The following is a 142,264-nucleotide window of genomic DNA, read 5'->3' as shown; positions in this document are numbered from 1 at the left end:
GTCCTTAAGAAGATGAGCTGATGCAATGAGGTGATGCAACGAGCTGACAAATGAGCAGACACAAGTAGGGAGTAGATGTGGCTCAAGTGGTTGGACACCTGCCTCCCACATGGGAGGTCCCAGGTTTGGTCCTGAATGCCTCCTAAAGAAGATGAGCAGATGATGAGCAGACACAACGAACAGACATAACAAGGGAGCATCTGTGGGGAGGGGGAAAGGCCGTGAATTCTTTGTAGCTTCTCCCATCCTGAAGGGACGCCTAATTTTCCACCCTGAAGTCCACGCTTGACAACATGATTTACGTTGGCCACTGGGACATGAGAGAAGAGGGCACACCAGAGACGTGATGCATGCTTGGGTGCTGGGGCTTGTGCTCCCTTGTGGCTGGGAACATTTGGCCTCCAGGCGAGTGAGCCGTGCTAGCCTGTCTCACGGCGGGAGATGTGTGCCTGGCACAAGCTCCGCTGATATCACCCAACTGATGGACATGTGAGTGAGGCCACCTTACACCCACCAACTCTGACTGAGCTGACCCCGACACCCACAAAACTGTTAGAAATAATGAACATGGTTGTTTCAAGCCACTAAGTTTTGGGATATTTTGTTACACAGCAAAAGCTAACTGATGCACTCTCTATTCATACCCAGGTAGTTGAAGGCAAAATTTCAGGTTTTAGTCCCACCAAGAGAAAACCTCCCCAAATCACAGGGCACACCCCTCCCCAGGGCAGGAGATGCGTGCCGGTGGTGGCCCCCTGTAAAGACACTCTTAGCTCCCAGGAGAGATGCCCAGGGGTGTGGAAGGCCCCCTGAGGGGTACCTGGCACTGTGCAAAGCACTTGACAGATATTTTGTAATTTAATCTTCACGACAACCTGTGGAGGTAGGAATTGGCGGATGAGAGCGCTGGATGGTGAGGATCCACACTCCACACAGTCCACCGGTAGAGGAACGCAGGACTGAAGCCCAGTTCTGCCCACCTGTTTGCAGAATGGACCCGTGGGTGGCCGTCCATCCTGAACGCGGAGCTGCCCCGGACGAGGCAGGCGTGGGTGCGGGGGCCTCGCAGCCTTCCCCGCCAGGGTGGACGAGGCCTGTCCGAGGACGGCGCACCTTCTACGCACAGGGGACGCGGCTTCCTCCCACCTGGGGAGCCGGGTCTGCCAGTCAACCACCTCCTCCTGCAGAGCGGAAGCTCCTGCCCTCAGCAGACTGCTCGTCTAGCGGCGGGGGCTGCGCGAGCCTGACTGATACCACGTCCTGCCGGCTTGCGCGGCCCTGGCTCTACTTCACCCGGTTAACAGGTACCCCTGGGCACCGAGCAGCAGCAGCTTGACGACAGCAACCTGGTCTGCCCTCCAAGGTCGCTAAACAGTGCCTTCTGTTCCGTTCTAATTGGCACAACGAGTGCACTTTGGATTTTTATTTTGGTAAAATGACTTTTTAGGGAAACGACTGAAAGTTCGCCCCAAGTTCCCGTTGCCAGGAGCAATGGGGGTGTCGCCCGAGGCCGGGCTGCTCCGTGCAGGGACCGGCTGCTCTCTGCTGGCGGCGGCCGCGGCCTCCGCACCTGTTCTCTGGCCCTTTCACGAAACCCACGTGGTCCAGCCTCCACGCCGCTCGCTGCCAGGCCTGGAGAAGAGTGCAAGGACGGGTGCCTGCGGGCTTTCCATCTTTTTACTTTCCTTTGTCTCAGCTGGGAGGGGGATAGGTGAGCGATAAGTGCAGATGCACAGATATTTGTGCCTGTGCTCACACACACACACGTATGAACACACACAAACTCACCTCCCTATAAAGCTATCCCTTTCCCCTGACAACTGCCCTGCCCCCAAATTCTGCAGTATGTTTTTCCTCTTATATGACTCTTTAGGTTAGAGATCTGAACATTAACCAGTTCATTTGGGCACACGTGCCTGAGCTCCTTACGTGCGGCAGGCGCCAGGGCTGCCCCTGGGGTATGCAGCGGCGCACACTTTCTGCAGCCCCCTGTCTCCTAAACGATTGGGGCCACCCCAAGTCAGCACGGCGGCTCCATTCTGGTGCTCCACTGCCCTGGGGTTCCACGAAAGGAAAGCTGGCTGACCCCGTAAGTGTGGAGGGTTGGGGGCGTCTCAAAAGGGGAAAACAGGGCTGGGGCCCGGACCTGTCCATTGGAGCAGGACTTAGAGATTTCAGGGAGGCACCCCAAAGTGCAGGCCCCCCGAGGCGCCAGACCTAGGTAAGGAGGGTCCTCCCACTGCTTCCCCCACCGTTCTAGGGGCTGGATGAAGAGTGAACAAACCAGGAGCGGGGCAGGCGGGTAGCGGGCAAAGGAAATCAGCCAGCGCTGCGGAAGGAGAGCTGCGGATGGGGGACCGGCTGGAAATTGCCTGGACTTTTCTGATTTCAGCACAAAACGTTCCTGTCCAGGGAGCCCCTCAGTTCCTGGCAAAGGGGACAGTTGGTCCCCCCAGGGTGCAAGAAAAAATAAACCACGGAGGCTGAGAGGCTCGGGCGGCCGTGTGTGGAGCAGGGCGCCCAGCAAGGCCCCGCTGTGACGCCGCGCAGGGGGAGACCGGGCGCGGCCTGATCCCAGGAGCCTCCCACGTGGGCCCCCGGGCCAAGGGGGCTCTGTGCGTTAAGTCGAGGCCCCCGGGTGTGGAAGAGGCTCCCGGGCTGTGCCGCGAGCCCAAGGTCACCTCAAGGTCCTTGTGGGAGGGAAGCTGAGGTGGGAGCAGGGGCTGCGAGGGGCCCCGGGGCGGGGGGCCGGGAGGAAGGGTGGCCCTGCCCACACCCCGGCTGCAGCCCCACGAGGCCCATTTGGGCTTCCGGCCCCAGAACCCTGAGAGGACGCTTGTGTCGTCGTGAGCCCTCGGGTTGTGGCCCCTTTGTGGCAGCAGGAAACGAGGACAAGCGGAGACCCGCGGGGGCGACGGCGTGGCGGAGGGCTTGGCAGGCCCCGCCTGGTGGGGAGGTTTGCAAAATGCAGGGGGCGCGAGCGGCCAGGGCTGGGCCTGCAGAGGCCACCCCAACGGGGACAGGACGGCTGCCCAGGAGGAACGTGCGCGGGGGGCCTGGCGCCACGGAGGGGCCCCGCATGGCAGGAGGCTGGCGCTTGGCCTGAGGCTGCAGCGACCCGCCAGGCGCCCCCGCCCTCGCCAGCTGGACAGGCCTGCGGGGTTGGCGGGGGGCGGCGGGGGAGCGGGGGCCACTCCCAGACGCCGAGACGCCGAGAGCAGGGCCGGCGGGTGCGGGTGGCCAGGGGTTACCGCGTGTGCCCCCGGGGACCTCTGAGGACGCCCGGACCAGACGTGGAGCTGCCCGAGTCCTCTCTGGGCACCGGAATGGACACGGCTGGCCCGACGTCCTTCTCGGTGTCATTTCTCTGGAGTGCGGGGCCCTTCCAAGCTGTTCTGCCCTCAGGAGGGTGGGTGGAGGGGGCAGCTGGCGCTCGCGCCCTGGGCCACGTGTCCTGTGGGCGCTCTGCTGCTGTCACGCTCTCCCCTGAGAAAACGGGCGTCCAGGCCTGGGGACGTCCCAGAGCACGTAGCCCCCTGCCCCTCCTTTCCCCTTCCTCCCTCTCTCTGTTCTTCTCTCCCTCTCCCTCCCCTCTCTCCCTTACTCTCTCCATCTCTCCCTCTCTCCCTCCCCCTCCTTTTTACTTCCTTTCATTTTATTGTAGAGGCATCAGGGGAAATGAAAGCTGAGCGGAAATGGGTGCACCCTGGCGCCCTCCTAGCCCAGCAGTCCCACCCCAGGCCTTTCACCAGAAGCATCCTCTGAAACGGGCTGCAGCCCTCGTGAGGTCGGTGGGCTCAGGACCCCGGCGAGTGTGTCCCTCAGCCTCTAGAAGTGTTCCAGAGGATCGGCCGGGGTGGAAGCCACGGGCCCCGCGCAGTGCTCAGGGGTGGAAGAGGCACTGGGGTGGGCAGGCTGATGAGTGCAGGCCTCAGAGACAGGAGGAGGCAGGTGAGGTAGGTAGAGGCAGTGGGGACAGGTGGAAGCAGGTAGGGACAGGTAGAGGCAGGTAGAGGCAGTGGAAGCAGGTGGAGGCAGGTGGAGGCAGGTGGAGGAAGGTGGGGACAGGTAGAGGCAGGTGGGGACAGGTGGAGGCAGTGGGGACAGGTGGAGGCAGTGGGGACAGGTGGAGGCAGGGGGGACGGGGGAGGTGGTGGGGACAGGTAGAGACAGTGGGGACAGGTAGAGGCAGGTGAGGACAGGTGGGGACAGGTGCGGACAGGTGGAGGCAGTGGGGACAGGTAGAAATAGATGGAGTGAGTGGAGGCAGGTGGGGACAGGTGGAGGTGATAGGGACAGGGGGAGGTGGTGGGGACAGGTAGAGGCAGTGGGGGCAGGGCCAGAGCTGAGCCGAGAGGCCTCCTCCTTGCCCGGCACTCCTGCTGCCCACCTGCTATGGGCACAGGGGCTCTGCCAACCTCATGTGGCTTCCTGGACCCTCGGAGACTTTCCCACCTGTCTCCCGTGCAGCAGGGCACGGCCGTTGGATCATCTGGGTAGAATCTGGCTGCCTTGGGCTCGGTCAGGGCCCTCCTGCCGGGAAGAACCATCTCCGTCCCAGATGCGGTTTGCTGACGCGCGCCGTTACACCGACAGCGATGTTTTCATGGTTTTCTTGAGAAGAGGAAAGAGCTTAGTGGTGGTCGTCTCAGCACTTCCCGGGATCTCCCTGGCAGGTGAGTCGAATGGCACTAACTAGCTAGAGAGCACCTGTTTGAGAGGAAGATAAAGTCTTGTGCTAAATTTCATTCCAAAGCCATTACATTGATCTTGTCCACAGCAGAGGATAGCTGCTACCTACAAAGACACCTTAGAAGTAGCCAGCAGAGAAATAGAACCATTTACAGCCATCGTATATGTAAGTCCAGAGTCAGGCTTTCAAGGCATTGCACAGGATGTAAACCTGGCTCATTGTGAACTTGCTGAGGTAACATTTAAGAATTTGCCGTCATACCATGTCTGAGAATGCATTCTCATTGTAATGGGCCCTGCAAAATGATTGTCCTCATGTAGCATAAGCATGCACTGAAAAGAAAGAATTATTTTCCCTCTTTGTGGGATATAAAAGGTGGCAGTTTGTCTCATTTTTTAATTTCTCAGAAACCCTGAGAAACAAGTAGCATCTTTTTATAGCTTTTGGAAAATTTTCTAGTCTTGCAGTCCCAAATTTTCTTTTAGCTGAACAACCAGATTTTAAATATCTGCTAGGAAAATGCATTAGAAAAGGTGAGGATTGATCAGAGGGGAAAAGTTACAGTGTATATTTCTACTTTCCATTTTCTTTTTCAAGTCCTAATCTTAGAGGTTTGATTTCTCCTTAAAAACTCAAAAAAAAAAAAAAAATTATATCTATTACAAGGTAATTGAAAATCTGGTGTGGATTTGAAGTAAATTCTAAAATAGTAGGAGACCTTTTGCATTAATATAAAAATATGTGAAGGAAGCATCCTGGTAGGCATGTAAAAATGCATTTTTTTCTTTGCAAAATATATTTTAAAAATTTGGGATGCAATATTCGATTTGACTATGAATAGCAATGGCTAACTTGGGTCTCATTTGGAAGTCTGGAGGGAGGCAGTCTAAGGAATATCTGGGGTGCTCCTCAGAGCCTCGGGGGTCCCAACCCCTTCCACCATTCTGTATGGTCCCTGCATGGCCTCCATTCTTAAGGTCACTTCATGGTCCAATATGGCTACTTTGGCTCCAGCCATCTCATACACATTCCAGCCATTAGGAACGAGGAAGGGGCAAAGAAGAAAGGGAGCAGAAAACAGCACCCTGCTATCTCTTAAGGAGGGTTCCTGGATACAACCACGCGACACTTCCAATATTTGCCCCCTGCCTGGACAGATGTGGGGACAGCCCTGATTTGGGGCCCTGTGTACCTAAGCTGTTACTGCTAAACAAGGGGGAACAGCTCCTGAGGCACGACCCAGAAGGCTCTGCCACAGAGCCGACGTCACCAGTCAGCACCCAGTCCCTGGGCTTAGCGAGGGGTCACAGGGCCACAGTTGCTAAGAGTAACTAACGGAAGGTTTGGGCCAGCGAGGAGGGGCAGGGCTGGGAGGCCAGGCGTAGCCGGCGTGGGCTTCGCATGTGCTTTAAAGGCTAAAGGGTGTTGGGTGGGTGGTGGGGGGGCGTCCCTGGGCTTCTGATGGCCCGAGAGCAGGATCCCAGCAGGCACGCGCCAGGCAGCGGGAGGGCAGGGTCCCAGCGGCCCCGGCGTCCACGTGCTCAAGCACTGGCCTGCTTGCTCCAGGAGGGGGCTTCGTAGGTGGATTTGCATCTACAGCCAGCAGATTGCCTCCACGGCTGGCCGCGTCTACAGTCCACACCGAGATGGCCCTCGTCCCATCAGTTGGAGGTCTTAAAAGCTAGGGCGGAGGATTTCAGCAGTCAGGAAGAGGGCTTGCTCGCTCACTTCCCCAGCTCCCCTGGGGGTTCACCTCCCCTTCATCTGAGGTTCCAGCTGTGGCTGCCCCAGGGAGCACAGACTCGCCAAGCCCCAGGGAGTGGGAGCCCATTCCTGTGATAGAAGCCCCTCTGTCTCGTCTCCCTGTCTCTGTCTCCCTGTCTTTCTCTCTGTCTCGGTTTCTCTCGGTTTCTTTCTCTCTGTCTCTCAGTCTCCTTCTGTCTCTCTGTCTCATCTCCCTGTCTCTCTGTGTCTCCGTCTCTCACTGTCTCTGTCTCTCTGTCTTTCTCTGTCTCTCAGTCTCTGTCTCCCTGTCTCTCTCTGTCTCTCACTGTCTCTGTCTCTCTGTCTTGCTCTGTGTGTCTCTCTGTCACCCTGTCTCTCTCTCTCTCTCTCTTTCTCTTGGTTTCTTTCCCTCTGTCTCTCTCAGTCTCTGTCTCTCTGTCTCTCTCTGTCTCTCTCTCTCGACGCCCCTGACTAACGCTGGCCAATGGCAGCAGGTGACTTTTCTGGAAATGTGAACAAGCAGGTCCTGATGTGCTCGTCGGGGGTAGGTGGACTGTGGTGTGGGCTGGGGGTCACCGGGCAGCCGGGGGCTCCAGGCTGGGGGCAGTGAGGGGGGCCACCAGCATACGAGGGCAAAGGAAAGAGAAGGGGCAGATGCAGGTGGGGGGGGCGGCGGTAAACCTTGGAAGTTTCCAGTTCTTGGAAAACAGCCAAAGAGGGTGCCTTGATGAGAGCTCTGGAGCCAGAAACTAGAAAAAACCCCTCTGGCTAGAGACCCCCCTCTCTTGAAAGTACAGAAGAATTCATTTCACTCAGAAAGAAGCAAGAGAAAGGATCACGGTCAAATCTCCTACAGGGTTAGTCTAAGGAACGAGAAAAGAACAGAGAAGCAAACCTACAGACGAGAGCGCAAGCCAAAAGAGGAAATTGTAAACTATTTCAAAAGGAGCTAAAGAAATGAGGAAATGAGAGAAGCCATGAATAATAATAGAAAATGTCATGAGAAAAACTCAGAAGTGACGTGATCTGAGAAAAAGAAAAATTGCGAAGAAAGATACTAGGGCTCAGGAAAGAATTAGACCTTTGAGAACATCATTCCAGAAATAAATACCAGGCTAGAAGCAACACAGGATGATGACTCCATCTGACGGAGGCTGCCTCAAGGGGAAAAAGTCATTTGGGCACCCCAAGGCAAAAGAGATCAAATCACTTAGAAGAGAAGAAAATCAGATTTTCAATTTCCATGCTGTCAGAAGACAGTGGGGGTAACATTTGAGATACTCACTGAAAGAATAAATGAGCCACAGCCTTGATATCTAGCCAAAATGATCTCCAAGTACAAAGGCAGGGTGAGGTTAATTGGCCATGGAGAGAACTTGGGAGAAATCGTTCCCAGGGAGCCCTCCCTGACGAAACCACGAGAACAAGCAACAGAAACAAAAAACAGACACCATGTAAAAATGGACGATGCCAATTAAACAGAGTGCGTTCATTTCCCCTTGCTGCTGTATCAAATTCCCACGCACGTGGTGGCTTCGACAGCTGCCATTTATTATGTCCTGGTTTTCATAGTCGCAAGTCCAGGCAGACGTGGCTCAGCTGGGTCGCCTCTTAGGGGTCACAGACAAACCCAGGAGCCAGGACTTTGGCCCTTCTCCCGCTTTCCACCTGGCTGCCGCTAGCGTGGGCCAGTCCTGCTCCTGTTTCAAGTCTTTCTGCTCCTAAGGGCACCTGCGATTCCACGGGGCTCGCCTGGATCATTCAGGTGCTCTCCCTAACGAACGTCATGGGATTTGTAGCCTTAATTTCCACCAGCAAAGTCCCCTTTGTCATGTAAAGTAGAGATCACAGGTGGGGCGAAAATTCTGACTATGACCTCGATGTCCCCAAACTGAAGCACTGGAGAAGGTGGGACGGCCGGAAGGGGCGGTATCAGGCTGCGCAGAGGCGCTGCAGCCTCCGCGCCGGTGGCTTTCAGCACAGACAAAGCTTCCTCCTGCCTGGTAGGTGGAAAGGGCGGTAACAGGCTATTGTTTCAAATCAGAGGCTGGGGAAGGGGCTGCGAGCCCCCTGGAGCACGTTCTGTGCGTCAAGCAGAAACAAACCCACCCAGGTTTAAGGAGAGGGGCCGTTGACCTCCGCCTCTCGGTGGGAGGAGTGTAGAGTTTGTGGCTGTGTTTTGTTTATGTCAAAGACAAATCGGAGTTGAGTTTGCAGACTATGGCATTTTATTTGGGACACCAAAGTTCTGCTGCAGCCAAGGAAGCCAGAGCGGAAGTAGCTTTGGGTTCCTAGGGATGGCAAAGGATTGTTATGGACATGGAAAGGAAACTAGCTCGACTCCCATTGATGGGACGGGGTTTGTCCATCTTATTGGGGTGGGTTCAGGACAGGCGGGCTTTATTTTGTATTGGGTCAAAGGTCATGAACGAGGGACTTGATGGGCTCTGTGGGTCAGCTGCCTCGGTGGGGATTTCAATTCCAAAAGGTGAAGAGAAAACTACAGAGGGCATGGGGTTTTATTGTCTCTGAGGGAGCCCTGGGTTTTCTCTACACAAACTAACCAGGTATTAGCCAGTTTCTCAAAGTGAGGCTCTGTGACTCTCGAGACTGGGTTCTGAGTGGCCCTGAAGCTCTTGCTGTCTGCTGCAACACCTGCTCTGGGAGCCCCAAGCTGCCGTGGAAGATGCCGGATGAGCCTGAGGCTGCCATCCCGGGGAGGCCCCTGTGGGCCCTCCTCCCCTTAGTCAGAAGACCCCAGACCATCAGCCATCCCACCAAAGTGAACCCACCTTGGACCTTACCCATCCCACCCACGGAATCACAGCAGTGCCTCAGTAGACACCGTGTGGGTGCCTGTGTGATGCGCCATGCTGACCTGGGTGAGAAAAACTAAGGGGGATCCCTAGGGGATGAATCCTGGACTCACCTTTGACAAGCTCCTCTCATAGAAAGATACGCGGAAAGGCCAACAGGCAGCACAAGGTGAGCTCCAGGGAAGAACTGCCATGCTGAGAGCCCCGATTGAATTTCTGGCTGTTGGATTGAGCCACAGAGTTTGGGGTAGTTTGTTACTCAGCAATTACTAACTGGTACACTCATCCGTAAGGTAGTCTTGCAAAAGAAAAATGCATGGATATCTGATCAAACCTCTAGAACTAATTATGAATTTACAAAATATAAAAGGATAGAGGAACTTGTTGAATGACAAGATGGGGATGCATTCAGCAAGATCCAGACTGTGGGAAATCTACAGGACAAATGAGCTAGTATTTTAACAAAATACTTGCAAGAAAAAAGAGAGACTTCAATACATATCAACCAATTGCAACAATTGTCATGTGTGGGCTTTATTTGGACTGTGATTCAAAAAAAACCTCAAGAAACAGTAGGGGGAAATATGAACATGGGCTGGATATTTGATCATTTGAGAGAATTGTTAGCTTTTAGGTGTGATAATGGTATTATGCTATGTTAAGAAAATTCCTGATTCCCCACCCCCCCTGTGGCTTTTTGCTTGCTGTCTGCTCTCTGTGTCCATTTGCTGTGCGTTCTTCTGTGTCTGTATTTATTATTTATTCCCACCTTCCCCCATGGCTTGCTTGTTGTCTGCTCTCTGTCCATTTGCTGTGTGCTCGTCTGTGTTTTTTTTGCTTGTCTCCCTTTTTCGTTGCATCACCTTGCTGAGTCGGCTCTCTGCGGTGCTTGTGGACCAGCACCACTCCACAGAAGAGCCCTTATTTTTTAAAGATACATGATGAAATAGCTACAGTTGAAGGTTTTGCTCCTCAGTCACTGGGGGAGTGGAGGGCCAAGGAAACGAGTGTCACGAGCTGATGGTGGCTGAAGCTGGCAGTGGGTGCCTGGGTGCATATACTCTTTCCTCTACCCTGGGTGTGGCCTGAGCATGTCTGCCCAAGGCCACTCCCCAGACCCCACCTCAAGCCACCTGCTGGCCTTTCCCGTGCACCTTTCTGAGCCCACGATTCATCCCCTCGTTTTCCCCTTGGATTTGCTCACGCAGGTCAGCACGGGCCGCCCCATGCTTGTGGGTAACCTCTGCCTCCCTTCCCCTGGGAGAAGGCTGAAGGGCTGTGTGGTGACGTATCCTCAAGGCCGCCTGGACACACAGCTCAGCAGCTCCGTCCCCTGGCCTCAGTGCTCCTCCAGCAGGCCGCCTGACCGGGACCCTCCACTTTGTCAGCAGGGGTGGGGGACCCGGGAAAACTTTCCTGAGCCTAGGGAGCCACAGAAGCTCTTTTCTTATCCCCGGGCTGCGCGTCACTGGCCTGGGGTGGGGTTGGCGCCACCCTAGATGGTTCCTGCGAGAGCTAAAAGAGCTGAGGTGTGTTGCAGCTTTCCTGGTGTCTGGCACTAGTCATGCGTGAGCTCTCAGTAGACTTTGAGGTAGGTGCTATTATTATCTCCAAATGGCAGATGAGTAAGTGGTTGCAAGGAGGGCTAAAAATAAAACCAGCTGAGGTCACAGAGCTGGCAGCGGCGGGCCCTGGATGGCATCACAGGTTGGCTGGTCCATGGCCGGTGTTCCCGAGGGCCACCTCCGTGGCTGGTGGTCTTGCCCTGCCCCCAGGCTGTTTGCCTGGTCCCTGTGATGGTCCCCGCCCCCAGAGCCCTCCCTTCAGGGAAGGCCTCACTTCAGCCACCTGAGCGCTTGGGTGGTTGGGGCAGGCTGCACCTCCCACCCAGGACAGCCTCCAGCCTAGTCCCAGCAAACCCCTGCATCATCCCCCAGACACAAATCCAGCTCCCAGAGTCAGCAAAAATGCATGTTACACCAGCAGTTTCAAGGCGTGCAGAGAGAGAAGGTGCCACGGAGCCTCACCTAGCCAGGCGGGTGGACTGTTCCCCCAAGGCAGCCTCTTTCACCAGCTCCGGCTCCTCCTTCCAATCTTACCATCTCCTTGGCCCTGCAAAAAGTCCAGTCAACTTGCAGAGTCCACTCAGCTGAGCATTGACTAAAGCTGCATGCCCTGGAGCAGAGTGGAAGGAATTGCCCAGACCTGAATGCACAGCAGATAAATAGGAGGCCTTCTGTGGTTGGTCAGCATTAATCTATGTCCTTCTGTGTCGGGGCAGTGAGCCCCACAAGGACATGGGCCTGGAATATATCAGGGCAGTTCATCTACCACCCCACCCATCCACCCATCCACCCATCCACCCATCCACCCATCCACCCATCCACCCATCCATCCATTCAGCCAGCCAAGCCAGCCAGCCACCCACTCACCCATTCCTCTACCCATCAACCCATCCACCCACTCATCCATCCATCCATCCACCTACCCATCCACCCAGCCACCCATTGACTCATCCATCCACCCATCCATTCACCCATTCACACCCACCTATCTGCTCATCCATCTACCCATCCACCCACCTACCCACTGGCCCCATCCATCCACCCATCCATCTATCCACCCATCCACTCACCATCCCTTCACCCATTCAATCGCCTGTCTGCTTATCTATCTACCCTTCTACCCACCCACGCATTCACCCTATCCATTCACCCACCATCCAATTACCCATCTACCCACCCATCCCTTCACCTATTTACCCACCTGTCCTCTCATCCATCTACCCATCCACCCACTCATTCCCTCACCAATTCGCCCACCCTCCCCACCCACCCATCCTTCCATTCAGCCACCTATCGTTTCATCCACCTCGCTACTTGCCTACGCACTCATCCATTCATCTGTCATCCATTTTACCCACCCATCCAAGAAGAAGTTGAGTGTCTACCACATGCCAAGCTCTGACATAATAAAACAGAGAAAAATCTCTGCCCTGTGGAGCAGAAAATAGCAAACTTCTCATACAATAAATAAGAACTTGTAGAGTATGTCAGCTGCGGCAAGTGCTGTGACGACAAATGGCAAAATGGGGGGAAGAACACAGGGATGGGCTGCGCTGTGGTCAGTCGGTTAGGGTGGGCCTTCCTGGGAAGGTCAGTTGTGGTGAGTGCTTAGCAGGGCCACATTATGACTTAGATGGGCTTTTTCTGTTTTGGAGGTACTGGGGATTGAACCCAGGACCTCATACAGGGGAGGCAGGTGCTCAACCACTGAGCTTTATCTGTTCCCCAAAAAGAGTTGGTTTTTACGTTTGTGTTTGTTTCGAAGAGGTACCAGGGGTTGAATGCAGGACCTCGTGCATGGGAAGCAGGCCGTCAACAACTTGAGCTGCATCCACTCCTCTAGACGGACTTTACGAGTTATTTAAATTATTCTGAACATAATTTCAAAGGACCCAGTGTTTTCTGACTTGAAATAATTGACTCACGTGTGGAGCTTTAGAATTTGGCCATTTCAGGAAAGGAGCTGGATTTGAACGTAAGGAGAGGGAAGGGCTGCTAGGGCATTGGCCCCAGGGTCTGGGCCTCTGGGCCAAGGGCACAGCTGGGCTGGCACAGGAGGACTCACCGGGGAAGTGCCTGCCCTTTGAAGGTACACTCTGTGCCAGAGGTAGGAATGAAGCCAGAACCAAACAGAACAGGGAGCCAGGGGCTTCCGAAGTGCCTGTTTGTCATTTCTGCTTAGATTTTAAAACCACATGGTCACTCATAAAATGACATGCAAAATTACACTCTTTTCAAATTCTGTGCTAGGGAAAAGTTTTTGCCTCCTGAACAACTGGTTTGCTTTTTTGCATCAGAAATTTAGAACTGGGTAATTCTTCTGGTTTCTTTTTTGCCTTGGCTGCCAGGATACTCAGAGCCAAGTTTTGCTCTTGGCAGTCATTTTCCCTTACACCCATTTTCTGTTATAATTCTCTCTCTCCCTCCTCTTCACACCCACTGCATTAGCCAGCCTGCTTTTTTCCAATTCAGAGTCAGCTCCCAGTCTGCTCCTCATGAGCTGTGTAAGCTCGGGCAGTTTGTGCCTCAGTTTTCTCCCCTGTGAAATGGAGACAGAGTATCTGGGGAGTGGATGTGGCTCAAGCAGTTGAGTGCCTGTTTCCCATGGGAGGTCCGGGGTTGAGTTTCATTGTGCCTAATAAAAACAAACAGAAAACAAACAACGGGCAAACAAATGAAAAAAACCAACCCCGGGGAGCAGCTGTAGCTCAGCGGTTGAGCCCCGCCTTCCCGCATATGAGGTCCTGTTTAATCCCCAGTCCCAGCACCTCAAAAAAACAAAAAAACAAAAAAAGAGTGTCTGCCTCGTGGGTGGGCTCCACGGATGGCATGGTTAACAAGGAACTCCAGCAGCTGGCACACAGCAGGGGACCTCGTGAGCTGTCTTTACCTGCTACATCTGTTTCAAAGATTGCTTTGTATCTTTCTTGCTTTGAAAACTGCCTCAAATCCTTTCGGGGAAATAGGTGAGCATAAATAAGGCATTGCGGAAAAAAAAGAGAAGAAAAGAAAAGAGAGAGAATGACATTTCTGATTTTGCAGGTCCAATTTTCTAAAGAAGCAAAGAGCTCTGAAATGGTTTTTCGGGCTGTTTTTCCACAGCAATAAAGGACTCCAGGGCCCCCCAGGCTGTGACCCTATGACATCCTCCCGGAGCCATCGGGCAAGCAGAAAGCACTTTGTTGGAGCGTGCTGTCGTTCTGCGTTCAGGAAATGCTGCCTGAGCCCCTAGAGGTGCAGGCGTTTTGCTAGTTTAGGCAACTGGCCTCCCGATTATTATGGGGGTTTGGGGCAGCTTCCTGGAGGAAGGGGCTGTGGTGAGCCCTGTAAGGCAAGTGGGTGGGCTTGAGAACACAGTGGGTGCAGGGAGAGGGGCTGCACGGGGCAGGTGAGGCAGGGGCTGGGGTCCTGGGCAGGTCTGGGCCGGATGAGTCTGGAGCTGCGCCTTGAACGCCGCCGGGCTCTGCCCAGCATGGGGGGGCCAAGGGAGATGAGCTGTGGCCATGGGTGGGGCATGGGTGGGGCCCAGGGAGGGGTCAATTAAGTTGGACTCGGGGATGGGCTGTGAATGCCAAGGTGGGAGAGGTCTCTGCCGGGCCCCCCACCGTTTCCCGTGCTGGCCCTGGCTCCTGCATCCCGGGGCAGCCCCTCTGCTGGGCCGCGGCGTCCTCGTCCTACCCTCCATGTGGCTATCCCGCTCAGTCTCATGTCCCCCCTCCAGGGAGCCAGAGAGGCCCGTGGATGTGCCGACTGACCCGTCCTGCTGTGGCTGAAGCCCCCGCCCCCCGCCTGCCCGCAGGAGGAAGCCCACGCTTTGTGGCCCCGACTCGCCTCCCCAGGGGCCAACAGTGCAGGTTCTGGGGGCGTCCGAGCCCTCCCTCCCTGCTGTCCTGCGCCCCCCGGCCCTCTGCCTGGAGAGCTTGACTTCCCATCTTCTCCCTTTAGGAAGCCCTCCCGCCTCCTCCCGCCCCCTTCTCCTGCCCCACAGCACCCTGTGCTGACCACAGTCAAGGTATGGGGCTTGTCCCACAGCAATGACGGCTCTGCTGGGTCCCCTGCCAGGGAGCGCGAGGGGCGGGCTGTGAACGTGTTTGCGCTCCTGCTCCGGGCCCACCTTGGCCCTGGCATCCGAAGGCATCAGAACCCAAGGACGGAGGGAGAGGAGAGCGGACCGAAGGGCAGGGGGCAGGCGGGTGCCACGGCAGGAGCCTGCCCTGTCTGTGCTGTAGCGGCTCCAGGCTGGTTCCCAGTCCGGGGTGGCTCATGCATGAGCCTGAGGTCAGGTTGGGAGGGGACAGCATGTTGTTCAGAAGAAAAGGCAGGACACAAAGTCTAGGAAAGTATTTTTTTCTTTTCTGCTAAGAATGTGAAAGGTAAGGGAATGCAGCTCAGGTCCCCATGCCTTGGCCACTCTGTGATGAACAAAGCGGAGCCAGAGTCTGTCAGGTATTTAGAACCAGAGTCATGGCAAATAGTGGGCACAGGAGACCCCATGCTGGTGATTTCCAGATGCAGGAAAAGAGCTTCTGCCTCAAATAGCTCCCACGTGGGGTCACCAAAATATCCCCCAGTGAGAGACATCCCTTTGGGCTTAACACTGCCATTTCTAGACCTTGTCCTTAAAATAAAATAACCTTATGTACAAAAGTAAAGCTGGTCATTGAACAAAATTTGAAAATATAGAAAAACAAGAAGAAAATAGAAATCACCTAGCAGCTGAATCCTAATTCAGCCCTGGAAGTGAGGAATTGAGGTCAGATGGTTTGGCTGTTTGCTGTGACGACCCAGCCTCAGCTCACCTTGGCTGCGGTTGAACCAACCTTGCCCTTGGGTGGGAAGGGCTGCAGAAAGTGGACTTGACTTCCAGACGTCTCTGCAGGGAGGAGCCTCTTGCATGGAGGTCCTTCTTTCTCTTCCCTCACAGTGTCCACTAATTTCCAAGCTGTCCATCAGGGACAAGGGCCAGCTGGCCTGGCCTCACCCGAGGAGAGACGCAGGCTCTGGGCATTTCCTCAGGGCCCTGGCTCTCAGGGTCACTCGTGAGTGGACAGAGCCTGGTGGCTGTTCCCCAACAGCACTGGGATGGGAGTGAAGGAAGCCCTTTAAGGCAGCGCCAGAGGGTTGGAAGGGCCCAGCTCCCTGGAGCCAGCAGGTCCTCGAGAGAGGAGAGGTGGCATCTGGGGCCACAGGCTGTCCCTGTGCTGCCAGATGGGCCTGAGTTCTCCCTGGGGCTGGGTGCCCGTTGGCCGAGGATGACCCCTGCTGGACCTGGCTCCTCGCTGGGGCACTCTGCCTGCGTTCAAGGCCAGACCTTCTGCCCAGGCAAGGAGGCCCCCTTCCTCAGCCCCGCTTTGGATCAGTGGGACCCACCCCCCTCCTCTGTGCTCACTCCTCACGGCAGGGGTGCAGTCTGCTGGGGGAAGCTGGGAGGGCTTGCCTGAAGGCACGGGAAGACTCTGGCCTCACCTGTGCCCTCGCCCAGCCCCCTTGGCTGGCCCTTCAGAGGCTCAGTAGGGAATTGCTCCCCTCCGAAACCCCGAGCGCTGATTTCAGCTCCCTCTTCAGTCGATTACAGTTAAAATCTGGGGATTTGGATTTTAAGACTCCAACACTGGGGAAACAGTGCCTTCTTGTCCAGCCCGACTGCCCACTCGCCTCCCCCACAGCTGCCCCTGGGGGGGGAGTCCAGCCGCAGGTGCTGCCTTTGGAGAGGGTGGAATACAGAGCTTTGTGGCCATGGGCCAGAGGTGGCACCCAGTGTTAGGAAGCAAATGCTATTATTATTATTATTTTTTACTTTGTAGTTTAAATTTTTCTTCTTCTTTTTAAATAGAATTATTTACAAGAATGTTTTCAAGATTTCAGGTGGATTGTTTTTTCAAAATTAAAATTTTAATTTTGAGAGAATTATAAATTCACATGAAGTTGTAAGAAATAATTCAGAAGGAAACAGATTTGGCTCAACTGATAGAGCATCCACCTACCATATAGGAGGTCCAGGGTTCAAACCCCAGGCCTCCTGACCCATGTGGTGAGCTGGTCCACACGCAGTGCTGATGCGCACAAAGAGAGCCACCCCATGCGAAAAAAGCACAGCCTGCCCAGGAGTGGCACTGCGCACATGGAGAGCAGACGCAGCAAGATGATGCAACAAAAAGAGACAGATTCCCGGTGACAAGAATACAAGTGGACACAGAAGCGCATACAGCGAATGGACACAGAGAGCAGATAATGGTGGGAGGGGGACAGAGAAATAAATAAAAAATAAATCTTTAAAAAAAAATGAAAGAATTCAGAGAGATCCCATGTTCCCTTTACTGAGTTTTCCCCAGGGGTAACGTATTGTAAAATTAGAATCGAAAACCACTGCCAGGGTACGACATGTTTCTCTTGAGACACAGAGCATCCTATCACCCAAGGATCCCCCATGTTGCCCTTCTATGGCCACACACATTTCCTCCCACTCCCTCCTTAACTCCTGGCAATCACTACTCTGATCTTCATTTCTATGATTTTTTTCACTTCAAGAATATAAATTCAGTGGCGGACTTGGCCCAGTGGTTAGGGCGTCCGTCTACTACATGGGAGGTCCGCGGTTCAAACCCCGGGCTTCCTTGACCCATGTGGAGCTGGCCCACATGCAGTGCTGATGCGCACAAGGAGTGCCCTGCCACACAGGGGTGTCCCCCCGTAGGGGAGCCCCACGCGCAAGGAGTGCGCCCCGTAAGGAGAGCCGCCCAGCGCCAAAGAAAAAGAAACACAGATTCCCATGCCGCTGACAACAACAGAAGCAGACAAAGAAGATGCAGCAAATAGACACAGAGAACAGACAATGGGGTGGGGGAGGGGGGGAAGGGGGGATAAATAAATAAATAAATAAATCTTTAAAAAAAAAAGAATATAAATTCAATATGAATTGAATCTTAAAGAATAACATTTTGGAATTGGCCTTTTCCACTCAGCATAATTCTCTGTAGATTCATGCAGTTTGCGTTTATCAATAGTTCATTCCTTTTTATTGCTGAGTAGTATTCCATTGTATGGATGGATCAGGTTCATTTAACCATTCATCAGTTGAAAGGCATCTAAGCTGATTTCAGTTTTTGCCTGTTACAAATAAAGCTCCTCTAACATTTGTGTACAGGATTTTCGTGTGACCCTAATTATTCATTTCTTTGGCATGTATTTCCAGAAGTGCATTTTCTGGGTCATATGGTACTTAAATGTTTACTTTTTAAAAAAGAAATGGATAAACAGTTCTCCAGAGTAGGTGTACCATTTTACCTTACATCAGCAATATATGAGATATGTAGTTTATTTTTGTGAGCGTTTGGTATGGAATATATATATTACAATCAATGATATTTGGTATAATCACATAGTTGTACATTCATCAATTCAATCATTATAAGAGCACATTCATTATTTGATTAATAATAATAAAACAAAGTCTCATCACCTCTCAATGTGTTTCCTGCCATACTTAGCTGCTATTCTGTTTTTGTCTCTCTGGTTTATTTGTATTTGTATTTTGTACAGATGGAGTCAAGCAATATGTAGTACATTGTGTCTAATTTCTTTCCCTTAGTATATTTCTTCTTTTCTTTTTATCCTTAATGGAAGATTAGTAATATATTACTATTACTACTGTCCATATTTTGCTTTGGTTGTATTTTTGCCTGATAGAAACATCTTGTAACATGAATGTGCTTTCCCACATTGCTCCTCTTTTTCAGGATGATGGTTTTGATTATTCGGGTGCACTTTTCCATCCAAATAAATTTGGTGAGTGTCTTTTCTATTTCTGTCAAGTAGGCTGCTGAAATTATGATAGGTATTGCCCTCAATCTATAGATCAGTTTGGGTAGGATTGACATCTTCATGATACCTAGTCTTCCAATCCATGAACACAGAATGGCTTTCCATTTGCTTAGGGCTGCTTTGATTTCTTTTAGCATTGTTTTGTAGTTTTCTGAATATAGATCCTGTACATCTTTGGTTAAGTTGATTCCTAGTTATTTGAGTCTTTTCATTGCTATTGTAAATGGATTTTTCCCCCCTAATTTCCTCCTCAGATTATTCAATACTGTGTATAGAAGCATAACTGATTTTTGCATGTTGATCTTGTATCCTGCCACTTTACTGAACATGTTTATTCACTCAAGTAGCTTTGTCATAGACATTTCTGAATATTCTAAATATAGGATCATGTCATCTGTGAACAGTGAGAGTTTTATTTCCTCTTTTCTATTTAGATGCCTTTCAATTTTTCTTGTCTAATTGCTCTAGCTAGAACTTCTAGTGCAATGTTGAATAACAGTGGAGACTGTGGGCATCCTTGGCTCCTGATCTTGGAGGGAACATTTTCAAATTCTCCCCATTGAGTATGAGGTTGGGTGTAGGTTTTTCATATATGTCCCTTTTTCATACTGAGGAATTTTCCTTTCTTCCCTATCTTTCCAAGAGTTTTTGTCAAGAAAGGATGCTGGATTTTGTTGATTGCCTTTACTGCATCTATTGACAAGATCATGCATTTTTTTTTCCTTCAAGTTTTTAATGTGGTGTAGCACATTAATTTATTTTCTTATTGTATTAGTCAGCCAAAGGGTGCTGATGCAAGGTACCAGGAATCTGTTGGCCTTTATAAAGGGTATTTATTTTGGTAGAAGCTTGTAGTCACAAAGTCCTGAGGAGTCCAGCTCAAGGTACCATAAGAGGTACTTTCTCACCCAAAGTCATTCACCACGTGTTGAGGCAAGGTGGTGATGTCTGTGAAGGTTCAGCCTTCCCTCTTCCTCTTAAGGTTCTGTGGTCCCAGCTTCTTCCCATCTCAGCTGTAGGCTGGGATAAGGCTTATCTCTCTCCCCTGGGGCTCACTTCTTTCTGGGCTCAGCTGCTCTGTTCTCTTCACAAAGTCAGCTGTAGACTATCATCTCTCCTCCCTGAGCCTCTGCTGTGTCTAATGGAGCCATCTCTATTCCTCTGTGTACTCCTGTGTGCCTACTTCCATGTGAGGGTCTGTTTTATCAGCCCAAGGAGGCTGGGACTCAACACTGAGCTGCACTCTAATGACGTGGTTGAATCAAAGCCCTAATCTTACAATTTTATCGAACATCACAGCTGAGTCTAATACAATCAAAGGGTATCATGCCCAGAGAAACAGACCAGTTTACAAGCATAATCAATATTTCATTTTTGGAATTCATAAATAAGATCAAACTGCCACAACCTACATTTTGCATACCAGGAATAAATCTCACTTGGTCATGGTGTATAATTTTTAAGATGCTGTTGGATTCTATTTGCAAGCATTTTGTTGAGAATTTTTACATCTATGTTCATTAGAATGGTCTGCAATGTTATTTTCTTGTATTATCTTTATCTGGCTTTGGTATTTGGGTGAAGTTGGCTTCATAGAAAGTGTTGGGTAATTTCCCCCCCTTTTCAATTTTTTGGAAGAGTTTAAACAGGACTGATATTAATTCTTCTCAAAATGCTTGGTAGAACTCATCTGTGAAGCCATCTGGTCCTGGACTTTTCTTTGTTGGGAGATTTTTGATTACTCATTCAATATCTTGAAATGTGATTGTTGAGTTTTTGTATTTCTTATAGAGTCAATGTAGGTTGTTTGTGCATTTCTAGGAATTTGTCCATTTCATCTAAGTCATCTAGTTTATGGGCATACCGTTTTCTCGTAATATCCTCTTATGATGCTTTTTATTTCTGTGGGGTCAGTCATAACTTTCCCCCTTTCATTTCTGATTGTATTTATTTGCATCTTCTCTCTTTTTTCTTTGTTAGTCTAGTGAGGGGTTTGTCAATTTTATTGATTTTCTCAAAGAACCAACTGTTGGTATTGCTGATTTTCCCCATTTTTTTTTGTTCTCAATTTCATTTATTTCAGCTCTAATCTTTATTATTTCTTTCATTCTCCTTGTTTTGTGATTGATATATTGTTCTTTTTCTAGGTCTTTGGTTTTAGCTCTTTCTTCTTTTTTAATATAGGCATTTAGGGCTATAAACATCCCTCGCAACATTGCCTTCATTGTATTCCATAAGTTTTGATAAGTTGTGTTCTTTTTTTTTAAGATTTATTTTAAATTTATTTATCTTCCCTTCCCCTACCCAGTTGTCTGCTCTGTGTGTCCACTCACTGTGTGTTCTTCTGTGTCTGCTTGCATTCTTGTCAGCGGCACTGGGAATCTATGTCTCTTTTTGTTGTGTCATCTTGCTTTGTCAGCTCTCAGTGTGTGTGGTGCCACTTCTGGGTGGGCTGAGCCTTTTTCACATGGGACAGCTCTCCTTGCAGGGCGCACTCCTTGTGTGTGGGGCTCCCTTACATGGGGGACACCCCTGCATGGCATGGCACTCCTTGCGCACATCAGCATTGTGCATGGGCCAGCTCACCACATGGGTCAGGATGCCCTGGGTTTGAACCCTGGACCTCTCATATGGTAGACAGACGCTCTATCAGTTGAGCCAAATCTGCCTCCCCAGTTGTGTTCTTGTTTTCATTTGCCTCAATGTATTTGCTAATTTCTCTTAAAATTTCTTTTTAGACCCACTGTTGTTTAGGAGTGTCATTGTTTACTCTCCATGCCTTTGCAAATTTCCCCCTTTCCTATGTTGTATTGATTTCCGGTTTTATTCTGTTTGGTCTGAGAAGGTGATCTGCATAATTTCAAGCATTTTATATTTATTGAGACCTGTTTTGTGACCCAACATGTGATCGATCCTGGAGAAAGATCCACAAGCCCTTGAGAGGACTGTGTCACCTGCTGATCTGGGATGCAATGTTCTATATGAGTCTGTCAGGTCTAGCTTATTTATCATATTGTTCAAGTTCTCTGTTTCCTTGTTGATCTTCTGTCTAGTTGTTCTGTTTAATGATGTCAGTGGTGTGTTGAAGTCTCCAACTATTATTTCAGAAATGTCTATTTCTCCCTTCAATTTTGCCATAGTTTGCCTCATGTATTTGGGTACACTCTTTAGGATGCATAGATATTTATTATTTCTTCCTGGTGGATTGTTCTGTTTATTAATATATAATGGCCTGTATCATTTATAACATTTTTGCATTTAAATTATGTTCTGCTTAATATTAGTAAAGCTACCTCTGCTCTTTTATGGCTACTGTTTATATGGAGTCTCTTTTTCCAACCTTTTACGTTCAGGTGATTTTTATCTCTTGTAGGCAGCATATGCTTTGCTCATGTTATTATTATTATATTTTAAAATATGTATTTATTCCCCCCCCCCCCACCTTGTGGCTTGCTCCTTTTCTTTTGCTGTCTATTCTCTGTGTCCATTTGCTGCGTGTTTTTTCTGTATCTGCTTGTTTCCCTGTTGTTGGGTCATCTTGCTGTGCAAACTGTCCATGGTGCACAGGCCGTCAGCTCTCCATGGCACTTGGGCCAGCTTTGCCTTCACAAGGAGGCCCTGGGATGTGAACCCAGAACCTCCCATATGGTAGACGGGAGCCCAACTGATTGAGCCACAGCCGCTTCCCTGCTCATGTTATCTTTTATTCATTCTGTCAGGCTAAAGCTTTTGATTGGGGTGTTTAATTCATTCACATTCAATGATATTGCTGTAAAGGTATTATTTACTTCCACCATTTTATTCCTTGCTTTTCGTATGTCATATCTTATTTTTGTCTGTCTTTTGACTCTTTCAGTTATCCTTTCTGCTAGTCTTGCCTTCTACACTCTCCTCCAAGACTCTGTCTCCTGTCTTTTTTTTCTTTCAGGCCGTAAGTCTCCTTTAATGCTTCCTGTAAAGGCAGATTATTTTTTATTAACTCTTTTAGTTTATTTGTGTATATTTTAAACTCACCTTCATATCTGAAGGAAATTTTTTTTTTTTTTAAGATTTATTTATTTATTTAACCTCCCCCCCCCCGGTTGTCTGTTCTCTGTGTCTATATGCTGCGTCTTGTTTCTTTGTCCGCTTCTGTCGTCGTCAGTGGCACGGGAAGTGTGGGCGGCGCCATTCCTGGGCAGGCTGCACTTTCTTTCGTGCTGGGCAGCTCTCCTTACAGGGCGCACTCCTTGCACGTGGGGCTCCCCTACGCGGGGAACACCCCTGTGTGGCAGGGCACTTCTTGCGCACATCAGCACCGTGCATGGGCCAGCTCCACACAGGTCAAGGAGGCCCAGGGTTTGAACCGTGGACCTCCCATGTGGTAGACGGACGCCCTAACCACTGGGCCAAGTCCGTTTTCCCTCTGAAGGAAAATTTTGCCAGATAAAGAATTCTTGGCTGACAATTTTTCTCTGTCAATATCCTAATTGCATCATACCACTGTCTTCTTGTCTGCATTGTTTCTGATGAGAAACCCACACTAGTCTTACTGGGCATCCCTTGGATGTGATGGTTTGCTTTTCCCTTTCTGCTTTTAGAATTTTCTCTTTATCTTTGATGTTTGACATTCTGAGTAGTATGTGTCAGTGTGGGTCTATTTGGATTTATTCTGATTGGGGTATACTGTGCTTCTTGGACATGTAAATTCATTTCTTTTTTGAGAGTTGGGACATTTTTGGCCATTATTTCCTCAAATACTCTTTCTTCTCCTTTACCCTTCTCTTCTCCTTCTGGAGCTCCCATGATGTGTATGTTGCTGCGCTTCATGTTGTCATTCAACTCCCTGAGACCCCGCTCAGTTTTTCCCGTTCTTTTCTCTCTCTTCAGTTTCAGCTATTCTGTCTTCTGCATCACTCATTCTTTCTCCTATTGTTTCAAGTCTGCTTTTATATGCCTGTAATGGGTTTTTGATCTCACCTGCTGTGTCTTTCATTCCCATAAGTTCTATTATTTTTCTATTCAAGTTTTCAAATTCTTTGTGCTCATCCGGTGTCTTCTTGATGTCCTTTATCTTTCAGCCATATTGTCTTTCAACTCATTGATTTGATTTAGGAGATTTGTATGAAACACATTGATTTTTTTTTTTTAAAGATTTATTTATTTATTTAATTTCCCCCCCCTCCCCTGGTTGTCTGTTCTTAGTGTCTGTTTGCTGCGTCTTGTTTCTTTGTCTGCTTCTGTTGTCGTCAGCGGCACGGGAAGTGTGTGCGGCGCCATTCCTGGGCAGGCTGCTCTTTCTTTTCACGCTGGGCAGCTTTCCTCACGGGCACACTCCTTGCGCGTGGGGCTCCCCCACGCGGGGAACACCCTTGCGTGGCACGGCACTCCTTGCGCGCATCAGCGCTGCGCATGGCCAGCTCCACACAAGTCAAGGAGGCCCGGGGTTTGAACCGCGGACCTCCCATATGGTAGACGGACGCCCTAACCACTGGGCCAAAGTCCGTTTCCCTGAAACACATTGATTGTTGTCTAAAATCCTGTATCCCATCTGGGGCTTGGATCTATTTCTTTGCTTGGGCCATTTCTTTCATTTTCTTCATATGACTTGTAATTTTTTTTGCTGATATCTAGGCATCTGATTATGTTGGTGGGTTTACTCTGATATTCAATCTCTCTGTCTCTTGCCAACGGATTAGCAGTGTAAGGCTGTATGTTACTGCTATTCTTTGATTCTTGGTTCAACCTGTTCTAGGTCTTTGGAATTGTCCCTGGTAGTTCTTCACCAGGCCGTGGGCCCAGTAATGGCTTGCAGACCTGCTTCCAAGGGCCTCAGGGATGGAGACTGGAAAGGCCAGAAAAAGCCTCTCTTAACTTATTTATTTTTCCTCACATGTACTTCCTTGGTCCACCAGCAGATGGTGCTCTTTAACAGCCCTCTCAGTCAAACCCTGGTCAGAATGTTTTTGCTACAACACTGACCACAAAAATATCCAGAGGATCCTGCCTCAAGGCTATTGAGAGCCTCACAATTCAGACCTTGTCAGAGGCCGTTCTCCAGCCTTTGCCATCAGCTCCCTCCCTTTTCCCAGGTAGGAAATAATTCCACTTCCCTCTACGTGGGTGATTGAGAGGGTTGGAGTTCTTTTGTCCCCTGCCAGCTTCCAGGGCCGACAGTGGTGGCCCCACCTGGCCGGGAAGGGCTCGTGGGACACAGTGGACCAAATTTGTTGGCCAAACTTGAATCAGCCTTAGGCTGCATCCCTCTTTCTCCTGTTTCCTGGGGAAGTGGATCCCTGTGAGCTCCTCCGTCTGTAGTCACTGGCCACAGGCCAGCGAATTCAAAGACGTCTGCTCCAGGAGTGGGTGGCAGGGCACCAGCAGCTGTAGCTTTTACTCACGGTTCTCCCATCGAGATTCTTTTCCTTTGTCCCTTTCTCTTCTGGGTGGTGTCCAGCCTTCCCCTGGTGTCTTAAACCCAAGAACATTTTTCTCTAGGCCTTTTCTGACTGTTCTCTAGGAGAGAAGTTCTCTGGGAGAGAAGTGAGTTCTGTGTCTCTCTATTCTGCCATCTTCTGCAAAGGCTATTTTTATACCAGAGGTGATTGGAAAACGAACAGTTTCCACTGACAGGTATTTATGTGAGATTATTTTGTGAGTTTAGTATTTTCCCAATCTTTATATTGAATTGATTGCTTAGAACTTTAACATTCTTTTCTTCGCAAGCACAAATTTCTGATGCAGCTCGATTGACAATGCTAGCAGGCATTCCTAGCCTGCCACGTTGGCTTCAGATGTTACAAATAAAGGAAGATGTGGAAGGAACTTGTGGCCTGAGACATGATAGATAATAAGAAACAGGGCAGGATGGGGGTCATTTGGTCAAGGGGACACAACCAGGGTGTAGGCGACAGACATTTTTACTTACTTCTGTGAGATACAAACCACATCAAAACTGAAATCACAAGAGACCACACTGCCTTCTTGTTAGGCAGAGGGAGAACTTGGAGAGCAGAAGCCATATTCCTAAGGGCAGCACAATAACAGTGCTGAACTCTGTGGAGCACATTTGGGAGGGAGATTTCTCAGGGTTTATGAGATCTAGCCTTTGATGTATGCCGGGTATTAGCAGGAAGAATTATTGGGGGAAGAAAAACCATTGAAAACAGCATTTTAATGTTTCCTTGTATAAACAAGGTGATGAAGCTATAATCTTGAATACCAACTCTCGCTGGCTTGCAGGATGGTGCTAAGTTGAGCAGAGGCCAGCGCTATCTTTTGCAGACATTGTGTCCCTTTTGGTGGGAGGTGTCTTGATACAACGTGATTCATGCTGGACATCAGCACCCAGTAGCAGCAGGGTCTCCAGTCTCATTTTGGAAGCAACAGAGCATTGCTGTGTGTGTCTCCCAGCACATGGCTCGACTCTAAACTTTTTATCCTTTATGTTGTCTTAATGCTTATTGTCAGAAGGCTCACTTGGACATGCCGCAGCTGGGAGGTGGTGGCACTAGCCCACTCCAGAAGGGTTTCTGGTTCAGTGAGTTGTGCTGAGTAGGTGATGGTGCCTCTCCCGGTTGCCTTGAAGACCAGGAGATCTGTCTTCTTAGAGTTCCACCCCATTCTGCAAACTAGCTCTTCCTGCTGGATTTGTCCCCCATGGCTGGGAGGCTGCGTTACATGTCTGCCTCCCCTGCTGTAGCAAGAGCTCCTTTGGGGCAGCAACTGCATCTGACTCATCCCTATTCCTCCATTGCCTAGTATAGTCAATAGTTCAGCCAACAATTGTGGGGTGTTTCCTGGGGACTAGAGATTCCAGATACTGGGGGTGCAGGGAGACCAGGTCTCTGTCCTTGGAGTTTTGGTGCTGGCCTGTGAATAGAAGTGCTGGTGGGTGGGCTTCTGTGCAGCCTTAAAGGGAGGGGATGTGCCCCACGTGAGAGTGGATTCAGGGCGGAGCCTCCTTCTGCCTGCGCCCTGGGCTAGTGGGGTAAGAAATGAACTGCCACACAGCAGCACTTTGCGGGGAAACTGATGCTTCTGTCCCTGTTTATAAAAGAGACTGTTAGGAAACCAAGCCGGTGACACAGGCCACCGCGGGGACCGGGGCCATCCCAGAGGCTGCCAAGATGTTCTCTCCTTAGCAGCTTCTGTGCTTCGTGAGTTGTGGTTCCTGGGCTTGGAATCACCTAAACCTGTAGTGCGAGGAAATGTGTCGAAGTGCCTTAGTGTGTTTATGTATGTCATTATGTCTGAATGCGTGTGTGTAAGTGTGTGTGTGTGCACGTGTGAAATTCAATTAGGCAAGCATGGAGTTTGAAAAGGGTGTCGTCCAAAGTAATTTAGCAGATAGAAGGGGGTATGCTGTATGGTATGAAGAAGACTTTTGCCAATGGAGAAGATAAAACTTTTATATAGGATGACATGAAGGCTGAATTTTGGTTGTATTTTAGTCCCAATTGCCATATATACTGGTTTTGGGAGAATTAAAAAGAGAATAAAAAGAAAAAAATGAGAGAGGTAGAATTCAAGGTCCTTATTCACGTTGAGCTGGATTCAAGAAGAGACAGGAAATTTCACAAATTGGAAATTAACTATTCAAAGATGGGAAATAATATTCTGATATTCACCGGGAAGGAATAAATTCTCAGAGCAAATGAAGTGTTCACCAATGAGTTTTAAAGGTCAGTTCTTGAAACCTCTTCTTCCAGGATAGTTTGTCCCTAATAAGAAGGACATTTAGCGGTCATTGTCTTCTTCTTCTTAAAATATTTTTGCTTTTTATAAAGCAAGGATCTAGGAGACTAAAACATGCTAGTGGAGTCTGGGCGAGAGCTCAAGTGTGTGTGACACGAACAGGCAGGAACCGGAGCTCAACAGTGAACAGCCCAGAAGCTGTGCCTCGCTCTCTGCGTGCAGAGCCACCTGGAGCGTCCCCAATGCATGTGGACAATAAACCCCCTACAAAGGCAGGAGAAAAAGGGCATCTCTCCTCCTGGAGACAGAGATCCACAGACACGCTGAGCACACGTGTCTCCTCTCCTTATCTGATGGTTTATATGTGAGATCACCCGCTCCCTCTAAGTGAGCATCCGAGCTGCTGCTTGCACTTTCCTGCAGTCAAGCGCTGTTTGCATCCTGCATGAACCCCTTCTACACCCGCTGCGTACACAGTCCTACCAAATCGCCTCAACTCCTGCGTCTCCCTGCCCACACACGCCAAGGTCTCACGCGCTGCTCACAAACACAGGACACCTGGGGCCTGAGCTGTGCACGGGGCACCGTTCTGACATTTAATGCTGAATTTACATGGGCTGAAAGCATCAGATCACACAGTCAGTTTTTCTAAGATACATCTGCGAAAGAAGAACAGGGCCCTTTGTCTCCAGGTGAGAACGGGGAGAGTATTTCTGTGGATTACCAGAAGCAGCCCCAGGACACACAGCTCTACCAAAGAAAAAGTACAGTACCCGTTTCTGTATAAGAATATATTATTTAAAAGACAGTTTAAAAATAAAAATTCTGTACATCATTAAGAATCCCTTTTTTTCTGGTTTCAGTGAATAAAACAGTTCTTAGAAAACATGGTCTCGTGGTTCCAGGTACTCGGAGTGAACTTTTCTCTGCCTGGAGAACTCCCAGGAAGCTTTGCCCACCCGGTGCATAATCCCAGCCGGCAACTCGGCAGCTTTCTTCAGGTGCAGGCTGCTGGGAAAAAGAAAAGAGTTCCAGGTTTGGCTTTGCTGGAATGCAAAAGGTGGAGGCAACATCACAAAGGCCCCAGGATTACACGCAGTTTCAAGCAATGAGGTCACTGGCTATAGTGCTGAACACATGTAGGGAAAACAAAACAATTTGGTCCTTTCTTGTCATCATCGAAAAATATGCACTTAAATATTAAAAGCCAACCTTTACTGAGCACATCCTATGTACCAGACACCATGCTCATCTCATGGCTAAAACAACTATTAATCAGGATATTATAATCACTAGTTGAGATTCAGAGAGGTTGAGACACTTGTGCCTGCCACGCAGCTTAGGGTTAGCAAAACTCGGATTCAAAACAAGGTCTGTGGACTGTTGAGGTCTGTGAGGGCCTCCCTTTCAGGGCTAAAGCCCAGTTTCTCAGCCCTTTGTCTTGAATGCTTGGAGAGGTGCTCAAATTATCCTTTAGACATGTGTACGGTGGACCTTGTGGCGCAGAGGCTGAGCTGGCGGCTCTTGCGTTGTGAACTGGAGACTAAGCGCCAGCACGTGCTGAGCAAGGACGCCGACGCTGGAGAGGCACAGACCTCGCTTCTGAAGCCTGCGAGGGCTTCCACTATGCTCAAGAAGGGGAGGACATTCTCTTAGAGGGAATGCTCGTGCTAGCTCTGAGCCTTTCCTACGAACTACAGCACTTCTCCAAGGGATCTTTCAGAACCTAATTCCAATTATGATATACAACGGATGAAGTTTCACTTGAAAACATTCAGTAATTCAGCCTGTCACCCTCCCTTCCCTCTCCCTCCGTCCCTAGTACAGATTTTGTGTGTTCTCTACATTTTAGTCTAAACGACTATATGTATTGAGAAATGGTCAGAAACAGAATTACCTTCAGTTTTTTTCATGTCTTTTCTTTTTTCTCTTGATTTCTCAGTGTTCCCAGATGTCAGACTCTCAGTCTTTTTCTGTAACTAGACCAAGTGAACAGAAGGCAAACATCAGGTTCCAGGGAGTTGGCACATGAGTGTTCGCTTGTCTCTTTAAGAAGTTTCTGCCAACTGAAGATGCTAAAACGTGAAGTCCAGATGAGCACCCGAAACACACAAACTGTGAGCATTTCCGAGAAGGAGGTGTGTCCGAGTGCCCTGTCCTGTTACCTGAGGACCACCTGTGCATGCGTGGTCCAGTGGTCACCTGTACTCACGCTCAGTGCTCCTGGCCACCTTATAGCGCCCGGCAGGGGGTGGGGGGTGTCCACGGCTCGGACTGGGGCATGTCCACCTTCCTTTGGTGTCTGTCCTTCGAGGACAGGACAGCCCTTGGAGGTCCTAATGCTCCCACTGGCCAGCAGGGCTCAGCAGACCCCCAGGCTGGCACAGAAGGGAGCCAGAAGCTGCGCTCGCCCCCGTCGGGGAGCCTGGGCGATGGGCGCCCTCTGACTTATGTCTGTTGTCTGCGTAATTTGGTTTTTGGCTTCAGATGAAGCCCTTTCTATGACCTTCCGGTAGAAGAATCCAACTAGAGCGATCGGTGTTGCTGGCCCGGAGTGGCCGTCAGCTCGTGAGCATTTCCTGAGCACCTGCGGGGTGGCCAGCACCGGACAGGGAGAGGTGTGTGGACAGCGTGCACAGGGGTGAGGGAGACAGGGGCAGCAAAGGAAACAGCTGGAAAACAGCTCTGTGCTCCTGGAGTGTGGGGTGATAAGGGCTTGAGGAGCCCCAGGAGGGAAGACGGGGGCATGGGGCCCAAGTGCCTGGGGGAGACCTGCCTTGGCAAGTGGTGGAGAGTGGGTGGCCGCTGCAGAGAGGCGGGGTGTGTGCGTGCATGTGTGCATGTATATGTGCGTGCATGTGCATATGCATGTATGTGTGAGCATGCACGCACGCATGTGTGCATGTGGGAGCACACGTGCATGCGTGCATGTGTGTGTGTATGAGTGAGCTGCCGGCCACAGCCAGAATGGGGAGGAGTGAGCCAGCAGGGGGCTGTCCTAGCTGCCCCGGGGCCTCTGGAGAGGGGGTGCTGAGGGCGGCCGGGTCGCGGGGCTCGCGTGGTGCGCTCAGGGGGAGGGGCCTGTAACGCCAGTTTGTGTGCTTTGGGGTCCTGAATGCACCCAAAAGGCTCGTGGGGCTTCGTGGTCCAAGTCCTCCTCCTCCCTGAGCCGGCGACCTTGACCCTCTCTGGAAAACGACCTCAGTCCCCGCGGCCACCTAAAGCCAGGCCTGGCCTCCCTGACTGTGGCGAGGTGCCCAGGCGCCCGGTGGGCCGGCGGTCCACGCTCGGTCCCCGGGCTGCGGGGCGCCCCTTCCAGCACCCCCTCTCCACTGAAGGCGGCCAGCCTGGGGCGGGGAGGAGACGCAGGACTCAGGGCGGCCCTGAACTGCGCGGCCCCCGCCCCTGCGTCCCCTGTGCCCGCCGCGGACGCGGAGCCCTCAGGTGGGGGGACACAGCCGGGAGGCGCGATCGTTGAAGCCAGTTAGAGCCCTCGAGGGGCCTGGGTCTCTGGCCCGGCCACTGAGCATGGGGGGGGGCCGTCGGCTCTCCCCCGCCCTGCCCGCGTTCCCCAAATCCCCGCGGCAGGCAGGTGGAAGGGGGCGCGCCAGTTCACCTGCGCCCCAGGGGGAAGCCCACCTTACCTCCTTCGTGGCGTCGTCCACTTGCTTTAACTCCTCGTAACGGTCTCTGGATTCCCACAGAGGCTGCAGCATGAGCTCCTCGACCGCGGGGAAGAGCTAGGAGAGGCCAACGATTTCTTTAACATTCCATCATCCTTCCGGGGGGCGTCTCTTCCGACCTCAGGGGTCTGGGGGTCAACAGGAGAGCCTCCTCTGCTCAGGCCACACTTGCGGTGCCCCCGTTGGGGTGGCAGCAGCCTCCGGGGGACTGAGGCTCTGAAGCCAGTTCCCGGCCGCCCGTGGCCTTGGCGCCCGCTTCTGGCCGCCTGGTGGCCACTTCTCCCACAGATCTGGCCCCAACCCCCCTTACCCACCCCCTGCCTCCCTGTCGCTTTCGGTTCCGCTTGCTGACACCCCCGTGGCAGTGAGGCCATCCCCCGCGTGGCCCCCAGCCCCCCACAGTCCCCGCACTCCAGCCTTGGGGTCCTCGTCACCCCGGCTCGGTGGTTCTGTGCAGGACACTCCCTCTGTCCACCCTGCCGCCCAGCGGACGTTCGCTTGTCTCAGGGGCTGCCGCCCCCCCCCCCCACGGAGCCTCCCCTGCCCCCTCCCACCCCTGCCCCCTCCCACCCCTGCCCCTCTCAACCCAGCTCACCCCGCTCTGTCTGCCCCAAATGCTTTGTGCGCTTTCGAGTCACATCTCTGCCTCCCGCCGGGGGTGCTGAGGCTGGGGGCCCCCGCGTGGCATCGCTGCCCACAGGTGTGTGAGGGCACCTGCGCGCATGCGTGTGCGTACATGTTGCATGCATATATGTACAACACACACAGGCACCCATGTTCCTGCGCGTATGCACGCATGTGTGCAGCTGCCTGCTTGTGTGTGTGCATGTGCAGGTGACTGCACGCGTGTGCTCGTGTCTTCGGATGTGTGCATCTATTTCTCACGTCACGTGCTCTGGTGCCTGGTGACAGGGGCTCACCTTCGTCACCGTTTCGAACATCGGGATCAGGACGAAGTTGATGAAGCCGATCTGGGCGGTGGCCTTGGTCACTTTGTCTCGGTCCATGAAGGGGGCCACAGGAAGGCCCTCCGACTTCTCGCGGTCGCTCTGCGGGGGATGCAGCCGGCAGCGCGATTAAAAATAGAAGTGTCCCCGGAGACCCCGACGACCACTGTGCACGGAGGAAGGAGAGCCCGGGCGGACGAGCCTACGGGCAGCCAAACCAGCTCTAGGGAGCGCCGCAAGAGCAAGGAGAGGGTGACGCGGCAGCGCTGAGCCGGCGCCAAGGGGCGCACCCGGCTGGCGCGGTCAGCACGGGGCTGGGGGAGGCGGGGGACCCCTGAAGGCGCCAGGGCCGCCCGGCGGCAGAGGCGGCCTGCGGAGCTCTCCTGGCTTCTCTCGGGCTGACCGGCTCTTCTACTTAGCGGCTTCTGTGCTTTCCAATACTTTCCGTTTCAGGCCGACTGGGTCTTGTGTGTCTCATCTTCCCGCGGCTGCACTCCCAGCCTGACCTACACGGTCCCACCCAACCCGAGGCCCTCCTGCCGCCACGGTTCTCGCTTCTTGACTTTTAGGCAGCGGGTCTGGCAAGCCCACCCCCAACAGCGGCCTGATTAGTCATCCCAGGTGGCAGTTCCACTACACCCACTTTTCATCTTTTTTTTTTTTTATGAGTTCCTGAAAAGGTCTTTTTTTTTTTTTTTTTAAGATACATAGATCACAAAAAAAGTGACATTAAAAAATATAAGAGGGGAAGCGGACTTGGCCCAGTGGTTAGGGCGTCCACCTACCACATGGGAGGTCCACGGTTCAAACCCTGGGCCTCCTTGACTCGTGTGCAGCTGGCCCACACACAAGGAGTGCCGTGCCACGCAGGGGTGTCCCCTGCGTAGGGGAGCCCCACGCGCAAGGAGGGCGCCCCCTAAGGAGAGCCGCCCAGCGCGAAAGAAAGTGCAGCCTGCCCAGGAATGGTGCCACATACACAGAGCTGACACAGCAAGATGACGCAACAAAAAGAGACACAGATTCCCAGTGCTGCTGCTAAGAATAGAAGCAGTTACAGAAGAACACACAGTGAATGGACACAGAGAGCAGACAACTGGGGGGAAGGGGAGAGAAATAAATAAAAATAAAAAATAAACCTTAAAAAAAAATATATATATATATATATATAAGAGGTTCCCAAAAATTCCACCCCCCCCACTCCTCCCATTTCAACAACCTCTTTCATCAGCGTGGCCCATTCATTGCATTTGGTGAATACATCTTGGAGCACTGCTGCACTGCATGGGTAATAGTTTACATTGTAGTTTACACTCTCCCCAGTCCATTCAGTGGGTTATGGCAGGCTATATAATGGCCAGCATCTGTCCCTGCAGTATCATGTAGGACAACTCCAAGTCCAGAAAATGCCCCCACATCACACCTCTTCTTCCCTGTCCCCGCCCTCAGCCACTTACAACTACTTCATGTCTGATATCACCTGGAGCGAAGGCTTTTGTGCACACTGGTGAATTGTTTGCCGCTGGCACACTAGTTCATCCTGACACACCCTTTCAAACGTGAACCCCTGTGCAATGGGGCTAACGAGTGATGTGAGTTTTGATACCTTTGCAGTGCTCTTACCTGCATGAAGTACTCTTCTAATAAACAGTCCACCCAAGGCTCGGCCACTTCCATGGGGCGGACCTCATTAGAGATATCACAGCATTTTATCAAAATCATCTTCAGCTGAAAGAAGAGGTTTTAGAATTAGGCAAGGTTGTTTTTGTCTGGAAACCAGTGTAAGATGAATAGCTCTTGCCTGTTCTCTCCATCGAATAAATGAGATGGAGAAATGGGACATTGCCACCCGAAGGGCAGCTTTGTCTGGAGATGGGGCCCCACGTGGGGGAAGGACTGGGACCTGGTAAACCAGCTTTGTTGACACCGCAGTCCAAGGCAAGGGGAAAAAGTTTGGTTTCTTGGTTTCTGACCTGGATGGTATGACTCATTCGAGCGATGCCCCCCAAAATACGAAACAAACCTACTTACAAGGGTCATGTGCTCCTCATTGCTGTAGTCAAAATTCTCCATTTTTTCTTTGAAAGCATCCATAATTTCTGCATGCCTTGCCATGTCAGTGGCCAAGATTAATGTAATTATCCCCTAGAAAATGAAAGAAGAAAGCATTACTGGTGGCATAATCCCAGAAAGCATTTCAAAAATGCCCGCTGTGTCCAGAGCCCCTGGCATACATTGTTTCAGTTTGCCCTCACGCCAATTCTGTGCAGAAGGATCGTGGTCCTAACTTTAATAGATAAAGATGCTGAGACTTGAGGAGGTGCAGGACCTTGCAGAGGCTGAGGGTGCACGGCAGCAGGTGTGGCGCTGCTGACCTCAGGTGTGTGCTCGTGACCCAGCTTTGCGGTAGCCTCAGGGAAGGAGGCAGCACAGCTGCGGGCCGGCAGGGACCACGAACCTGTAGTTCATCAGCCTTGCGCTGTCCTCACTTGTGTGAAATCTAGCAGAGTTTTGCTAAAGACAGAGTTTCCCCTAGATTTAGTTCCTTCCAGGTCTTTTGGAGGTTTGTGACTCATTTTTTAAGAGTATTTTTTCTACTATCTAACTGGAATGTGATTATATTGTACATATGGCTTGAGAATGATCAAAATCAGGTCTTTTGGAGGTCTGACTCATTTTCTAAGACTTTTTAAAATTATATAACTGGTAGGTGATTATATGTATACATGTGGCTTGAAAATGATCAAAATCAATAGAGAATAGCATTCTGTTAGTTAATGTAAATGAGAATGCAATGAGTTTTTAAAATGTACATATTTCATTATCTTGTAACTAAATATATTGATTTAGGACAAGTAATAATTCAAACCCAAACCTGTCCATCCATCCATCCATCCATCATCCACCCATCCACGCATCCATAACCCATCATTCATCCAACATCCATCATCCATTATCCATACATCCATCATCCATCATCCATCATCCATACATCCATCATCCATACATCCATACAGCCATCATCCATCATCCATACATCCATCACCTATCATCCATCATCCATACATCCATCATCCATCATCCATACATCCATCTTCCATCATCCATACATCCATCATCCATCATCCACAATCCATACATCCATCATCCTTGCTGTCATCATCCATCATCCATGTATTCATGCATTTATCATCTGTTCATCCATCCATCCATCATCCATCTATATATCAATGCATCCAACATCTATTGATCTATTGATAGAGCCATCTATCATCCATCCATCATCTAACCATCATCCAGTCATCCATCTATCCATCTATTTATTCCACCAACAATTACAGAACACGTTTGTGCCAGGTACAGTGTTCTACTTTCCCAGGAAAATAGAACCATAAGCACCAAGTACAAAACCCAAATCAGTCAATATAGGTAACCTCATAATCTCAAAAGTCTTGGGGGTTTGGAGCCATATACCCCAGAAAAAACATGTTCTTAAACTTTATCCATTCTTGTGGGTGTGAACTCATGTAAGCAGGTCCTTGGATGAGGTCATTTCAGTCAAGGTATGGACCAGCCCAATCGGTATGGGTCTTATTTCTATTACTGGAGTCCTTTGTTAGCAGATGAAATTCAGACAAGAGAGAGAGAAAACCACAGGGAGTAGACAGAAGCTGAAAATCAACGTAACCTGGAAAAGAAGGAAGAGGTCAGGACAGGCCACCATGTGCACTGCCATGTGGCAAAGGAGTCCAGGATTGCGCACAGCCAGCCCCAGAATCCAGTCTTCAGGAAGAAAGCATTACACTGAAAAGGTCTTGATTTTGAATTTTTCCTAGTCTCAAAATCATGGGCTAATAAATTCTTATTGTTTAAGCTAACCTATTGCATGGTATTTGCTTTAGCAACAAGGAAACTAAAACAGGTGGCATCACTGGCATTTTGAATTATGCAAGTAAAATTTTTTTTTATTAGAGAAGTTGTGGATTTACAGAAAAATTGTGCCTAAAATATAGACTTCCCATATACCACCCTATTATTAGCATCTTGCATTAGTGTGGTACATTTGTTACAACTGATTGATAGCACATTTTTATAATTGTACTATTAATTCTAGTTCATAGCTTATCTTAGGTTCATTGTTTGTGTTAAAAGTTTTTTAATCTAGTAACACAAAAACAACCTAAAATTTCCCCTTTTAACCCACTCAAATGCATAACTCAGTGCTATTATGTTCACACTGTTGTGCTACCATTACCATCATCCATCACCAAAACTTCTCCACCATCCCAAATAGAAATAGTGCAATTTAAGCGTTAACTCCCTATTCCCTATCCTCATCCTGTCCTGTGGTAGCCTATGTTCTATTTCCTGACTCTATGATTTTGTTTATTCTAATTATTTCATATTGATGAGGTCATCGAATATTCATCCTTTTGTGACTGGGTTATTTCGCTGAACATGATGTCTTCAACATTCATCCTTATTGTCACATGCATCAGAACTTCATTCCTTTATTTGGCTGAATAAATCCCACTGTGTTAGATAGACAAAATGTGGATAGAGCACATTTTGTCTACCCATTCATCAGTTGATGGGAGCTTGGGTTCTTTCCATCTTTGCCAATTGTGAATACTGCCACTATGAACATTGGTGTGCAAATAGCAGTTTGAATCCCTTCTTTCAATTTTTTTGGGTATCTTGTCAGATCATAAGGTAATTCTATACTTAATTTTCTGAAGAACTGCCAACTATCTTTCACAGTGGCTGCACCATTTTACGTTCTCACCAACAATGAATGAGGATTCCTATTTTTCCACATCATCTCCAACACTTATAATTCTGTTTTTTTTTTTTCCATAGTGGCCATTCTAGTGGGTGTGAAATGGTCATTCATTTTGGTTTTGATTTACATTTTCTAAATGGCTAGTGATTTTGAGTGTCTTTTCATGTGCCTTTTGGCCATTTGTGTATTTTGTGTGCAGAAATGTCTATTTGAGTCTTTTGCCCATTTTTCAATTGGATTGTTGATCTTTTGGTTGTTGAGTTGTATGACTTCTTTATATATTCTGGACATTAAACCCTTATTGGCTAGGTGGTTTCCAAATATTTTCTCTCACTGTGTAGGTTGTTTCCTTTCATGACAAAATCCTTTGATGCACAAAAGTTTTTAATTTTTATGTGGTCCCATTTACCTATCTTTTTCTTTTTGTGCTTGGGTATAAAGTCTAAGAAACCATTGTCTAACGCAAGAGCTTGAAGACTCTTCCCTATAGTTTCTTCTAGATGTTTTATAGTTCTGACTCTTATATTTAGGTTTTGATCCATTTTGTGTTTATATATGTATATACTAGGGGGAGAAATCCACTTTCATTCTTGTGCATATGGAGATCCAGTTTCCCCAGCATCAAAATTGTTGGAAGAGACTATTCTTCCCAATTGAGTGCTCTTCACCTCCTTGTAAAAAATCAATTGACCATAAATAAGAGGCTTGATTTCAGAACTCTCAGTTCCATTGCATTGTTCTGTATGGCTGTCCTTGTGCTACTTCCATGCAATTTTGTTCACTGTGGCTTTGTGATAAATATTATGACTGGGAAGTGTGAGTCTTCCAACTTTATTCTTCTATTTCAAGATGGCTTTGACTATTCAGGGCCTCTTACTCTTCCATATAAATTTGATTGTTGCCTTTTCCATTTCCATAAAGAAAGTTGTTGGAATTTTGATTGGAATTGCATTGAATCTGTAAATCACTTTGGGTAGAATTGAGATCTTAACAATATTTGGTCTTCCAGTCCCTGAACATGGAGCGTCCTGCCATTTATTTAGGTCTTCTTTGATTTCTTTTAGTAATGTTTTGTAGTTTTCTGCGTACAAGTCCTTTACATCCTTGGTTAAATTTATTACTAGATAATTGATTCTTTTAATTACTATTGTAAACGAAGTTTATTCTTGATTTCTTTTTCTGATTGTTCATTACTAATGTATAGAAACACTACTGATTTTTGGATGTTGATCTTGTACCCCATCACTTTGCTGAATTCATATATTAGCTCTAGGAGCTTTGTTTTGGATTTTTCAGGATTTTCTGGATATAGGATCCTGCATATAGTGAAAGTTTAAATTTTTCCTTTCCAATTTGGATGACTTTTATTTCTTTTTCTTGCTTAATTGCTCTGGCAAGAGTTTCCAGTACAATGTCAAATAAAATGGTGACAGTGGGCATCCTTGTCTTGCTCCTGATCTTAGAGGGCGATTTTTCATCATTCCCCATTGAGTATGATGTTAGCTGAGGGTTTTCATATATGCCCTTTATCGTGTTGAGAAAATTTACTTCTATTCTTATTTTTCTAAGTGTTCTTATCAAGAAAAGGTGCTGCATTTTGTCAAACGCCTTTTTCTTTGCATCAGTTGAGATGACCATGTGATTTATAGTCTTTATTCTGTTAATGGGGTATATTACATTAATTGCATTTCTTATTTTTAACCAGTCTTGCAAACTTGGTATAAATTCCACTTGATCATGGTATATAATTCTTTTAATGTGCTGTTGGAAGCAGTTTGCAAGTATTTTGTTGAGGTATTGGTCTATAATTTTCTTTTCTTGTCGTATTTTATCTGGCTTTGGTATGAGGGTTATGTTGGTCTTGTAGAATGAATTAGGGAGTATTCCCTCCTTTTGAATTTTTTGGAAGAGTCTGAGCAGGATTGGTGTTAATTTATCTTGGAAGGTTTGGGAAAATTTCCCAGTGAAGTCATCTGTCCTGGGCTTTTATTTTTGGGAGGTTTTTGATTACTGATTTAATCTCTTTACTAGTAATTGGTGTGTTGAGATCTATTTCTTTGTGATTCAGTGTAGGCAGTTTGTATGTTTCTATGCATTTGTCCATTTCATTTCATCCACATTGTATAATTTGTTGGCTTACAGTTCTTCATAGTATCCTCTTTTAGTCCTTTTTATATCTATGGGGTCAATAGTAATGTCCCCTCATTCACTTCTGATTTTAGTTACTGTGTGCTCTTTTTTTTTCTTCATCAGTCTAGTTAGAGGTTTGTGAATTTTATTGCTCTTTCCCAAGAATCAACTTTTGGTTTTGTTGATTCTCTCTATTGTTTTTTTTTCATCTTCTATTTCATTTATCTCTGTTCTAATCTTTGTTATTTCCTTCTTTCTGCTTCCTTTGAGTTTAGTTTGTTCTTCTTATAGTGCTGCCAGTTTTGAGGTTAGGTTTCTGATTTGAAATATTTCTTCTTTTTTAATGTAAGCATTTAGACTAAAAATTTCCCTCTCAGCACTTTCTTTGCTGCATCCCCTAAGTTTTGATATGCTGTGTTTTCATTTTCATTTACCGCACGATGTTTCCTAATTTCCCTTGTGATTTCCTCTTTATCCAATTGGTTGTTTAAGAGTACATTTTTAAAATTTCCACATTTTTGGGAAATTTCCATTTCTTCCTCTGTTGCTGATTTCAAGCTTCATTCCACTGTGGTCACAAACGAAATTTTTGAATTTGCTGAGACATGTTTTGTGACATGTAAGACATGATGTATCCTGGAGAATGATCCATGTGTACTCAAGAACATGCATTCTATCATTGTTGGGTGAAGTGTTCTATATATGTCTGTTAGGTCAAGGTGGTTTAGAGTATCTATCACTCAAGTCTTGTATTTCCTTATTGATCTTCTGTCTAAATATCCTATCCATTACTAAAAGTGGTGTATTGAAATCTATCAACGTAGAACCATCTATTTCTCCCTTCAAATCTGTCAATATTTCCTTCATGTATTTTGGGGCTTTTCTATTAGGTGCATATATATTTATAACTGTTGATTTCTTGTTGAATTTACCCTTTTACTGGTATATAATGATCTTCTTTGTTCCCCATAACAGTTTTTGACTTAAAGTCAATTCTATCTGACATTTGTATAGCTATCCCAGCTACTTTTTGTTTGCTACTTGCATCCTTTCATTTTCAGTCTACTTATGTCTTGGAATTTAAGATGAGTAGCCTGCTAACAGCATAGGTGTCTTTTGACTCTAGAGTTTATCCATTTGCATTTAAAATAAGTACTGATAACGCAGGATTTTCTTCTGCCAGTTTGCTTTTTAGTCTTTGTATATTTTGTTCTGCAATTCTTCTGTTATTGACTACATTCATATTTATTTTTGTATTTCCTTCTGAACATATTTTTTCATGATTTTCTTTGTGGTTAAAATTTAACATCCTAAATATATAACAATTATATTTGATTAGATATCAACTTGTCTTCAATAAAATACACGTACATTGTTCCTATACCCTTTCCCCCCTTTTTAAACTTGTAACAAATGATATCTTTGTACATTGTATGTCTACAACCATAGATTTTTAATTACTATTTATGAATTTGCATTTTAGCAATCATAAGAAGTGAAGTTACATACCAAAAGTTACAATACAATAGTACTGGACTTGATAATTACACATAAGGTTACCTTTACTACAGTTCTCTATTTCTGCATGCTGCTTTGACCCACTGTCTAGGTCCTTACCTTTCATTCTGAAGAACTCCCTTTAGGACTGCTTGTAGGGCAGGTCTAGTGGTGATGTATTCCCTCTGCTTTTATTTATCTGGGAATGTCTTAATCTCTCCTTCATTTTTAAAAAGGAAGTCTCACTGGATATAAAATTCTTGGGTGACAATTGTTTTTTCTCAGTATTTAAAGTATTTTGACGCACTTCCTTCTTGCCCCCATTGTTTCTGATGAGAAATTAGCATTTAATCTAACTGGGACTCCCTTATATATAACACACTGCTTTTCTCTCAGCTTTCAGAATTCTCTCCTTGTCCTTTGCATTCAACAGTTTGATCAGAGTGTGGAGGGCTGTAGCAGTTTGATATAATTGATGGATTCCAAAAAGAAATACTGGATTATGCTTGTAATCTGATCTGTCCCTGGGCATGACTGAGTTATGATTAGGGAGTTGCATCCCCACCCCTTGGTGGGTGGGGACTCACAGATAAAGGCATGGTGAAGAACAGAGTTGGGGATTTCTGATCTTAGAGTTTGATGCTGAAGACCTGGGAAGTCAGCACCCAGAGGAAAGAGAAGCCAGCACCAGGAACCCAGAGAAAAGCAAGCCCCAGGAACGCAGGAACTCAGGAAACCTGAACCCTTGCTGATGTCAGCGGCCATCTTGCTTCAAATAGACTGTGGTGTGGGAAGTAACTTATGCTTTATCACCTGGTCTCTGCAAGCTCCTACCCCAAATAAAAACCCTTTATGAAAACCAACCAGTTTCTGGTATTTTGCATCAGCACCCCTTGGGCTGACTAATACAAGGGGCATGTTTCTTTTCAAACATATTATGTTTTGCATTCTCTGAGCTTCTTGGATGTGGATATTCATATCTTTTTCTAGGTTTGAGAAGTTCTCACTCATTATTTCTTTGACTATTCCTCCTGCCCTTTCTCTCTTCTTTTACTGTGACCCTCATAATGCATATATTGAAATGCTTGATGGTGTTCCTGAGGTCTCTTAGGCTATTTTTGCTTTTTATAATTCTTTTTTCTTTCTGTTCCTCAGCCTGTCTCATTTCAATTGTCTTGTCTTTGAGTTCACTGATTCTCTCTTCTAACATCTCCAATCTGCTGTTGAAACCCTCCTGAGAGTTTTTCATTTCTGTTACCGTGGTCTTCAATGCCAGTAGTTCTGTTTGGCTTCCTTAAAAATTTCTGTCTCTTTATTGAGATTCTCATATTTTTCATTCATTGTTTTCCTGATATCCTTTAGTTCTTTCTCTGTGCTTTCCTTCAACTTCTTGAGCATATTGAGGATCATTTTTTAAAAAAGTCTTTGTCCAGTATGTCTACAATCTGGTCTTTTTCACTGATGTTTTCAGGACTTTTGTTCTCTTCCTTTGGATGGGTCACTTCCTATTTCTTTGTTGTCTTGAAATCTTGTTGCACATTTTATAATATTTTAATACATTAACTCTGTGATTTATTCCCTGACATGTTTCTTTCTTAAAAATGTAACCACCTGGTGATAAGATAAGTTTTCTTGAGTCTCAGGAACTAACAAAATCAAGCCAAACTAAGCAAAAAACACTTTTCACAGTCTTTGCAGGTTGGCTTTGTGTTGGCTGGTGCTCTTTTTCAGAGTTCATCTCTCTGGTTTGGAAGGTCAGCCCAAGGTGACTGCAAAGTGCAGGGTCCTCCCTGTCTTTCCTGGGCCTGCCTCTTGTCTTGGGCTTGTGCTGCTAGTGGCCCAGGAGTTCCCTTATGCCCATGAGTTTGAATGCCTCCTCTACTCCCCAGGAAACAGAGCTTCTTCCTCTCCGGGGTGTTCTGCTGCAGGATTTAGGGCAGGTAAGCCTTAGCCCCAAGCTGCTGAATCAATTCTGTCTTATACTCCTTTTACTGTCTTAAGCTGGTTTTGTCTGGAGGGCAAATTTTGGGAGGGGGGCACACCAGAAAGGAGTTCTCAAGCCAGTATTTCCCAGCCAGGACAAGAACAGAGATCCACCAAAGGACAACTGCTTGGCTCCAAACTTCCAAGGAGAAGGGCGAGGAAGGGCCAGGACAGGTGCCAGGAGCTTCTTCCATGGTTCCCCAAAGCAGTGCTCTCTTGACTTGGCACCTGCCTAGTAAACGCAGCCCTTCAGCTGTCCTCTGAGCTCTGGGGAAGTGTAGTCTCTACATCTCCTCCACTGCCTCTGTCCAGGGTGGGTTGGAACAATGGTTGCCCTCTGAGCTGGGCTCCCAGCAATCTGAAGTAGTGATCAGAGATCCTACCGTACTCCCTCATATCTTGGGAAACTGGATTTTCATGTCCACTCTGGCACCAGCAAGCTGTGCCAGTATCTTACTGCTGTCTGCCGCGAGGCTGGGGATTGGCCGTGGCTGCCGATGAGTGGAGAGTGCAAGTCAGGCATATTTACCACCAGCCTCTCTCTCCTGTTCTTCCCTGAATGCTGCAGCGTGTTCTACTGGACTCCAGAGTTTTGAAATAATTGATTCAAGATAGTTCTTGCCTATTAGTGATTCTGCTGGAGGTGATTCCTAGAGCTCCCTATTCTGCCATCTTCCCACAATCCTTCCCTTGAATTATGCAATTTCTGGGTAATGATTCCATGTTGTTCTGGTAAAGCATTTATTGTTATCCCTTACTATAGCAGTTTGATATTATTGATGAATTCCAAAAAGAAATATTGGATTACGTTTGTAAACTGGTCTTTTCCTCTGGGTGTATTAGAGTGTATTCAATTCAGAGGTTTTACTTTTACTTGATTAAATAATGATAAAGGAGTCGATTGGGCCATATCAGTAGGACATTGAGTCCTGTCACTTGGTGGGCGGGAACTCACAGAGAAACTGCACCACAGAGAAGGGAGGCTGGAGTCTTGAGCTGGAGCCCCAGGAAGGAAGCACACTGAGGAGCTTGGTTATGAGGAAAGAGAGAAGGCCCAGGAAGAGAGGAACCCTGAGCCCGGAGAGAAACGAGCCCTGGGAAGAGAGGAACCCTGAGCCCGGAGAGAAACGAGCCCTGGGAAGAGAGGAACCCAGAAAGCCTAAACCCTGGCAGATGTCAGCAGCCATCTTGCTCCAACATGTGGCAACAGACTTTGGTGAGGGAAGTAACCTATGCTTTATGGCCTGGTAACTGTAAGCTTCTACCCCAAATAAATACCCTTTATAAACACCAACCAATTTCTGGTATTTTGCAGTAGCACCCTTTTGGCTGAATAAGGCACTCACAAACTTCAATGACAAAATATTTTTAAAAATTGGGAAAACTAATCTTACCCCTAGAAGAAAGTTTTATTTTTAAGACTAAAATGTTTGAAGCAGGGGCAATGTTCCCCTGACCCCATGGCAGGTGGTACTAGGAGGACCCCATTTGTCGGGGGCTGTTCCTTCAACCTGTGCCCTCCTCTTTCAGGATGTGGCTCTGATACCCCCTAGGGGCAAGTCACACACAAAGGGGGTGCGGAGCTTGCTCTGCTTTGATACTTGGGCCCCCTTCCTGAGACACTCAGCGGGCTGCTACCAGGGGTGGCAGGGGCAAATGCTGTGTTTCCTCGCTATGGTTTGCTCCTTTACCTGTGTCAGAGAAAGATTCGCTGTAGCTTTTCATAACCACCCACGTCTCATACTTGCCCAGTGGTTCCATAAACGTGGAAATGATGCCAGAAAGCCTCTAGATAAAGGAAGATCATTGTAATGGGAACTGGGGATTCAATAACGACTCAACTGAGCGGTGCATTTGGCTCTGGACTTTCTGCAAATATGGAAGACCTGGAAAACCGGTTTACGAGGCTGTCGCTCTCAGATAAGGGGAAGCTTATCAGTTCTCTGGGAGAGAGGCACATGTTTCTTTGGCACAGGATTCTAGAGACTTAATCGAGAGTGTCTTGAGGGGAGACCACCGAGACACAACGGATGAGGCTTTCAGCCCTGGAGTGGCAGAAGGTGGCTGTCCAAGGAGTTTGCACTGGAATCCTCCCTCCCCTGAAAATGTCGAAGGGTGGAGCTCGCAGTGATGGCTTAGCAGGGGACCCTGAAGAGAATGGGCAGCCAGCTTTGGTGAGTTGGAACTCTTTGTTTCAGGAGAGGCGGCTGCTATGCAGGTTGGTTTTCCTCTTTCCCAATGGCCCTGAGCAGAGGGAAGGCTGGCCGGGCCACAGCAGGTCAGGAGCCAGCAGTGGGGGCTTCAGCACAGATCAGGGCCCTGTTAGGTTGGATGCAGCAGACTATCTGTCTACAGCTTGCCATGTGTTCTCTGCACTCCCTGGGGTGTGTTATTAACCCTGCAAGCCTGTTTCCTTGGCTACAACATAGAGCCTAGACTGCTGTCAATGGGTAGTTTCAGGGTTAAATTAAGCAGTGGATGTGGGATGTATACCAAAAGAATACCATGTATGCACTCAAGGGTGCATCCCTTCTTGGGTTCTGCTCTGCGCCCAGGAGGAGGCAGGGAAGGAAGATGGGTTCTGCAGGCTCCCTGCTGGGCCTCCAGCACCGAGAAGTGGGCTCTGCCCCGTGGTCCTGCCCAGTGCCCCCCGCCTCCCCTGCAGTCAGAGGGCCCTTGCCCCACAGACCTGTCTGATCTGCTTGAACCCCTCTGGCTGTACATTGGCAAAGATGTTGCACTCGGGCTGGGCGAGGATCTGGAAGGCCACGGCGCAGTGGTGGTTCTCCAGGGGTGAGATGTCGTTGTAGCGGACGGCCAGCTCTGTGCGGGCGTTGATCTGGTACCTGGAGAGGCCAGGGAGAGCTGTGGAGCTCAGGCACCCTGCACTCGGGTGCACCGGGTGTTGGGACAACAAAGCCGAGGCGTATAAGTGGCTCCCACAGAGGCTAGAAGACGAGCGCAGCGGGGCTGGGGAAGTAAATGGCACTCTGCATGCCAAGAATTCACTGCACATGCCCCCTGACCCTCTGCTGTCCTGCTAACTAAAACCCCAGGTCCTACATCCTATCCAGAGTTAACCCCAATACCCCCCAACTTCTCCCTGTTGCTGGGCCCTGAGACACTCGCATCTTCCATTATGGCCTCTTGTAAGAAGTATGCAAAGTTTCAAAAGGTGCAAAAAGCAGCCATTTTGGAAGGGAATCGGGTTTCCACACCCCATGCCGTGGGTTCAAGTCTCCGTGCCGGCCTGTGTCATGCCAGCATGAGTGTGAGAAGTGCAGAGAGGGTGCAGTGCACGGGGCAACGGCCCCCTTTGAGGGGCACCGACTTCCACACAGAGCCCCCATCTTGAGAAGGTTTGCTGTTGTGGCCCTGACACAGGCACGAGGGAGCTGGAACGTCAGCGTGAACGCGGAGGGGCATCAGGGGCCAGGGCTCGTCGGCTCGGTGGGCTGCGCTCGGTGCCTTCGCCCCTCCCTAGTCTTCGTGGCGCCTCCTCTCACTGGGGTCTAGCGCTTGCCCTCAGCCCCTTCCTGTTGGAGGAGCAACCCCACGGGGGGCTGCGGGCACCCCTGTCCACGGAGACACGGCCTCCTGCTCCAGGGTTTGGGATTGCCAGGGCTCGGTGGGCCCAGACTGCGAGCTGGGTTGGGGCGGCGTGGGAACTTTGGAGAACCGGCCCCTGGGAGGCCCACGGCCCTGGACCGAGCCCAGGGGCTGGAAGCCACGTCCTGTGCAAGCCTAGCGGGGGACTGGGGGTGCTTGGTCGAGAAGCCCTCCCCCTCCCCCATAGCCAGAGCGCCCTTTTAAGAGCACGCAGGAAAAGCAGAGCGAGAGAAGTGCCCACGCACGTGTTGTTGTATCCCGGGTGGTCCAGGTCGTGGCAGATGGCTGCCGTCAGGAGCACCAGGATATCCATCTGCGAGAACTTCTCCTGGGTGGGAAAACGCACTGGGGTTGGCTGTCGCCTTCCCTGAGGGTGGGGCGGGGCCCGGGGGTGGTGGGGGACTCTATTGGCCTCGAGGGGCGTAAGTGCCGTGGGCAGGGAAGTCACCCTCTCTGGGCCCGGTGGGGAGGGGGTGGGCTGGGGAGGCGTGACCTCGCCATTAGGAGAGCTGACAGCAGTGGGGTGGGGACCCCGGGGGGCTGGAGGGGAGCCCAGGCCTGCCGCCCTCCCTCTGGGGAGCGTGTCTGCCAGCGGAGGCGAGCGGGGGACCCTTGAGACGCGAGCTCCGGGCGGTGGGCGGGGTGGGGGTAGGGGGAGAGGGGCTCCCGGGACCCACCTGGAGGCCGCAGAGCCAGACCATGCTGTACATCATCTGCGCCACGCAGAAGCAGTGCCGGAAGTTGTGGAAAGGGTTGTTCCTGTAGTTGTCGTGCACGCAGAGCTGCGGGAGTGTCGGGGAGTCCCATGGGCCCCCCGCCTGGCGCACCTGGCCCAGCGCGGCGGGGCGGGAGGGAGGGGGGGGGTTACCTCTCTAAGCGATTTTTAGTATTCAGTGCCGAGCAATGATTCATTTTAAAAAGGGATCTGTCGCCGCGCACGCGCGCACACGCAGACACGCGTGCGCACGGCTGCTGGAGCGCATCCCGCTTCCCCTGCCCCTCCCTGGGTTCTATTTTAACTTGCTCGTCAGAGCAGGAGCCTGGGGGGGGGTAAAGACTGTTTTGGTGGAAGGACAAACGGGGATCGGGGATCGGCCGCTCCCTGGGCACAGCCTCTCCACGTGCAGGGAGCTCAGCCCCGGGGAGGTGCCAGGCGCTCAGGGAAGCTGCGCCCAAGGACTCACCAGCCACCGCTTCAGGGTGATGGGGTTGATGCTGAAGTCTCGCACCAGCCCCAGGTCGTGGTACATGTGCTCCAAGCAGCTCAGCATCTGGGCGTGCGGGACAAAAGGGGGGTCAACAAGGGCTGGGGGCCCCGGCTCGCCCCTGAAGGTCTCGCTTCTCTCTGCTGTGTTAGGCTTCTCCCAGGTCTGTCCTCTCGGGGAGGTGCAACCCCCCATTAGGGGTTCAACTGTGTCCCCCCAAGAGATATGTTCAAGTCCTCTCCCCCACCCCTGCTACCCGTGCAGGGGCCCTTATTTGGAATCAGGGTCTTTGCAGACGGACTCAAGTTAAGGTGAGGGCGTACTGGATTGGGAGAGCTGAATCTGGTGTCCGGCGCCTTACCAGGGGAAGAGGAGAAGACCGTGCGGGGATGGAGACCTCGGGGAAGGTGGCGTGTGAAGACAGAGGTGGGGGAGGCATGCAGCCACGAGCCCGGGGACGCCTGAGCCCCAGCAGCTGGGAAAGGAGGCCCCTCCCTGCTCTCTAGCCCCACGGGCCCCTTGAGTTTGCGTGTCCCCCTTGCGCAGGGGCCATGCTAATCTTCTCTGTATCATTCCAGTTTTAGTATATGTGCTGCCAAGCGAGCACACCAACCCTTGATTTTGAGCCTCTGTCCTCCAGGACTGGGAGGCGGTCCATTTCCATGGCTTGAAGCCCCTCGTCTGTGTTAATTTGTTCGGCAGCCCTGGCCAATCGGATGCTTCCCCTTCCCCGAGGGGCCTCTGGAAAGCAAAGCCCAGACAGTGAATGTGGGTGCAGAGGTCTGTCTACGGGGGGATTGAGAGGGATGCGGGGCTCTTAACGGGCAGTCGGGGCTTCTGGTTCAGAATCTTAGGCGCACAGTGGAAGCGACCGGGCTGGAGGTGCCCCCAGCCCAGATGACCACGCAAGCACGATGCTACCCAGTTCCACCAAGGAAAACTCACTCCCTGCGGAGATGACGCTCAAGGTCTAGGACAAAAGCCCCATTGCACAGCAACCTAAGCGCGACCGTGCCTGCGGAGAAGGCCCCACGCTTGCCTGAGATGGGGCCAAGCGAGCTCCTACGGTTTACCTCCCAAGAATGCTCCTGCAGCTTCCATGCGGGGCCATGTCGGCACCTGAGACACCTTCTCGTGTCTAATTAGCGTGTCCCCAAGGTGGCTTTCCCTCCGGGTGAGCCTCTCCTTCCAGCCTTCATTCATTGAACTCTGTTTTCTATAGAAATCTTGGCTGAATTTTTTTTTTTAAATTTCTCTCCCCTCCCCCCGCCCCCCAGTTGTCTGTTTTCTGTGTCCATTTGCTGCATCTTCTTTGTCCGCTTCTGTTGTCAGCGGCACGGGAATCTGTGTTTCTTTTTGTTGCGTCATCTTGCTGTGTCAGCTCTCCGTGTGTGCAGCACCATTCCTGGGCAGGCTGCACTTTCTTTCGCGCTGGGCGGCTCTCCTTACGGGGTGCACTCCTTGCGCGTGGGGCTCTCCTATGCGGGGGACACCCCTGTGTGGCAGGGCACTCCTTGCGCGCATCAGCACTGGGCATGGGCCAGCTCCACACGGGTCAAGGAGGCCTGGGGTTTGAACCGCGGACCTCCCATGTGGAAGACGGACGCCCTAACCACTGGGCCAAATTTGCTTCCCTTAACTGAATTTGACATAGCTTTTGTTTTTAGTTCCAAAGAAGATTTATTGTCATTGTGGAGGTTTATTTTAAATATAGCTCAGAGCTTTGGAGCCAATTAAGCAAGGGAGGAAAAGATTAAATGATTAAAAAAAACAAAACAAAAATGAGAGCTTGACAAGAGCGGGCTTTGCTTTCGGGAAAAGCGGGGCTTAAACAGAGCACCCAGGGACTGGAGAGATCTGCCCAGCGGGGGACAACTTGGGGGCCCCCAGGGAGCCTGTGGCGTGGCATCCGCGCTTCTGCCTCTGCCCGCTGCCCCGTGTCTGCTCGGGCTGTGGGCTTCCATGCAGGGGGGGTAGGAGTGGGGGTGTCGCTCCTTTCCCAGAAGGCCGTGCTGCCAGGAATCCACTCTTACTTCTTGTGCAATATACTAGGCCTGGGAAGCTTGCGAGTAAGTGGAAATTTTGTAAATCCGATCCTATAATCAAAGCGCCTTGGAACGACGGCGACAGGATTAGTTTAGGGAGCATGGCATCCTTTGGTCTTGCGCCGAATGCCTCTGAGACATTACATGCCAACCGCCCCAGGTTCCTGGGTACTGTGCTAAGTTCCACAACCTGGGGGCCTTGAAACAACAGGAACTTAAAAACGTATCCTTTCACAGCTCTGGAGGCCGCGAGGGGAGGCAGGGCCGCGCCTCCCCGGAACCCCTCGGCAGGCCCCTTCGGGAGCCTGCCCATCCCAGGTGGCAGCGGTCCCCCCGCGCTGCTTGGCCGGCGGTGGCACGGCACCCTCTTCACTCCGCCGTGTGGCCTTCTCCCCGGGTCTGTCTCGGTGCCCGAATCTCCCTCTCCTTCTGAGGACACCATCCTGTTGGGTCTAGGGCTCCCCCCACTCCAGTGGGACCTCATGTTCAAAGACCCTCTTTCCAAATGAGGCCACAGTTATGGGGAGGGGGTGAGGACTTGGACACGGCTCTCCAAGGGACATGGTTCAACTCAAAATGCCACCCCCAAACACTGGCCACATTTGGGCGTTCGCAGTTTCGCATGGGAAACTTCCCTAAAGCGTGCTCTCGCCCCACTCCTGTCCCTACAGGGTGGCAGGAGCCACAGCCCCAGTGTGAGGCCAGGAGGGCTGGCTCCCGGGGTGGGCACCCTAGGCTGCTGGCTGGCAGCTGCCCAGGCCACCCAACTTTGCCAGGTCCACCCACTGGCCTGGGTGCTGGGTCCCGGAACCAGGAGAGGGGGCTGCAGCTGCGAGCCCCCAGCCCCTCTGCCATTCAGGGCGGTCCTGACCGGCTGAAACGTGTGCCCTAAAATTGGAACCAGGAGGTGAACAGATGCGGCAGCCAGAGCCATCTGGTGTCACGCGGGCAGCTGAGGCACCTGCTCCTGCGTTCGCAGCCCCAGCGGGGGACGCCGGCAGCTCGGGGACGCCGCGCCGGCCCTGGGCTCGGAGGGCTGGGTGCTCCTGAGCACCGAGGGGCCTCAGGAGAAGGGGCGGCCCCCAGCCTTCCGGCGCGGTGCTTGGCGGCAGCTGAGGGTGCTTCCTGCAGCCCGGGAGGGGCCCGAGTGGCCAGCCTGGGGGAGCGGACAGCAGCGTGGCGGTCATCTCGGTCTGTGTCGAGTCCGGGGCGACGGGGCCCGGCCCGCAGGTGACAGCGGCCTCTCGTCAGTGCGGAGCGGGGTGCCGCCCCTCCTGGCGGTGCTTGAGGTGCTCTGGGCGTGAGGTGCACCACGGGCGTCCACGTGCAGGCTTCTTCATGGGGAAGGGGCTGCTGAAGTTTGCAGGTGGGCGCCTTCAGTTGCGCATCTCCGTGCGGTCCCCAGTTCACGGCATCCCCAGCTTTGCCCGAGGCCGGAGCTCCTGCTCCGGGCTCGCCGGCTTATCACCAGCAGGCACCTGGGGGACCCTCCCCGTTCTTGTCCAAGGTCTGGGCAGATGACCACGTGGAGGCCGGTCACATACGGGGCCGGCTGCCATGCCCGTATTCTCACTGTGCGCGTGCTCAGCACTCTGAAGGTGGGGGGCCAAGAAGAGGGACCCTTCTCGAGGGACACGTCACTCCTTCGGGCCCGTGGCGCGGCGCTCCCTCTGGCGCCGGTGGCGCTGTGCTCAGAAGGACTCCACCAGGAAGGAGAAGGACACGAGGCCGAGTGCCCACTCCCACCTACACCTCGTGCCCCCAGCCGCCGGGCTCCTCCTCCAGCTGCCCAGGCCAAATGGCCTTGGGGAGCGAGCCTTGGCGGGCAGACAAGCCCACCTGCTGGAACCTGCGTGCACAAGGCCGCCCCGCTTCGTGCCAGGCTGCCCCTGCCCTGCCCAGCCCCGTCCCCTGTCCCCTCGAAGACACGCACTTCTAATCCTCTTCCGGGAAAGTCGCCCCCCGTTCCTCCTGCCCCACTGGGGCATCGGTCTCGCCGGTGTCGGCCGCACATTTAAAACGCCTCCTTCCCCGCCCGTGTCCATGCCCCAGGCCTGCTGGGAAAGGAAACCTCCTGCTTGTGGTTGGCTACTTTGAAGCAAGTGCGTCATCCGCTCCCATTTTCGCTCCAGCCCCGCTCGCTGGTCGGACGCAGGCCGGCGAGCTGCCGTGCCCAGGACGGGCCGAGCCCGGGTCAGGGCTTCTCTGGCCAGGACGGCTCCGGCTTTGCTACGTGCCCCGGCCGCAAAAGCAGTTTGTTAAGAAGCTCCTGCCCTGTGTGCGTGGGCAGAGAATTCCAGAAAGAGGATGCGTGCCAAGGCACAAAAGCCTCTTTGCTGGATTTGCAGAGCCCTCGCTGCTGGGGAGATTGCAGAGTGGGCCACCCCAGGTGCTTGCTCAGGGGCAGACCTTCCGTGCTGCTGTGCGACGGGGGAGCTGGAGGGAGGCCTCGGGTTGGCAACAGCTAGGCATTTTGTTTCCCTGGGGTTCAGATAGAAAGGGGCAACACTGATATCCCTGGAGGACTCAACCAACAAGATCTCCATTTTTTATGCTTGCTCAGTGGAAGGGAAATTTTAAAATCTTGCTGCAAAAAGCGACTCGGTTTCACAGACTCCCACACACGCTTCCTCCTGCAATCCCGCCCGTCTGGGTGTGACACAGCTGCCTCTGGCCTGCTACTGCTGACACCCTTCTCCTGGCGGAACATTCCGATTTAAGCCCCTGCCTCGAGGAAATGCTTGCTCCAGAGCCTGTGCACGCCCCCGGGCTGGCCCTGCAGAACCGCGTGAGCCTATCGACAGGTGACCCCGGAGGGCTCCGAGCACGTTCTTTCAGGACCCCCGCCCCGTAGGCTCCTCCTTTGTCCCCCCAAGTCCCCCTTCCTGAGTTCTGCCTCCCCCAAGCCCTCTAAGTCCGACCCAGAAGCTGGGCAATCAAGTTATTTCTAGAAAAGGACAGAGAGGAGAAAGCACAGAGGAGGAGGGACAAGGGGGCGCCCGGGCCAAGGCGAGCTGCCGCTCCCCACCGGGCTCCCGGCGGCCCCGGGGGCCTGGGCGCCGTCCGTCAGCTGGAGCCGGGTGCTGGAGCCGGGCCTGCGCTTACCTCGTTGGGCTCCCAGAGCCAGACGTCGAAGGTGGGCTTCCGGAGGGCGTCGATGGTCTCCGGGGACAGCAGGTACTGCGAGGGACAAGAGCGTGGGGTCACCGGCCCGGGCCTCGTGCAGGGGCCGTCTGCGACGACGGCTGCGACCACGGTCGGATTCTATTTCCCTCCCAAAACCACGTGCGGGTGCCCTCCAGGTTGTCGTTCTATGGGAGCTGGGGAAAGGCAAGGCGCTGGGGCAGGAATCCCATCGTGGACGGGTTGGGAGGAAGAAGAGAAGGGACGACAAGGGGTGCGAGGGAGCTTGTGGGCGATGGAAATGTCCCTCTCCTGACTGAGGCGGAGGTTTCGTGGCACGTGAGGGGGCCACGGCTCACAGAGCTTTGCACCTCAAGGGCACGGCTCACACCGCGTTGAATTAGATCTCAGTCAACCTGACTTTGACAGCCACGATCCAGTGAATTCAAGGGGGAAAATCCACTTGGAATAAATTCAAATACAGGCTCCCGAGCTCCTTTGCGTTCTGTTGGGGAGCCGGCCCTGGCTTTAGCGGGGAGCGGAAGCAGCGCAGCTTCCTCACGGGGCCTGGCGCTGACATAAAAGACGGGGGGCTGCGGCTTTAGATGGAGATAATCCTAAAAGGCGGAGGCGCGACCTTCGACCTGAGACAGGGACAGTGCTGGGGCATGTTGGGGACTGAATCACGCCCCCCCTCAAAGGCATGTTCAGGTCCCAGCCCCCGGCCCCTGGGTGGGAGCCCGTTTGTAAATAGTCACCAAGGCCGACGTCCTTACAGGCGGGGGAGAGGCAGAGAGGACGCCTCCGCCAGCAGCCCGCAGCCAGAAGCCAATGGGAAGAAGACGCGGCTGCCATGGGCGTTGCCAGGTGATGGAAAAGTCCAGGCCACCCACAGAGGGCGGGAGAGCTGGATGACGCGGCCCCGGCGGGAAGCCCGACGCCCAGTCTCTGAAATCACGGCCAGTACGGCCCCCTTGCCAAGCCCTGGCCCCCTTGCTAAGCCCACGCTTCTGTGGCTGGGAAACCGAGGCAGGGTTCAGCCTTCTCCTGGGTCTTTTTGCTTATTCATTTGTTAAAACAGAGTTGATCTGGAGGACTGACGCCTCTGACCTTGGAAGCAGGCTGCCCTCAAGACTCCCTGGGGAGGTAATGAGAGATTTGGGCTGGATTTTCCTATGGAAAAGGCCCTCGTCTCTTTCTGAAAACTACAGCCAACATGACACACGCTGTCCAGAAGCCCGTGGGGGAAAATCACGACCAGATACTGGGGCCGGTGGGGGGCCCGGGAGGCTCTGCCCCACTGAGACCGCGGGCACAGAGAGGACCTCCTTTCCCCAGCCATGCTTTCTGTGCCTGTCGGCCTGGAACCTGCGCGGGGCACCAGCAAGGGTCACTCCAGGGTCCACCGGACGCCGGCGTGGCCAGGGTCATGCTTGCGCGCCAGCCTCGGGCCTCGTGGAGACGGCTGGGAGAAGTCATGAGGCTGCTCTTTTTCAGTTTGAAAAAAAAATCCCCCCTCGATTCCCAGGGCACTGCTGCTTTCAAAACCCCAGGCTCTCTTGGCGCTGAGACGTCTTTTATAGCAAATAGCAACGTTTTTTGTAATAATGATGTACACTGCAGGGAGACGGGCACAAACGAAGTGGATTTTTAAAAGCACAGCGGTGGGGCCTGGGGCGGAGAGCAGTGAGGACCTAGTGCCTCCAAACAAATGCCAGAGAAAAAATACTCAGAGAAAAAAATAGCAAGAGGTGAGGGATGGGGTGGGGGTGGGGGGCCTACCAGGGGGCTGGTGGGCGCGGGGTGGGGGCTGCTCCAGGCTGGGGGCACACGCTTTGTTTCTTCGGTCTTACCTTGGGATAGGCTGGGACATCACGTCCGGGCGTCAGCTTCTTCTTGTTCTCCAGAAAACTATACTTACAGGGGCAGTTGGTCCTAAAGAGAAACAGGAAAGATGCGTTCTGGCACTGCTGCTGGTATCTTGAAAGTCACCCCTCACTTGGGAAATGGTGGGAAAATTATTCAAGCAGAAACAAACGAGAACCAAACACCAAATCAAACAAAAACCCAAATCAAAACAAAACCCAGTAAAAAACCCACACACCACCTTTGACCCTTTTTGATGAAGAGTAATTTACAAAGTGCTTCAAGCTTAACCCCTGTGGGCCCTGCCCTGGAAACAGCCTGCCAGAAGCTTTTAGATAAGCTTCTACAGATCTTGTTTTTAATGACACAAGTAAAACAGCCTTGTTCTAAAAAATTCAAATAACACCAAAGTAGATAAAGGGAAAACAAAACATAACTCCCGGCTTGCTTCACCACTTCTTTCCCCTAAGTCCCACAGGGTAGAAGTAATAACTTCTACTCACAGATTGGTGTGTCCTTCCAGAATGTTCCTAGGCATTCAGAAACACACATGGACAACCCTTTAGTCTTTGAGCAGAGATGGAATCGTGCCACATTTACTCCGTGACAACTTGCTCTTTTCATTGAACATATCATAACCTCATTCAGGGTTGCTTCTAAGAGCTTGACCGTCACTAAAAAAAGCAAGTGCCTGTGCAGTGGTCCACACGTGGCTGTGTGGTGTCCATGCAGGTGGCTGTGTGGTGGTCCACGCGTGCCTGTGCAGTGGTCTATGTGGCTATGCAGTGGTCCATGTGGCTGTGCAGCAGTCCACGTGCCTGTGTGGTGGTCCAAGCGTGACTGTGCAGTGGTCCGTGGTCCGTGTGGCTGCGTGGTGGTCCATGTGGCTGTGTGGTGGTCCACGTGTGCCTGTGCAGTGGTCCAGGTGACTGCGTGGTGGTCCACGTGGCTGTGTGGTTGTCCATGTGCCTGTATGGTGGTCCACGTGGCTGTGCTGTATGGTGGTCCACATGGCAGTGTGGTGGTCCACGTGGCTGCGTGGTGGTCCATGTGGCTGTGTGGTGGTCCACGTGTGCCTGTGCAGTGGTCCACGTGGCTGTGTGGTGGTCCATGTGCCTGTGCAGTGGTCCATGTGGCTGTGTGGTTGTTCATGTGTCTGTATGGTGGTCCACGTGGCTGTGTGGTGGTCCACATGCCTCTATGGTGGTCCACATGGCTGTGCGATGGTCCACGTGCCTGTATGGTGGTCCATGTGGCTATGCGGTGGTCCATGTGGCTGTGTGGTGGTCCACGTGCCTGTGTGTGGTCCACATGTGGCTGTGTGGTGCCCACACGTGGCTGCATGGGCATTACCATCCTCCTTGATGGGCTGTCAGGTGACTCCTGTCTTCCCACGGCACAATGCTGACAGGCTCCCTCTCCGTCCCTGCTCTTCTCCATTACTTATTTCAAGCTACCCCACACAGGGACAGAACAAAACAGACCCGTGTGCCTTGAGGCCACGTCCTCTCTCAGGTGAGGGGAGCCTGGACTCGGAGGAGCTCCTTCTTAGCCCTGTGCACGAGTCCGGAAGGAGGCAGATCTGGGAGCCACTGCGGACCTGCGCTTGCTCAGAACTGGACATGCTCTGATGGCAGGCGTGTCGATACCTGGCTGTCAGGGGGCCGCCGTGGTGGGCAGGGACATGGGGCATGTCAAATGCAGCAGATCAGCCATTTGCAAACAAGGCATCATCTTTTGGGGGAGCCATTAACACCTAGAGCAAGAGCCACACATTGATTCCTGTCCTTTAAGCTGCAGGTCCACTCTGGGGAATTAAATACAGGGAAACGGGATGTGGCTGAGCCAACTGGGCTCCCGTCTACCATATGGGATGTCCAGGGTTCGATGCCCAGGGCCTCCTGGTGAGGGCAAGCTGGCCCACGTGGAGAGTTGGGCCACGCGGAGTGCCGGCCCACGTGGGAATGCAGCCCCGTGCAGGAGAGCTGCCCTGCGTGGGAATGCAGCCCAGTGTGGGAAAGCTGCCCCACACAGGAGTGCTGGCCATCGCAGAGAGCTGGCACAGCAAGAGACACAGAGGAGAGATAATGAGAAGATGTAGCAGAACGGGGAGCTGAGGTGGTACAAGAGAGTGATCACCTCTCTTCCACTCCAGGGGGTCCCAGGGTCAGTTCCTGGAGCCACCTAATGAGAATACAAGCAGACTCAGAAGAACACACAGCGAATGGACACAGAGGGCAGACAGTGGGGGCAGGGAGATATAAAATAAATCTTGAAAAAAAGAATTAAATACAAGCAAAAAGCTCTGTGCATGGAGATGCCTGTTGCAGCATTATTTGTTGTTACAAAAACACAAGACCAAACTAGAAGCCACCCGAATGCCCCTAAATAGGGAACGGTTTAAACCATTATGGACCATGAGCGATCAAGATAATTATAACTGTTATGTGAAAAGAGGGGACTTTAGGCAAAAAAAGAACATAAAAGTGGTACATACAGTATGTTCACAAAGCACTAGAACTGCAAGAGAATGAAAAAAAAACTACCAAGCTATGAGGAAAAAAAAACAAGCCATTTGGTGGGTTAAAAATAAGTATTAGATTGTGGCCTTCTGAAAAATCTATGAGTTGTCTATTGCTTAAAATTTAATGCACTTATTTTTCTCAATGTAGTAAGTGAAAAAAGATGACAAAGCAGTACTTTCTTTCTCCCCCATTCAAAATAGGCATCTATGCATAGAGAAGCACCTGGCAGGCTTTGTCCCAGGTTTAAACTGGGGACCTCCCTGACGGCTATGAGCTTTGGCAGCCCCTCTCCCCTCCCCCACCTAACCGGTATATTCTGGAAGCTTTACAAAGAGCCTACACTACTTTCAAGCTCAGAAGAACCAATCTATTTCCTTTTTGAAAACAGAACTTCCAGTATTATTTTCCTGGCATGCTACTCTTCTTTCCCCAGCTCCAGGCTGGCAGAAAAATCACCCTGGAGAGGGGGATTTTAACACAGACTTAGCGAGAGCATCACAAAACGACCCGTTGTCACCCCTGTAAACATTTCACACATTTCTGGCCAGCTGTGGATCGGTCTGGGCAGGTAAGGAAGCATCCAGGGGTTTCTTTCTTTTCTGCCGTTGGCCTCTTTTCTAGAAACATTCACCCTCCTTGCCCGTGAGTCTCCCACACTTCCCAGGAGGGCGGCGGAGCTTCCCCGGAGCAAGGTGCCTTCACCGCGGGGATCCAGCTGCTGCCCCACAAAGGCCAAAGGCGCATCTGCGGGGAGCCTGCAGGCCCGGGCCGGGGAGTTCCCACCTCGCCTGTGGCCTGCCCGCTCCCTGGGCGCCCCCGTTGCCATGGGAACTAGCATCCCCCACGCTCGTGGCGCAGCTGGCAGGGGCCTCTCCTCGCAGGCTTGCCAGAGCGTCCTGGGCTCCCCGTCCCGCTATCCCAGTGACCAAGGGATGAAAGTGGAGGTGACATTCCCTGTACCGCACGCTCGAGGAACCCCGACGTGCCCCCTCCACTCTGCCAGAGTGCACCCCCGAAGGCCCGACCCCTGTGCCAAGTAGGAGCCGGCAGCGGGGCCTCTTGCCTGCGAGGCCTGCTCGGAGGGTCCCGGTGCTGCTGGACCTCGGGGCGGCCCGTCCCCTGTGCCCCGCGGCTCGGGCCTTCCGGTGCGTGGTTGTGTGTGGGTGAAGGGGGGCCCCGCGTCTGGCCCCGGGGCCACGTGCGAGGGTACAGGCTGGGCGCGCTGCCACCCCGGATGGGAAAGGACGGCGACTGCTCCGTGCCCCTCGCCCGCAGGGCAGCGGGAGCCGCCTCTTAACCCGCCTCGTGCCGGGCGCTCACGGGGTCAGAGCGGAGCCCCGCCGTCCACAGGCGGGCGGCCAGGCGGACCACCGGGTTACTGTCCCTCTTCTGAATGTATTTTTAGGTGAGGAAAGGGCGCGGGGTGTGTGGGGGTCACGGGCTGCTGGCGGGGGCTCTGAGTGGGGCCCAGCACGCAGGGGCTGCCTGCCCGTGGGGGCGCGCTCGAGCGTGTTGCCCTTCTGCCTGTGAGGGCAGTTCCCGGCCCCGTCTGTCCCCGACATGGGAAGCTGAGAAGACGGCACGGTGAGGCGATGGCCCCAGGCGATGGGCTCCGCGGGAGAGCACAGCCTCCGACTCCAGAAGGCTCCGATGGCGGGGGTCCCAGCTGGGCCTGCTTCCTCCCATGCACACCCCCCTCCAGCATCTGTCTCACGGCTTTCGGGGTGGACAGAGGGTCCTCCGGGGGACTCGGCTCTCCAGGAGCGTGTGTGGAAGCGATGGCCCGGGGGCGTTCCAGATGGGGCCCGGGAAGTCGTCGCGGGTCACAGACAAAGAGGGCGGGGGTCTTGATGGGGGAACGCGCCTCTCCTCCTCCGGGGCGCGGGCGCCGCAGATGCGCAGCAGCTCTGCCTTCTCCAGGAGCCGGGAGTTCAGACGCCCCCAGCCCAGCCCCAGCTTCTCGAAGGAGCTCACGGCGATCAAACCATCCACCATCACCCAGAAGGGAAAACTGACCTGAGCGGAGGGCAGGGAGCCGAAGCGAAAAGCCCTTCCCCCCCGCAACGGCCAGCCCGGCCCCGAAGGTGAACTTGGACCAGCGTTTACTTTCTCCTGCGCAACTTGGCCCGTGCAACCTGAAGCCTCCGGGGGGCTGTCCCTGGGCTCAGCAGGAGGGGGGAAGCTGCCCACCCCGGGCCAGGCCGAGCGAGGTGCTGGAGGGGGTCACCAGGGCTGCCGAGAGCAGCGAGGCCGGGCGAGGGCTGTGCTCTGGGCAGGCCGCGGGGCTTAGAAATGAAGGGGGCGCAGGGAGCTCTGTGGGCGCCTCCCGCACGCGCTCGTGCTCTGTGGGCCTGGTGCGCATTTACGGGTGAGAGTGACGCTCAGTGGCATGCGCAGGAGGCAAGGGGCTCAAGAGACACGCTCCAGCGGACTCGGGAAAATGCCACTGTCCAGGACTCTGGTGTCAGGCTGACGGCTGGAGCCAACTTTTGGTGGTGCTCGTTCTTAAAACCAAGAGCTTGGTAATTTTTTTTGGCATTCTCTTGCAGTTCTAGCACTTTGTGAACAGGCTTTTTTGCCTAAAATCCCCTTTCTGCCAGGGGTGCTAGAAGCACTGCTCCCCCAAGATCCCCCAAGAGCAGCTGCCTCCACCTGGCCCTGGGCAGAGGGGCGGGTTGTGGCCCTGATGTGCTGCATCTGGCCCCCCACCCTGGCCCGGGCAGCCAGCTGAGGCGGGTCAGAAGTGCGGGGCATGGCCTGGATGGACAGGGGCCTGGGGGACCGCGGCTGGCGGCCTGGCTCCCTGGATTTTCGTGCTGGGCACTGAGGACTGGTTGTGATGGAGGCCAGGTGTTGGGTGGTGGAGCCCGAGGGGCAGCCGGGGGCCTGGCCGGACCACGTCCGTGGAGGCGTAGTGTGGCGAGGACGCTGGGCCGAGGGGCGCCACGAGCTGAGCCCGGGCATTCCCACGCTGCCGCCCCAGGTCCCGCCAGGACACTCTGGCCTCGGGAGGGCCTCTCCTGCCCCGTAGCGAGCGAGTCACCACTGGGATGACGAAGACGGTTTACTCACTCCCCATTTTCTGTGACCACAACCTCCTTTGTCCAGCCAAAGGGGATGAGACATCCCTGAACCAAAACCAGCCCACACATAAGCGTGGCGCAAACGTGGTGTGTCCACGAAGACCCGCCCGCCTGGCCCTGATCGCGCACGTCCAGCCAGTTTTCCTCTGCGTCAGCCGCCGTGGCCACCAGGGACGGGCCAGCCCGGCGGCTGCACCCGGTCCGAACCCCCTGGGCCTTCCCCTCGTGCCCATGTGACCCCTTCCCGGCTGCCACCGCGTCCCTCAGCCCATGTGCCCTCGAGTTAGGAAATTCAGGAAAATGATCTCCATTGTGTTCCCTGCCTAAGACCACGACGTACGTTTGCCTGGGGCTGTTCCCACGTCCCGTGGCTCCGTGAAGTCCCTTGGGTGGCAAGGACGTTTCACAGGCCCAGCGGGTCTCTGCGGTTCCCTGGAGCCTGCGTGGTGCCCATTTTGTCTTGTGGCTGCGCAGCCATAGGTATGAAGAGAAGAGCAGGACGCCAGGCAGGTGTGCGGGCTCCAGGTGGAGGGCTCAGTGCCTCCAGGCAGGAGTGAGGGATCCAGGTGGAGGGTGCAGCAATGCCAGGCAGGTGTGTGGGCTCAGATGGAGGGATCAGCACCGCCAGGCAGGAGTGAGGGCTCCAGGTGGAGGGTGCAGCAATGCCAGGTAGGTGCGAAGGCTCCAGGTGGAGGGCTCAGCACCACGCCGCACATGGCTCGTGCTCACTGCCCATGCTGCCATCATCGTCAGCGCCATCACCCTTTGGCTGTTTCTGTGCATCTTCCTTCTCAGCCTGAGGGGGCTTCGTACATTCAGCTTCTCTCCATGTTTGTGCTGACCGCCTGCTGCAGGAGCCCCGCTTGCCCGGGGGGAATGGGGCCTGGGGGTTTTCTCACCCATGGCAGCAGCCTGCGCCTGCACCTGCCGGCTTCCCGTGAGCCTGGAAAGGGACGGCTCTCAAACTGCTCCTATGAGGGGGTCCTCCTGGGGCCTCCGGGGCACACGGGACACCACCCCATAAGCCAAGTGCCTCTTTCCTTTTATCGTTCCCTTTCTTTAAAAACCGATGTCAGGGCGGCGGACTTGGCCCAGTGGTTAGGGCGTCCGCCCACGGTTCAAACCCTGGGCCTCCCTGACCCGTGTGGAGTTGGCCCATGAGCAGTGCTGATGCGCGCAAGGAGTGCTGTGCCACGCAGGGGTGTCCCCCGCATAGGGGAGCCCCACACGCAAGGAGTGTGCCCTGTAAGGAGAGCCGCCCAGTGCGAAAGAAAGTGCAGCCTGCCCAGGAATGGCACTGCCCACACGGAGAGCTGACACAGCAAGATGACGCAACAAAAGGAAACACAGATTCCAGTGCCGCTGACAAGAACAGAAGCGGACAAAGATGATGCAGCAAATAGACACAGAGAACAGACAACTGGGGTAGTGGGGAGGGTAGAGAAATAAATAAATAAATCTTTAAACAAACAAACAAAACCAATGTCAGCTTCTTTCGGGAGGGACAGAGGCTCTGATCTGCAGGAGGATTTGCCCCCTTTTAAAGGAAGCCGTCTCCCCAGCCTCAACCTGCCATGAACTCTTCCTCTAGGAGAGCTCCCGAATTGAGACGCTCAGCCCAGGAGATGCGGGCACCCCCGGACTGCCCAGAGCAGCCAGAGCCAAGGCCGGCTATGCCCACTCCCTCCAGCCCAGCCTTACCTGCTGCTCCTGGCCGCCAGCTCCTCTCTCATTTTTTTAATCTCACTCTTGCATTTCTCAATCTCCACCACTTTTAGACCTTCCACTGGCAACACAGAGAGAAAACAGGAGGTTAGCACGTGTACTGGCCCATGGCTCACATCGGGGAGGTTCCCCAGCTGCCTTCAGGCCCCTCTGGCTCAACTCAGCCACCCCTGAGTCCAGCACCTGCTCTGGAACCACGTCACTCCCTTGTGTGCGGTTTCCAAGGGCTGAAGCCTCTGCAACTCCCCCATGCACCATTCCCCGAAATTCTCACACCTGCTTCTTGCTTTCTTTATCTACCTCCCTGCATGCCAGCAGAGGACATGGGACAAAGAAGTCTTTTATCCCAAAGAGAAGAGAAAGGGAGGAAAATGTGGTTCCACCGCACAGTAAAATGCAGTGGAAGGTTCTCCTGGCAAAGCTGCAAGCCTTCCCAGCGAGGATTAAAATCTCATTAAGATAAAAGCTTTTCATTTAAAGATTTTCCCACGGAGCAGCTGTTCACCAAGAAAAACTGTTGACTGAAAATAGAGGAGAAAGAAATGGGCAAAAGTTAGAATTAGTTGATTGTATTTGTGGCGTACGCTGCAGTGGAGGCTGCAAAAGTCATCAAAAAACCAACTGGAATTTACACCATCAGTGGGGTTAAACCTCGGCTAAACCTCAAGGCTTTGCTCTGTACGTTTAGCCCAGAAATACCGCCAGGAAGCAAGTGACTTTGGAAAGGCTTTAAGTTAAAGTTGGTTCTAAAAAAGTTTAGTTTTGCTACTTTGTCATCACACCTCAATTTTTATACAAACAGGTACTACCCACATTGTCACTTTCTTGCCCTTTTCATCAAGGATGACTCTGAATAATGGCTAAAAATAAATGAAAATGGGTTCTAAAGGGAAAACAAAACAACTGGCTGACTTCTGACCGTTCCTGGCAGTTATGTCCCACGCTTGAAGGAACCGCGGCCAGCTCTGGAGCTGAGTCGAGAGAGCTGACTGCAGCGGGCTGCGGTGGCGTGCTGGAACAGAAGCCTCCCCGGCTGGAGTCACGTGGGGACATGGCTTGCAGGGGCATGGCTTCTTCCTGCTCACTGTGAGGGATCTGGTGTTCAGGTCTGGTGCTGTGACTTGCTCTGTGCCACTGTGTCACTGTGTGAGAAGCTCAGGACCTTCTCTGCTCTCCTCTGGCAGGATGGTGAGGGGGCAGGGGGCTGGACTCATGGGTCCCTGTGCATGTGCTTGGAGCCAGTATGGTGGTGGTCCTGGTGGCTGATGCCCTGCGCCTCTGCACCAGGGAGCTCAAGCTGGCCCATGTCTTGGTCCCCCAGCTGCCCCGAGTGTGCACACCTGCCACTGACACTGAGAACTCTTGGTATCACGGACCCTGTCAGAAGGCAATATGTGCCATGGGCCACCTTCTGAGGAGAGGTGCATAGAAGCATGCGCTTTGTGGTTTGCAGGTGGGCTGGGATGCCCACCAGGGCTCCTGGGCCTTGCTCCAGATGGGAGCTGCTCACCTGCCATGGGGACCGCCACCGTGCACCTGTGTTGGCGGGGTTCCCCACTGGGACAGTGAAGTGAACAAATGGTAGCTTCAAAAGTCAATAGCAGGAAGGAGCTCAATTGTGTTGACACATGAAAGGCACAAAATTCTGGAAACTGAATAGATCTGGGGAAGAGACCAGGGCATGTGGTGTAGACGCTGATCCTAAAAGTGAATAGATTTGGAGAAGAGGCCAGACATGTGGTATACATTCCAAACAGGGTAGCAGTGCCCTGCCAGTTGTACATCCATGGTTTTATGTATTATGCTCTAAATATCATGTTTTTTGAATACATGAAAGTAATGTATGATCATTGCAGAAAATGTAGAAAATATATAGCATATCAAAGAATATTTAAAACATCATCTAGAATCCTACCAGCCCAGAAAGCAACCCCTTTGATATTATATACATTGGTGCGTATCGTTCTATGCTTTCTCTATGCATTCTAAATTATCTATCTATCTATCTATCTATCTATCTATCTATCTCTCTATCTCTCTATCTCTCTATCTCTCTATCTCTCCATCCATCCACCCACCCACCTATCCATCCATCCATCCATCCATCCATCCATCCATCCACCCATCCATCCATCTATGTAATCTATCAAGCATCTATCCATCTAATCTCTTTCATCATCATCATCATCATCTTTATGGTGTTTGAGATTATTTTTGTGAATCCCCAGAAATGAGAAGGATTATGTTAATAAACTGGTCCATTCCTCTGGGTGTGATACCCTTTGACTGTTTTAAATTCAAAGGTTTTAAGTTTACTTGATGAAATCAATTTAGGGCTTTTGATTTGACAATGTCAGTAGGATTGAGTCCCCGCCCCCTTGGTGGGCTGATAGAAACAGACACAGAAGAAGATACACAGAAGAGGGGATACCTTGGTCATTTTGGTCCTGCCATGTGACAGAAAGAAGGTTCAAGGCCCTGGAAGAGAGATGAGCCATTGCCTGATAGTTTGCAGCTGAGAAGGCCCAAGAGACCAGGCAGAGATCTCCTGCCATCTTGGTTCAACATATGGCAACTGACTTTGGTGAGAAAGCAGCCTTGAGTTGGACTTTGGGACCTTGTAACTGTACCCCATATAAGTGCCCTTTATAAAAGCCAACAGGTATCTGGTACTTTGCATCAGCACCCCTTTTAGAGATTGATACAATCATCAACCTATCTGATCTGTCTCTGTATCTATCTTCATCATCATCACCATCTATCTAATCAATCTCTATCAGTCATCTACCCATTCATTCTTAATTTTAAAAGATGACATTGGGATCATGTGCTTTACAATTTGCTTTTCTCACTTTTCAATAAGTCCTGAGCACATCTGTGTTAGCAGTCGGCCTCATGGCTGGTGGTTTGTTGGGTGCATCATGTTTGATTGTGTTGATATTGAATTCACTTAGATCATGTCCTCTGGCCATTTATTGGGGTGATATTAAAAGTAAACCTTTTAATATCACCTGCAATCAAGTTTATGAAGAGACGGCTGGCTGAGGAAATAGATCATGAGTAACAAGCTGGCAAATGTGGTGCATCAATCGATGGAGCTGGAAATACCCTTCCTGGAACGACAGAGCTGGAGGGGAGGCGGGGGGAGGAGTTGCCAGAGGTGTGTGAGCTCGCAGTTAGTGCTGGCTTTGCCTGGGCCCCTCTGCCCTCCTCGCTGGGACACCAGGCTGCCCTTCCGGATGATTCCATAGTTCCCCCTATTGAGCCAGGCCAGCGCCTGTCCCCAGTTCCAGAGGAAGGAGGACATAGGTCCTGGAACTGGGGTCTGGGCCTCATGTGGGCAAAGTCCTGCCCAGATAGCGCCTGGGAGGACCACAAGTTTCTACAGTGGCTTGCTTGCCCAGCCTCCCACCTCGACATGGGTGGGCACGGGCCCGAGGACCCCAGACTGAAGCAGAGCCCCACCTGCACTCCAGCCCCACCTAGCATGGCTGCAGGCTTGGAGAACGGCCCACGATCGTCCCCCTTCAGAGCTGCTCCTGACCGGCAGGGCCAGTCCAGGACCTCAGGCGTGCTGGCTTCGGCGTGAGCTGGAAACCCTGGGCTGCCTTCTCTGGGTGGGCACTAGAAAGGAATTCCGCGGGCCTCAGCCCCCAGGCCACCCTGAAGGAAGAGCTGCACGGATGGTTTCCTACGAGGGAGGCAGCAGGTTGCAAGAGCAGTTCTATTCTATGCTCTCCTTCCTCTGCCTCGCCGAGTCCCCCTGCAAGGCCGGACTCTGGCTGCGAGCTAGTGAGAGTTGTTTAAAGTCACCTTTGAACAGAGCTGGGTGTCAGCCCTTCCTCCAAGGACTTCACTGGAGAATTTGCACAGAGCACATTTCCTGAGTGAAAAAGGGAGCGAAGCAAGGTTTCAGCACCGAGGCTTTTGGAGGGTCTGCAGGACCCCGAGTTAAACCCGGGGCTGGCTTGAGCTGCGGCCCGTGCTGCGCTTGGGTTTCGGTCCAAGCCCAGGCGCAGGGCAAAGGTGGCTGGGAGCAGGGCCGCCCCGGGCCCCGGCTGTTCAGCTGCCCCGTGTCCAGCCGCCCACTGGGCACACAAGGGAGGAAGTGGGCGAAGAGCCCTGTGACGTTCTAGTCTCCAGCCAGGACGTGCGTGAGGACCCGGGCGTTCTTTGTTTAATAAATTATCTTTACCCTATGAGAAACCCCAGCCTTCTGGAAGAAGGCAAAAGATGTACCTGAAAAAGAAGATAAGCTTTAAAAGTCCATTTAGAGAATCAGAGAGATTTCTACTGAGTGTAAAAGAATTATAGATTCGAGATGGCCAAAGGGTACGTAGGGGAGCCGGTTTAAAACAGGCCAAACACAGCGGAATGCGGTTCTAAAGATGGCCAGCTCAGACCGGGAGCCTCCTTTAATCGGAGAAGCGGAGAACAGCTACGAGCAGCCCAGGACCAGATGGAGCTGTGTGTGTGTGCACAGGTGCAGTGTGTGAGCACGCCTCTGCGTGTGTTCATGTGCGTGTGCATGTGTGCATGTGGGTGTCTGCCCACGTCCCTGGTTGTGTTTACACGTGTGCACCTGGGGAAGTACGTGTGTGTGTCGAGGTAAGTGTGCACGCTGGCTGCAGGCCCAGCACAGCTGCACGTGAGTTGAGTCCCCGGCAGCCTGCCCTGCCTGGCAGCCCAGGCCAGCGTGCCGCGGCCGGGCAGGGTCAGGACGGGCCTTCCGAGTGGCCGGGGACCCGCTCCCCCAGGGCTGTCCCGAGAGGCCCAGGATGCCCCTCCAAAGCCCTTTCCTCTTCCAAGTCCTGCACTGTGTCGGGACATCTGTCTTCCGGCTAAGGCACCGCTGTCCCCGCGGTCTCTACCTCTGGCCACCTCAGTGCTAACTTAGATGCTGCTGGGGATGGGGCAGTGGTCAGCCAGAAGCAGAGTGCGGGGATGAGCCCAGGGAGGGAAGGACTTCAAAGAAGGGGTACCTCCTGGGATGCAGGGGCCTGCACGGCCACGTTCATGGTGGGGAGGCGGGCAGCAGGAGGCAGAGGGCTGTGGGCTGGTCATGCGGAGAGGCCAAGAGGCACCCTGGCAGCTAGAGCCTTCTCCCACCTCCCCGACTTCTTAGAGGGGAGCCCCCCGTCCCACCCCTGCAGGGGTTTTGATCTGCGTAATGAGCCTGAGCCCCGCGGATGAAGGGGAGGCAGGCTCCCAGGTAATGTGCGCCCGTGCCCTTGGCAGACTGGCAGGAAATAGGAGGGAGTCAGTTCTAGAGAATTCGGAGGCTAGCACAGCTGAGGGGAGCAGGCCACATGGGGCGTGTCCTGAGTGGTCTTGGGTCATGCCCACACCTCAAGGTGAAAGACGAACACTTCTCGGATGGACATTTATCCCCACGGCCAGACATTTCAACCCGCACGGGTTCATCGTTGCACACTGTCATAGCTGGGAAATTCCTTAAGGGCCTCTTCCACGTGCCCGTTTACCTTTCAGGTGAAGCCTAACGGGTGGGAGCAGGAGCACGCTGCTCCACGGAGGGTGGGAGGCGAGAGGGGCACAGGCAGAAGTGGGACGGGCTCTGGGAGAGGGCTCTGAGACGCAGGGTCTCTGCTTTCCTTCCGTGGGCATTCGCCAGGGTGTGATGACACAACTTTTCACCGCCTTCTGCGTTCTTCCAGCTGAGTGCTCCCCACATTTGGGGAATTCCCTGCTCTGGGACTCTTGGTGGAAGCTGAGCTCACGTCCCGCTATGGAAGATGGAAATGGCACACGTCCACTCTCCCTGGCTCCCTTGCAGCTAGGAGTGGCCGCACGGCCCCGTTCTGTTCCAGACTTTGGATGTGCAGCAGTGACACGGGAGAGCAGCCTGGTGGTTGCAGCGGTGACAGGGGCCTGCGGTGGGCCAGGGTACTGGGTGAGGGGGCTGGCTGACCACTGCCGTGCTCCGGGGCTCAGAGCCAGAGGCCTGGGCATCCTCACAGATCCAGCTCCGCATGGGAGTTGGGGCATCGCCCCTGCTGCGTAGCCACTGAACCCTCTCTGCCAGGCTTCCAGGTGATCCTGGGAGACACCAAAAATCCTTGAGGAAGAAAATCCTTTTCTGTTCAAAGCAGCCACAATCCTTTTCTGTTGCTTGCAGCGCAGGCTCTGGTTGCTACGGCATCCCCAGGCATCGTGGCATGCCCGGCCCTCTGCGGCCAGGGGACTGGAGAGGTGGCAAGTCACAGAAGGCTGAGCAGCAGGGACTGAGGGCAGACGGGCCAGGCACCTGGGGGCTGGTCCAGTTTCACTGATTCTTCTCACGTGCTGAGTGGACTTGGCACATCCCAGAGCCCCTTTGGGCACTGCCATCCTCATCAACGGGGCAAACAAAGATCAGATGACCCCATAAATGAAAAAATGTCACAGCACTTCAAAAAACATAAATATTATGGCAGACATCATGCATCAAGTTATTTATACGAACCAGGTTTTGCATGATCCTGAATTTTTTTTCCTTTAAGAATTACAAGTCATTCAAACAAGATAGGAAAAGAGACGTTTGGTGAATCATGCTGGCGTGAATCAGCCAGAAATTTGTTCTGTTGATGCTATGACCTTGAACGGTCTCATATTTGGATTTTTTTTTACTCATCTCCTGAGTAAATAAATATGGTCCCCATGAGTTGTTCACATTTGCCTTGACATTTACAAAGAGCTTTCCATGTTGTCGAGTTGTTAACTGGATCACGGAATCACGAGGCGGTGGAATTCAAGGATTGCCCTGCTTTTGTGGACAGGCAGTCAGGCTCAGCGACTTAGGGGTCTTTTCCTCCCAGAATTTTAGCTTTTGGGTAACTATATCAAGACTTAAATTGACTCTCTTGCTTAACTACTTGTGTGTCTGCTTCTCTTTTGCAGTGACTGGAAACCAAGAGGTAATGAATGATTTAGTAGATACTTCGACTGGCTGTGGAACCACAGCGTGGGACCGTGTTTAGAGCCTGCGCTCACATTTGTAAAAAGAGGAGTGTGCAGGGTATCGGACCGGGAGCCTCTCCTGGGAGGAGCTCGGTTTGGGAGGCTTTGCGTTCTCACTTAGCATGCTTTGCTGTGTGCCTGTGCTACTTTAAAATAAAAGTAAAACGCTTAGATTAGTCCCTGGCCTAGCCTCTTCAACATCAAAAGTAATTTTAAAGCATTTCCACAAGAAAAGACATTCCCACTTAACCCCAGCCTCGCCTCCTCCCGTCACCGCTAATCTTGCCACTGTTCTAAGAGGTGAAATTTGACAGAACTTAAAAAACAAGGAAGTGCAGAGGACGCAGAGGCCCCACTCACATTCGACGCGTTTCTCTAGCACGGCCAAGTGACTGGCAACTTCAGCCTTCAGTTCATTGATTTTAAATGCCCTAAGAAGGGAAAGAGAAGAGGACAGAGCGTCACCTAAAAAACCCTGCAGTTGAAGTTGTCCAGCTCTGCCCCGCTGGTGGCTGGTTTTACTTCTGCGTCCCGGGGGGTGAGGACGGGCCACCTGGGGAGGGGGCTCGCTGGCTCACGGACTTGCGGCAGCCCAGGCCCCGCGCTCGAGCCAGCTGGGCATGGGTCACCTTCAAATGACCTTGAGTGCCCCCTCGAGGCACCAACCTGGCAGCTAAGCAATTCCCGGGCTTTCAGAGTCCTCCCTCCTGCCTTCTCCCTGTTTTAGTTACTTGGGGGAGTAAGAAGCCATGGTGAAATTACTCTGAGAAAGGGAAAACAGTTACTTCTGTGCTGGGAAAACGTTTACTTCCGCGCTGACGAGACACCCCAGAGCGGAAAGGAAGCCCCATCTGCGCAGTGGCCCCGGAGGAGGCTGGCTGTAAGACAGCGTCCTTGCCTTAGACCGACCTGAGCACGGAGGGGCCAGTGCAGAGAGTTCTCGGGGATACCAGCCGCATTGGAAAAGTGTCCACTTGAAGTGGTCTTTGGGGTAAGGGGGGCATTTCCTGGACCCCATTTTAAGTTTTGGAAGTAACTGACGGGCTCGCCACACAGGCGGTTTCCCCTGCAATGTCATACATGGCAGGCGGCTGCCGAGGCCAGCCCGGGAGCAGGCCGTTGAAATAAAAAGCGTGCGTCTGTTATGAAGAATTGAAAACTGTGCGTACCTTGAGAACTGTTCGGCAACCTGGGTCAGCACGCTCTGGATTAATTCTTCTCTCTCTACAAATCAAAAAGAAAGGGATGGAACGAGGAGAGGGAAGCCGTTGGCCGGCTGTTGCGGGCCCGAATCTGCCGGGGGGCCGTGGGCCTCAAGGCCTGGGGTCTCCTGCCCACTCTCCAACTGCCCTTTCCCCTCGGCTGCTCCTGAACCCACCCTCCTGCTCTGAGTGGCAGGACATGCGGTCGTCCCCTCGTTGGCACCAGCTGTAAAGAGCAGGCAGGACTGGGGTGCTCAATACGGGAAGTTCTCATCGGGTGCCTGGGTCCAATTTATTGGGGGCAATTACTGTGACAAATCAAGTTCAAGGCACATCTCCAGGGCAAAACATGATGTTCTCACCACTGGCTAAGGAGGGGAAGCAAGTTTGTCCTTTTGCTGCCCGACCTGTAAAACTGGGCTGGGTTGCTGGTTTTACAAGGCTCAGGTCCAAGGCTAAATGCAACCTGCCAGGTTTCCTGACCAGGGCTCATGCCAGAGGCCTCAAAGGAAGGCACAGAGGCTCTCAGAGCACTGTTCTTTCAAGTAATTCTATGCTTTTGGGAAGGGAGAAGTTTTTTCTTGGCTCTAGTTGGACATTAGTTCATGCCCTGACAACCGACACAAGGCTGAGCTGTGACTTCACATTGTCATCTCTGTTGACTTCATGTCTAACCCTCTACTAGAAACAAAACAAATCCAAACAAAACGAAACTCACCCACCCAAACCAACAAAACCTCATGAATTTTTCAACAGGGCTCAAACCCTAATACCGTGTATATCCTTTCACTCAACATCTCCACTTCTAGGAAATAATCGTGTTTGTACACAAAGGGTGTTCATCCCAATGCTATTTACATAGTGAACATTGTAACTGTCTATACGTCCACCCAATGGGGATTTGTTAAAGAAATGATGGTGTATCCATACTAGGGAATCGTATTCTGTCACTAGAAATAATATACTGGAAATGTTCACATCAATTCTTAAAGTTACAAAATTCCATTATACAATAGTAATACAGTGCAATTATTTTTTTTTAGTGCAATTCTATTTATGAAAGCATATTGGGTGTTGTTATGGGTTGAAATGAGTCCTCCAAAAGAGATATGTTGAAGTCCTCACTCCCAGTACCTCAGGGTGTGATCTTATTTGGAAACAGGGTGGTTGCAGATGGACTTAGGTAAGATGCGGCCATCCTGGAGTAGATGGGCCCTTAATCCAATGTGACTGGGGTCTTTACATGACAAAGGCGCACAGTGGAGAAGGCCACAAGAAGACAGAGCAGCGCTGAGAAGAACTGCTGCATCTACGAGGGTTGCTGGGAACCACCAGACGTTGGAAGAGATAAGGAAGGTGCTTCCCTGCAGGTTTTGGAGGACGTGTGACCCTGCCAGCACCTTGTTTTTGGATGTTTAGCCCCCAGAACTGTGATTAAGCCACCCAGTTTGTGGTAATTTGCTACAGCAGTCCCATGAAATTAATATGGGGGGGCCAGTTCATGGTGATAATGAGCATTATCTTTTCGTGGTAGATCGCATACAAATTTTATTTTCTTACGTTTGCTTCTCTATAGCTAACACATTTTCTGTAATGAACAGAGACTTATTTCATAAAAGGAAATACATCTTGCAAATGTATCCATCTGAATAAGCCCCTCGGGACCTCCTCTATCCACCTGTCTAAAGAGAGGCTTGGAAGCAGATGACACAAGATGCTCCCCAGCTTTAGCATTCTATGACTTGAGAAGAAGAAACATTGTTTTGTTATAGTGCTTAAAACTACAGGAGTAAAAATGTCATCTCAGAAGCTTTGCTAGAGTCATAGACTGAGCAGCTGGCTGGTCCAAGGCCCTCACCTTCAAAGAGGAGCACACACCTTCTAGGGAGGAAACTCCATCTAGAGCACCAACAGGGAAAAAGCCCTCGTGGGCCTCCTTGGTAAACTCTACAGGATTTAAATCACTTATTTTGCAATCTAGGGCAAAAGTATGGCTCATTACCTTGAAGAATTGATCTTCAAAGTCTTGAGATAAATTTAGAAGTCTATCAAACAATTGGCATTTATAGAACACCACACCCAACAACAACAGAAAATACATTCTCTTCAAGCACCTATGAAGTATACCCCAAGAAAGACCACATCCTGGGCCATTAAAAACACCCTCGACAAACTTGAAGGATTTGAAATCACACACAGGAAGTTCTTCGACCGCTATAGATTCAAACTAGAAATCAATAACAGAAGGAAAACAGGAAAATTTCCAAACACTTGGAAACTAAACAGCATACTTCTAAATAATTCATGGGTCAAATGGGATGTCTCAAGGGAAATTTTAAAATGACATTGGACTGAATGAAAATGAAAATGAACATATAGCATATCAAAATTAACTGTGGAAGATAACCAAAGCAGAGCTGAGAGGGAAATTTATAGCCCTAAATGCTTACATTAGAAGAGAGGAAAAGTCTCAAATAAATAATCTAAGCTCCCACCTCAAGAATCTAGAAACAGAAGAACAAAATAAATGCCAACAAACCTAAGGAAAGCATAAAGGTACAAGCAGAAACCAATGAATTTGCAAACAGAAAAACAACAAAGAAAAATCAATGAAACAAAAAGCTGAGTCTTTGAAAAGATCAGTATAATTGACAAACCTAAGCAGGAAGACACAACTTGTCAATATGAGGGGAGAAAAAAGGGCTATTATTACAGACCCTGCCACATCCAAAGTATAATAAGGGAAAACTACCAACAAATCTTGACACATACATTTGACAACTTAGATGAAATGGACCAATTCCTAGAAATTCACTACCATGGCTCACCCATTATGAAATAATTTTTTTAGTCTTATAACTATTTAAAAATCAAATTTGTAATTAAAAAACTGCCAAAAAAGGTATCTTTAGGCTCAGATGGTTTCACTAGAGAATTCTATGAAAGTTTAAAGAAGAATTAATATCAATTCTACACAATCTCTTTGATAATAGAAGAGGAAAGAAATCTTTATAATCCATTCAATGAAGCTAATTCTACCTAATATCAAAATCAGACATACAGTAAAAAAAGAAAATAAAAGGACTATAGGCCAATGTCCTTTATGAATACAGGCACAAAAATCCTTAATGAAATAGCAAATAGAGTTAAAAAATATATAAAAAGAATTATACACCATGACCCTGTGGAGTTTATTCCAAGGATGTAAGACTGGTTCAATGCCCCTATTTGCTGATGACAAGCTTGTCTACATAGGAAATCTCAAGAAACCTAAAAAACAATAAAATAAAATAAAACAGAAAACCTTCTAGAACTAATGCACGTTATTAAGTTTGTAGGATACAAGATAAGCATGCAAAAATCAATTGTATTTCTATATACTAGCAATGAATAGATGGATAACAAAACAAAAAATATAATACCAGTATTTAGTAAAGATATCTATTCCCCCTAAATTGATATACAGATTTAAACATAATTCCTATCAAATTCCCAGCACATTTTTTTTTGGAGGCATAGACAACATTATTCCAAAATTTGTATGGAAAGGCAAAAGAATTAGAATAGCTAAAACTATTTTAAAAAAGAAGGTAAAGTGGGAGGAATTGGTCTACCCAATTTCAAATCTTATTACGTAGCTACAGTAATTAAGACTGTGTGTGGGAAGTGGATGTGGCTCAAGCAGTTGGGCACCCGCCTGATGCATGGGAAGTCTTGGGTTCGGTTCCTGATAACTCCTAAAGACGACGAGCAAGACAGTGAGCTGATGCGATGGACTGGTGCTGCAAGCTGACACAACAAGATGACACAAGGAGATGATGCAAGGAAGAAACACAACAAGAAAACACGAGAGACACAACAAGCAGGGAGTGGAGGTGGCTTAAGTGATTTGGCACCTCCCTCCCATATGGAAGGTCTTGGGTCCAGTTCCCAGTGCCTCCTAAAAAGAAGATGAAACAACAATGTTGGGGGTAAGGGGTAGGGAGTGGGAGAAATAAATTAAATAAATCTTAAAAAAAAATAAAGACAAATAAATAAATAAATAAAATAAATCTTAAAAAAAATAAGGACTGCGTGGTACTGAGGCACAGACACAGAGGTCAATGCAACAGAGCAGAGAGTCCTGCAGTAGACTCCACAGATACTCCCAACTGATTTTGACAAAGGTGCACAAGCAATTCAATGGAGTATGGACAGACTTTTCAACAAATGGTCCCAGAGAAACTGGAAACCAGTAGGCCAAAAAAAAAAAAGAATCTCAACCTAATCTTTACATCTTAAACAAAAATTAACTCAAAATGGACTGTAGACTTCAATGTAAACTGTAAAACTATAAAACTTTTAGCAGAAGAGATAGGAGAAAGTCACTGGAAGCTAGAGACAGACTTGATGTCAAAACATGATCTGAAAGAGGAAAAGCTGATGACCACACAAAATCAAAATGAAAAATATTTGTTCTGCAAAAGACCCTGTTAAAGAGGATGAAGGGACAAGCTAGACTGGGAGAAAAGATTTTCAAAAATATGTATGACAAAGGACTCATATTAGAAATATAAAGGATTCTCAAAATTGCACAGTGAAACAATCTGATTAAAAATGGGCAAAAGACATGAAGAGACATTTCACTAAAGAGGATATACACCATCCCAGGGTCCCCAGGATGGAGGAATAAAGTATGGATTAGAGTGGACTTACTGGTATTCTACTATAGAACTATTGTGACTAGTAATGGAAGAAACTGTAGCATTGATGTGGAGAAAGTGGCCACGGTAGTTGCTGAGGGCAGAGAGAGGGAAGAAGAGATGTGATATGGGGGCATTTTTGGGACTTGGATTTGTACCCTAAATGGTATTGCAGGGACAGATGCTGGATATTATATATCCTGCCATAACCCATTGAATGGAGTGGGGGAGAGTGTAAACTACAATGTAAACCACTGTCCATGCAGTGCAGCAGTGCTTCAAAATGTATTCACCAAATGCAGTGAATGTGCCACGATGATGAAAGAGGCTGTTGAGGTGGGAGGAGTGGGGTGGGATGGGGTATGGAATATATGGGAACCTCTTACATTTTTTATTGTAAAATTTTTTGTGATCTATGTATCTTTAAAAAAAAGGGAATTAAATAAAAAAAAATTAAAAACCCAACAAAACAAAACAAACAAACAAAAAATAAAGAGGATATGCAGATGGCAAATAAGCACAGGAAAAGATGTTCACCGTCGTCCACTGGCCGCGAGAAGGGGGAAATGTAAGACCACATGAAGCGTCCGTCCTGGACCCTAGCAGCTGGGGTTCCCCATCGAGCCTTGGGGTAACTCAGATTTCCCTTCTTTTGCAAGGGGCCCGTGTATACAGTAGGCTGACCACCTCCCCCCACCACCCAGAAACACAGAGCAGGCAGGAAGTGGAGGCCCCTCTCCTGGCCCTAGAGTCCTGGCAATTCCGGCAGCCGCCGCTGTTTCCTCCCGCTGGATTTCAGAACTTGGAAAAGAATTGCGATGGAATTCACATAAAACCCAAGAAGTGCCCTGGCCCTCTGAGCGTGCGCCCCGCCTCCGCACCGTCACTGCTGGGCGTGGCCTCCGTTACTCGCCTCTCTAAGGGTCCCTGAGTCCAGCCCTGGGGTGACGGGCGGGCCCCCTCGCAGGCTGAGAAGCAGGGTGCTGCCCGCAGCGGCCGGCTGGCCCTCCCCATGCCTGCGGCTCCTCTGAGGCCCGTAGATACCCGGACACCCCTGGAGTTGGGGGCAACAAAGCGTTTCCATCCCAAACGTCCATCATTCCCAACCTTTGTGTCGAAGTCACGCCCTACCAGAAAAATGTGATCTTGAGACACCCACCTCTTTCTCCTAGAGGCCGCGTGGCATATACTTAAACAGGACAATGAAAGCCTATCCCAGGAATTCTGCTTGGGAATTTTTAAAATAACTTTACAAATCACTGCAGCCACAGCCAGAGATGCTGGCAGGTCAGGCTTGGCAGCCCTTCTGGGCCTTGAGGCTTTGGGGAAAACGGGGAAAGTGGAAATAAGGCCGGGGGAAGGGGACGCCAGCGCTGCCTACTGACGAGCCCGTGGAGCACAAGCACCTCGTGTCCTCCCAAAGAAATCGGGTCCGCCAGAGCGGCTTAGGTGTCATGAAACGGCGGTCCTGATTAGGGTGCCACGGGGGACTTCAGGTGCGCTGCTTCCAACTCGCTCTCAGTTAAGCCCAGGTGTGGATGGCTTTCCTAAGGCAGCTATTTGGTCCCCAAATGACTAGTCACGATGACAGAGGTCAAGCGGGGTCGCCTGCACCCCCGCAAGCCCTGGGCTGCTCTGGGCTGCTCCTGTCCGTTTGCACCTGCTGGGGCCCGTGTCCCGATGACCTTGTCACATGCCGGGCACTGCCAGGGAGATGGCCAGGCCAGCAGCGTCTGTCACACAATCTCGTTGCTGGCACAGTCTGGGTCCAGAATTTAGGACGCCTGCCAAATCGGCTCAGCTTGTCACGGTCTTCAGGCCACGGATTGGCAATGGCGTGGCCCCGGAGCCTGCCCCCAGCCTGCCTGGAGCAGGACTGCGGAAAAGAGCACCCCAGCCGCTGGCGGGGACAGGCAGCCTTGCCGGGCTGCCAGCGATAGGGTCCGGGGGTGGGATCGGCCGCAGTGGGGGTGTGGGCAGGCTGGGCACCCCCTCCCCCGCAGCTGCCCTCCCAGCCCTGCTCTTCCTGGTGCCCGGGGGCCTCAGCCTGGCTCCGCCCCGGGCTGCTTTGGACCGTCCATGGAGCCCACTTCCGCCTCTCCCACTCCTTCCAGGAATTGTTTACTTGCTTCGGGCAAAGCCGGAGCCATTCATCCAGCACAGAATGACATGAAAATTGGATTTCACTGATCGATAGGCCAGCCGGGTCTACAATTCTGACTCTGAAGATGGGTTTGATACGATCCCCTGATTATATTGGCCAGTCTGCTGATTTGCATATCTCCTCTTTCTCTTGAACCGAATGAAACAGCAACAGCAAGGGCAGTTCTTAGGCCTGGCACACCTGAGCTGGTTTGCACACGCACCTGGCTTCCCCTGGCCCAATGCAGACTGACTCAGGCCTGCCAAGACTTGTCCCCAGGCCTGTGCAGGAGGGAAGTTCCCACGGGGACGCCGGCACCAGCATTTTAATCCTGAGGGTGGAATCCTAGCTAACAGGATGACAAATAATACTCCGGGCACCTGTGTGCTAACCAGGCGGTCCCAGCATTAGGCACCCATCTCTCCCACCGTTGGCAACTGTTGCAAAACACCAGGGCTTATATTTACACATTATTCGTCTGTTGCAATGAGCCATATCTTCCCTCCTTAGGAATCTCTTCCAGGGGCAAGCGTGAGCTCCTGCGCGGCTCTGAGAAATGCACACGGAACATTCTCCCAAAGATTAAAAAACACCAACCCTGCTACCCTTCAGAAAGGGTTTTCTTACTTTCACCAAGGGAAAATTACCCCCCATTCCTTTACCCCCAAACCCCGGTCTCCCTGACCCCCAGGTTCTGAAGATGGGGGCGCAGCTCTGCTTCCTGCTTGTGCAGCCCCAGCCGCGGGTCCCAAGAGCTGGGGCTTGCCGGAGGAAGGGTAGGAGGCTTCCCGTGCGGGGGTCGTGGCTCTCGTGGGCAGCTGAGCTCTGGCGCCCCTGCCCCTCCGGCTGCAGCTGCACGGGAAACTCACCTCCTGTCCCACGTCGGCTCTCCCCGGCCCTTCCAGGCTCCCCCTGCCTCCCTGCCAGTCCAGGACTTTCTAGCCCAGGGAATGGTCATCGGCAATTCGCTGTTTATGGACGTCATAAAATAGGTGCTCAAGATGGGGACCGTTTCCTTTACAGCCCAGGAGCACAATAAAGTTATAGGAGCAACAGTGACTCGCCTTGCTTCTTAAAGACACAGGGGCTCTTTTTTATAGTTTGCTCTTTTGATGGTCTGTTTCACCAAGAAATCACGTAAGGTTATCAGCCGCCAAAGGGACATCCCAGATCACCTGTATTTTGGTCTTGGACTCCACGCTCTGACCGTCTGTCTGTTAACCATCCAGACACAACGCAAGCAAGCAGCATGCACTAAAGGACGGCAGTGGTTGCCTCCTGAAATTTGGAAACTGCCTTCCTTGCGGCTCCCTGGGTTGAGCACGGGTTTTCAGACTCATGGGGCATGAATTGGGTTGAGCATTTTTCCTTTCAGTATTGGAGTGGAAAATTTCCTGTTTTGGAGAGCTTAACTTCGGTTTCAAATGTCTGGGGTCTCCCGATGGCCTCTTCTACGACCTCTTCTCCTCGGGCTTGGTGTGAAGCAGGAAGACGCGCAGACCTGGGGTAGCCTCTGGGACAGTTGGCAGTGCCACGTCTCTTTATTGTTTTACAGAGATCAATAACCATGACAGCATTTCTTGAGCTCTTGCTATGTTCCAGGATTGTTCTAAGTGGTTTACATGTGTTAACTCATTTTACCTCCCGGCAGAACTGAAGTCACGGCGTCACCAAACCTGTCCTGCCCGTCGGGGTTCGTGTTTCCCCTTAGGGCTGCGGAGGTGGGTGTGCTGCACTTACACAGGCTGGGAGAGGCGTTCCACACACACACCTCCCTCCTGGGGAAGACACAAAAGACGCTCTTCCGTCGCGCCCCCCACCCCCCAGGAGAAGGAGGTGTGGCAAGCGCTGTGTGGGTGAGGGATAGGGCATGGCATTCCTTGGGGATGCTCTCAGAGGACCTTGACTTTGGGAAACAGCAGCGGGATGGACGTGCTGGTAGGGCCCTGGCTGTTGTACGTCACCTTGGCTGTCACTGGTGACCTGACACCCGCAGCAAGTTTCATCATAGAGAAGCCAAAGGGAAACAACTCTGGTTTGCGGTATCTGGGGCTTGGACTCTGTGCCAAGTGACCTCGCAAGGCTAGTGTCAGAAAGAATTCTGTCAGGGTAGACTCTACTCCACTAAACGGAGCAATTATGGTACAAATGACAGAACCTTTGCAAAAATCTGGTCAAGAATGTGTCTGTTTTGCAAACCAGAGCTTTTTTTTTTTTAACCACATCTGTGGACTTTAAAATGTTGCACATAACTGTAAAGGTTATAACATGAGAAATTTTAAAAATAGTCAATTGATCATTTGTTGTGACAAAAGACAGGAAATAACTCAGGTGTACATGAATAACAGACTAGTTGAATAAACCACAGTATGTAGGCAAAATGAAGTACCACGCAGCTGTAAAAAGAAAGGAAGATTTCTATGTTCTGCTATGGTGTGACCTTACAGTGTTACAACTGAAGCAGAAACCTGCAGGCTTATTGGTTTGAGGTGCCAGAAGACAGGGTTTGGGGTTGTCAGAAATGATGGAAATGAAAAGGGGAACCCCAAAAGGAGGAAACAAGATAAACAGTCCAAATATCTTGCTTCACCTTTGAATGGCACAAGTATGAGAGCCTAGGAGGCTGAAAGGGCTTAGCAGAAATTTCAGCTATCGGCTACTGCAGGGGAGATACAGTGTATATTTTGAATCCAGTAAAATTAGAGGGGTTTGATTAGCACCTGAGGCTTTCCTTTGAAAGCCAAAGAGTGCCACAAATAGGATGTACCCTAATAAAGCACAAAACCAAGCCTCCACAAGGTCAAGAAATTTAACTTTTGACTACAACAAAAATGAACACTTATCAAAGGAAGATAACAAAATCCAGAGTCTCTACAATGTATTATTTGTACTGTTAGTATACCATAAAAACTAAAGAAACATGCAAACAAATAGGAAACTCTCGTAAACAATCAAGATAAATTCAGCCAACAGAAACTCTATGTTGGGATTGCAGATCAAGATTTTAATGTAGCAATTATAAGTATGTTCAAGGGTCTAAAGAAAAAGATGTGCCAAGAAGTAAAGAGTTGGGCCATCTCAATAGAGAAATCTATGAAAAAGAACCAAGTGAAAATTCTAGAATTGGAAACTACAGTATCTAAAATAGAAAATTCATAGGATGGGCTTACAACAAATGAAAAAGACAGTGAAATTGAGAAAGGTCAATAGAAATAATCCAATTGGAAGAATAGGAAGAAAAAAGATCTTTTGAAAGAAGAACAGCGACTCAATGACCTAAGGGACAATAGAAAACTTAACATAGATGTAACTAGAATTCCAGAGGAAGGAAGAGGAGAATGGTGTGCAAAGTAATAGGTTTGAAAAAACATTGGTTGAAAATTTTACAGAATTGGTGAAAAGATGAATGTATAGATCCTGGAAACTAAATGAATATTAAGTAGGATAAACGAAAAGAAAACCAGACCCAGACAGATCACAGTCAAACTGTGGAGACTCAAAGATAAAGGAAGCAAAACTGAACCTTGACAGCACCCACAGAAGGACACAGTCCATGCAGGGGAAACTTCTTAAAGAAAACAACAACGAAAAACTGTAAATACAGAATTCTATACCTAAAAACCCACCCTTCAAAATGAAGACACAATATGGCATATTCAGGGTGCAGAGGCTGAGAGAACAAGTCACTAGCAGACTGTACCATATGACATATGAAAAGGAAAAATGACTTCTTCAGGATGAAGGGATATGGAATTTGGAATACTTTTGAAGAAATAAAAGTACCAGAAATTGTTAATATCCAGGTAATTATCATCTTTAAATTTCTTTTCATTATTTCTTCAGAAGTCAACAGACTTTAAATAAAAAATTATAATATTGTATTATAATTTGAGCAATAGCTCAAAGGTTGGGAGGGGTTAAGTGCAAAGTCCTTCCTTTTCATGTGATGTGGGGCAATATTAACTCTCGATGGCTGTAAAGAGTTAAGGATGTGTATTGTTTTATCTAAACTAAAAATGACTAACAACTAAAAATATTGCAAAACCAAACCAAAACAAAAAACCTAAACGAAATAAAGCTGAAAAGTGTAGCTGAAAAGCCAATACAAGGAATAAAATGAAATATAAAAAGTTATTCAATTAACCCAAGGAGAGACACGAAAGGAAAAGCAGAGAGACAAACCCAAGACCACAGCAGGAGACCTAAACCCAAGCATATCAATATGTACACAGGAGAAAATACTACCAATATTTCATAAACATATTTCAGGAAATAGAGAAGAAAGTCAACTTTTCAATATGTTTTATGAGGTCTCCAGAACCCCAAAATTGAAATGTGACAAAGACAATGAAACACAAGAAATACAAGGAAAAAAAGTAACAAACCAATATCCTGCTGGAACACAGACATGAAAATACTTAGCATAGGGTTAGGAGATGAAATCTAACCATAAATAAAATGAGAAAACGTAATGCAGTGGAGTTGGTTTACCCCAGAAAAGCAGAGTTATTTTAACCTTTGAAAATCAATCAATATAATTAACCATAGTAACAGAATAAGGGAGAAAAAGATGATCACCTCAGAAGATGTAGAAAGAACATGTGAGAAAGTTTGCCTATTTATGGTAAAAACTCTTAGAATACTAGAAATAGAAGGAAATTTTCTCATCCTACTCCAACAGATGCAAAAAGAATGTTTGACAAAATTCTACATTTATTTATTATTTCAAAAGAAACTTTTAGAAAACTAGGAGTAGAAGGGAACTTCTTCATTTCATGAAAAAGGGGCACCTATGGAAATTCTGTGGCTGATATCACACCTAATGGTGAACGACTGAACATATTCCCCTAAGATGAGGACAAGGCGAGGAAATCTCCTCTCACTTCTATTCAACATTGTATTGGAGGTTCAGTTGGTACAACAAGACAAGTAAAAGAAATAAAAAGCATCAAGATCAGAATGAAAGTCATAAAACTCCCTGTATTCTCAGAAGATATGATTGTTTCTACATTCCCGAATCCTAAAGAATCTATGAAGAAACTGCTAGTGTCACAAGATGCAAGGTCAATACATAGAAGACTTTTGTATTTTATAAGCTAGCAGCAAACAAATGGAAAATTAAATGAGAAATTCTATTAACTATAACAGCAGAAAACAGAAAATAGGTATAAATTTAACAAAACTTCTCATCTCTTTGCTGAGAAAAATTAAAGAAGATCTAAGTAAGTGGAAGGATATGTCGTGCTCCTGGATTGGAAGACTCAGTATTGTTAGGATGTAAATTCTCCCCCACATTAACCTACATATTGAATGAAGTCTCCATCAAAGTCACAGGAGGTTTCTTTTTTTGGTAGAAATTGACAAGTTGATCCTAAAATTTACAGGGAAAAGAAAAAGTCCTAGTAAAAATGAAACTATTGAAAAAGAACAAACGTAGAGGACTGCCAGTACCTGATTTCAAAACCCCAGCAATCAAGCCAGTGTGGAAGTGGTATAAGGATAGACAAAGAGATCAACAGAACAGAAGAAAAAGTCCACGTACATAGAGGCAATTAATGCCCATCCAAGGTGCCAAGGCAAGTCAACGGGAAAAGAAAAGTCTTTTCAACTGATGTCGTTGTAAAAACTTGGTACTCGCATGGTGAGAAATAATGAACCTCAACCCCTACCTCACATCACACACAAAATTAATGTGAAATGGATCAAAGACCAAAATATAACAGATATAAATCTAAGTCTTCTAAAAATATATCTTCATGACCATGAGTAGAAAAAATTTCCTTAGAGAGGATACAAAAAGTACTAAAAATTTGTTAAAGATCTTTAGTTAAGATTTAATCTTAAGATTTTAACAAGAAAAAATTGTTAAATCAGATTTCATCAAGTTATAAACCTTTGCTCATCAAATGATCCCACCAAGAAAATGAAAAAGACAAGTAAAAAACTGAAATACTTGGAATACATATATCTAAAAATGAATTGAATGCAGAATATACAGAGTTTTCTACAAACCAGTAATAAAAAATAATACAAGCCAGCTAAGAAATGTGCAAAATAGTTGGAACAGACATTTCACAAAATACAATATTAAATAGTCAATAAGAATCTCAAAACATGTTCAGTATCATTAAGTCACCTGGGAAAAGCAAATTAAAACCATAATGAGATGTGATTTGGCACATACTTTAATGGCTAAAATTTAAAGCTTGAGAATGCTAAGATTGGGGAGGATGTGGGATAACTAGAATTCTCATATAATGCTGGCAGGAATGTGAAATAGTATAACCATTTTTTAAAAAAACAGTTTGGCCGTTTCTTATAAACATGCATTTATCCTATGCACCAGCCATTCCCCTCCTAGGTATTACCCGTGGGGAATGAAAACTATGCCCACCGTGGGATCTGCACAATGTTTATAGTGGCTTTGTTCATAATACCCCAAATTGGAAATAACCCAAAAAGCCCATCAATAAGAGAATTAATAGATTGTGGGCTATTTTATGAGTTACTCAGCAATAAAATAAATAAAACAGCATGGATGAATCTCAAAAAACATATGTTGAGCAAAAGAATCCAGACACAGAAGAGGAAATGCTGCGTGCTACCATTTATGTGAAAATCGAGACTAGGCAGAAAGTTACCTTTGGGAATAGAGCTCAGAGCAGGGCTCCTGAGGTTGTGTGGGACGGATGGCCCAGGGGCACAAGGGAACCTCCAAGGTGATGGAAATATTCTGTATCCTGATGAGATGGTGGTTACACACATGTATACTTTTAGCAAAATTCACCAAACTGTACACTTAAGAGCTGTGTCTTTCACTGTATGTGAATTTTTCCGAAAAAAAAAAAATAGATGGCCGCGTAAGATAGAAGCAGCGTTAGATTTTTCAATTATCTGGAGTTGGATAGGATGTGTGTGTGGGTTCTGCTTTGTTCAAGTGCCTAAAAAGGCAGCGAGAAAACGGTCCTGGCAAGCAGGCGCCTTCTGACGCCATCATCTTGCTCTACTCAGTTCTGCGGCACCAACATAAATTCCAGGCTTCTGAGCGCGGGCAGGCACCCCATCGCTCTCAGCCTGACCCTGCTGCCGGCGGGACCTCCCCAGGGGCTGTGAGCAAGGCATTCCAAGACGCTAAAGCCAGTAGAGCTGGCTAAGCCCTGCAGCGAGGCGGCACAGGAGAAACGGTTATTTTTCATATTCCACAGTGCTCCCTTTTTGTTTTAAAATCAGTGCAAATAAAGATGACTAAGCCTCTGATGAGAAAGCTCTTTGAAATGAAATTGCACTCAAAATAGATAATATTGTAAAGAAACGTTATCCTTTCCCAGAGGCAACGTGTTCGTGCTCAAATTTCAAGCCTTCATTTGACTTGCAAGTGAAAACAGCGCCCGCACCGGGTCTCTGGTTTTGGATCTCAGGAAGCCTTCCTGCCCCATTAAACCCCGGCAATTCCGGCCCGACGGGACTTTATCGGCTCCAAGACGCCCACTGGGTGGTTTGCAGCGAATCCTCCCGTGCATGGGGCACTTAGCACGCCGGCATTTGTCTGCCCAGGACCGTTGAAGGTGCTGGCGGCTGTCCCTCTGCATGGGGGAGCAGGAGCTCAGCGGGGCGGCGCCGCTTTCCTGGGGTGCTCCAGCAGCTGAGAGGCCCGAGCCCCCTGGCCGGCCCTTCGCCCTGCCCGCCCCCTTCCCCACGCCACTGGCTTTGGATGTGGGTTCCTCAAAAGCAGAGCCTGGAACGGCATTGGGTGCTAGCAGTGTGCTGGGGAGTCGACCCCAGGAGGCGGGGGAGGGAGTGAGGAATTGGGGCAGGGAAGGAAAGACCCGCGCCCCCACCAAGGCTAGGAGCCGTGAGCCACCACTGCAGGGCACCTGCCTGTCGGGGGCCCTTGGGCCACGGTGGAGGTCAAGTCGGGGAAGTGTCCGCCACGGGCGAGGAGGTTGGGCCTCTGTCCCTCTGCATCCTCTCTCTGGGCGTTAAGGCACTTCCACCCAGTCCGGAGCAAGTCCCCAGACAGGGGCCCCCGGCTCGAGGTAGGAAACCACCGTGAGAACTGGAAACTTCCGCCCAGGCTCGGGAACCTCCAGGGTGGGCAGAGGGCCAGAGCACCGGCCTCGCCCTTTCCTGGGGGCGCCCTCTCACCGGGGCAGCTCGGGGGGAGCAGCTCTGTCCCCCGAAGCCCTTGGGAGGCAGCGTCCTGGGGCGTGAGGCTTCCGCAAGCTACAACTCAGCACGGAGACCCCCGATTCCTGCGCTGTCGGGGGCGGCCGATTCGGGGCTGGGTTTTCCTGTCGACGCCAGCAGCACGGACGGCAAGACCCGGGGGGAGCCCTTTGGGCCTGGCCGCCCTGGGGCTTGTGGCCAGGGAGCCCCTGCTAACGGCGAGGACCCCGTAGAGGGCACCTACTGCCCCCGGCCCAGGGGAGAGGGGCAGGCGCGTGCCCAGGACAGGGCTGCTGCTCTCCTGCTGGAATTCGGAGCACCCCTGGGTGCGGCCAGCTGAGCTGGCACCTCCTGTCGGCCACCTGCCCCCTTTGCCCTGCAGACACACGAGCTCGGAGGGCGTCCCGGAGGCAGTCGTACGGCCGGGTGGCAAACAGGGGAGCTCTGAGTCACCGTCTACCTCTGCCCATGGAGCCGGGACGCGGCCACCAGGTACAGCAGAGGCCACGCGGGAGTCCGGCCCGTGGGTCACAGCGCGGATGCCGGCAGGGGCCTAGCGGGTGGCGACGTTGGGCTCCCGGGGGCCCTGTCCCTCGTCCCAGGGAAGGGCAGGGGATGGCGGGGCGGGCAGCAGGCCCTATTTTTAGTTCTGGAGCTGAAGACACTCCCCGCTGGCTTTGTCTGACTCAGTGGCTTAATCGCAGCGGGGGGCCCCCGGGTGTCCCATCGGAAAAGGAAGCTGCGGCAGTTCCCACAGCTGAGTGGGCGTGGGCCCACCGCGGTCCCTTGTCACCGGGATGGCACCGGCTTTCAGCAACTGTGAAAAGATGCGGGAAAAGCCCACTGGGTGGACTGGGGGAGAGTGTGGACTACAATGTAAGCCATTATCCACGCGGTGCAGCAGTGCCCCAAAACGTGCTCACTGAGTGCGATGAGTGTGCCACCAGGATGGGGGAGGTGGTTGGTGTGGGGGGAGTGGGGTGGGGGGTATATGGGGATCTCTTATATTTTTTGAATGTAACATTAAAAAATAAAATAGAGAGAAAAGCCTGTCCCGCAGGTTTTGTTGCTCTTCACTATATTGTCCATGCAGGAAAAGTGATCCGCGGCAAGGGCGGCGCCCACGATCAGGCAAACGGAGTGTTTTTCCCCAAGAGGGTGCCTGGTCAGCGAGAGCGCCCCTATTTGCAGAAGTCGTTCTCTTTGCTCTTCCCCGCGGGCCTCGGTGCCCCCATGGGACCGGGGTGGGTGGGGGGCCAGACCAGCCTCCCCTGCTTTTCTATGAAGAGTCACGTTTTCCCCAGGACTCCTCCTTCCTTTGACTTTCCTAACGAAGCGGCAGCATTCGGGGCACTTGTTTCGCGTGGCCCTGTTCTACCGGGGTCCACCGGGGCCGGGGAGCAGCGCTTACTGACTGTGCCCGCGGAAGGGCTGGGTCAGGGCTGCCGGGAGCTGGCCTCAGCCGTGGCGGTTCAGCCTGGAATCTGAGCTGCCGTTTCCTCCTCTGGGGCTCGTTTAATTGCCCTTGTAAACGTTGCCTGTTGATTCAAGGGCAACCGGCCAGCTCCCATGCCCCGGGACTCATTACCGAGCTTAGGGAAAGGCTTTGCGGCTCCAGGAAGCCAGGCTGGGTGGATCTGAGACAGAGTCGAGGTCACGGCCGCAGAGGGACTTTGCTGAAGGGAAAAGAGGGCAGGACAACGCGTTTTCCGCAAAGCCCTGTTTTCTTACAGTTCTCAAGAGAGCCCAGCCCATGGAGGCCACCTGGCACCGACTTTGTCTTCAAAAGAAAAATCTGGAAGACCAGCACATCTGCAGAGGAGCCCCCCACCCCCCATCCCTCCTCCAGAGCCAGGGAGAGGAGCTGCTGACCCCAGCAAGGATGGGTGCAGAGTAAGGGAAGGCCTGCTGGGGTGGGAGGCGGCTAGGCTGGGCAATGCGGCACCTTGGGAAACCAGCTCCTTCTCGCGCCCAGGCAGATGCAGGCAGCCAGAGTGGACAGGGGGCCACCTTGGACCTTTCACTTGTTGTGTATGCCTCCAGAGAGCAAAGTCTGGCAGTCATTGTGCCGTCCTCCTGTCCCATCGTGGCTGCATGGAGTGCTCTACAGATGGACACTGAGCACCTGCGAAGAGCATGGCCCTGAGGTCAAAGCCAGCAGGGACCTGGCCCTGCGGAGGGTCCCAAGGAGGCTGCACACCCGGGGGGCTGTCTTCTCAGAACCAGCCCTCCGACCCTCTTTTTAAAAACTATCCTAAGGCTCTAGGAGTTATTTTCTCATCCTGGCACATTTAGAGAAATGTTTCTCATTATTCCTTCATTAAATAGATTACCAGGATAAAATACCAATATAGCCCTTTGTACTCTGCAGGATGTTTTATCTTTCAAGCCTCTTTGTGGTGCCTGGGATCCCAGCTGTGGGAGCCTGCAGAGGGCCCCTGGTCCCACCGCCCGCTGGGTCCTGCCCAGTGCGTGGCCACTGGCCTTCTCCTGAGCTCCTCCGAGGGGAGGAGCTCAGCCCTTCAAGACAGCCAGTTCTATTTGTAATTGGCTGTAACTTTTGTTCAGTGCTTTCTCGTGATGAGCCCAAGTCGATTTCCCATTAGTATGAACTGGGTCCCAAAGTCACACAAAATCCATCTGTATTCTTCTTCCAGGGATATCTTGCAAGTATCTGAATATGTCTACCATGTTCCCATCCACCCCGTCCCCATGCCTCACTTATTTGCTTTGGCTTCTCAAGGCTCTGTTGCTTTGACCGCTCTGTTCTGGATCGCATCAGGTCACCAATGTTCTTCTTCTGATGGAAACTCTGAATGTTGGGCCCTCCAGGGCTCAGCCTCTGTCCCCTCCTCCTCTTTAGCTCACTCACTCCTTGGGGAGGGCACCAATCTCCATGGCTTAAAATACCATCTCCATGCTGACAACCCCCCATTTCATGTCTTCGCTGAGAGGGAACTCCAGGTCCCTCTCGATGTTCTACTCAACACCTCCACTTGGATATCAATAGCATCCTTTCAGTGGCCCAGGCAGAACCTTCAAGGCTTCTCTCCTCTGCCTCCCCTGTCCTTGGCATCCCACTTCCATACAGTCAGGAAACAATCTTGGTTCCTTCAGAACTTACCCAGGATCCAACTACTCTTTACCACTCCACTGGCCCCACCCCAGCCTGGACCTCCACTCCCTCCCACAGAAATCACTGCAGCAGCTTTCTCATAGGTCTTCCTGCTTCTATCTTTGTGCCATACCTCCTTGATGGCCTGCTTGTAACACAGAAGCCAGAGTAAGCATTTAAAAAATATGCACAGTCATGTCACTTCTCTGCTAAAAACCTTCTAATAGCTCCTCATGGTGAAGTCCTTAAAATGACCTTCAAGGCCCCTCATGGTCTGCCCTCTGACATCCTCCAAACTCATCTCCCAATGTTTGACCTCCAAATAACCAGAGTGGAGAATATTGGTGATCCCCCAGGAAGTCAGTGGAGATCCCAGAGGACTCACACCTTCCTTGGCAGTAGGATTGAACTATCCTTGGAGTGGACCAATCCTAGCAATGCTTTAAAAAAGGCCTTGAAAGCATCAAACTGATTTTCAAATAGCCTAACTGCCTGTCAGGACAGAGTCCAATAATTTAAAAGGAGAAAACAAAATTTAGATGCTTTAACAGTATAATAATCACTATGATTAGTATTCAACCCAAATTTATTAGAGCTATAAGAATTAAAAATATATATGACCCATACCTAGGAAAGAAATCAGTCAATAGAAACAGGGTTAGATATGACAGAGAGGATGAAACTAGCAGACAGTGGCATCACGATGGTATTTTAACTATGTGCAAGTATTTAAAGGAAAAGAGGAACATAACGATGACAGAAATGGAAAATGTAAAAAAAGAAAAAAATGGAACTCCTAGGGATGAAAATACAATATCTAAAATAAAAAATTTCACTGATTAAGAATAAAAGCAGAATAGGTAGTGCAGAAGGAAAGACAAGTGAAATTGAAGATATTACAATAGAATCCAACAAACAAAAATCAAAGAGAAGAAAAAGGACTGAAAAAAAAGAGTCTGAGTGTCTTATGGGATACTATCCAGCTATCCATCATACATGTAATTTGGATTCCAGAAGTACAATAGAAGAGAGCAAACAGGGAAGGAAAAAATTGAAGAAATAATTGTTTAAAATTTTCTCAATTTAATAAAAAACATAAGCACAGAGATCCAAGAACCTTAATGAATCCCAAGCAGGTTGACTGTAAAGAAAATCATCCCAAGGCACATCATAATTAAATTCCTGAAAACTTATGATAAAGAGAAAATCTTAGAGGAAAAGAAACTCATTACATATAGAGATACACAAATAAGACTTACCACTGACTTCTCATTGGTAACTATAGCAATAATGAAAAGGCCTATTTAAAGTGCTGGAAAACTGACAGGCTAAAATCTATATGCAGAGATAAAGCCCTTACAAAATGAATGTGATATAAAAACTTTCAAACAAAAGCTGAAAGAATTTGTTGCCAGAAGACCAGGGCTATAAGAAATGTTAAAGGAAGGTTACCAGGTAGAAGGAAAATGACATCAGATGTAAACATGGACCTACACAAAGAAATGATGAATGCCAGAAATGGTAACTATAAAAGACTACCTATTCTCATTTTTAAGTTAAAAAAAAACAAACACCTCTTAACGTTTTTTAATGTAACATTTTGTGTGATCTATTAACTTAAATTTTTAAAAAAGTGTTAAAAAAACAAACAAGAAAATAATAAAACAAGCAAACAAAGCCCCAAACAATTGGCTGTTTAAACAAAAAGTAATAACCATGCATTGTGGGGTTTAAAACATAACTAGAAGTAAAATCTATGACATAAAGCATGAAGAGTGGGATGGAAGAAATGGAAGTATACTATCTGTGGTGTTACAGAACTGTATGTACTCCCAGAAAATCATGTTCTTAAACTTAATCCATTCATGTGGGTGTAAATGTATTGTTTTTTTCATGAGGTTACTTCAGTTAAGGTGTGGCCCGGTGTGGGTCTTACTCCTCTTACTAGAGTAAAAGGGAGAGTAGAAACCATGGGGGGGGGGGGTGGGGGGGGGGAGAGGAGAGAGAGAGAGAGAGACAGAGAGAGAGAGAGAGAACCAAACACCATGGAAGCAAGAAGCTGAAAGCAAGGAAACATGGAAGAGAAGGGAGAGGCCAGCAGCCATGTGCCTTCCCATGTGGCAGAGGAGCCAATGATCACAGGCAGCCAGTTTTTGGGAAGAAAGCACTGCCTGATGATGCCTTAATTTGGACTTTCTTGTAGCCTCAAATTGTAAACTTATAAATCCTCATTGTTTAAGCCAACCCATTTCATGGTATCTGCTTTTGACAGCCTAGTAAACTAAAACACTACTGCAAGATTCTCACATTATAGTGAAGTAGCATAATAGAATTTGAATGTATACTGTGCTAGGTTAAAGGTCCATATTGTAAAACCAAAAGCAACCACAAAGAAACAGAACAAAGAAATATAACTAATAACCAAGAGTGGAAGAAAAATGGAAGTGAAAAATGCTCAGAATTCAAAAGAAAGGAAAAGAGAAAACAAACAAAAAAAGAACATATGCAACATATGGAAAATGAATAGCAAGATTGTAGATTTTAATGCAACTACATCTATAATTATATTTAATGGTTTAAAAACTCCAATTAAAAGGCTGAAATTTCCAGACTTGATTAAAAAACACAATACCCAACTATAAGCTGCCTTCAAGAAATCCAATTGAAGTATGAAGACACAGATAAGTTAAAGTCAAAGGACGGAAAAGAATATAATTTCAAGTACTAAGTGTAGAAAGCTGGAGTGGCTACATTAATAGCAGATAAAGAAGACTTTAAAACAAGGAATAGAACCAGGGATTAAGAAGAGATTTTTTTAAGGATAAAGGGGTTGATCCATCAAGATGACATCATTATTCTAAATAAGTATCTACTCAATAATAGAACTTGAAAATGCATGAAGCAAAAACAGAACTGAGAAAAGAAATAAACAAGTCCACAATTATGTTTGGAGATTTCAACACCTCTCTGTCAGTAACTATTAGAACACATAGACAAAAATAAGCAAAGATACAGATAACTTGAACAACACTACACTATTGAAATGTATAGAATATCTCACCTGAGAACAGCAGAATACACATTCTTTGCAAGTGTGCATGAGATTGTCACCAAAATACCCCATGTGTTTCAATAAATTTAAAATGGTTGAAATCATACAGAATCTGTTTTCTAGTCACAATGAAATTAATTTAGAAATTTAAAAAAAGATATTTGGAAAATACCAAACTACTTGGAAACTAAATAATACACTTCCAGATAACACATGGGCCAGAGGAAAAAACGCAAGGAAAATTAGAAAATATTTTGAACTGCTAAAAATGAAAACACAGCATAGCAAAATTTATGAGATATAGGTAAAGTATTATTAGAGGGAAAATCTTCAGTTTTAAATTACTATATTATATAAATAAGGAAAGTTCTAAAATCAATTATCTAAACTTCCATCTTTAGAAGCTAGAAAAAGAAGAGCAAATGAAACCTGGAGTGAGAAGAAGGAAGGAAATAATAAAGACAAGAGGAGAAATCAATGAAATAGGAAACAAGCAACAGAGAAAACTAATGCTACCCAAAGCTGGCTCTTGGGGAAAAAAATGAATTAAACTGATAAATCTCTAGCTAGACTGATTAACTAAAAAGGTATGAAGGTACAAATTAAAGGCCTCCAGATTCATAAGAAAGAAGTAATTTTCTTTTCATTTGTATAACATGATCATCTATGGAGAAAATTAACAGAAAAGTGCTAGGACAGAAAAGTGAGTTTAGTGAGGCCAATACACAAAACCAATTGCATGAATGTAAAGTAAACATAAACCATTGGTAACTCAAAAGTGAAAAAATCTGATTATGATAACATTAAAGAATGAAATAATTAGTTTAAATTTGTCAATATACATTCAAGAACTCTACAGGGACAACTACAAAACATTATTGAGAGACATTGAAGAAACCCAAATAAATTGAGAGATTATATCATGTTCATGAATCAAAAGACTCATTATTAGTTCTTCCCACATTATTCTATAGTAGATTTAGTGTGATTTCATTCAAAAGCTCAGTAGCCTTTTTAATAGAAATCAGCAGCTGATTCTAAAATTAATTTTGAAATATAGAGGATCTGGAGTACGCAAAACATTTTGGAAAAGAAAAAATTGAGGAATGTATACAACCTTCTTTCAGACTTACTATGAACCTACAATAATCAAGGCAGCATGCCATTCCTGTTTAAGCATGGATATTACCTTCACTAGGATGTAAAGTTCAGAAAAAAGACTCACACATATATGGTGTAGCAGTTTGATATTATTTATGATTCCAAAAACGATATTTGACTGTAAACTGACTGGTCTGTTCCTCTGGGCATGATACCCTTTGATTGTATTAGATTCAGCCAAGGCGACTTTGCTTAAGTTATGTTATGATTATGGCTTTGATTCCACCACATCATTAGGATGACTCAGTTTGAGTCCCCACCCCCTTTGTGGGCTATCTAAATGGACACTCAATCAAGGAGACACAGAAGGAGATACACAGGAGAACACAGAAAAAGACAAGGCAGAGGAGAGAACTTAGTTTTGATGCTAGATAGTTTGCAGCTGAAGACAACAGAGCAGCTGAACCCTATGACAGCCTACAGCTGAGATCAGAAGAAGCTAGGTCCATGGAGCCTTAAGAGGAAAGAGGAAAGCTTCCTCTTTCCTCACAGATATTGCCCGCCATCTTACTTCAACATGTAGCAACAGATTTGGTGAGAAAAGTAACCATGAGTTGGACTCTTTAGGGCCTTGTAACAGTAAGCTTCTACCCCAAATAAATACCTTTTATAAAAGCCAACAGATTTCTGGTACTTTGCATCAATACCCCTTTTGGTTGACTAATCTATATGGTCAACTGTTAACAAAGATGTAGTGGTAATTCAATGTAGGAAAACACTGTATTTTCAACTAATGGTGCTGGAACAACTGGATATTCACGTGGAGTAAATGATCCTCAATTCTCCTCACTCCCCTGTAAAGATGGACTAGACTTATTTCTCCAAATAATAGAATAAAAGGGGGAATGACTAGTAACTTCACTGTGGAGAAACCAGAGGTGCACTGAGGATGTCATGTACCCCTTGATATGATGGGATGAGTAGACACTTGACATCTGTGTAGTCTTTCCAAAACTCACACCCTTAGTCTGATTGTAAGAATAACATCAGACAAACCCAGACTGGGGCACGTTCTTTGGGATACCTGACCATACTCTTCAGGATGTCCAATGCCATGACAAATAAAGACCAAGAAATTGTCACAGACCAGAGGAGACTTGGGAAGACATGGCGACTAAATGCAATGTGGAATTCTGGATTGGATCCTGGACATTAATGAAAACACTGGCGAAATCCAAATAAAGTCTGGAGTGTATAGTGTGTTTTTAAAAATACATTTTATATGTAAAATTTAAAATAAAAATGCATACATATGTATATGGCATATAATTAAGGGCATGTATCGCAAAGATACCAGGAACACTAACAACTAAATAACAAGAAGAAAATCCAACAACCAAAACAACAAACTAACAAAGGATTAGAACAGATACTTCATAGAAGAAGATATATGAATAGCCAATAAATATATGAAAAGACAGCCACATCCTCAGTCATTAGGAAAATGTAAATTAAGCCACAATACAATACTACCACACATCTATTAGAGTGCTTAACATTTTAAAAAGGCTGACAATACCAACTGTTGATGAGCATGTGAAGCAGCGGGAACTCTCTTACATTGCTGGTAGGAATGCAAATGGTACAGGCACTTTGGAAGACATTTGGCAGTTTCTTACAAAGTCAAACATATATTTAACCTACCACTCCTTGGTATTTATCCAAGAGAAATGAAAATGCATGTCTCCACAATACTTATTCTTGAATGCTCATAGCAGCTTTACTCAAAAAACCTCTAACATGGAAATGATCCAAAAGTCTATCTACAGGTGAATGGAAAACATTATGGAAAAGTTCTAAGCAATAAAAAGGAGCGAACTTTTGATATATGCAATAACACAGACGAATCTCAAAAGCATTATGTGTAATCAAAGAAGAGTACACATACAATGTGATATGATTCTTTTTATATTAACTCTAGAAAAGAAAAATCTAATCTTGAGGATCAGGAAGCAGATTGACTGTTCACTGAGGCCAGGAATTGGGGGAAGGGAGATTAACTGGGAAGGGGCATAAGAGCACTTTCTGGTGGATGTCAGTAGTCTGCGTCTTGATTTTGGTGGCAGTTACAAGGCTGTATAAATGTTTCAAAACTCAACAAAGTATGCAGTTTCATGGGCATTCTATTGTGCATAAATCACATCTAAATAAAATTAATTGTAAAAATCCAAAAGGAAATGGGATTAAAACCCAACACCATTGATTGGGTGCGGCATCCTGAGGGCTGGAGGTTGCAAAAGTCCTGGTTTGTGGCTTACAATCAGGACAGGGAGGCAAGTGCTGGACCCAGGAAGACATCAGTGGAGAGCCTCCTAGTGCCTACTGAGTCCAGGGACCAGGGATTGGAGGAGGGGCCCCTGAGGGACAGCCCAGGCCATGGTGGAGCTGCTCTGCCATAGCACAAGGTTTTACACTCTGTAGCAGTATAGGGTTTTAGATGAGGATGACTAATGAATATATATTCAACTGCAGGAGCAGACTCAAGGAGTTTTAAAATTTAAAATTTGAAAATGATAGCAGGGACTTACCAGAGAGTTGCTTGATGGCCACAGGTCTCACTTTGTAGGGAGTGCTGCAAAAGAGAAGAGAGTTCCACTGAAAGACACTGTCAGTGATATCCACTGCATGTCTGATGTGAGAGATAAGACCTCAGGGTTGGATTAAAATTCAGTGGATTAGTGTTCTGTTTTGTTTTGTTTCAGATGAGTTTCTTTGGACATTCTGAGTTTTCCCATGCATTTAAATGAACTTCCTCTATAATGCTCATATTTGGTCAGCAAAACAAATTTCATCATCAGAGACTACCACTGACCAAAGGTGTAGAATCAAGTCAGGAATAGCAGAGACTCTGAGAGAATTGTCAATGTCGATCCCAGCACTTGGCTAACGAGAGTGGGTTCTCTCTGTTTCGCTTTGTTTGAGCTCATGGTGCCTGCATTCTCCAAATGAATGAGAGAGGATGGTGTCAACAACTCAGTCGAAAATGCACTGGCACCTTGGCACTGCCGCCCAGTGAACCTGAGACCCACAGTGGATGGGGAGAGAATACTGACAATGCTTATGACATACCAAGGGACCTCTGGCAAGGAGTAGAAAAGATGACTCAGCCAGTGAGAAATGGGCAAAGGCTAGGGACAAGCATTAGCCAATGGTAATTTAAAAAGAGGTGAATCTCAAGAGGGATGCTTTTTTCCCAACCCAGCAGATTAGTAAGGTTTTAAAGACTAATGAAAGGAGTGCTACAAGGCGCAGAGAAAGAGGCTCGAACAGACATTGCTGATAGGAGTATGAATTCTGACAACTATTAAAATTTAAAATATGCATATCTTTTGTCCCAGCAAAGGAATTTAGGAACCAATGCATCACAACTAAACACCGGCACATGGGGACATATCCAGATGTCATTGGTTCATCTCATTTGTTTGTTCATCCAATCATTCAATAATACTCATTGAGAGCCGACTGAGGGCAGGTGCTGGAGATGTAATAGTGAGCAAGGCAGAAATGCCCCTGCTTCATGAAACTGACAAGCCACATTCAAGCACGCGGTGGAAGGACACGTACTACCAGAGTGCCTGGGGGGCCAAGCACCAGAAGTCCTCTGAGCAGCGATCGGCAGGGATGGCTGGACACAGCGGCACCAGGGGTGTTCTTTGGTAGTTATGGTAAAGATAAGTTTTAGTTGGTATGGTGAAGACACGTGTACCAGCTTTGGCCTTCAGGGATGCCCATGCCATGGTACTGGGTGAAATCAGCAACCTCAGAGAAAAATACAGAGGAACGAGCCCATTTCTGGGAAGGGCAAGCCCGGAAAATACGGAAGGCTCCACACCCCAGACTGTTGGCAGTGATTCACTGTGGGTGATAACCTGAGGATTTATGGTTATGGGAAGCCGGTGAAGAAGGAAGATAAAAAGGAAATCAAGACTGCATGGCACCCGGGTGGAGGACAGCCCAGGGCTGACCAGAGTTCACGCCTCGCCCCTCGGGGAGCCCAGCTTGCTTGGAGCGTGGAAGGGAGCCCATGCCTCCGCCCTGCGCCACGTGGGTGCCCTGCTCCTGCTTACGGAGGCTCATGTCTCCACAGAGACTGCGCCCAAGGGGGGTGCTGGGGGCCGGGAGAGAGGCCAACGCCTTCTTTACAGCATGCAGGTTTGAAACGTGGCACCGAGGGGAGAGCAGAGCGCCTCCAAGGGGCACGTGTCCATGGGGGTGGGGGGCGCCCACCCCTCTCACCCCTGAGGAGAGGGGGCAGAGCCTGGTGAGAGAGGGGCACTGGGCCCGTACCAGCCCGGCACAGAGCAGCGCGGCCCTGCCATCCCTTGGGGGTCTCTCAGCGGAGCTCCCCGCACAGCTTTACCAGGAACCTAGAGCTTAGAGGCCGGCGAGGGGCAACTGCTGAGACCCTCCGAGGGCGAGCGAGCGCCAGCGCTGGGCTTCGAGCCCCGCAGGCTGCCCCCCAGGAAGGCAAGGAGGTGGGGGAGCAGGGCAGACGGTGGCTGCCTCTTTCCCTCCTGCTTCCGTGTCTCCCCACAAGCAGCATCAGCGGGGGGCAGAGGGCAGAGCCCAGGACCCCCGAGTGGGAAGGAGGACGGGCTGCCCTGCCCTGCCTGCTCCCCTTCTCCCACCTCCTCTCCCTCCCTGTCCCCGATGGCAGCAAGGGCTTTCCTCCCCTCTCCCCTTTTCCTGCCCCTTGTCCCCTCCAATCATGCTGGGGGACGGGGGCGGGAGGCAAGGGTGGGATGGCAGAGGTGGGGTGGGGATGGGGATAGAGAGGAGAGGGGTGTCCGGCAACTTCTCCCACATAAGAGAAACTGTGGAGGGGCGCCCTAAGACCCCGACGGCAGGATGGGCTGCGGAGAGACGCTGCCGGGTTCCAGGGTCACCTTGAACTCCCTCCCCCTCCATGGGCCTTGCCAACCTGCTGGCGCCCACCAGCTACACCCTGCCAGGAGCATCTGCGAACAGGTCAATAGCAGCTGAGACAAGGTAGGCCTGGACCTTCTGGGCTCTGGGGCCAAAGAGCCCTCGCTTGAGTCTCGTGACCGCTCAGGATTTGTCTCGGCTCCCGGATCCTCGGTCCTCTTGATTGTGCACAGGGGCGATGCTTCCCAGCACCCGTTGACACCGGGAGTGAACAGACCCTGACTTGGTCTAAACTGAGTTCCATCTTTATCATTATCATTTCTCAGCAACAATAAAATAGCCACCCTCTCTTTGAGAGGGACAAACTTGATGTGAGTTTTTATCGTATTCGTCTTCTCCCATCGTTTAATTGCCTGGGCCCTCAAACCTCCTGTAAAACCTGGGTAGGGGTGGGGTGGGTGTCAGCCTGGGGCCTCGTGTATCCTAAGGGCATTGGGCCTGGGTGAAGGAACGGCCCCCATCCATCCCCCGGGCGTAGAGCCCTTCCTCCAGGAGAGAGCAGCTTGGGTCACGGCGTGGCTGATGTAGAGACACAAGGCGCGTTTGTGCTGTCGCAGATGGGGCAGGTCATCCTGGCCCTCTCCCCTCCCCCATGGGCCCTTCCATACGCCCCATTGTTTCTCACACTATGAAAGCTTCTGTTTTTCTCCTTTGACAAGGATCTTGAAGCAGTGGACACAGAAAAGAAAGAGCAGTTAAGAAGACGATGTCATGGTACCAGACAGAACCCTTGTTCAGAAAGAAAAACTTCCACCACGCAGCTCAGGGACCCTACTTCGGGGAAAACTGAAGCCGCAGTTGATAAAATTTGGGATGTATCTATTTGTGTTTGCTTGTCATTAGGAATCAAGCGTTGCTTTGTAATCAGTTCTCTTTCTTACCAGTTCCATAAAAGAGCTGAAACAGGTAAGCCTGTGGTTACATTGGAGTCCTCTTGACTTACACGTTGTGCTCCAGATTTCTTAAAAGGCTGGGCTGAAAGTTCTCCTGATCAGACCTAAGAAGACTAGGCAGAGGTAAGGAGCCCCAGCTCCCAGTCACTGGAGGGGTGGCCTTTGGATCGGCAGAGAGGAGGGGGCAGGGACACAGATGGTACAGAGAGGTCCAGAAGAGCTCGGGAGGCTTGCAGAAGGGGAGTGACCCTTGGTTCAGGGATTGCATGGAGGTGGGCAGACTTGCAGACAAGAAGTTTAGAGTGGATTTGGGCCTGAGAGCAGAAGACCCTACTTTCCAGAAGAAGGCATCTGGACCTGGTCCTGTGGCTCACAGGCCCCTGGCGAGCTTTGTGTGGGAAGCAGGGGGGTGAGCCCCGTGTTGGGCTGGTTTCTCTGGGGGCAGTGGGGACTTCAGAGAAGGGCAAGCAGAGGTGCACACCGGGGACCTGGGCATTTGGTGGGACATCACTGTGCCTGTGCTGGAGAGTGATTACAATGGGAAATTTTGGGTTGTATACATGTTGCCACAATAAAAAGTCACAATATTGGGATTGGAATAGGAATAGGGAAGGAGCATATGAGGTGGGGCCCTAAATCAATATTTAGGCGGTCACTGTAAGCTCGCCTTGGAATCTGGAGAGGAGATCAAGAAGAGCCCACGATGCGAGCACGAAACTAGGATGAACCCAGGGGTGGGGGTGACGTGAGCTGCCTGCAGGGTGGTCCTTGCCCATGAAGTGGCTGGTACGTCTGAGCTGGGGAGATGAGGATGCGACCGTGTCTGAGCAGAGCATCCACAAGTATCTTCAGAAGTGGAGGAGACCAAAGAGGGCACAGGCTGGCCACCCGCACTGCTGACCTGGCTGGCTGGCCTCATGAGAGCAGGACTGTTTCTTAGGAATTGGGGAAGAGCTGGATGGTGGGAATCAGGTGACCTTCACCCAGCACTTTCCAGGGAGAAACCATGTGTCCAGGAGACAACTGCTGGTCACTAGGGCTGAGCGCCAGTCCTGCTTAAGAGTGGTCCCTCAGGTTTCCTACATTCTGCTCCAGTGGTTCTCAACCTGGGCTGCATAATGGAATCACCTGGGGAGCTTTAAAAAAGACCCTCAAAAATTAGATTTCATGGCCCCAGGAGGCGTCTGGGCATCTGTACCTTTCTAAGTCCCCCCGTGGTTCTAATCTGTACCTAGGGCTGAGAGGTACTGGCTGAGTGCAACTGGCTTATACTGTGCATGTTCAGAGTGGAGGGTGGATGTGCAAGTTCACAACGTTTGAAAGGCAGAGCCCAGAGTGTAAACATGATGTGTCTGGTTCACAGTGTCTCTTCCGCATGAACTTATGAACTGCATTTCCTGGCCCCACCTGTCACCGTGCAAGGTGTGGCCTTGAGCAGTCAACTGCCAACCTTTGACTTGCCCTTTCATTGCAGCACCGTCATTTGCAATGTGAAAAACACGGGGCTCCCTTTGGAACACGGTGAGCTGAGGTGCTATCGGGACACCCAAGCGTAGGTGGGAATGCAGAAGTGGAGGGCATGAGCTAGCTCAGAGCAGACAGGCGGGGTCCTGCTCGGGCCTGCCCAGATGTGACATGGGATGAGAAAGGAAGCAGGGCCAAGAAGCAAACCTCTGAGAATGCCCACGTTTAATAGGGCTGAGTGGGAAGTGGACAGAGGGGAGAAATGGAAGGAGAGGGCAGTTTCAAAAACGAGAAAAGGTCAGGAAGGCCGAGTGCCCGAGGAGGTGAGCGGGAATGCAGGCGGAGGAAGGCCGATGGGCCAAGGAGCCGTTCAAAAGGCTGGTCCCAGCAGCAGCGTCACCTCTCCCTAGGAGCCTGCAGAAATGCCAAGTCTCGCACCCCCATCCCACCCCAGACCTGCTGAATCAGAAACTGAGGGAAGTGGGGACGTGGGAAGGGAGAGGAGGGGTGACCCGAGCTTCGACAAGCCCTCCAGGTGATTCTGATGCAGCTCATATTTGCGAACTATTGGGTGAGAAGATGGGGGGATGCCTGGGAGGAGGGCAGGCTGCTGTGTAACAGGGCAATGGTGAAGGCAGCGTGGAGCCAGGCTCTCAGTCTTGGCATGACAGACGTTTGGATCATTCTGTGTTGTCAGGGGCTGGCCTGGGCACTGCAAGATATGCACATCCACATCTATCCTCATCCACATCCATATCCACATCAATTATCTGCCCATATCCACATACAAATCCATATCTATCCATATCCATTGCCACACCCATATCCATATCCATATCCATTATCCACATTCACATGTACATCCACATCTATTCATATCCATATTCATATCTTTCTATATCTATATCCACATCTACCCATATCCAGATCCATGTCCATATCCAGGTCTACATCTTTCCATTTCACATCTATCCATATCAGCAGCCATCCATTTCCATATCCATATCCACATCCATTTCCATATCCACATCCATATCCTTTTCTATCCATATCCATATCCATATTCATACTCTTATCTGCCCATATCCACATCCATATCTTTCCATATCCACATCCACATTCAAATCCACATCCATGTCCATATCTATATCAATATCCATCCATATCCATATCCATATCCATATCCACATCCACATCCATATCCACTTCAATTATCTGCCCATGTCCACATCCAAATCCATATACAAATCCATATCTATCCATATCCATTGCCACACCCATATCCATATCCACATTCACATGTACATCCATATCTATTCATATCCATATTCATATCTTTCTATATCTATATCCACATCTGCCTATATCCAGATCCATGTCCATATCCAGGTCTACATCTTTCCATTTCATATCTATCCATATCAGTAGCCATCCATTTCCAGATCCGTATTCATATCCATTTCCATATCAACATCCACATCCACTTCCACTTCCATATCCATTTCCACATCCACATCATTTCCATATCCACGTCCATATCCATCTGTATCCATACCCACACCCCATCTACCCATACCCACATCAGTACCTACGTTCCTAGCCACATCCACTTTTGTCCTTATCTACATCCATATCCACATCTACATGTACATCAGAAGGCCCTTTGGCCCTGCACGGTAGCGCAGTGGAGACGCGTGGGCCCAGGAGGGGATTCTGTCTGCTGTCACGGGCTGCTTCCACTTGTTATGAGCCGAGGCCACTATCCCAGCTTCCTGTCCAGATTGAGCACCTCTACAGACAAGAGCTTCTGCTGAGTGCAGGAGCAGTACCGTGTTCCGCTCAGTGAAAGGACCAGCTCGCCCTGACTGCTCGCCCTGACCGAATGGACGAGGTAGGTGAGCTTTTCCCTTCCGACGAGAGGATTTTAGGTCTGGAGACTGTCAAGGGATGAAGGTCACAGAGCGGCTTTCCTTCCCCAGTGAGATCTAAGGCAGCCGGACAGAGTGCTGGGATTAGGAGTCTCATCAGAGCCTCTGGGGAGCCAATTAGCGGGGCTCCTTCAGGGGAGTCTGGCGGCCGTACAAGAGCGGGAGATGGGGCGCAGAAGATGCACCTGCTGGTAGGGGAGATGGGGGAGGCTGATGAGCAGAGCGGAAGAGGGAGGAGGCCTGGCCGAGGCATCGAGACGCACATGGCAGCTGGCCACGGCCACTGAGACCTTGCTGACCGCGATGGCCACTGAGCTCGAGGGACAGTTGTGGCTTTTAACCCTTGCTAGCACTTTGTGCATCCCCCAGAGTTTGCTGCTGGCGGGCTCCCAGCCTGTTTTTAGGTAATGCTGCACCAAAGCCTCAGCAGAGCTCAGGAAGGTTTGTGCCCTTGTGGGGGGTCGGGGGTTGGGGGTCAGGGTGGTGGTAGGAAAAGGCCTGAATCCCACCCCAGCACCGCGGGGGACGTCTGGTAGAGGGGCTTCTAGGGGAAGAAGAGCAGGGGCTCAGGTGCACACCCACCTTGGATGGGGGGAGTCTCTTGGGCCTTAAACAGACATCCCAGGCCACCCGCCACGTGGAGCCCCATATTTAATGGCTGCCACGGAGCAGCCTTGGGCTCTGAGCTGCTGGGGCATGGGAGGTCCTGCAGGCACTCTTCATCCATCGGGCAGGACGCCCTGATGACCAGATGTGCCAATGTCCATGTAGCATCTACCGACTCCCCCAGAGTGCCACAGAGAGGGGTCACCAGGGGCACTGCACACCCAGTGACCTACCTGCTTCCCAGAGTGATGTTTAAATCCTGCCTTGCCCACCTGTGAGTATGAAGTCAGGTCTCTCTGGGGCCACTGGGCCCTGATTTGAGGGCTCTGTCGGCCTCCTTCCCAGCTCCTGGTCTTCCTTCAGCCACTCGTGACCGGGCTTTGTGCCCCTCACCTGTCTCACCTGCCTTCAAAGTGCATTCCCCACCTGACCCCTTTGGCCCTTCTAGGTCTCTCCCTGGTCCCTTCCATGCCCCCTCCTCTGGGCACAGACTAGAGAGGCAGGCACCCCTTTAGGAACTGGGGGCCTTGCCCCAAGTGGTAAATGCTAAACGTTCCCCAGGGGCTCTGGTCTGCAGCCCCCTGTGCCCTTCTGGAGACAGACGGTCAATACAGGGACCCTGGGACCCGGCTTTACGATTTGAAATCGGCCTCTGACTTGCTTCCATGCCTCGGTCTCCCATCCGTGAAAGGGTCATGGTACCAGCTCCTCCCTCATAGGGCTCCTGCTGAGAACTGAACGTGGAGCTCTTGGCATGGTTCCGGGCTGTGCTTATAACCATTATCCTTCTGGAATGTCTGTGGCCAGTTCTTCTGCAAATGAACTGGTCCAACCAAGCCTCTTTATCATCCCTACACCCCCTCCTTCCATCTTTGGTTTAAATTCAGATCCTTCTGCAGAAATAAATGAAAAAACAAATTCACGGCAACCCTCCCACTCTTACCGCTCGGAATTTGCAGGCATGGTGGGGTCGATGGAAACCATGGCGTCATCTGATGTTAAGAGGGAGATGGTTGTATTCCTGAAAAGCAGACAAAGACAGTGTCCTCACCCACACAGCCTCTGTTTTGGGGTGATGCCTGGAGCTCACGAGGGACAGAAAGAAGGAAGTGAGCACGGAGTCAGCTCAGCAAGGGAAGGGGGCGGCCGCCAGAGGCTGAGCTGTCTACACACATGGAAGGGCCGTGCACAATTTGAGCACTTGTAGGTTTTTAAGGAACTTAAAATGGGAATTGGAGAAAGTCTAACTTATTGAGTTGGGAGATAAAAAAGAACGGCGGTGAAATAAAAATGAACATTTCTACCAGCAGACGAAGAACGCAGTTTGCCTTTCTACATCTGGTTTCCTTGGGCGTCCCTGCAAATTGGCACAAACATCTCCTGCAGAACAGCTTTACATGGACGAGGGGTGTCTTTCTCCGGCAACCACCCACCTTTTGGGGCCTTTTATGAACTGTGTTACCTTGGGGAAGTTACTTAACTCTCTGGTCTTCAGTTCTTAAAATTTCTGTGTTTTTAATCTGTGCAAGAGGAGCGACCTGCGGATACCAGCGTGATTATAAGAAATACTGGATATTTCTTAGCACAAGACTTAATAAATGGTGCCCAAAGACGCCTGAAACTGCGGGCTTTTTTTTTTCTATGATCTCTGCCATCTGCTGTAATTTCAAGCATGTAATCTTATTTCTCTCACTTTTCTCATTCCTCTCTCACTTCTCCCCTGTCCATGAAAGACTTCCATTGTCCTTCTCTACCCTCACTCTAAAGATCCCAATTCTAAAGTTAATGGTAATGCCAAAGCTACCCTCGGGGTCACGCTGTTTAATTGGAAAGTTAAGACGCTAAACACTAGGAAGTTCACTTACTCAAACTCCTGATCTAGGACAATAACCCTCACAGAATTCCGAAGATTTTATAAGGTAGACGGCTGGTCTTTTCAACTTATTTCCGAAGTCACACTTCTGCCAAATATTGATCGGTGACAAACACCCTGAGATTACAAAAAAAAAAAAAGGCATCTGTTGGATTGTTGGGGGATGGGACCCCAAAGCCAAAACCTCCTTTTTCCTCTCTCCAACGTTGGAAGAGCAAGTGAAAGAAAAAACACCCTAGACGGTAGTTTTCGTTTGGTTCCGCCCAGTGGTTCCTCGGCGCCTGCCCTGGCGGTGGGCGGCGGGGATGGAGGGGGGCCGCCCCAGCTCTGGCCTGCCGACTCGAAGGCACTCCTGAGCACGGGGCCAGCCCGCCGGCCTCTGCCTGCTTTTCTCCCTCGCCCCTGTGGACTTGCCAAGGACCCCCCTCTCTATCTGAGTGGGTAAATGAGCCTATGAAGTGGCTGTCGCAGCAGGACGCGAGCACTCACCGAGGGAGGCCGGTGGCGATGCAGAAGAGGTCCATGATGTCGCTGGAATTGCAGTACTTGCTGAAGACCACCTAGGACAGAACAGCGCAAGGCAGTGAGGAGGGGCCGGCGAGCGCCGCCGTCCCAGGGGGCGCCCATTCCACGCGCCTCCTCTCTAGTCCTGACCGAAAGGGCTACTGGAAAAAGAAAAACACAATCGCGGGCACAAGACTATCACACGTACGTGTTTGCATGTATGTAGCTGATTTATACGGGTTATGAAAAACTCCACTAGAGCTCAGGAGAAAGAGTTCTGACAAATCAAGCGATGGTGCAAACACGTCTGTACGGGACATCGATTGTGATGTGCAAAGCCCTGACCGACCACCTCGTCTTCTCGAGGTCTTGGGGTCTCCAACTATCTCACGGGTGTCTTTATATGAAAAAAGAAGCAAGCCAAATAACTTTGAAAATTGCATATTAGTATTTGGAGGTCAAGGTCGTATGACTAAATCAGAGGGAGAATCAGCTGTGGACCATTAGTCTCCACTGTGAAAAATCCACGGGTGTCGGGGTGCGGCTGTCCTTGGAGAGAAAAGTGGTGTTTGCGTCGGCATCTTTTGTTCCAAGAATCCCACTGTAAGTCTGAGCCCCAGAGCCCCTCCCTGGGAGGGGGGACCTCCAGGCAGAGGCCACGCCAAAGCCCCAGCACCGTCACAACACCTATCTCCCAACCTTTTTACGGCAAATTGCTAAAAATGCCCTCTTCACCTGTCAGGACAAGTCCTTTGGCATGGGTGGGAGGCAAGCCTGAGAAGGGTGGTTATTTTTTTGGAGCTCAGTGTACCCCAATTTTTAAGCTAAGATTGACTGTGTCCTTCTTTACTTGGAAAAGGTGAAACAACCAGAAAAGATTTTCTTCTCTGTAAACACCATTTTCTGCATCCTGTCTGGACTAGCAATGACAGAACAACAAATAGCACGTTTGTTTGCATTTGCTTTGCACTCTGCTTGGTGTTAGCGCCCTTGGTGATGGGCTGTGGGACGTAGCTGATGCCATCGGTCAGCACTGCCGCTTGCGTTCACAGTCACTGGTCAGCACTGCCCCTGGCATTCACGGTCATCGGTCAGCACTGCCCCTGGCGCCCATGGTCACTGATCAGCACTGCCCCGGCATTCATGGTCACTGGTCAGCACTGTCCCTTGCATTCATGGTCATTGGTCAGCACTGCCCCTGGCGTTCACGGTCATTGGTCAGCTCTTCCCCTGGTGCCCATGGTCACCGATCAGCACTGCCCCCGGCATTCATGGTCACCGGTCAGCACTGTCCCTTACATTCATGGTCATTGGTCAGCACTGCCCCTGGTGTCCATGGTCATCGGTCAGCACTGCCCCTGGCATTCATGGTCATCGGTCAGCACTGCCCCTGTCGTCCATGGTCACCGATCAGCACTGCCCCCGGCATTCATGGTCATTGGTCAGCACTGCCCCTGGCGTTCACGGTCATTGGTCAGCACTGCCCCTGGTGCCCATGGTCACTGGTCAGCACTGTCCCTGGCATTCATGGTCATCGGTCAGCACTGCCCCTGGTGCCCATGGTCACTGGTCAGCACTGTCCCCGGCATTCATGGTCACTGGTCAGCACTGTCCCTTGCATTCATGGTCATTGGTCAGCACTGCCCCTGGCGTTCACGGTCATTGGTCAGCACTGCCCCTGGTGCCCATGGTCACTGGTCAGCACTGCCCCTGGTGCCCATGGTCACTGGTCAGCACTGTCCCTGGCATTCATGGTCACCGGTCAGCACTGCCCCCGGCATTCATGGTCACCGGTCAGCACTGCCCCTGGCATTCATGGTCATCGGTCAGCACTGCCCCTGGTGTCCATGGTCATCGGTCAGCACTGCCCCTGGCATTCATGGTCATCGGTCAGCACTGCCCCTGTCGTCCATGGTCACCGATCAGCACTGCCCCCAGCATTCACGGTCATTGGTCAGCACTGCCCCTGGCGTTCACAGTCATCGGTCAGCACTGCTCCTGGCGTCCATGGTCATCAGTCAGCACCACCTCTGGTGCCCATGGTCATCGGTCAGCACTTCCCCTGGCGTCCATGGTCATCGGTCAGCACTGCCCCTGGTGTCCACTGTGCCCTCTCATCTCATGACCCCCGTCCTGGCTCAGACCTGGCCATACCTGGGCCGTTGCAGCTGCCTCCTCACTGGCCCTGACCTCTGGTCTCACCCGTCTGCCCGCATCACCTGATGCCAACGAAGGTTTCTAGAACACAGGTCAATTTTGCCATTTCCCTGTCAGACACGCCCAAGGGAGGAAGCCCAGCTCCTTGGGGGGCACGTGAGCCTCCAGGGGTTTGCACCCCTTCCAGCCTGCACCGCCACGACCCCTCTCCCTGGCACCTCCACTCAGTGCCATGGATGCCCCTCCCCTCCTGCTCCGTGCCCTGCCTGTGCTGCCCGAGTTCCCTTTGGGGCCCCCTCCTCTCTCCTCTTTTTTGCAGACGTTAGGGTTCAGCAACAGCTTTTCTGCAAAGCCTCCCGAGCCTGCAGCAAGGAGTCTTGCCTCACCTAGCCCCATGCTCACAGCAGAGCCCCCTGCAGCCCCCCGCACATGGAAGGGAGCGCCGGGCTCTGGAACGCCTGCCTTCACCCACTGCCGAGCCGTGGCTATTGCTGACTATTTACCAAGTCCGTTTCCACTTGGTGCAGCTTTACCTCGTGGATTTAGCTGTGGATCTTGGAAAAGGGCAGGGGGCGGGCGGAAGAGAAAAGCAAGAAGCGCCCCCACCACTTTTTTTTTTTTATTTTTTAACACTGTTGCTTTGCTTTGTCCTTCCACAAAAGGTGAGGTGGCTTGCCAAAGGGCAACGGGGTCATTCCTTCCTGGGCCCTGCTAGGGAGGGTCTCTGCAAACGGCAGCACTGAGCAACCAGCCAGAAAAAAGGCTGATTTCCAGGCCAGCCCAGGGATTCTGATGCAGAGGGTCTGGGCCTGGGAATGTGCATTTTGATTTTTACTGCGCTTCTCGGGTTAGACCTGCTGCTCAAAGTCCTGTCCCCTTGGGGACACTCCCAGTCCAGAGGGCGGGCCCTGTGGGAGGCAGGATGGAGTGGGGGGCTGTGGGCACATACCTCCTCCCCCTGCGTGGCCGCAGCCAGGCCCCATCCAGGGTTCCCCACCGGCTTTGCCCTGCACACGGGTGCCTGGTCAGGGGGTGCTGGCCTGAGGCCCAGCTCTGCCCTGCCTCCGCCCAGGGCAGCCTTTTTGGTGGCGAGGGTGCTTGTCCTGCCGGGCACGGAGGATACCGCGTCTGCTCCCAGGACAGCTGCCCCGAGTTCCGCCCTCTCCGTTGGCATCTGGGAGAGAAGGCTTCCTTCCCTGGGCTTGCTGGGAGCAGCGCCTCGTCAGCCTGGAGGGTCATGGGGTGCCCGCGCTTGCCCGGAGGGAAGTGAGCTGGCCAAGGTCGGGGGAGAGGGGACCGTGGCAGCAGCGCCAGGCACCTGCGTGGAACTCCGCGGCCCTGTCCCCTCCCTCTGTGACCCTGTGCTCGTTACTCCATTCTATCTCCTCGAGTCTTTCTCCCGCGAAATGGGCCCCCCAGAGCGTGGCTGTCTCGGGCAGGTTTCCTCTGGCGCGTGGCTGGAGACCCTGTGGCCAGCTGGAAGTCAGAGCGGGTGACCTCCCGTGGAGCGGGGCCACGCTGCTCACTTCAAGCTCCTGACAAGGTCTCTTGGGGACAGGCTGTGGACAGCCGCGCTCAGACGACTCCCAGGCCGCGCCGGCGCCCTGCGTCGGCCTTCCAGAACTCTCTTTAGTGGAGGAGCTTCCCGGGATGCGGAGCGGCCGGCGGAGGAAATGGGGCCGGCTTGCTCCGAAGCCTGTGGGCATTGCTTTAGCGTTTGATTTTCTCTTCTTCAGAGATCTGTAATTCTGAACAAGTGCATCGTTCTTTTGTCAAGTGAAATGAAAGGCTTTTCAGTGATAGGGGAGTTTTACTGACAGCTCCTCCCCTGCCCTTCAATTCAGAAACTTCGGTGAACTCGCGTTTCGAGGCTCCCCAGCTGGCCTTTTCCTGGAGATGGTTGGAAAAAAATGAGCGAGGCGCCGAGGCCGTGCCTGGACAGTCGTCTCTGAGGACGCAGCTCATGTCCAGGTAGAGCCAGACTCTCCCGAGGGTCCGAGGCCGGCTTCATGGAGCCCCCCCAGGGGGACGGGGCCAGCACTGGCCTGAGGTCCCCGTCACCAGGTGGCGAGGAAGGCTATGTCACCGTGGACAGGAGCCTCGGGATAGCGTGGAGTCCACCGAGTGCCCAAGGACAGCAGGTAATACATGGCAGAGGTGGCTTCCCATGCTTGGCCTGGCCTCAGGATAGCAAATACTTGGCCTAACGGACAGGGCGTCCGTCTACCCCACGGGAGGTCCGCGGTTCAGACCCCGGGCCTCCTTGATCCGTGTGGAGCTGGCCCATGCGCAGTGCTGATGCGTGCAAGGAGTGCCCTGCCACGCAGGGGTGTCCCCTACGTAGGGGAGCCCCACGTGCAAGGAGCACGCCCTGTAAGGAGAGCCGCCCAGCGCAAAAGAAAATGCAGCCTGCTCAGGAATGGCGCCGCACACATGGAGAGCTGACACAAGATGACGCAACAAAAAGAAACACAGATTCACGGTGCCGCTGATAAGGATAGAAGCGGTCACAGAAGAACACACAGTGAATGGACACAAAGAGCAGACAACAGGGGGTTGTGGGGGGAAGGGGAGAGAAATTTAAAAAAAAAAGTCCAATTACAAAGTCTTCCGACAAAGTAAACTCAAGCAGCACTCTTGCTGACTCTTTGCAAACAATCAACCCAAACCTTCTGAGACTAGCCTGAAATTATTTTTGACCGAGATGAGGTGGGGGGCAGGGAACCATAAGAAAATTTGGAAAAGACAGGAAAAGTTCACCCAGTGTCTCCAATGAAAAATTATGCTGTGTCCATTTGTAAACTGATTTCAATTTTCCTTTGCTCCGCATAAATTTGGGATACTTTGATTTCCCTTTTGAACTGGCTGTACTGTAAGTTCTTCATTCAATTAACGAGTTGCATAAAATCTTTGACATGTGTTTATTTTATGTCTGCATGAGACTCATGGTTTTACTTTTTAAAAATCGTTATCTTTCTTGGGGCCAAAGCAGGACAGAGGCCAGGTGTAGGCGGCACAGGGGCCCTTTTGGAGGTGCTCGGACAGGGGCGCTCCTCGCGGGGCTCGGGAAAGCACCCCGGCCTCGATGGATTGCTAGCAGCTGTGGGAAAAGCCAGCCTGGCTGCAGCACAAACGGCTGATGGGCTTTTCAGCCACACACTGAATAATTCTGCAAATCCTTTATCCTTCACAGAAACAAAGAGGGCAAATAAAAGCATTGGCAAAAAGGAAATTTAAAAAATGAGATGGGGAGGGAGCAAGGGTCAAAGAAAAATAAAGATTTTATATCATTATCCCACTCGGAGGCAGATGGGGGCCGGAGTCTGTGAGCACGGCGAATCACCCAGCTCCTTTTCTGTGGTCTGATGGGCAGGGCTCTAATATTAAAACAAGACAAGGAGAAGAGATCAAGGACAGGCAGCCTCTCCTGTGCCGCCAATAGAGCTTCCTTCATCGGCTGTGTGAGCGGCAGGTATTTATGCACCTGTGTGCCACCTGCATTAGAGAACTGACACCGCCCTGGCCCTGGCGCTGGCTGCAAGCTGAGCACCGTTCTAAGGGACTTACTCAAGGAAACGAAGGCCCACGGAGATGCAAGTAGCCCCAAGGCCCAGTGGTGCCCCCAGGACTGCATCCCAGGCCACCCAGCCAAACAGCGCACAGGCTCGCAGCACTGATTGTGGCCGCCAGGTTTCTGGGCGCATTCACTGCCTCTTTGCACGGCCTCCTGGAAGCTCCTTATGGCTGGAGACCCTCGACCATGGGATGCTGAGAAGGTGCCGGGCTGGTATTTGGGGGCCGACAGTGAGGGGGCTGCCGAGGGCACACCTGGGGGCCTCTGGGTGGACAGACCAGGGCAGAGTCTAAGGCCGGAAGCCGCGTGGGGGACCCGAAGCTGGAGAGCTCCCCCCAGAGGGACCCGCCTCTCCCAGCTCTGCCTTTTCCTTCTCCTCCTGGACGCCCCCTTCAGAGATGTACCGGCGGGCACGCCCAAAGGGCCCTCCAGAGCCCGCTTGAAGCCAGCCTCATGCCGGTGGCCGGAGCAGGAGGGCCGACGGTTGCCAGGCCAGCGCGAGCCCCGGAGGGTCAGGCTGAAGGAAGAGGCCGGCACTGCCGTCCCCCTGCCCTCAGCAGCGCTTGAGGCTTCCTGAGCACCCTGGGAGCATTCAGCCAGCACGCTCCACCCTGCCAGCGCAGCCCCACGATCTCAGCAGCAAACGTGCAGGGAGGACTGGGGAGGCGATTTTCTGGAGTGGAAACAGGAGTTTGCGGCTGTGTGCGCTGAGTGGGAAGCAGGAGACAGGCAGGAGCTGGTGACGATGGATCGGGGCGGCGGGGTGGGGCGGCGCTGAGGAGGAGGCCCGGGCAGGCCACCAGGCAGTGACCAGGGCTGGGACCGTCGCCGGGCGGGTCCCCGCCTGCCTCGTGGCCCCTCGCCAGGGCTCCCGGGCGCCCACCTCCCGTTTCGGGCAGCCTCCTGGCCCTGACCGCCTGTGCTCAAGGCCCCACTCCTGCCCTCTGGGCTCTGCGTGTTCTCATGAATCTGAAAGGGGCGCCCTCGGCCCGACGTGCCCCCTATCCAGTTGGGAGGGGCAGCCCTGGTGTCCTTCCATTCAGCAGCGAACGGGCTGCCCATTCTTAGTCTTCCACAAGCTCAGCACTGGGCCTGGCACTTGGGGGGCGGGGCTGGGCACCCCACTGCCCGAGAGCCGCCCTTCTCCCCTCCCAGCCTCGCCCGGCGCGTCCCTGTCTGAGACTCACGGCTTTCACGGCCACCGCTGCCCCACGGACGGTCACGGCGATCTCCAGACCCGGGGCAGGACCTGGGGCGCCCAGAGCCTCGGGCAGACCTGGCACGGGCTGGGGGCGCGGGAAGTGCCGGCTAGAGTTGGCGGCTCCCCGTCCTTGCCAGCTACGAGCTCTGACTTCCGGGGGTGCCCTGGAGAAGCGCGCCCCCCTTTACATGCACAACTTGAAATTCAGACATCCATTCACACAGGCGAAAATTTTCTCCCTTCCGTTTTAAGAGAAGCTGGTTTTAATTTGCATCATCTGCCTGCCCTTGGCTTCTGGCTTTTTCCCATTTGAAAGGTGGCTTACCCAGGAGGTGTGGGAACAGCCGGATCCCCTGGGCTCTGGACTCAGAAGGAGCCTGGCTTTCTGGGGCAGAGGGCAGCTCTCAGGGGGCAGGCGGGTGGTGCAGAGGCCAGGCTGGAGGGCACGGGCAAGCTCTGTTGCAGTGTTCTTTTATTTGGGCCTCAGAAGCAGAAATGATTTTTGATCGTGCCTGCCCCATCTGCCCTTGCCACTTTGGCATGGGTTCAGTCCAAACAGGCTGGCAACGGCTGCCGAGGAAACGATTCTCTTTTCTCAGTAGAGCCGCCCTAAGGTGCCGTGTCCAGTTCTCCACGTCTCCCCACCCCGGGTGGGGAGAGCGGCCCCCAGCTTGTGTCTTTTCTGGTCTGGGGTATTCCTACGGTTGCTAGGAAACCGTTGCTGGGTGCGTGGAGTCCAAGTTTGGATTGGCGAAAAGTCAGTGGACACCAGGAGCTGTGGTTTCTACCGGACTTTTGTGGTTCTCTATTACAAACTGCTCCAAAGGTTGGGCAATGAGATACCGAATGGCAATTAGGCTTGGCTTAAGCTTCGAAGGCTGGGAATAAAATTCAACCAGACACTGTCATCACCCAAGAGGGGCAGGGCAGGGGGGCGGGATGGTTGACGGTGCCCCTGGGAATCTCCTCCAGGCCAGCTGTGGTCTTTGTCAACAGAGAGACCTTCCCGTGGAGATGGGCGCTACCTTTCAGAATTACAGAAGACATCTGTGCTACCCTTTGAAATGATTAAAAAAATGTCTGTTGAGCAAGCGGTGCTTTTGGGGTTAACTGTTGTAAAACATGCAACTGCGCGTCATTGCCTTGCTGTCACAGCTCATATCTGCGAGCTTTTTAATTCAGTTGCCTGAGCAGCACTTTTCCAGAGCTGCTTTGAACTTGGAGTAACAAGCCTCAAGCAGAATTCTCCTCGTTATGTATCTTCTGCAATGTTCCCCAGGTAACTTTACACGGTGAACCCTGACTTGAGAGCCCGAGAATGTACATCCCCCAGGCAAGCATCTAAAGGAAGAAGGGCAGTAGGCATTTTTCTACCACCAAACCTCCCTTCTAGAGGAGTGGAATGCACCAGCGCCGTTCCCCGGTGTGCGTGAGGGGGCTCCGATTTCCTTCCTCCGTCTCTTTGGAACTGGGATGCCTATTCCAGACAGTTCTGACCACCTCCTTGCTATATTCGTATCTGCTATTGGTCTCAGCCCTTGATCTGACCTGACGTGTGTTGATATTAACACATCACCATTTTATTTACTCTTAGGTTTGATGATGATGTTTATTAATTACAAATGACAAGACACATCAGAAATCTCCTCCAACCCAAATGAGGTGCACTCATTTCTAAAAGCAGCCTCTGGGAAATTGAGTGCAAAAATCAGAGCAAATCAAATGGGCAATAATGAAAAAGGGATGAATAGCCAAAAACTGGAAGTGGCCCAGACATTCCTCAACTAAAGAACAGTTAAACAAACGATGGCCATCCTCACCGGGGAATGCCACTCAGCGACGAGAAGGAACGACTGCTGGTGCGTGTGGCAACCCGGATGAGTTCCCAGGAAATTATGCTGGGTGAAAAAAAAGCCCACCCCAAGAGGCCACATACTGTATGGATCCCTTGGTAGAACATTCTTGAAATGGCAAGAGTACCGAGACGGAGGACAGGCTCGTGGTCCAGGGGTCAGGGCTGGAGTGTAGGGTAGGAGGGAAAGGGTGGGGTCTAGAAGGGGAGCACGAGGAAGCCAGGTGGGCTGTTCTGCCCTGGCTGCTCGGTGGAGCACGTGTGAGCCTCCGGAGCACACACTCGCGTGTGGGCACGGGCAGCGTTAGGGACGTGGGAATAGCCCCGGGGGCGCACGGCAGCCGGCTGTGCATCCCGCATGCGCGGAGTCCTGGTGGACGGGCTGTGCTGTAACTCCATGAGCCGTGACCCGGGGCAAAAGCAGGGAGAGGGGACACACGCTCTCTGCGATTTCTTATAACCGCATGTGGATCTACTGTTCTCTCAAAAGGTTCAATGACAAAAGGATGGCGGAATCGAAGCTGGCAAAGGGGTGATGTGAGGGGTCCTGTGCCCAGAACGCGGGTCCTCGTAGCCTGGTGGGAAGTAGCATGGCAATGCCGGTGCCCTCAGATGCAGATTTCTTAGGGAAATGACAACAGAAACAAACGTAATGATACTAGCATAGACCAGGGGCTCTTAACCAGTTTTGTTCCACGGACCCATTTGCCAGTCAGGTGGAAACCATGGACCCCTTACCAAGTCCGCACTATCCTGTGTGTTATTTGATAAATAGATCACACCCGCACCAACACATCCCCACGAGGACAATGTTGTGTAGAATTTCAATTCAAGCTCACGGACCCCTGGTTAAGAGCCCCTGGCATAGCTGAAGAGCCAGGCCCTGCGTGAGAGCGCTCCACGGAGCCTCACTTCCCCTGGCTCGGTCCCAGCGTGCCAGGCTGAGGCACTGCTCCGTGCTCCCATTCGACAAGCAGAGCTGCATAAACAGGGATACTCCTGCTGGCGTCACTTACTACAGAGAAGGGGAATCAAACCCAGAGCTTACGGTGGTGGCTTCAGCGACGTACCCCAGAAAAACACGTTCTGAAACGGGATCCATTCCAGTGGGTGTGAGCTCTCGCAAACAAGGCCTTTTGGTGCGGTGACTTCTGTGACGGTGTGGCCGGCTCAGCTCGGGTCTTCATCCTCCCACCACGGCCTTGCAGGGAAGGTCGCGGAAGGAGCAGCCGGCAGCTGAATGTCAGCAGAACCAGGAGAGGCCTCCACGTCATCGCCGTGTGACAGGCAAGCCAAGGGCAGAGGGCGGCCGACAACCAGCCCCAGAACGCAAGTCTTCTGGAGAAAGCATCGCTCTCCTGATGCCTCGATTTTGGACTCGCCATGAGCGAATAGATTCCCATTGTTTAAGCCAGCCCATTGCGCGGTATTTGTTTCAGCAGCTAGGAAACTAAATGCTTATAAATAATGAAATTATTACATTTTGCTAAGTCTCCATGGTGGAGTATTACGTAGGCATTAAAAACACGCCTTCGAAGACAATTTAATGCTATATTGGAAAACGCTGGTGATAAAATGCTGAGTGGAAATGATCAGGTTCCTAAGTTTTGTAAAGGAAAACTACTCCCCCCCGACCCCGTACACACTGAGAAAAGCCTGCAGGGGAGGCCACGGGCGCTGGCACTGCCCTCCGGCTGGCGGGATGAGGGAGCTTTTCATTCGCTCCTCTATTCTGCTCTGCGTATTTCAAATTTTCTAAAATGTAGGACATTTATCACCAAGAAAAACACTATCTAGACCTAGGAGTGGAGGTTTAATTTTTATTTAATGTTTATCAATAAATTGATAAACAAAACCAGCTTACGAACATTCTCTCCTAACAGCAGGCTGTACAGCATTTACATAAAATTCTTATGAGAGAACAAGAGTTCTTTACCATTTTCATTCGGAAAGGATACATTTGGGCATTCAGCCAAGGGAAGGAGAAAATTAAATGACAGTTAACCAGAGGGAAAGAAACTCAGAATTGAAATAGCGTAAAGCTAAGCGTGGGGGAAACTAGGGAAACTGGTGTGTCAGAGGAGGGTCCGAAGAGGAAATCCGAGAAGGGGGCTGCAGAGATGGTTTCGGGGCGTGAGAAGAAGCCAGAGCAAAGGAGGAGGCTGTGTCCCTTCTGGGTTGGGGACAAAGGCCTGGCTGAGCCGTTAATTGAGCAGTCAAAGGGGCTCCACTGGGTGGACTGTGGGACAGTGTGGGCTATGGTGTGGACCATTGACCATGAGGTGCAGCGGTGCTCAGAGATGCATTCACCAAATGCAATGAATGTCTCAGGATGATGGAGGAGGTTGTTGTTATGGGGGGAGGAGAGGGGTGAGGGGATGGGGGTTATATGGGAACCTCATATTTTTTAATGTAACATTAAAAAAATAAAGACACACAAAAAAGAAGATAATAGGATTCTAATAAAAAAAAAAGGCAAGGGGCTCGAGGGGCCTGAGTGCCACCTGTGGTCCTGCAGGAGCCGAGAGGGCGCAGGTGGAGGGGAGCGGAGAGATGCGCCTTCCCTCCTGGGCTTCCACCCTCGCCCCGCCCCCCGGGGCCAGGACTGGGGTGCTAAGGGGTCTCGGACGCTCCAGCACTGCCCAAGGCCCTCAGGCCATGGATCCTCAAGACCCACGGACAAGGTGTTGGCTGAGTCTGGACAGACACCCGTTCAGGCAAGAGAGCACCGCCACCGTTCCAGGGAAGATGGCGGAGTAGGGCGCTCCGGGCCTCTGGCCTTCCACTGGCTCATCTTAAATAGGCTGGAATCGCCTGAAACAATTAATTTGAAACTCCAGAGGCCTGAAGAACACAGTACAGAATTGAGGGGAAAGCCAGTAAATGGCGGCGAAGAACTGACCTGCGCTCTCTGCGCGGCGGCTGCTGGCGCCCACGCCCCTCTCCCTGGCTAGCTTCTGGTGGCAGAAAGGACGTAAGGATCCTCTTCCCGAAGGACAGGGGTGTGCACGGCCAATCCCGGACCTGGGCTTCTGATGACAGAATTGGGATTGGAGGTCCTGGCCCTGACGGCTGCCGGTGCTCCAGCCCTCCCGGGACAGGGATGGGGAGGTGGCCGTGTAAAGCGGGGGGCTCCCCCAGGTGGGCGGGGAGGCTGGGCAGGCCCGGAAGGCTCAGCTTTGGGGCGCTGGACAAGTTGTCGGTGCCCTTCCTGACCCCCTCCACGGGGCCCTTCGGAGCCTCTCTGCACCCCTTTTGGGGGCCGTGGCCCTGTTTCCTTTAGGGAAAGACCGAATTGGGGAAGTTCTCCCTGGTGTGATCCTCTTCTCAGAATTTACCCTCCGGCCAAAGGAGTGTGAGGCAATGAAAGGAGTGTGAAAAACTACAGGTGGACCCCCTGGGACAAAAGCCTGCTCGCTTCAGATACCGGGAGAGGGGGGTTGCCCCCCGGGAAGCGGGGGGTACAAGCAAGCTCCTGTAGACAGGGGAACTACAAAGCAACTGACCACCAAAGCCCAGGACAAGGCGGCCCCGCGAGACAGGGGAATCCCCCTAGTGCAGTCTCTTCGGGCAGATCTTCCTGGTTGGGGGCTAACGCTCAAAGAAAGTCTCTGTCTAATCACCAGCTGGTTACAAAACCAAGAAACAGACACCCCAGGGGGTAAATCCCAGAGTTAACATTTTAAAATATTAAAACACACAGTGTGCAACAAGAGTATAAGACAAACAAAGAAACAGGAAATGATGGCCCCTCCGAAGGAAGAGGATGAAAATACAGAAAACACCAAAGCAGAAGCAGGGAGTGTGGGTATACCAAAGAAAGCATTTGAAGAAATGAGCTTAAAAACACTCAAGGAGATGGAGGAAAGTACAGAGGAAGAGCCACAGGTTATCGGAAGAACAATGAATGAGCATGATGAGAATCTAAGTAAAGAGACAGACATTTTAAAAAGGTACCAAACAGAACCAAATAGAATTGCTGGAGTGTGAAAACCACAATAACTTATGAAAAAGGCCCAGGACGGTTTCAAGAACAGAATGGAGCTAGCAGAAGAATCAGTGCCTTGAAGACAAGACACTTGAAATGCATTAGGCCGAGGAACAGAAAGAAAAAAGAAACATTAGAAGTGAAAATAGCCTATGATAGCTATGGGGTACCTTCAAGTATACCCACATACACATTATGGAAATCCCAGAAGAAGAAGAGAGAAAGGGGCAGAAGGAATAGTCAAAAAAAGCAATGACAGAGAACTTCCTAAACTTAGCAAAAGATTTGAATATGCACATCCAAAAATCTCAGAAAACACCGGACAGGGTAAACATGAAGAGAAATATACCCCAGCATATATTGATTATACTGTAGGGAGTGGGAATAAGAGATGTGATGTGGGGGCATTTTCAGGACTTGGAGTTGTCCTGGGTGGTACTGCAGGGACAGTTACTGGACATTGCATGTCCTCCCATGGCCCACTGGGTGAACTGGGGGAGAGTGTAAACTATAATGTGGGTCATTGACCATGTAGTGCAGCAGTGCTCAGAGATGTATTCACCAAGTGCAATGAATGTCCCATGATGATGGAGGAGGTTGTTGTTATGGGAGGAGTGGGGTGAGGGAGGTGGGGGATATATGGGGACCTCATTTTTTCAATGTAACATTAAAAAAATAAAGACAAAAACAAAAACAAAACAAAACAAGGAGAGAGTCCTGAACACTAAAGAGAAAAGCAACGTGCTACATACAATGGAGTCCCAATTAGATTGAGTGCTGATTTCCCATCAGAAACCAAGGCAAGGCAAGGCAAGGAGATATTGGGTTGAAATACTTAAAGGGCTGAAGGCAAACCATTGCCAGCAAAGAATTTTGTATCTGCCAAGACTCTTAGAAAAATGAGGGAGACGTTAAGAACTTATCAGATAAATAAAAGCCAAGGGAATACGTCACCATTAGACCTGCCCTACAAGCAATGCTGAAGGGAGTTCTTCAGACAGAAAGGACACTAGACAGTGATTAAAAGTGGCACGAAGAAATAGATGGATGGTAAAGGTAACCATTGGGGTAATTATATATGTCAGAATTATCGTTAATAATTCAATATTACCAAAGCAATTCCAATTAAAATTCCAACACCCTTCTTTGCAGAAATGGAAAAGGCAATCATCAAATTTATATGGAAGGGTAAGGAGATCTGAATAGCTAAAGTCATCTTGAAAAAGAATAATGAAGTTGGAGGACTCAAACTTATCAATCTTCAAACTTGTTACAAAGTCACAGTAATGAATACAACATGGTACTGGCACAAGGACAGACATATGGACAGACCAATGGCATAGACTTGAAATATGAGAAATCAATCCTCACTTTTATGGCTAACTGATTTTTGACAAGGGGCAAAGAACAGTCTCTTTAACAAATGGTGCTGAGAAAACTGGATTGCCATTTGCAAAAGATAGAAGGATCCCTACCTCACACCACACACAAAATTAATTCAAAATGGATCAAAGAACTAAATATAAGTACTAAAACTATCAAATTTCTTCCTAGGAGAAAATATAGGGAGGTATCTTCAGGACCTTATGTTCAGCAATGGTTCCTTAGGTTTTACACCCAAAGCACAAGCAACAAAAGGAAAAATAGATAAATGGGACCTCAGCAAAATTAAAAACTTTTGTTCCCCAAAGGACTTTATCATGAAAGTAAAAAGACAACCTACACAACGGGAGAAAATATTTGGAAACCACATATACAATAAAGGATTAATATCCAGTATATATAAATAAATTCTTCAACTTAACAATAAAAAGATCGACAACCCAATTAACAAATGGGCAAAAGATTTGAATAGACATCTCTCCAAAGAAGATACACAAATGGCCAGAAAGCACATGAGAAGTGCTCAACATCATTAGCCATCTGGGAAATGCAAATCAAAACCACAATGAGATATCATTTCATACCCATTAGAATGGCTGCTATTTTAAAAATGGAAAATAACAAGTGTCAGAGAGGATGAGGAAATAGGAACACTCCTTCATTGCTGGTGGCAACGTAAAATAGTGCAGCTGCCTGTGGAAGAGAGTTTGGCGGTTCCTCAGAAAGCCAAGAATAGAATTATCATATGAACTGGCAATCTGCTACTAAATATACACTCAAAAGAATTGAAAGTAGGGACCTGAACATACATTTGCACACTGATGTTCACAATTGCCAAAGGATGGAAGCCACCCAAATGTCCATCAACTGATGAGTGGATACATGTTAATAAAATGTGGTATATACACGCACGGAACATTAAAAAAGGAAGGAAGTCCTGATGCCTGCAACAACAGGGATGAACCTGTACATTGCACTGAGTGAAATAAGCCAGACACAAAAGGACAACTGTTCTATGGTCTCAGTGACTTGAAACAATTAGAATAAGCAAAACTCATAGTCAGAATCTAGAGTACAGGTTAACAGAGGACAGGGTGGGGCTAGGGGACGGGAGGTTAAGGCCTAATGCACAGGCCTCCTATGTGGAAGGATGGAAGTGTTTTGGTGAAGGGTGGTGGTGATGGCAGCACTGCATCATGAACCCACTTAACAGCACTGAAGTCCATGCCTATTCATACATATATATATGAATATGACTAAAAGGGGAACAGAATAAGAAAAAAAATTCCATGGAACTACACGACCCAAACAGTGAACCCTAAGTTAAACCACAGACCTTAATTAGTAGTACAATTATGAACATGTGTTATAATCAATGGTAACAAAGGTTCCACACCAGCGTGGTATTGTGGTATAGTGGAACCTTATATTACGCACGATTGTTCTGTAAACCCACAACTGCTCTAATAAAGGGGGAAGAAAAAGGAAAGCAATGCTAGGGACTTCCGGAAGGGGGCCTTCTGGTTGACTGGAGCTGCCCTGGGGTCTGCAGCATTGGATTCAGATTTCATTTATTTCAGTGTATCTTTTGTACGTCTTTCAGATATGACCTACAAAGCAAAATGCTCAGGACGCAGTGACCTGAATGTAAACGTCTCTGCAGATGGAGGTGCTGTCATTGGAGTCAGGCCCGCTGGGGACACGGGAGGCTGCCCCTATGGTCTACTGGACGTGAGGGTCCAGTAGACGGGCGGCCGGCCATGAGTGGTAGGGCGGCATGGCCAGGCAGGTCTGCAGGTTTGCTCAGGCACCTTCAGGGCAGTGAGCTGGGGTTCTCTTGATTTGGGGGTGACCAAAGTGAACTGGAACTAACTGGGTGCCGAGGCCCATGGGAGCCTGCAGCTGTTATCACGGGCCCCCCATTCGAAGTGCAGTACTCACACGAGAACCCTGCTACATCCCTGCATTCTCCACTGAATGGTGTCCATTTGAACTTATAAAATAAATGTGCATTAATACAGCGTGCTGTTTAACTCTTCAAATATGCTTTATGTGCTAGGATTCCGGTTCAGTCACTAAAAACGGCAAAAACTCTCAATGCTCATATTCTTGTGGTTTTCATCATCTTTCCTGGCCTCTTCATGACCATGCCAGCCCTGCGTGAGCCAGAGCGGGGACAGCTGGAGTCAGAGAGACGCCAGCTCAGCTCCGCCCCTCCTCTTACCAGCGCGAGCGAGGGCAGATTTCAGAGCCTCCGTTTCTTCACCCGCAGAACAAGGGTAAGAGTTAGGGATGGTTGGGAGGGTTTGTCACGACGCATGGATGGACTGGCGCAAACCACACGCGGTGATGTGGTAGTGTGGTTACGGGCGGCCCCTTGGAGACTCGTGGGGTGTCCATCTTGGGGATGGGGTGGCTTCCCCCTGACCCCTCAAGGACATTTCACAAGCAAGACACATCAGGGACCAAGAGCCTTAACTTCAAACATCAGAATTTCTGGAGGGTTTCAACAGAGTGGGGTGCACGACATCTGAACTTGGGGACACCATCCCAAACAGCCTCCGGTTTCTCTAACCGACCATTGTGTTCTGCTTCTCAACTATGTCCCTCTGCAGCCAGAGTGCAGTGAAAAGCCAAGGTTGTATCAGTTCAGATGTGTGTCAGGGACTAAGGTCAACGATGTGGAGTGGACTTTTAAATTATTATTGCTTTGATGGTGCAAATGATCAGTTCGACCTCACTCTGGTTAGTATTCATTTTCTCTTTTTTCCAGCACAGCTTAAAGTCTTTAGGAGGTGGGGTACCGGGGGCAGGACTTGGGCCAGTCTCTCTGCTCCCCCAACTTGGAGCTTGTGAGTTACCCCCTCAGGGGACACTGGTAACTCAGGGTGGCGGACCCCCTCCTGAGTCAGGAGTTGAGGGTGAATTTTGTGTTTGGAGGTCTGATGTTCTATCACTGATGATGCCATCACTGCCACTGTCACCACCGTCACCACTGTCACCTCCACCACCTCTGCCACCACCGCCACTGATGTCACCGTCACCACTGCCACCATCGCCACCACCTCTGCCACTGCTGTCACTGTCGCCACCACCACCACTGCCACCACCACTGACGTCACCATCACCACTGCCACCACCTCCACCACCGCCACCGACGTCACTGTCACTACTGCCGCCACGGCCACCACCTCCACCACCTCTGCTGCCGCCACCACCACCACCACCAAGCAACAGCTGCTGAGCACGCCCGGCGACCTCAGCAACCCCGGGTCCTCCCGAGCACCGCACGAGCTTGAGGATATCAACGTCTCCTTTGACCGACGACCCTCTGAGGCACAGACGGCAGTAGCTCTGGCCTGGGGAGGGGGTCCCGGGAGGCAAACCCAGACCCATCTGGCTCCACGCTCCAGGAATGCCTGTTGGTCTAAAATCAGGACTTTGAACCTGCGCTCTAAATTGGAGGCAGAAGTGGCCTCTGCTGTCATCATCCCCATGATGGAACTTGCATTCTCCGTTCAGCTCTTTCTCAAGTGACCATATTTCCAACTGCATTCTTGAGGTGACTGTTGATTCAGGCCCACAAAGGAAAATAAACAAACTCCCATTCCTTTCCTTCGCTCTTTTGTGCACTGTGATTGGCCCAAAGCCAGGGGAGAGGGCTTTTAGGAAGCTCTGTCCACCCTCATCGCAAACCAGAGCATTCCAGCCTGCCCTGGAGTTACAGCCGACAAGACCAGATGTCAAGGCATCCCAGTGCCACCCCAATGTTGCTTAGCAAGTTTTGTATCTTGGGGGAGTTTAAAAGTTAATTCTCCATTGCCTTCCCAGTGCCTGAGAATAATAAGTGTTATTTAATATTAAAAAAACAAAAATCACCAAGCTAAAAAGAAACCAAGACCGAAATCCCACATTTTATTGCTATTTTTTTCTTATTACCCAAGGAACACATATTTGTTGAAGAAAAAAATTGAAGGCAACATACATATATATAATCTGCAATTCACTGCTAATTATAAATTACATCTATAAATGAGAACATACTGTTTATTCTGTTTCGTCTCTTGCTTTTGAAACACTTAACAATACGGTCACCTTCAGAACGGATTGCAGTTAAACGCCAGGCAATCACTGCTTTTCTGTTTTGCTAAAATAAAATCTATATTAGGCCTCATTTCCCCTTCCAAATTAGGAGAGATTTTTCCGGTCCCTCTGTTTGAAAAAGAACATAAAATAATAAGAGTAACTACCACTACCTATGTGTGAGACACATTACATGCATTATCTTAAAAAAACAAGGACACAGAAAGACCGCATTACGGAGCTGCTTGAGCGTAGACAGCACGACAGTAGAAGGAATTCACCCGAAGCCTCAGCCCTCCCCCCAGCTTCAGCAGGTGCCAAGACCCGACCCATCTTGCTTCAGCTGGACCCCCGCCCCTCTCCCCACTGGGCTTCTTTTAAAGCCAATTCCAAACAACACATTATGTCATCTGCAGGTGTTTCAGTGTGGATCTCTAAAATATAAGGGGCTCCTTATTTTTTCAAGACAGTTGTGATGTGATCATCACACGGAAAGAAAACTAACTGCTACCCCTCACCATCAATCCTGTCAGTGCTCAGTTTCTCCAACTGTCATATACACCAAATTCCAACCGCACATTCAAACACAGGCACGCAGACATGCACACATGCATGATACACATCTACAAATGAAACATATATGTGTGCATGCACACATAAATGCAATGCACGCATACTTGCACACACATACACATGCATGCATCTGCACACACTTGCATAACATGATACATGCGTAGGCACATACATGTGCACACGTACACACACAAACACAACACATACTTTTTTGGTTTCTGAGTCAGGATCCAAACAAGGTCCCCACACTGCATTTATTTGATTTGCTGCAAGTCTCTTTCTAGCTGTACATTTCATCCACTTTCCTGTCACTGCCATTTACTTATTAAAGAATGCATATTATCTTTGATCCTTAAACACCCCTTAAACTTGGGTATTGTTATTCCTATTTTGCAGATATTAGGCTCAGAATGCGCAATAACTTTTCCAAGCTCACAGGGCAAGTGAGCAGAAATGGAAAGGAAGGGGGGCTTCCAGGGCTGAGTGGAGGGGTGGCGTTCAGCACGAGGAAGGGAGATAGAACGTCGCTGCACAACGAAGGCCACGCTGAGTGAAACCAGGGACTCATTGACAAAATGGGGGTGGAGCACATACAGAAAGCCTCCTGGAACTGTGGAAGAGCTCATTTTAGGCATACACTAAGAGAGGCCCCTAAACCCAGTCCCCGCTGCTCTTGCCAAACTTGTAAGATCTCGATGAGGTGGAGGAAACAAATCTAACAAGCCCCTGAGTCGGCTGGCGGAACTCGGTTCCAAGACCCGCGTTCTGACTCTTTCTCTAGCAAACCACATGGCCCCAGGCAGGCCTGTTCACACCCCCTGAATTTCAGCTTTCTTGTCCTCAAAAGGGGGATAACGCCAGCTCTCCCTGCTCCCAGGGTGCTGTGAGGCTCCCACAGGGTGTCCCCCTTAAGCAGCCCAGTACGCTGGCGCGACCCTGCCATGCCACGGAGTGGGGCTTCTCACGTGGTGCAGAGGACGCCGAGCCTGCGAACAGGCTTCTGGGCTCCACTCCCAGCTCTGCCTCTCATGATGCCTGCACCTGTGGGCAAATTCCTCGGCCTCTCACTACACACTTCTTCAGCTGCAGCGGGAGGATGTGCCAATAAAATAGTGGTAAGCACCGCAGGCATGCCTGCTAGGCAGCTGTTATCCCCACTCTGCTGATAAGGAAATTGAGGTCCAAGACCTAGAACCAGGAAGAGCACTGCTGGGACTCAAAGCCAAGTCTGCTGATGCCAGAGTCCCTGGAGAAGAAATTAAGGGCAGGGGCTGAGGTTTTGAGGCTGGTGCCCTCAAGGCCTGATGGCCTCCCCAGAGTCATCTCTTCATTATGCACTTTCTCTGGGGCCTAGCACAGAGAAAGGCTTTGTACATTTGCCTAACATGGCACAAATTAATTCAATCAAAATACATAGCAAAACTTGGTGAGTGAACAGAGAGAGGTCTAAGCCTCTACAATAGCCAGATAAGGGAGGCAGCAATGTCAACAACAAACACGAAAATAAGAAGGGTGTGGCAGATGCTGGGAAGGAGGGGCAACTCGGAGGGACAGGGAGACCTGGAGACGTAGGGTGGGAGTCAGGCTGCAGGGGAGGGGAAAATACCACCTTCCCTCCCTACCCTACCCACTCTCCGGAGGGATGACCCCTGAGTTCAGGGTACAGTGATTATGTGAGGCTGAATCATGGAGTATGTTGAACCAAGGAAATAAGGTGCAAGCTGAAGTTGGAAAAGTGTTTACAACTAAATGGTTAAGAGCCTTGTGGGAGGCTGAAAAATGGCTTCCCAAAAAGACATCTGGGCCCTAATCCCCAGAACCTGTGAATGTTACCTTCTATGGCACGGTCCTTGCACATGTGTTTAAGTTAACTTCTTGAGATGGGGAGATTATCCTGGATTATCCAGATGGGCACTAAATGCAATCAAATGTATCCTTGCAAGGCAGGCAGAAGGAGATTACGGCTACACAGAGGAGAGGGCCATGTGAAGAGGGAGCAGAGAGCGATTTGAAGACCCCAGCCTCGAAGATTGGAGTGATTGAGCCAAGACCAAGGAATGCTGGCAACTGCCAGAAGCTGGGAGCGGCAAGGGACAGCTTCAACTGAGAGCCTCCAGGGGAAGCACAGACTCACCGACAACTCGATTTTGGCCCATGGTACTGATGTTGGATGTCTGCCCTCAGAACTGTGTGAGACAATACATTTCTGTAGCTTTAAGCCACCCAGTTTGGAATCATTGGTCACATCAGCCACAGGAAACGAACAGAAGCCTTGACCTCCAATCTAAGGAGACTGAATCTCTTTTGCAGATAGTGGAAGTCCTTGAAGTCCTGGGCAGCGGTGCCTGTGTATGTTTGGGGCCACACCGTAGGAGGGGGTGGCAGGGAAGGAGACACTGGAGGCTCGAGAGCTGGTCAAAGGCTTCCCAATGCCACCCCCTGTCCTCTAAGAGCCTGGGAGTGGGAGGGGAGGAAGCTGAACTTTCTGGCAATCCATGGTGGGATTCCCTTCCTGGTATGCAGATTCAAGTTAGCACTCAGGGCTGCCAGACTGGACGGTGGAATCTCAGGGCTCGTTTCAGCGAGCTGCCACCGACCCTTTTGTCACGGTCGGTCCACTCATCACTCTTGTCACATTTCTGGGCTGCTTTGTTTTTGCTTTTTTCTTTTTGGGTGTCTGAGGCCAATCTCCAGTGCTATAAATAATGGATCACAGGGGAATGAAAATGTTAAAAGGAGAGGAGCTAAAAGAATAAGAAATGGGCTGAGGCAGAGCTTCTTCAGAGGATTTTTTCAATGTGGGCATGAAGGGTGTTTCTGAAGGCTTCTCTGGTTCGAGTTTGCTTTACACCTTGAGATCTGATTCAACTGGACAAACCCTGATGCATACCCCCTTTTACCCTCCTCCCTGGGCCCTCCCCCTGCTCTTTGCTTGACTTCTGCCCATTTCTCCCTTGGATCTGTGTCTCAACTGTTGTATCAGAATGTGGAGTGAGGTTCAGTGCAGCCATTCTTGGGGTCAGGACTCCCCAGTACTCGGAGGTGGGGGAGGTGGAGGAAGGTGGAGAAGGGGTGCAGGGTAGGGCATGAGGCTACTACATTCATCGGACTGGGGGGTGAGGATTTGAACATAGCTTTTTGGGGGGCACATTTCAACCCATAAAACCCTTAGAAAGCAAGACTCAGGACTGGCAGACAGGGAGAGGGCAGCCAAAAGGGTGGAGCTTTTTGGAGCACTGCTCTCCCTAACTTAGACCCCAGAGAACTCTAAAATCTTGTTTTTAAAAAAAATCGATATCCTCATGGTTTCCAAATGGGAATGAGATGGGGGAATAGGCAGCGTTCACCGGAACGGCAGTGCTCCTTTGGAGAATGCCCAGTCCTGGGTCCCTTGGAAGAGGCCTCACAGGTGGGAGGCCTTGGTCGAACGGCAGGTGGCCGGCTGTGCCCGCAGGAGAGGCCACAAGCCAGGAGGAACCTGGGGAAGTCTGCCTTCCAGCCCTTTCAGAACAGTGGAGCTGATGCATCTTCCCACACGGGCTGGCCATCCTTCTGGGGATTCCACAAGGGACCGTGATTTTCCTGGCAAGGAAACCCTGCGTTGCATCACCTCCTTACCCAGATGTTTTGAGGAACCCGGGAAATTATTTACCATCCCTGACCCTTGTGAGATACCCCTGAGATCTGAACTTGCATAAAACCCAAAACCTGCACTTTCTGGGGCCAGAGATAGCCTGGGACAAATCTCAGCCCCTCCTCTGTCTGAGCCACTCCTCTTTGCCGGCCGAGAAGCACATCTAGTGGTCCCTCCTAAATCACTACATGCATGTGGCAGTGCCACTTTCTTTGTTTCAAAAGGACGAAGCAAAACCTCAGGCAGGCACGTGGGAGGGAGGGGCATGTCTTCATTCACAGTTATCCCACCTGCCCCCAGTCAAATGCATTTTTAACTTTTGAGAACAGCATGTAGGCTTACGGAGCCGGTCCTCCCTGGTCGGCGCTGGCTGGAAGCCACAGCACGTTTCCTTCTGAAGACCAGCACAGAAGCTTCACATCCATTGGCATCGACTGGACTGGCTTACGCGCTCCCAGGAATTTTAGGGATTTCCTCCCAACTCCAAAGTCCTCAGTGTGCAGAACAAAGAGGACCAGCATACCTGCCAAGCACTTGGGGGTTGTGTGTGGTCTCCCCACCGTGCCCTTCACCTCCCAGGTACCAGCAGGAAGAGGCAGGTCTGTGGCCTGGGGCGAGCGGCCCCGTGGCTCCCGCCGTGCTGGGGGGGAGGGGTGTGAAAGAACACGCCCGGGGCCCAGGACTACGGGGCTGTGGGACCCGGGGAGAACGCCCACCTTCCCGCCTTCGGGCTTGATGGCCCGTGTGCTCTCCAGCTTTGTGACTTGATGATTCCAGAGGCCAGGAGAGGGCATAAGTGGATGTTTTCAAAAGTGGGGAACCTCGGCCCCCTAAAGCGCAGCCCGCTCGTCCCAGGCGGACCCTGGCACCGTCCTGGGCCCTGCCTGCGTTCGAGGGGGCTGCCAGGCCCCCTGCCGTCGGGAGGCGCTCCTGCTGCCCAGCCTCCTCCGCCACGGCACACTTGGGGGGCTCGGGGGGCTCCGGCCAGCCCTGCCTCCGCAGCTTGAGCCTCATCTCCTCGCAGACCAGGGGGGAGAACTGAAGGACAGAGTGAGCACATAGGGGCGCTCGCTCTGCACGCCGCGTCCTCCTTTGGAAGAGAACATCCCTCCAGGGGGGTGACCGTGCCCTCCCCGGAGCGAGCGGGGTCTCTCTCTGTGGAGGGCCCCCCGCCAAGGGATGCCTAGGGTAGAGCAGACGAGCCCCGGGCGCAAAGGGACGGGCCGTGGACAGTAAGCCGAGCTGCAGGCTCGTCACCTCTCGCCAATGAGTCAAGTAAGCTCATCGGTAGTCCCCAAGCGTGACCACGCCACCTCCGCGCCAGCGCCTGGGCCGGGTGCGCGGCTCGAAGCGGGCTGCGCACCCTTGTCCCTGCGGGCGGGCCGAGATGGGGAGGGCCAGGTGGGCGCGTGGTTATCAGTTAGGAGAGCGCAGAGACGAGGGTGGTTTAGCCACCAGGCGAGGACGATGGAGCCTGGCTCTTCCTGCCAGGAAAGGATCGCCCTCGAGCAGGCCGACTCGGCCCCACGTGCCCTGCCTCTGTGGCCGCCGCAGTCCCTGGCCCCCTGGCATGCAAAAGGCCAGTGGCTGCAGGGTGCTGACAGCCTGGCCCACCTGCTGTCCCTGCGGCTGCCGGGACGTCGGGGTGGCGTGTCCTCCACCGGGTAACGTGTGCCGGTCACACGCGGCGCGCCCAGGCCCTGCTACCCTCTCGGCCTGCCGTGGAGCACAGAGCATTCTCGGCTCTCTATTTTTAGGGCAGTGCCCGGGGCGACCCACGGTTGGCTGCAATCCGCTGAGACCCTGGTGTTTCCTTCCAGGAGCCAAGCCTGGTGCTTCCAAGGGCGGGTGGGAGCTGGCGACACCTCAAGGGGCCCCCCTGGGGTCTTGATCCGACCTACGTCCTCCTGGGGCTCCCCAATCCCCATCCCCCATGGGGGGGCACTCACGGTGCCTTGACTACAGGACAGATGGAGTCAGAACCTGCAGACCCCCTGTGGGGACCCGGAGCACCCCAGGCTGTGGGCGCCCCTGGAGCCCCCGGCCTCTGGAGGGACCCTGGGCTGTGGGGAAAGCTGGGATGAAGGCCGTTGGAAGAGACGGGGCACTTTGCGGCCATGTCCGGGGTGGTGGAGGAGGCGCTGCCAGGCTGTGACTCAGAACATTGGTGCACGTTCTCCAAACTCATTTGCTCGTTGAAGTCAGGCGCTGATGGGTGGGGGTGCATGCTTTGGGCATCTCCAGGGCAGTCCAGGGGCCACCTCTGAGCTGGGCTGGGAGAAGGGCTGCCCTGGTCCCTCTCCTACTGGCTCGGTTGCCCTCGTCTCACCCCACCAGCGCCTGGACCACTGCGGCCGTGGCACCCTAGCACGGGCCCCGTGTGTCCCCTCAGCGCCGGCCTCTGCCCCAGCATGGGGGCAGGAGGGCCTGCGGAAGGAATTCCCTGCTCCCACACTTCCCCCACTGGCCCCTCGGCTTTTTGCAGAATGCCCGCCCCCCCAAGCTCTTGTTCGGCGGAATATTCTAGATGGCCTTTGCACAAGGGCGCAGCGGTGTCTGCATCTCTTTGTTTGGGGATCAGTGTTCAAAGCACTCTCAGGTGAGCCTCGGGAGGTGGTCTGCCTTGGCGGGCTCCAGTGGGAGCCTGCTACCCCAAGAGCCCTGTTCCCCCAGCTTCCCGTCAGTGCTCTAAGCGACGATTTTCCTTTAGCAACAGCGGCCGACAGGCATTTCAGGCTTACGGGAAGCTTCGCTGAGAGATTGCAGAGTAAGCACGGCTCAATCCTAGAACCCCGGGGGGACTGTCTCAGGACCTGTCCCTGGAACAGGAGATGGCAAGCGCTGCGGAATCGCCCACCGTGACAACCCCGCCGCTGTGCTGTCCACTTAGCCTCTCCATAAACCCAGCTCCGGGCTGGCAGTTATTGCGACTATACATTCCCAGTGGAGCACTTACTGAAGTCCTCTAGAAGCGAAGTCAAATGTGCTGCCTCCTTTCTGCTCTTTGTAAGGTGATAAAAGTTTAAAAACAAAAACCCACTTCAGACGCCGTGAGAGTGAGAACGCAGACGGCCCGTGCCAACCGCGCTGCTGCAGAATAAATGAGCGCGTCGTGCCAGGGCCAACCCCGCCCCACACGGCCCGGCCCCCAGACCTGCCGGGGGATGAGAAGCCGGCACCCTGGGCTGCGATGGGGTGGCTTGGCCGCGTCCCACGGGTGGGTGAGGGATGCTCAGCCCCCGGAGCACACCCCAAAACAGGTTGCTCCCGGCGGACAGAGGCCTCGGGGGGCCTGACCAAGCCAGCCGTGGCGTGTGGACAGCCACCAGCCTCCCACTCCCCCAGCCCCTCGTTTCCACGGCAAGGTGTGTGTGGCCGCACAGTGACCGTTACGTGAGCGCTTGGGAGTCTCACGCCCAGAGAAATGGGCCCGAAGCCCGGACCCCACTGAGAGCGGCGCGTCGTGCGCGGGGTCACCAGGAAGCACGCTAAGGACTGGCCACTGGCCTCTTACCCGCGCTGCGGCCGAGGCGCTGCCCCCTGCTCCCCGAGCATCCCCCACCTCTCCCAGACGCTGCTCAGGGAGGTCGGAGGGGACACGAGAGGCGCGCCTGGCCTCTTCTTTGGTGGGGAAATGGGTGGACGGTGGGGAAATGGGTGGACGGAGGTGAGGCTGGGGCTGCCTGGGGAAGAGCCCCGGGGTGTCAGGACCACAGAGCACGCGGGGCTGCGCGGTGCTCCTATCCACGGGAGGCCCCAGGCGGCCGTCCAGACACGTGGCCTGAGCCCGGCGGGAGGGCAGGACGCCCGCCAAGCCCAGGGGGCCAGGCCGGGGTCTCCACAGGGGTCCCCGACCAGGCCCAGCCCCTCAACTCCACGATGTGGGTAAGCCACCACAACGACGTCCTCCCTCCGGGGCCCTGCCCGTTCCCAGCACGTCCCACGCGGAAACGCGTTGGTCTTCTAGGCCCCCTTCCCCCACTTCCCGGGGCAGATGCTGAGCCGGAGGGAGGACCTTCCCCCGAGGCTGCGCAGCTCCCCATCCCTCCGTGAGTCCCGCAGCCCCTGTCCTCTTGAACAACCGTCGCCCCCGCCCCCAACCCATCCATGAAGCACCAAACCGCCCCCCACGCAGGCTTCCTGCCGTGACCCAGAAGCAGAAGCCTTTCCGGGAACACAGAAGGGTTTAGGAAGACACGACGACAGACTTGTACCTACAGGTCTACACCCGGCCCAAGGGGGAGATCAGAATGAGCATGGGACCGAGCTCCGCGTGGTGGGAACCTTTCCCATCTCGCTCCCCAGCCATCTTGGCGCTGCTCTTGGCTGGGGCCGTCCTGCACCTGCGGGGGGAGGACGGTGACCCCCAAAGAAGATGAGAAAGTCGGCGGAGTCAATCAGCTCTAGGCTCCACCTCGTTATGAACAGTGGAAAGTGCGTGCTGGGAAACAAGCAGACCCTGAAGATGGTCAGGCAAGGCGAAGCAAAACCAGGGATCCTCACCACCAACTGCCCAGTTTCGAGAAAATCTGAAATGGAGTACTATGCCACGTGGCCAGAACTGGTGTTCATCACTACGGTGGCAATAATATTGAGTTGGGGGGAAGCAGACTTGGCCCAGTGGTTAGGGCGTCCGTCTACCACATGGGAGGTCCACGGTTCAAACCCCGGGCCTCCTTGACCCGTGTGGAGCTGGCCCATGCGCAGCGCTGATGTGCGCAAGGAGTCCCCCGCATAGGGGAGCCCCACGCACAAGGAGCGCGCCCCGTAAGGAGAGCCGCCCAGCGTGAAAGAAAGCGCAGCCTGCCCAGGAATGGCACACACGGAGAGCTGACACAGCAAGATGACGCAACAAAAAGAGACACAGATTCCTGTGCCGCTGACAGAAGCGGACAAAGAAGAACACGCAGCAAATGGACACAGACAATGGGGGCTGGGGGGAGGGGAGGGGAGAGAAATAAATAAAAAGTAAATCTTTAAAAAAAATATTGAATTGGGCTCAGCGTGTGGAAAATTCTATAGAGTATGTGCACTGGCTATCACTGATGCAGGCGATTCTGATATCAGTAGCAGCATGCCAGAACAGACTGGCGAAAAGCAAATCAGGTAAAAACTTTCTTTAATAAAACTGGCCAGAGCTTGTTTAAAAATAAAAAGAATGCAAATTACTATGGTTTAAAAAAAATAAACTACTGGCTCTCTTAATTATTTCTAGGCTGAGTTTTCAGGGGTGCTGCAGGTTTCCTCTGGGAGCGAAGGCTCCGTGGCGGGGCCTGGGGCCGTGAGGACCGGTGGAGGCAAGTAAACCACTCTCCACGGTCAAGGTGTTCTGAGGTTGACAATGTTGGGGAGCCGCCGGCCGCCTCTGGGCAGCGACCTTCAGCCTGGCTTCCCCAGCGTCCCTCGAGGCACACGCTTCTTCCACTTGAGCAGGTGGCTCTTTAGTTGTGTGCTTTCTCGGAGCACTTTCTTTCTCAAAAAATACTTAGAACCCTGGAATGCAGGCTGAGCACGGGGGCCAGAGAAGAGCCCGGTTTGCGGAAGAAGAGACTTCAGCGTCCATCTCAGCTCCTCTGAGGCTGGGCCAGGAAATGGAAAGCACGCTCCCTGCAAGTCGAGCCACCGGAATCGAGTTCACGCCTCTGCGAAGTTGGGCCGCGCTTGGGAGCCGGTGCCCAGCGGCTGGCCCTGGCACACTGTCCATCAGGCTCCAGGGGAGAGCGCCCAGGAGCACGGGGAATCCTGGCCTTGTCCTGCTGCCTGTCTGGGCCACGAGGACGCCTGAGTCCACCCTCCTTGCCATAAGACCTTTCCCGGGTCCGCAGGCTGGCTGGGTGCCCAGCAAGTGGACAGGCAAGTGGGCGAGTGGTTGGGCAAGTGGACGGTGCATGCCGTCACCCCCGGGAGAGGCCATGTGGGTGCATAGCTGCCTGCTGTCCCCCAGACAGCACACTCAACCAGAGTGCGGGGACCCGGCTCTCAGTGGCCCGAGGTCACTGCCACTGGCTCCAGAGGCATTCCGGTTCCAGCGGGGTTCCCGCCTCCTCTCCCGTTTGTCACTGCATAATCTGGCTGCCAGGATGCGGGCCCTCCAGCTGCTCTGGCTTCCCCTTCCGAGGACCAGAGCTCCCTCTGGCCCATCTCAGCCTCCTGTGCGGGGCCGAGGCCCGCTGGCCGCCCTGGCGGAGGCTGTGAAACAGCCCCATGTCCAGCGGCAGAGACTCTGCAGGTCAGAGGCAGAGGTGCCTGGGAGGGGAGCCCTCGATGTGGCTTGGCTCCTGGGGGCTGCCTGTGGTTCGGGGGGCTTGCGCGGTAACAAGCAAGTGCCAGGAAAGTGTCTGCCCTGGCTTCTTCCAGAGGCCAGGGTCTACAGGTGCAGTGGCGTGGAGGGGCCTGGTGGGGTGAGAACCGTATGTATGGAGATCCCACCTGCCCAGTCTGCTCTGGCCCCTTAGGTATGACACTTAGCTTCCTGTGCACAGCCCCCCAGGAGGAGACCACTGCTGCCCCCACTTCACCAGGGAGAAAACAGGGGCCCTGAGTGGCGACACAACTTGCCCAGGCCTTGGAGCTGGTGCACGGTGGGGCAGGACACTGCAGGGCTGTCCGTCCCAACACCACAGCCTCAGCTCCTCCCTGGGACCCTTCCGGAACCAGCTGGGCCCTCTGTGGCAGGGCAGAGTCCCAGGGGATTCTGGGGGGTTCCAGCCTGTAGCCACCCCCCTGCCCGGCTCTGGAGATGTCAGCAGCATTGGGTTCAGAGGCCTTGGGACCACCACAAGTGCAAAGGAGGAGGTAAGAGGCCAGCGGCTGCAGGTGACCCTAGACAAGGAGCACAGAGAGTGGGGCCAGGAGCTACGAGATTCCTAGAGTCCTTTGTCGGCTGGAATCTCCGGCAGTTGGCTGATTTGCTTGTTGGAGAGAAGCAAAACCAGAGATGCTCTTGCTGATTTTCACAGCCCAGCTTGGACCCAGGTGGGGCCACGGGGCTCACCCCAAGCCAGGGCAACCCTGGAAATGGGGCTGGAAGTCCACCTGCTCCCTGCTGCCCCATGCTGCCACCCCACTTCCTTTTTTTTATCCCCCTTATGGCTTTTTGCGTGCTGTCTGCTTTTCTGTGTCCATTCACTGTGCATTCTTCTATGTCTGTATTTATCTTTATTTATTTCCATTCCCTTGCAGCTTGCTTGCTGTCTGCTCTCTGTGTCCATTCACTGCGTGCTCTTCTGCGTTTTTGCTTGTCTCCCTTTTTTGTTACATCACCTTGCTGAGTCGGCACTCCATGGCACTTGTGGGCCAGGCGGCACTCCGTGGCGTGTGGGTGAGCCTGCGTTCACAAGGAGGCCCCAGGATGTGAACCCAGAGCCTCCCATATGGTAGACGGGGGCCCCGTTGATGGAGCCACAGCCGCTTCCCTCACTTCCTTTTTAACTCTGGAAACACAGCATGGGGGTGGGGTCATTCGCATCCCCACCTCCTGTTGACTTCGATGCCTATTTCAAGATCTTAATTCATGAATGCTACCAGGAAGATAAACGGGCCTACGGGGGCAGTGAGGATGGCCAGGTGATGATGGGGCGGGGAGGCGGCGGAGGCACTCGAGACGGGTCAGCCCGGCCAGCAGAGACACCCCTGGGTGAAGGAACAAGGGTGCATCTGGTCAGCGGAGGGGCGTGCGGTGAGCGTGGCACAAAGCAAGCATAGGATTTTATTTTTTATTTTTTAAAATTAATTAATTAATTTTTAATTCATTTTTTAAAATATTACATTAAAAAAATATGAGGTCCCCATGTACCCCCCACCCCCCTCACCCCACTACTCCCTGCATAGCAACAAACTCCTCCATCATCATGAGACATTCATTGCACTTGGTGAATACATCTCTGAGCACTGCTGCACCTCATGGTCAATGGTCCACACCATAGCCCACACTCTCCCACGTTCCATCGAGTGGGCCATGGGAGGACATACAATGTCCGGTAACTGTCCCTGCAGCACCACCCAGGACAACTCCAAGTCCCGAAAACGCCTCCACATCTCATCTCTTCCTCCCATTCCCCACCCCCAGCAGCCACCATGGCCACTTTCTCCACACCAATGCCACATTTTCTTCGATGACTAACCACAATAGTTCATGAATAGAATATCAGTAAGTCCACTCTAATCCTTACTCTATTCCTCTGTCCTGTGGACCTTAGAATGGTTGTGTCCACTCCACATCTATGTCAAGAGGGGGCTTAGATTCCACATGGATGCTGGATGCAATCCTCCTGCTTTCAGCTGTAGGCACTCTTGGCTCCATGGTGTGGTGGTTGACCTTCTTCACCTCCATGTTAGCTCCAGCTTATCATAGATTTCACCCATGTAGAAGGCGTAGGGTTTTAGAGTGAAAGAAAACACTCTTTACAACTTGCTGGGTGGAGGCAACAGGCTTGTCCTGGGAGCTGAAAGGTAGCCGTGGGCCAGCGCAGGGGGGAAGGCCCTGCTGCGGTGACCGATGACCAGGCGAGGCTGGGTGCTGGGCGCTCCGCAGACACAGAGGTGGGATTCCGCAGGAGCGGAGGAGCTGGCTTGGGAGACCTGTACACCACCCAGGGGGCCTGGAGTGCCTCAGAGGACAGGACAGACAGGCTGAAGGAGACAGACCTCCCGGAGCTGGGGCTTGGGGAAGGTCCCAGCAGGGTGGGGGGCCCCGGAGGGAAACAGGGACCACTGGGAAGGAGACGGCAGGCCTGCGAAGGCTCCGGGCAGCCATGGGACGGCAGGGTGGCTGAACCTGCAGCGACGACCTTGGGGGTCCCCGCTGGCAGGAGCCCCCGGCAGGGCTGAGGGCAGGGGCGGGAGAAGGCCCAGGCCAGGCTCTGCCCAGCAGCGAAGCAGGCCAAGCGCTCAGCGCCTGCCGGCGAGGAGGGAGCCGGCTTCCGCGGGCGGCAGGGCCAGCCTTTCTCTGGAGAGGGGACAGCTTTCTCAGGCGGCCGCTCCCTTCAGCTTTGCCTTCTCATCTGTCTCATCTGCTCCAGCGCTGATGGAAACCCCACCGGCTGTTTGATGACTAGGACCCTGGCTCCAGCCACTGAGCAAGGCCGCCCAAGAGCAGGGCAGCTCAGCGGGGCCCAGGGGTCGCGGCCGAGGGCGAGGACACGGGGACTGGCCCTGAGGGAGCTGCTGGGCACAGGGCACTCACGTGGGCCTCTCTACCGTCTCACTAGCCCAGGTGCCCAGGCTGCCCAGGATGGGCTGCTCGGCCCAAGGGCTCCCTGACATTGACAAACCCAAGCGTGGACCCACCGCCAGGCAGGCGCCCCGGGACCCTGGGGTCACGGCTGAGCGCACCCTTTTTCTGTTGGTAGGAGACCCAGGGACCGAGGCTCAGGGTACCCAGGCCAGGGGTGGGGGCTCAGAAAGGAGAAAGCCGGGGGCAAAGTGGAGGCCCCTGGAGAGGAGCTTTCCAGAGCAGGGGTCCCACTCTGGGTTTGGGAGCCTAGCTCCCATGCCCTCAAGCCCCCTCTCACAGCCCACCTGAGGGACTGGATGCAGGGCAGGGGGAGGGTCTCCCCTGGAGCTGGGGATGGGGTGCCAAGTCCTGATCTGTGCCCCCTGACCGGTCAAGGAGCCAGGTGGGACAGGCGTGCCGGGCGGCTGCCGGCTGGGGCGGGGCATCCACCGGGCCGGTCAGCAGCTCCTGACCCGCTCGCGTTGCTCCCACCCGGGAACAGGCAGAAAGGGTCCCCTCCCCGCAAAGCCGAGGATCCCCCAGGAGGGAGGGAGACGTGTGTGCCCACCGCACCCCAGCAGCCCGGGCCCTGCCTGGCCCTGCCTCCTCACAGCGCCCCAGCCATGCTTTCCCGGGGCCCAGCGCTCGCCGGACACTGACCAGCGCCTTGGCTGTCACGCTCACGTGGCACCCCACAGGTGCTCGGGTGACACGGCCTAATCGACGAAGTGGTCTGCCTCATTCTGCATGATTCTTCCACGGAGCCTCACGCCACCCCCTCCACGGCTGAAAACAGTGGTCTGCAGACGTTAAGCAGCCGAGCCAGCAGTGGGGACTGCCTCCCACTCAGGAAACGTGCTGACCCAGGCAGCGAGGCCCCTGCACCCCCATGGTGTCTCTGCACTCCATTGAAGGGGAAACCTGGGCCTGGAAAACAGACCAGCCAGGGTGGTACAAGGACGGCCCCCAATCCAACTTTGGAAGCCTGTGTGTGCCTGGAACTTTCTTCGTATAGAAAGACATGGCAGCAGCTGCTGCGTGAGCGGAGCCGGGCTCCCTGAGTGCCCTGAAATGCCTGCAGTGTCACCTGGACGGGTTAGCCCCCCACGGAGGGAAGGCAGGCACCTTCACTCTTTCACTCTGGAACCACCCGCTCGCCAAGCGCACGTCTCCCACCCTGAGCTCAGCTGGAGCCCGTGGCCTCTGCAGAAGTCTTAGGCTGACGTGTTATCTTCCTCCCCATCTCTCCACCGTCTGGGAGAACCTGAAATGTCCAGAAGGCAGACGACTAGAAGTTCAAAGAGCAGAGATAACTCAGGGGCCGCAGCTCCCCGGCTCTGGGGCTGGCGATCAGGAGGTGCCCAGCTCAGATGGAGGAGGGCCGCACGCTCCCTTTCTCCTCCCCGCAAACCCCCAACGCCCCCTCCGTGGAAAGCAACGTGGCTTGTGCCGCTGTGACCTTTGCTGGGAAGGAGAGGAGATGCACAACAGGGAGAGGGAAGGCGATGGCAGGCCGGGACTTTCCTCCCAGAAAGAACCCAGTGCCTGGGTCTTTAAGGAAAGCAAGGGCAGCCAACAACAGCATTCCTGAAAGTGCTCTCAGCTGAGAAATAGAAAGTCCCCACCGGCTGTCGGGGCCAGAGTCTGCCAGGTGAGTGAGGGGTCCTTGTCTCCCAGCAATGCTGGGAAACCCCAAATGACTCGGTTCTCCACCTGGGTTAAAAGTCCAGCTACAAGCATCCCAACAGAGTCAACAGCAAAGAACAGAGAGCACAAAGCAAGGTCAAGAACAAGTGACAGAAATGAAAAAGAGGGAAGCCGTTTAAAGAGCTCGGCCCGAGTCCGCCCCGAGTCTCAGCTAAAGGACCTTAGGGAGCAGAGGGAGAAGAGAAGCTGCCCATTGTGCTGGGTGGCTCCGGGTGAGCTGTTCACGGGACCGCGTTTACGTCTCCTGCGAGGATATAAAGCCGAGAGTAGTGTTCCTTCTTTACAAAGATGCCAGGGAGCTGAGAGTCCAGCTCAGAGCTGCCCACGCCAGGGCCCTTCACCCCAGGCCAGCTGTCCTGGAGGTCATCCAACCTGCCGTGACAGTAAGCTTGCAGACCCCAGCCTCACCTCCTCGCCCCTCTGTCCCCTTGTCACCTCCTTCCAGCAAGCGTCCCCTGAGCAACCTTTGGAAAGTACCTGGAAGGGGGTGGTGGTTTCTATCTGACCTGGAGACAGTCTTCTCTCACCTCTTTAATAAAAGAAAAGGGGAGCGGGTGTAGCTCAAGTGGGTGAGCGTCTGCTTCCTATGTACGAGGTCCTGGGTTCAATCCCCAGTACCTCCTTAAAAAGAGATGAAAAAATAAAGAAAGCAGTCTGATAAATTCTCTCCTATGGTAAACACCATGGTGTGTGTGTGCGTCTGTACCCACACATGCATTCAGGAAAATATTCAGCAGAGGGTCCATCCCTTCCATGCTGGGAACAGCGAGGCTGGTTATTCCTGCTGCAGCCCTGGAGGCCGCCGGCCCTGGAGGGTGCCGTGGCTAGCCGTGAACCATGTTCTTGACCAACTGGCCGCTGCTGATGAAATAGGAAAGGGTCAGCCACGACCTTGAAGGAACATCCAGCTCCAAGTTACTGGTTTCTATTCCAGCTGGCTAGAGTGGGCGAAGGGGCGCCTCTACTTTTCATTTCACCAAATCAAGCTTGGGGACTGGGTAGGGGCTGGTTTCTCAGCTGAAATCCTTGAGCTGGCGGAGGCTGTGGGGCCCCAACAGCTGGGACCTGCCCCGAGGCTGGCTGCGGGCACCTCTCCACTTTCCTTAGCCAGGGGCCCCTCCCGGGGAAGCCAGGTGAGCAGCCACTGCTTGGAAAAGGTCCGCCTAGTCCAGGGACAATTCCCTCACAAGGGCTTTTTCTCCAGGAGCTTCGGGGAGCCCTACAGAGTCCCTCTGCCCCCAGCAGTCCTATTGTCCTCTCTGCCATCCGGAGCCAGGGCTCCAGGGACACTCGGGGCCAGGGAAGGGGCTTGGAAGGGGAGCGGCCACAGACAAAGGGGGTCTGTTCTGGCCCCCTCCACTGTGTCCCTCGAGTTGGTTAGGGACCCTGGACGTCAGCTCTCCAAAGAGACAGAAGCACCCCACACCTGGACAGTGGCCTAACCGGGGACTCTCTGTGTGGCCAGGAGCTGGAAGGTGGGGGCGGCAGCCACCTGGGCTGCCAGGGTTGACCACCTGCATCACCAAGATCGGGTCCAGCCCGTGGGCCCCGCCCCCAGCACCCGCCCCGCACGCGGCCCGGCAGGCGGCAGCGGCTCGGGTCCCCGCGAGGACCTGCGCCCGGGGCTGTCCTGCAGCTTGGCGCCCCCGGCGCAGGGGCGCCCACTCCCGCGGTCGTTCCGCTGAAATTCATCTTCAGGGAACAGCCTTGGCTGTCACAGCTCAGCGCGACCCGGTTTTTAAAACAGAAAGCTCCGCCGACAGCAGGGGAGGAAGACGCCCCCCCCTCGCGCGGCGCCCCTTTTCCCAGGAGCCCGAGCGCGGGGTCACCTGCGCCCGCAGCGGCCCCGCTGCCCCCCCCCCGGCGCGAGCTGTCCCAGCGGGGCGCGCGGAGGCCGCAGCCCGGGACCGACGGACGCGCGCGGACGCCCGGACGCAGCGCCAGGCGCCCCCGCCCTGCCCGCCCCGCGGCCTCGCGCGCCGGGTCCCCGCTCCGCCCGCCGCCTCGGCCTCTGCGCGCTGTCACCCGGGCGGGGGGCGACACGCGGGAGGGCGCGGGGCCGAGCCCGGGGGTGGGGGCACCGGGGGATGGGGGGCGAGGGGGCGCTACCTTCTGAATCCGTCCATCGATGTCCAAGTAGATGGCCTTGGGCCGGTAGCTGGAGGAGCCCGAGCCCATCTTGCGCCCGGCGGCGGCGGCACTTGGACTTTTCACTGTACTTTCTCGACGCCAGGCGCCCGCCCGGGAGGGGAGGGGGGCGGGGGCGGGAGGAGGGGGCGGGCGTGGGGAGGACGGCCGGGAGGAGCCAACCGGAGCCGCCCGCCGCCGCCGCCGGAGCCCCGCGCGCCGGCTCGGGTGCCGCCGCCGCGCGCGCCCTGCCTCCCTCCCCGCGCGCCCGCCTCCCTCCCCCCTTCCTGCTGCCGCCCTCCCCCTTCCCTCGCCCCCTCCCTCTTCTGTCTCCCTCTTCTGTCCCTTCTCCCTCCCTCCCTCTCTCTCCTCTCCCCTCCCCACATTTGGGCACACCCACCCTCTCCTTCCCCTTGCCTCCAGCCGCGACCCCCAGGCTGACTCTGCCCCTAGCGACCCCCTTTGGCCCCTGAGCTCTCACCTCCCCACGGGGACAGAGCCCCATGGCCACCCCGTTGGGTCACTGCTCTTGGCAGGGTGGGTTGGGGGGCGGGGAGAGCATCCCCCCAGGCGTGCTCCACTGTCAACTCCTTTAATTTGAATAGGAAATGAAAAAAGTTCCTCCTCCTCCCCGCAGGGTCTGCCCTAAGTTTTCTGTAGGTTTAGGGAGTGACAGCCTCTCCCAGCTGGAGGGGAGCTGAAATGGCCATTTCATTTCTGTCCCTGCTGTAGCCAGGGCACGCCCGGCTGCAAAGTCTCTGGTGCTTTCAGCACTGCTGGGCCCTGCCCTGCGGCCTCCCTCCCCTGCTTTGGTTAATTGCTCCAGGGAGCGTGGGAAAAGCTGGGGCTGGGGAGGGGCCCAGGTGACTTGGGGACCTGCCATCCCGTGGGAGCTGCTGTTGCAGCCCCCCAATTCTCTCAGAGAGCACTTCGGGGGAAGGAGCTGGGGAAGGGGTGTCGAGGCTTGCGGGGGCCTCGGTGAGGGAGAATGCTGGGATGGTTCCCGCTGAACGAGTTTCCTGCCCCCGTCTCCCTCCCCAGGGCTTGCAGGCTGACCCAGTCCCCCAGGCCGCCTGCCAGTGCCTTGGGCCGCCGTCGCCGTCGTTTCTCCTCCCTGCCTCCACCTGCAGGACGGTCGCTGGCTTTCTCCACTCCCTCTGGAGCCAAGGGCTGGTGCCCTGGGGAAGGTGGGACCCCGGGCTGGGGGCGCCGCCTCTGACCACGGGGTGACTCGTCATTTGGTGACGTGGTTGTCTGCAGTCCCTGTGCCACTTGGTGTCCTCATGGGGGCTCGAGGGGGCAACCTGGAGGGCTTTGAGGGTGGCGATGAGCCCCAGCAGGTCCCCTGACTCATGGCGGTGACACAGAGTCCCCAGACCATCGAAGCGAGCAGGATCATTACAGTTCGATTCTGGTGCCAAATATTCTGGAGCCATTTGGGCTCATCCCTTGGCTGCGGGCAGCTCGTGCGACCCTGGCCGGAAAGCGGAATGCTCTACTCTCTACTCTCGGGAGACAAACTAGACGAGGGCAGAGGTACCCGAGGCACCTGGCAGCAGCGTCACCACCAACAGAGGCCCGGCGATGGCCATGCCTGCATGGACCAGCGGTTCTTCCACTCATCAGTGCCCTCAGTGGTTGCTGCTGGGTGCTGGGTGCTGTCCAGGCCCTGGTGGCTCATAGTGACCCAAATAAACAAGCCCCCCTGCCCTCGAGGAGCTGGCATTTTAGAGGGGGGGACAGGCGAATGAGAAACAGGAAGAACAAATGCAGAGCGTGGCATACTAGGGAGTCATTAGTGACAAGGAGGAAAGCCGGGTGTCAAGGGTGGCCCGGGGGGAGGTGACATTTTAGAAAGAGCGGCCGGGAGTCTGTTTAACTGGGGAAAGGACTTTCTAGCAAGAGGAACAGTCTCCCTGCTGAAGCTCTGAGCCTGGCAGGAGGCGTGTGTGGCTGGTGTGGACAGAGGGATGAGCAGCCGGGGCAGTCTCAGGGAGGGGTGCAGGCCCCCTCCTGGGCGCTGCCCGTGGTCTGATTGGCGTCTTGCCAGGGGGTCTAGCCGTTGGCAGGAGGAACTAGGCCAGAGCTGGAAGACCCGGCCGTGGCAGTGATCCTCGTGGACCCCACAGTGGCTGGAGCCGTTTTGGAGGTGGTTGGGGTCTCCTGCTCGTTGCTTCTGTGGACATAGCTTTACCCTCCTGCTCACTCTCCTTTCCCTACGATTTTGTTTTGTTGAAATGAATGCGCCGTCTCCCGGGACGGCCTCTCGGGCGAGGTTCTGGGCAATCCGTGCCTGCCCTCCGCGTCTGCAGAGCCCAGGCTCTCCTTGGCATCCTCTGGGGCCCCGCCTGCCCCTGCCTGGCCTCCAGGGGTGCTGTGCCTGCCCCGGGCCAGGGGCCTGCGAGGAGACTAGGGGCGCTGCTTGGAGGCCAGGAGTGACTGCGGAGACTACAGGAGCTGCGTGGAGGCCGGGGGGCTGCGTGGAGGCTACGGGAGCTGTGTGGAGGCCGGGGGGCCTGCATGGGGGCCGGGGGCTGCGTGGAGGCTGGGGGGCTGCGAGGAGGCTGGGGGGCTGCGTGGAGGCTACGGGAGCTGTGTGGAG

The 142,264-nt window shown here is 51.7% G+C and overlaps 1 protein-coding gene and 1 non-coding gene across 3 annotated transcripts; both read right to left on the bottom strand.

Moving 5' to 3' along the window:
* Positions 1 to 28,072: 28,072 nt before the first annotated feature.
* Positions 28,073 to 139,882, bottom strand: PDE9A (phosphodiesterase 9A). Of its 2 annotated transcripts, none has more exons than XM_004452753.4 (19): positions 139,645 to 139,882; positions 104,155 to 104,225; positions 102,736 to 102,813; positions 94,504 to 94,547; positions 69,624 to 69,678; positions 68,815 to 68,885; positions 61,474 to 61,558; positions 54,152 to 54,233; positions 52,281 to 52,355; positions 47,110 to 47,196; positions 46,603 to 46,707; positions 46,171 to 46,253; positions 45,006 to 45,162; positions 33,955 to 34,068; positions 33,547 to 33,651; positions 31,900 to 32,028; positions 30,941 to 31,036; positions 29,194 to 29,275; positions 28,073 to 28,307 (listed from the first exon to the last, which is right to left on the bottom strand). In XM_004452753.4, exons 1-19 carry the CDS (start codon positions 139,711 to 139,713, stop codon positions 28,294 to 28,296), a joined length of 1,602 nt encoding a protein of 533 aa, XP_004452810.2. In that variant the 5' UTR covers positions 139,714 to 139,882; the 3' UTR covers positions 28,073 to 28,293. The 2 variants fall into 2 exon arrangements, with proteins under 2 accessions (XP_004452810.2, XP_004452811.2); XM_004452754.4 differs by having other exon boundaries at positions 28,073 to 28,304.
* On the bottom strand, positions 47,632 to 47,737 carry LOC111762810 (U6 spliceosomal RNA). The gene has a single exon (XR_002795831.1). It is a non-coding gene; the product is annotated as a U6 spliceosomal RNA (small nuclear RNA).
* Positions 139,883 to 142,264: the final 2,382 nt, after the last annotated feature.

Source organism: Dasypus novemcinctus, chromosome 4, assembly GCF_030445035.2.
Source record: "Dasypus novemcinctus isolate mDasNov1 chromosome 4, mDasNov1.1.hap2, whole genome shotgun sequence".
NCBI classification, from domain to species: domain Eukaryota; kingdom Metazoa; phylum Chordata; class Mammalia; order Cingulata; family Dasypodidae; genus Dasypus; species Dasypus novemcinctus.
The sequence above is the reverse complement of the archived record's forward strand: the minus strand, read 5'-3'. Positions and strand labels throughout refer to the sequence as shown.

What these genes read in the sequence shown, in the direction of transcription:
- PDE9A (XM_004452753.4), bottom strand. Translation starts at nt 139,713, where the DNA reads ATGGGCTCGGGCTCCTCCAGCTACCGGCCCAAGGCCATCTACTTGGAC. An exon ending in GGCTCTGGGAGCCCAACGAG is followed by an intron (nt 47,197 to 52,280) that starts GTAAGCGCAGGC and finishes CCGCACGCCCAG; the next exon opens with ATGCTGAGCTGCTTGGAGCA. An exon ending in TCTGGCTCTGCGGCCTCCAG is followed by an intron (nt 46,254 to 46,602) that starts GTGGGTCCCGGG and finishes TTTCCCACCCAG; the next exon opens with GAGAAGTTCTCGCAGATGGA.